At 43.2% G+C, this 121896-nt stretch overlaps 2 protein-coding genes across 3 annotated transcripts; both read right to left on the bottom strand.

Moving 5' to 3' along the window:
• Nucleotides 1-49541: 49541 nt before the first annotated feature.
• On the bottom strand, nt 49542-100628 carry LOC132572555 (monoacylglycerol lipase ABHD6-like). 2 transcript variants are annotated; one of them, XM_060239720.1, is made up of 9 exons: nt 100430-100628; nt 71713-71858; nt 64065-64221; nt 63096-63209; nt 61003-61135; nt 59689-59846; nt 58277-58331; nt 56773-56873; nt 49542-52423 (listed from the first exon to the last, which is right to left on the bottom strand). In XM_060239720.1, exons 2-9 carry the CDS (start codon nt 71829-71831, stop codon nt 52247-52249), a joined length of 1014 nt encoding a protein of 337 aa, XP_060095703.1. In that variant the 5' UTR covers nt 71832-71858; nt 100430-100628; the 3' UTR covers nt 49542-52246. The 2 variants fall into 2 exon arrangements, with proteins under 2 accessions (XP_060095703.1, XP_060095704.1); XM_060239721.1 differs by having other exon boundaries at nt 100504-100609.
• On the bottom strand, nt 84816-85352 carry LOC132572016 (anti-apoptotic protein NR13-like). Its single transcript, XM_060238806.1, has one exon. It carries the CDS (start codon nt 85350-85352, stop codon nt 84816-84818), a length of 537 nt encoding a protein of 178 aa, XP_060094789.1.
• Nucleotides 100629-121896: the final 21268 nt, after the last annotated feature.

Raw genomic sequence — 121896 nt, forward strand, 5'->3', positions numbered from 1 at the left:
ATAACCTTCACTGCATATGCCTGCTATTATGCTTGGTAGCAAACAATGTACAGAGCAAAAAAGAAGGGTTTTTAAGGGTATCAGCAACTCTACCCTTAGACATATTCATAATGTCAATTTACATACAGATTTTGGACAGAGCTAGAAATCTATCTCAACACTGTGACTAGCCCAGTAGACAACCTACAGTTTGTGTTAGAGTATTTTGCATTACTAGACTGTGTGATCTCTGTTGTTTTTATTTGAGAGTAATTAGAAGGATCCTTATCTAAACCACAATGTCCAAACTATGATCATATTTTACTCCTGTTGTGGCATGGATGATGTAAACCGTTACATGAAGAACAAAAAAAGGTCTTGTGGCACTTTGAAATCTAACAAATTTATTATGGAATAAGCTTTCGAAATTGGCGACTTGCTTCAATAAAAGGACTTCAAAGAGAGACTTCAGCATAAAGCTACTGAACCAGAATTCATTAAGAAGCTCAATGAGAGGACAATGGATTCCTATTATACTACTGACATTAAATTAGTTAACACATTTTGGAAGATTGTCATTGTGCTTATCTTATGCACAACTGAACTTTACACAGATACCGCTGTCTATTATTTTTTCTTGACACTGTAGAGCAGTGGGGAATCAAACCTGGTTCTCCCAGATAAGAGTCCACGCACTTAACCACTACACCAAACTGGCTCTCTGTTCAGCTATTGAAGATGCCGGAGATTGAACTCTGCATGCAAAGCAGAGGCTCTTCCACTGAGCGCTGGCCACACCTACATACTGGTTTATGAAAATGGAGTGTGGGATGTGGTTGAAAAAGTGTAGAAACTGAGCCATTTCCATTTTGGAGCAGGAAGAAAAGCAATTCTAAGTTATTACTGTTGCTATTATTACTTTGGCAGAAGCTATAGGGGCACTGCTGTTGCTTTTGATGCTTTTGATGTTGCATTGAGTCCCTTGTACCATCTGCTGTGTCTGCTTTCACACCCCTGTAACACCCGGTGAGTCGTACATCTGCAAATAGACACGATATTATAAAACTGAAGTAAAAGTATCCAGTACACATTTTTCCAAAATCCTGAGAAGCTATCTTGGCACTTTTGATTGCTGAGGGAAGAGGGAATGCAAAATTGTCTGTTAAAATTCAGCAAGCCTTATCTCTTGAGGTGGCCTAGAGAATGTCACATTGGAGAAATAATAAAGAATTCTGATATACAGGAAGTATTATTTGCTTGAGGTTATGCTGACTTTGTGAGGGTCACAGCAAACAACAAGGGGCTTCTGATAAGCAGTTTCAGATAATGAGGGTTTTGCTGTGAGAGCACAGTGTACTTGAAGGACTGTGGAGGCCAGTGAATGGACAAAATATTAAGACACAACACATCTAATTTAGGGAATCAGCTGTGCTAATTCAGCACATAGCAGTCTGGTCTCTGAACTACGTCTGAGCAGGATGCTTCTGCCCTGATCTGGATAGCCCAGGTTAGCCCAATCTCATCAGATCTTGAAAGCTAAGCCCTGGTTAATATTTGGATAGGAGACCACCACGAAATTCCAGGGTTGCTATGCAGAGGTAAACAATGGCAGACCACCTCGGTGGGGGAGATGCTTCTGCCTGCATTGGTCCTCCCCTGTTGGCTCACACAACTGATAGAGACTGGCAAGAGACTAGTATGAGTTGTGCAGACCACATGGTTTGCTTTCCTATGGGAATATTTTCAGGAACACTGTCACTCTGGATAGGGTTGTCAACCTCCAGGTGGGGCAGAAGGAAGGTAAATACCTCCGTGAAGAACCAGCCTCAAAAAAGTACAAACTAGTAAATGATTTATAAATAAAGCACAAAATATCAATGTAAGGTGAACCTAATCACATAGTAAACCTAATCACTAATAATCACTAAATCACTAATCCTAATCACTAAACCTAATCACTAGACTGCTATGTGATTAGGTTCGCCTTACATTGATATTTTGTGCTTTATTTATAAATCGTTTACTAGTTTGTACTTTTTTGAGGTTGGTTCTTCGTGGAGGTATTTATCTTTCTTCTGCTCCTTTGTTCTGTGTTTCTCTGTTTGGTTACCATAACCTCCAGGTGGGGCCTGGAGAGCTCCCAGAATTACAACTGATCGACAGACAACAGGGATCAGTGCCTCTGGAGGAAATGGTAGCTTTGAAGGGCAGACTCTGAGTCATCATATTCCTGCAGAGCTCCATCCCTTCCCCCAAACTCTGCCCTCCCTGGGCTCTATCCCTGATCACCAGGAATTTCCCAATCTGGATCTGGCAACACTATACCACCTACAGGAGAAAAGTATTATTTTACCTCAATTGATGGCATTTCAGATATGCACAGGAATGACCAGAGGTGGCCTGATCCATACTGAAACCCAGAGGACCAGAAAATGAGCTCGGATTCTCAAAACTGACATCTCTGCAAATACTTGCTAATGATTCCTGGAAAATGGAGTCATATGGTGCTCCCAAATGTACAGTAGAGGTGAGCTGCCAATCCCCAGGTGGGGGCAGGGGATCCCCCAGTTTGGATGCCCTCACCCCACTTCAGGGTTATCAAAAAGTGGGGGGCAGTGAGTGTCCACTGGACACTCCATTATTCTCTATGGCAACTGATCTCCATAGGGTATACTGGAGAATCAATCATGTGCATCTGGAGGGCCTGTTTGTTTTAGACAGAGGCATCAAATTTTCAGCATAGCATCTAGTGTCTTTCCTAACCCCCCCCCCCCAAGAGGTCCAATTCTATGAGCCCCTATCTGCCATTATTTCCAATGAAAGGAAAGTATTTAAAAGGAGTGCAGTCCCTTTCAAATGTGATGGCCAGAACTCCCATTGAACTTCAATCATGCTTGTCACAACCTTGGTCCTGGCTCCACCCCCAAAGTCCCCATATATTTCCTGAGTTGGACCTGGAAACCCTAAGCTGAAAAGAAGATGCCTCACAGTGCAAGGTACACAAGAGGAGGAAACAATAGGGCTGCCAACTCCAAGTTGGGAAATTTGGGGGTGGAGTCTGAGGAGGGTGCAGTTTGGGGACAGGAGGGAGGCCAGTGGGTTATACTGTCATAGAATCCAGCCTCCAAAGCAGCCATTTTCTCCAGGGAAACTGATCTATGTCATCTGGAGGTCATTTGTAATTCTAGGAGATCAGTAGGCACACTTGGAGGATGGCAACCATAGAAAGCAAACATTAAACATCTTATAAGAAGATGAACATTTGTATAAGGTTTGTACATGCAAACAAACAAGAAAGGAGCAGGCAAGAAACCAGTGTTTATTTTGCCAGTGTGAGTGTCCTGTTGTATTATCCAAACCATGGAAGCCTGTTGGGACTTTATAGAATGTTAAGAACAAAATGTTAAGAGAGTGGGTCATTCTGCTGCATGTGACATGTCTCCTTAAGGAGTGGATGAATCTGATTCAATTGCACTCTATGCAGAAAGGTAAGAAAATGGTCTCCTCCTCATTCCAACTCAGCAGTGGTTGTGTTGAAAGAGACACAGTCACAGCAAAGAAACAGGAGGCAGTCTTCTCTTGAGATGGGTACATTAGTCTGACAGAAGCCTTTGTTTTGTGGCACACATACTTAAGGATTATTGGCCTATGATTAGGACTCTCAGTACCACAGGCCAATTCCCACAATGGTCTTTTTTGCTTTCCTCCCTTCCTTTCCCCCTGTGCCTGCCCTCTGAGATTCTCTGTCAGCTCAGCAAGAAACAGTTAGCAATTTGCTGGTGGAGACAACAGAGAAGTGAAATCTATCCATTTACAGCAGGATTAAAAAGGAGGTCCACTCACTGATGTGAATCTACAGGGCCACTGTTTATTATTTCATCAGGCTTTTGTTTTGTAGGTTGTTCCTTTTGTTAATTTATCGAGCTTGACTTGCGAACCAGCTGGCATGACATGCATGGAAATGGCCCTGAAGCAAAATGATTTAGTCAAGCAAGAAGCAGGCCCATCTGGGCAGAAAGAAAGCAGAATCCATCTTGACAGCACAAGAAAGTAAAGGCTGTTAGGAGGAGTCGGCTGCAGGCTAGCGCAGGGCCCATAGCTTTAAGAAAGAAATGGATGTCCTTTATTGCTAGAGAAATCCAGATTCCAATAGCAAAAGAGAGAGAGAAGGAAGGAGTTAGAAGGAAAGAAGTCTCTGGGATTCAGGGGTATAGCCAGAAAAATTTGGGCATGGGGGTGTCGGGAAATCCTGTGGGGCACGGGAGCCAGGAAAGGGACGGGGGGAGAGAGAATTGAAATCTGCTAACAGAAGGACTCCCCTGCCCACAGCTCTTGTGATTCTGTGACTCCCATGGCTTCTTGTCTACATGAATCAGGGAGGGGGGAATCTCTGACTGTCTCTTTTTTGCATTTTGCAATTTTACTTTATTTTGCGTTTTTAAAAACCTGTTTATTTCCTTCCTGGGAAAAAGAAAATGAGACTGAAGCTTCCCTGACTGTGCCTGGGGTCATTTTGGAAACCTCATGTGCATCTTACATTTTTAATTTTTTTAAAAAAAAATTAAAAATTCTGTGGGGGCTGGCATTTATCTAGGGGGGGCATAGCCCCCCAAAACCCCACAGCTACAGGTCTACTGGAATTTGTGTTCTAGGTAAGCAAAGAGACAGCAGCAGAATGGAGAAGAGGAGAGATATTCAGCTCTGTTGCCCCCTTTGGAGTATCGGTGTGCATGTGCAAAGGAATGTAGTAGCATAGTCTGTCACTTCCAACAAGAGTAATACAGAGAGACAATATACAGGTGTTCCAGATGTAGTCTTTTAGACTTTACACCTTGTTTACAAACTTGACTCCAAAAATCAGCAGATGCTCAAAACAGGCTGCCATTTCCATAGATGTCCAGATGGAAGAAGGCTGGAATTTGTAGTGCACTGTAGTATTTAGTATTTTTATAGCATTTTTGAGTGTTCAAAGCACTTCACATGCATTACCTTCTAGCCTTTATAATGGCCTTTCAGGGTAGGTCATTATAATTAATGTATTAATGCCAATATTACAGATGAAGGGCAGAGTTGGAGAGAGTGGTTTGTAAAGCTACCTACCAAGATTAGGATCTAGCAGGTGGGCTGCTACTGATATGTATTATAATCATATACAGTAAAAAAGCAGAGTATGAATGTAATGATATAACGTTATTGGCATACATCATGCAAAATCCAATTACGCATGAATAGCAAAGTTGCATGTGAGTTAAGAAATCAATGCATGAGGAGCTCCATTGCATAGTATAGATTATCTTCATTGTCTTTCCACACTCCTCCATGACTAGCCTGTTAAATACAAAACTGCTGAACCCTAAAAAATTTACACAGGTACAAGCTGTGACAGCTGGTTGATGCAAAAGAAGAAAACATGCTCTTTGGTTTCTCTTGCTTGTCCATTGCACATTCATTCCATGCATACATAGTAGAAAAGGCACATTTCTTTTCCACATGTTATATGGCCCACGGCAGGTACCTGTAGCACATCTCTTCATTTCCTAAGATGAAAAAATGCCTTTATGACCTGAGAGCAATAGCAGTCTGTAATGGTTTCCGTTGACCTTCAAAAGTAATTGGTTCAGAGTGCCTGAAATAGTCTTATAAAATGGACAGGTTTTCCTCCTGATTATATATAAGTGGTCAGTCCTCTTATTTTCTTAAGTATCACATTTATTTTATTTATTTTTCTTTACTTCATTTATCATCCAGCTTCCTTGCTGAGACTCAAAGGCAGATTACAGAATACAAAACAGCACAAACAGCATAAGAACCAATGAACAATGCAACAGGTCTAGGATCACAGAATAAGGGAACTATTTATTTATTTATAATATTTTATAAATATTAATTATTTTAGATTTCTATTTTAGATTTGTGAACAACAAACTAAGGCAAGCTATACTATAAACAGTACAGAACGTAGATTACGAAGTGTAAAACAATGCAATAAAAGCGGGTGATACACACAATAATCTTTCTTTGTAAAAAAGATCTATCTTGTCTGAACATGATCCCAGTCTCTGGATTTAAGTATTCACAGATCTGGCCATGTTGAGAATTAGATATACTGAATGCTGAAGATGGGGGTGGGGCAGATAAAATGTAGATTGGTATGTGAGTGGGGAGGAGAAAAGGAAGCAGGAAATGGCAAGGATATGGGGGTTAGCAGGAGAGGCTGACAAGGATAAAGAAAACTGAGTTCAAGGGGGCAGATAAAGGTGGGTTGGCTGTTGAGTGGGAAGAAGAGAAGGGGGCAGGAAAAGTGGAGAGGATGTTTTTTCTCTCTCTTATTTTATGATGAGGAGATCTGATGAATACATTTGCCAACTGTAGGTTTCTCTAGAAATAGTACCAGAAAATGCCTCTGAAAGAACTTTCAGGTGTAATGTTTTTCTTTTGGGTAAATCTTCATTTAAAGCTGCCCATGTATATCCATCCTTATTTCACAAATGTGACATTGGCAAGGACAAAATCATAATAAAAACTTCTAAACTGAATCAACAGAGAGCACAAAACAATTCTGCTTTTAAGAAGGGCTTGGCAAGTATGTTCCCAACATAGTAGTACAAGTTGAACCAATAATTTTATGTTGGTCCCTCTGTCTGCATCGCTCATGTTTATGTTCATTTCATAGGCAGGGTGACCTGTACTTGTTATATTTAACCTCTGTCAATGGCTTCTTTCCACTAACTTTCTGCTAGTCCTTTGAATGCTTGTAGTCAGACGATTGACTCAGTGTTTTCTTTTTGAAACTCCTTCAAATACATAATGCTACAGATCTGCAGTTATGGTAATGTGGGTCTTTTTAATATCCTGGTGAGTAAATGAGGCTGCTTAAAGTATTTTGTTTGCTTGTTCGTTTACTGAGTAAACTTTACTCAGAAAGGCCTAGGTATGTAATCAGGGAAGTGCAAGCCCAAAACACATCACACACTTGATTCAATATGTATAAAGAGGGGACCCAATTTGCCTTATTGTAGTACGTGCACTTAAGGGGCAATAATTTCTATTTTCCATGTCTGCAGGAGGATTGTTGTTTTGCTATATCCATGTAGCAATATTGGAGCAAACACTCTCCCAAAGTAGCTGGTGGCCATTGCCCATAGCCTTAATAATGCCATGAGCCACAGCTTCAGAGTTCAGTCCTTGGCACCTCCAGTTAAAAAAGAATCAAATATAGGGTTGCCAAGTCCAATCCCAGAAATACCTGGGGACTTTGGGGGTGGAGCCAGGAGACTTTGGGGGTGGAGCCAGGAGACACTGGGGTGGAGCTAGGGGGAGGGGGGAAACGGCACCGGGGAGCGTGGCGAGCCGCCCCGTCTCGGAGCGGGCGACGCTGCTGCGCAGCTGCCGCCTCTTCTCCACTCGCCGTGGCTGCTCCTCCAAGATGGGCTCAGGCTGAGCCCATCTCGGAGGAGCAGCTGCGGTGGGGCGGGGGGGGGCGGCAGCGGCGCGCCGGCCTCGCCCGCTCCGCTCCGCCTCTGGGGTGGAATCAGAGGGGGGGTGGAGGTGGGCCGGGGGGGTGGCGAGCCACAAGTCCGGGTCCTAGAAGGGCCCGGATTCGGGGCTCGCCATGCTCCTGGCTTGTCTCCGCCCTCCCCTTCTCTGGTTTTGCCTGCGCTGCTGCTGCCTCTTGGCTGCTCCTCCGAGATGGGCTCAGCCTGGGCCCATCTCGGAGGAGCAGCTGCGGTGGGCGGGGAGGGGGCGGGGTGGCGGCCTCTCCCGCTCTGGGATGGGGTGGCTTGCCATGCTCCCCGGCGCCATTTCCCCCCTCCCCCCCGCTTCCATTTTTGGGGGGAGCGGGGGAAGAGGGTGGAAATCCTGTGGTCCCCCACCAGGGCGGGAGGGTTGGGAAGCCTAATCAAATAGTAGGTGACAGGAAAGACCTCTCCATGAGACCCTAGAGCAGGGATGTCAAACTCATTTGTTATGAGGGCCAGATGACATAAATAAGACCTTGTCAGGCCAGGCCATGTGTGTCATAAAATGTAATGCCAGAATAGCAGCAATATTAACTTTATAAAGGAGATAGAGAAACACAAAGGTTTTGTATCTCTTCTGTGTGATCAAGGGAACTGGACAAAGGAAGCTCTGGCTCTTTCCCTCCATTCCCAGGGGATGAGGAGGGGGTGGAGCCTCAACCAATAGAAGGAAAGGAGACTTGGCTCAGTAGCTCTGCTGTGCAATTGAGAGAGCCTGGCAAAGCAAGCTGTCCTTCTTCCCCAATGGAGGAGCCTCAAGCAATGGAGAAAATAGAGGCTTTGCTCTGTCGCTCCTATGCGACTGAGCAAGCCTGGCAAACAAGCTGTGACACAGAAGGAAGCAAGAGAGAGGGAGATGAAAATAGACTTGCTCGCGGGTCTGATAGGAACTCTTCAGGGGCCTGATTCAGCCCCCGGGCTGCATATTTGACACCCCTGACCTAGAGGGCTGCTGCCAATCAGAGTAGACAATATTAACCTGGGTAGACCAATGGTCTGACTCAGTACAAGGCAACTTCATGTGTTCTTATATAACTGGGTTTAATGATTCATATGTATCAAAGCCAGGGGGCGGGGCATACTTGGCCATTCTTTATCAACCGTAGCCCTGTCTGCAGTGAAATCACACATGCTCACTTCTTTTGCTCTGGGTTGGGAAAATAACATTCCTGATATATACACAGACCCTTTTCAGAATCTCATGAGGCAGGCACTCTTTCTGTGCCTTCCTGACTGTACATCAGGTATTCTTTTGCCTACCATTCTGCTTCCGCTTACAACAGGAGAAGACTGTCGGAGCGGGAGTAGCAGAGTGAGGGAGATGACTTGCCCGACACAGGGCTTCAGGAAAGAAAATCAGGCAGACACGTGCAACTAGTGCCAAAAGGTGTATTAACATATATACACGACAAGTGCTCTCTTGTGCAGTCTATACAATATCACCTCCACGGACAAAGTGCTTCGCCTAACCACCATCTCACAGGGAGAGACCTGTGTGATGCACACACAGATCATATATAGTCCAAGCAGCCAATCCTGGCCGTGCTGACTCAGCAGATTGCATCACTTGGCTTCTGCCGGCTCAAGCCGGTCTGCTGATCAGGTCACTGTGACCTAGCCTGGCAGCTAGATCACCAGCTGTCATACTGTAGCTGTCAGACTGGGTTTATGTAGATTCTTGCTCCAACACACCTCCTAATCTATTTAAACCCAGTGCACCAAAACACTTTACACAGTTTACATACATGTCCACCAGCAACATTACAGTTCATATTTACGTAGCTCGGAACCCTTTCCGGAATTCGTTCAGGAACTCATCATGATTGTAAAACACATCATCGTGTTCCTGTTCAGCCAGCTCTTTCAGACGCTTGGCTTCAGCCTCCTTCTCCCTTGCCTCGCACTCTGCCACCCAGGCTTTCCATTTCTTAGCCTTTTCTTTTAACATTTCCTCAAATCCGGGTGGGTCTGGATTGACAGTCAGAGTGACATAGGGACACTTGTACCTAGCGGGACGTTGGCCTTTGGTGGACCTGGCAGACACCCGTGGCCCTGTGCTTGGACCAGCTTTGTCTTCTTCGGGTTGCTCTGTTCCCACCTCCTGGGCTGGTTGCTCTGCCCCTGTAATTGGGTGTTGAACCTCCTGACTCTCACACTTTACCTCCAGTTCCTGCATTTGAGGCTCTGCCTCCTGACTCTGCTCGTCGGGCTCTGTGCCAGCATTCGGCTCACCTTCTCCAGCCCCACTGGGTGCCACCTCCTGGGCTGGAGTTCTGGGCTGCGCTCCAACATCGTTATCGCTACTTGGCAGCAGGACAAATTGTTTCTGCAAGGAGTGCAACCTTGGCCAGCTGCTATCTTCATTGAACTGGGCACTCTTACTAAGTGTTATCTTGCTTTTGCTATTGCAGAAACGATAACACCTGGCCCTTGGCTTGTAGCCCAGAAAAATTAGGCTCTCTGCCCGGACATCCCCCTCCCCGCTACTCGTGGAGTGGATGCCAACCCGAGCCCGTGACCCAAAGACTTTTAAAGAACTCAAATCTGGGGTCTTGTTCAACAGTAACCTGTAAGGCACATTTTTCACAGTATTACACCAAACCCTATTTTGCAAAAAAACAGCTGCATGTATGGTTTCTGCCCAATAGGTCATTGGCAGTTGTGCATCCTCTAACATGCAATACATCACATTCTGCAATACAGCCCCATGCCCATTTTCTCGGGGCGTTGCCGGGTTCGTCAGACGGTGGGCGATGCCCTTGTTCTCCAGCCAACGTTTCATCTGGTTAGATAAGAATTCCCCCCCTCTGTCGGTTTGTACAGCCAGGAGATTAACCCCTAATTGTCTCTCCACTGCTTTGACCCACTTGGTGAATGTCTTATACACCTCAGACTTATGCACCATGGTGAAAACCCACGCGTACCTCGTGTGGTCGTCGGTGGCCACCAAGCAGTATCTCCTCCCCGACAGACTCTTTGGCAATGGGCCAATAACGTCTAAATGGACTAGTTCCAGGGCTCGTGTGCTTTCCCTTGAGCTTTCTTTAGCAACAGCACACGCCTTGCTTTTGGTCTTCTTGCAGACCTGGCAATCCAAGTAACATTTGCAAGGATTTACTTTCAAACTAGGCACAAGCTCCAGGGTTTTCTTTAACGCCCTAAATCCGCAGTGCCCAAGTCTCCTATGGAGCAAATGTATACAATTATTGTGCACAGGCTCATTCGACACCTGAGCCACCTGGGCACAATCACTCTGGACCACATACAGTTTACCTTCCCTCTTTCCTGTCACAAGCAACTTTCCCCCACCTCCCAGGATTTTGCAGCAGGTTTTCTCAAATCTCACCTGGTATCCCTGGTCAAACAGTGTGCTAACACTCAACAGGTTAGACTGCAGTGAGGGTACATACAACACATTTTGCAACATACATTTCAGTGCAGGAAATTCCACATTGCCTGAGCAAACAGAATTGGCAGTGGTCCCATCAGCCAATCTCACATACTTATGCTCAGGACTGTCAATGTTTTTCAACAACTCCTTCTCGCAGCAGAGATGGCTCGTTGCCCCGGAGTCTAAAATCCAAGCAGACCCTGTGCTCTCTACTGCAGACGTGACCAGCCGGGTTGCTTCCTCACACGGGCTGGCGGTCCTCCGCTCTCGCCGCACACGCCCCCGCCTCTTCTCCCTCTCAGGGCAAGCTCGGAGCAGGTGCTGCGACGACCCGCATCCATAGCAGCGACGGACTGCAAACGTAGTCGGCTCCACTTCCTCCACCTTCGGACGCCTGCCAGCAGCAAAAGCTGGCTCATTCTTGGCTGTCTTCCCGGACACACCGATAACAGCACGCTGCCTGGCCGACACCCCCGGACAGCTCACGGCCGCAATTCTCTCTTGGAAGTCAAGCAGGTGGGCACAGACGTATTCCATGGTCAGGGTCGCTACGTCCACCGTCTCCAGAGAAGTTATCAGGGGAGTGTACTCAGGTGGCAACGACGACAGCAAAATGTACACTCTGTCGTCTGGAGCTACAGTCTTGCCTCTTGCCTCCAGCTCAACGAAACAGTCCGTTAGCCGTTTGATGTGATCTTTCACACACCCTCCAGCCGGCATAACGGTGCGGAACATCCTCCTTGTCAAGGCCATGAGGGAACCAGCAGTGGTGCTAACATGCACCGCACTCAACGCGTCCCAGGCAGCCTTGGGAGTGTCCTTCCCTCGCACATAAACCAGCTGGTCATCTCCTATAGATAGCACTATGTTGGCCAGTGCCTTATCCGATAACACAGTCTCGGCAGGAGATAAGTCAGCAGGGGGGTTACTCACGAACAGCCATTGCCCTTCACGCTTGAGGTAGTGTTGCATTCTCAGGCTCCACACCGCGTAGTTGGCTGAGGTGAGCTTCTCAACGGCTACTCCAAGCTGTTGCTGAGCCATCGTGCCGACTCCTCCTCACAGCTGGCTGCCGACGTCCCTCTGGCTCTCAAACAGAGAACGGTGGTGCTTCTGTGCCCTTCACCGGCGTTCCTCGCCTCCGGCTCTTTCCAAACTCACAGTCAGCTCAACTCTCAACTCTCTCCTCCGCGCAGCGGAACCGCCCTGGGCCCATAACCCTGTCGGAGCGGGAGTAGCAGAGTGAGGGAGATGACTTGCCCGACACAGGGCTTCAGGAAAGAAAATCAGGCAGACACGTGCAACTAGTGCCAAAAGGTGTATTAACATATATACACGACAAGTGCTCTCTTGTGCAGTCTATACAATATCACCTCCACGGACAAAGTGCTTCGCCTAACCACCATCTCACAGGGAGAGACCTGTGTGATGCACACACAGATCATATATAGTCCAAGCAGCCAATCCTGGCCGTGCTGACTCAGCAGATTGCATCACTTGGCTTCTGCCGGCTCAAGCCGGTCTGCTGATCAGGTCACTGTGACCTAGCCTGGCAGCTAGATCACCAGCTGTCATACTGTAGCTGTCAGACTGGGTTTATGTAGATTCTTGCTCCAACAAAGACATCATGTCCCCACCCAGTGCAATCACAGACTTTTCGGATTCACAGGCAGTCAAGCAAGGGTTGTTCTACTGCCAGGCTTGCAGAAGTTGCCTTCAGGGAGCAACCTAGATCTTTAAGACAGAGTTATGTCATTCCAAATCTTAAGTATTAGATACATATGCAATTGTACAGAATCCTCTAACTACTGTTACCTAGGCCAGGCAAAATATACCCTTTTTCATATGGTCTCCTGTACCTTTGGCTGTCTATGTTTGCACAACAGAACCAGAAACTGGAATCTGGTAAACAAGTGGTGTTTGTTTCTTAGAATAAGTGATGTAAATCGCAGCTGTGGTTTTTATTCCACTCTAATCCTTTTGTTTTCATGAACCCTTCTTCCTAAGCAGAGACTTGTTCTGGGATCTGTCTCTTGTCTAAACAGGTGGTACTCAGGCAGGCTGGACTTCCTGTTTATACAAGTGACCCATCCACCCCTCCACCCCACCCCCACAGCACACACTGCTAAATAAACTGTCCAGGTCCACCACTTCAAAGGAGATGGCTACCTCGGGGACCAAAGTTTAAAACAATGGTGATTTCCGCAAGAGATTTTTGATCTGGTTTGGTCTCCCAACTGCAGCTGATTATTTCTGAGCTTCCATACAGCTTCGTTTCTGATCTGTTTTCTTTTCATAGTTTCTCCTTGATATCTCTGTATTTTCTCAGACTACTTTTGCTCCTGTGTTTCCTCCTGGCATGCAGCTGAAAGTGCGTCTTCCCTCAGGAAGATATGCTGTGCTGCAAAAGGAACTGCCCACATTTCATCTCTGCCTTTTGTGTGGCTGTTGATCTCACTGGGATTTTTAAAAGAACACATATGTATGTAATATGACGACCATTTGAAAGCAATTTTAACATTTTTTAGAATTTGTTGTTCTCACAATTAATTACTGATTATTATGTATTTGTTTGGGGCAGTGTGTTTTGACTCTGTGTTTATCGCACACAATGAACAGCCAACCAGAGAGGTCCCTTCAAGTAAGGTGACAAACTGGGGAGTTTTATTCAATTACTCATGGGTGAAACAACCAGGTGAGTGCCTCCGGCAACCCATTTAGCCCCTAGCAGTTCAGATGCAAGATACCAATTACTCAGCCACAGCAAACCTGAAAGGGGGGCGGGGTTGGTGCATCAGTGCTCCCCAGCAAAAATGTGGTGTTACATATAAGGGAGTTCAGCAGCACTTAAAGTAAAGGTAGTCCCCTGTGTAAGCACCAGTCGTTTTCGACTCTGGGGTGACGTTGCTTTCACAATGTTTTCATGGCAGACTTTTTACAGGGTACTTTGCCATTGCCTTCCCCAGTCTTCTACACTTCCCCCCCAGCAAGCTGGGTACTCATATTACCGACCTCGGAAGGATGGAAGACTAAGTCAATCTGGAACCAGCTTCCGCTGGGATCGAACTCAGGTCATAAGCAGGGGGCTCCAACTGCAGTACTGCAGCTTTAGCACTCTGCACCATGGGGCTCAGCAGCACTTACTCCCTAATAAATATGCTTAGGGTAGGGTTTCTGTTTTGCAATGCAGTCTTAAGCAGAGTTATACACTTTTAACTCCATTGACTTCAATAAACTTAGAAGGGTATAATTCTCTTTAGGAAGATACTCATAGTCATCTAATTGCTAGAGAGAAACCAGAAGCTCTTGATGAATTGAGAAACATCTGTGGAGGCACACACTGGTGCCACAGTTCTGTGGATATCACTGTAAGAATAATAATGGACAGTTTATTATTTCATTGAAAATTTCTGTATTTCTGTGTTGTCATGATAGGATAACCATGTTGTTTATTTTTAGGGTTGCCAACCTCCAGAAGGTAGCTAGAGATCTCCTGGGATTACAACTGATCTCCAGGTGACAGAGATCAGTTTACTTGGAGAAAATGGCTGCTTTGGAAGGTGGAGTCTATGACATTATATCCCACTGAAGTCCTTCGCCTCCCCAAGTCTTTCCTTCCTCAGGCTTCACTCCCATAATCTGCAGATGTTTCTCAACCCAGAACTGGCACCCTATTTATTTTTGATATTGCTTCTGCCCTCTAAACTCTTCAAGGAAGAGACTGTGAGTTCTGCCAATGTTTGTGTACCACATGGCATGTGAACATGATGTGAAAGAACTACTCTGACAACCTCTGTGGATTCTAGGGAAAGTATTGATTATCTGTAAAATCCCAACTGCCTTGGAACAGTGATTCTGAAATGGCTTGTCTCTTCTCCCCATGTCTCAGCCATAGCAAACAGTACCCCTGAATGAGGTGTTTCTCTCTGAGTCATAGTTCCAACATGAACCAATCTAAATCTCAAGAGTTAAATATCAGGTAGGGGAGCACAAATCAGACAAGAAGCCCAAAGCTGTTGACCCAGTTGCTTCTGCCAAATGCTGTGAAATAGGAAAACATGCAGGGCCATCAAATCTGTCCAAACAGAAAAGCAAATAAATCACTCTGCAGCCTTTTTATTGCAGCATAAAACATCAGAGCACAAGAACATCACTGTTGTCATAAATTAATGTTTGTAAAAGCACTTCAAGTATATAAGAACATACAGAATTTCCCATGGGTTCATCTAGGCCAGAATTTTGTTTCTACCAATGGCCAACCCAGTGTCCCCAAGAAATACAGAAGCAGAACATGATGGATACTAGCAATATGCTTGTTCACAGAGTCAAGGTGATGGGTAATTAGTACACTGGAGTGTATACAGCTTCCAGGTTGAAGCTAGAGTCTGCAGCTTGCTGTTCATGAATGTACAACTTACACATCAACATGAAATATACTGCTTTTTACTGTTTATGAAATCTACTTCCCCACAACCAAGGCAACCCCTAAGCTTCACATACATAATATACTATTGGTACAGTAATGAAGTCTTGGAGGCTTGCACTCTATTTACTATAAATCAGTCTGTATTCCACAGCAGAAGGAATAGTCACATGTCTTAACAACTGTAGATCTCCTCAACAGACCTTAAGTGTTGGAAGATGGCTCTTTCCAAGCTTCTTTCAAAATCTGGGAAAGATGAACCTCCTTCTCAGCTAAAGCAAAGGGATAGGTGTGTCCTTGTGAACAACTGAACTGTTAGAAGAGGAGTTCTGGCAGTATAGTCTTTGACCCCCTTCCTAGGAAATAATGCATATAATTAAGAGCCTTGTAGTGCCATTAATGATCTCCTCCTGTCAGTGCTGGGGAAGGGGTGCAGGATTAAGATGGGGAACTCAGTGGTAGAACTCATGTTTGTACAGATACAGTGCCAGGCTCCATCTCTGCCATCTCCAGTTGAAAGATCTCACATAGCAGGTGTTGAGGATACACGTTCTTTGCTGAGGACCTTGGAGAGCTACTGCCAGTTAGAGCAGGCAATACTGGTGAAACAATAGTCTGACCAGGAATAAAGTAGTTTTATATGTTCAACACCTTTATATTTCAACATCTATAGGAAAGGTTTTAAAAGGCCAAGATTTAAACCCCCCAAAGACTTTATATATCATCTGCTGTGATTACTTTTTGTATCTCCAAGACCCAATACTAAGGCCATTCACACAGAACAGTTTCTGTCACATGCACACACCCTGGGTTTAAAGGGTTTTGTCTTTTGGCATATATATCATATTTTAGTTATAAGCCCAATTATTGGTGAGAGCAATGGTTATAGTCCAATCCAGAACAGAGTTATATCCTTCAATATCCATTGAAGTCAATGGACTTAGAATGGTGTAACTCTATTTAGGATTGCACTGTTAGTGTGTACTTTTATTGAGCTGACCTCAGACATAGGTGTTGCTGGTGATTAACCACATGAGGCTCAAAACATATAAGGCCAATTGCCAGTATAAAGTGTAGGTTGCTGTAAAGTAGATCTGGTCAGCTAAGCTTCTCAGCAAAATAGTCTTCATATTAAATGTCAGTGTCCTTATAACTGTTGTGTCTGACATCAGAGTTCAGTATCCATCCAAGTTCCCAGTTGTGTGTCCAAATCAAACAAGCAGTAAAGCTCTCAAAGGTAATATTCAGCTACTGAAGTTCATAACCTGCCAAAGTCCAAGCATTAATGATGGCAACAGAGCAAAAGTCAAATAGCTTGTTTCAAGTTGCAAAAAACAGGCTAGGTGGATTTCTGTTTTCTACAGTGCAAAACCCCAAAAATTTTAAAAAATGCAATCAAATCCCAACCATGATCTAAACTCATGTTCAAGGAAATTTCTATGCTACTCAACAGTTATTGCCCATGTTAGAAAGCTGAAATGGCCATGAGAAGGGAAAGTTTACCTTACCTAGCTAATAAGGATTAACGATTGAAATTGACTTGAAAGGCCACAATTATCACAGAGTTACATGTCTGAAATCTCTTTGAAATCAGTGTGCTTAATTCTGTATTGGAATGTGACCAAGGAAATTTTAGTGTTGATTAATAAAGTTTAATTCTGTCACTCTTCCATAGTCTGAGTTAGCTCAAGGAACAAATACAGAAGGCACAGAAGAAACAGATTAATGACTTCATCTCAAGTAAGAGTATTCCCTCCTCTAAATGTATTCCATGGCCATAACAGGAAAATATATCAGTACAGCAAAGTTTCTCTAATGAACATGTCAGTTTCTCCAGCTCTTCTCCCCAGCCATTCCTCACAATTTTCACATTGTTTTCTTAACCCCAGAGGCCGCTATAATGGATGTGATTCTTTTGATCCCTGTGTAATTAACAAGTGCAGTAGACACAAATCAGGTCTGTTTGAAGCATGCCCTGCTGATTTCGCAGCCATGGTCCATTGAGCCTCATTTCATGAATATATTCTATGTGGATACCTACATATTTGTTTCTCTGTTACTGCAATTGTAAAATGGTTCAGGCCAAATTGTCATTGCTGCTAATCCTCATATCCCTCCTTCATCTCTCCCCAGTAAAGTGTAATTGACAAAACACATAATATGCTGACATCACATTAATGTGATTAAACATATGTGCCTCCCTGAAATGTGTATTTTGAACTTGTCAAAAGGAGTAGGGGAAAATGAGAGAATGACAAATCTAGAGTAGGCCACCTCCTGAGGGGTGACCTGGCCTAGATCTAGGTAGATAATCCAATACTGTATGTATGGGGGGAGGTGTCTTTACAACATTACCCATTCAGTGAGAAATTCATCATGTTGGAAGATAGGCTTGAGTCCCAAGGAGGATTTAGTGGATGGAAAGGGAAAGGGTTTTTGTCAATTTCTTCTTCTAGCTGAAGACCTCTGACTCCCCCTCCTGCTGTTCCTGGACATTCCCTTTCCCATTGGAGGAGGGAGGTGAGGATAGAAGTGAAATCACCAGTGGAGCCAAGCCATAGGGTCCACATCTCTTCATTTTGAGGGTACAGATGCAAGGCAGTTTCCAGATAATACAAGAAAGAATGCAAATCTGTGGAAAGCATGAATCTGAAAATGGTACAGTACTCCAAAGATACACTGATGTAGTAGTTCGTTGATTACACTGCAGTACATGACCAATTTTCCTTCTCTGCACAATACTGTGTGGGTGAAACATTCTACATTATCTTGGGGTGAAAGACTTCAACTTTGCTACCAAGCCACAACAGTCAGGCTACAAGAAAGTCAGGCTAGAGGAAAAGTAGAAAGAGCTCTATCTTGATAACTCTGAAGGCAAAGAACAAACAATAAGATCCCCTGAGATCAGCACAGAATCCATGAGAGCAAGACCTTTGGACCATACCCTGTCATAGCTAGTTCAGAGGGCAGCTAAGGACATTGGCTGAGCTCAGCTAGAGACAGCAGCAAATGAAGAAAAACACAGACTACGGCTTTAAGAAATGGAACAAACAAATTCTGGTGTGTTTGAAGTGCAATCCAGCATATTTGAAAGGACAGGGGGACTGACTGGTTTAGAGTCAAGGACAATGACATGCTCTGTACCTTATTACCCACATTTTTCTATTGCCAAGACCACTGTACAATTTATTTATTTAGTTGTTTTTAAAATGTATCTCTTCTTCCTTAACCAATACTGGCACTCAAAGCAGCTCACAGTAATAAAAAATATCACATGCAATAAACATGTTCCTCATAGTTCCAGGATGGCAATTATTCCAGAATTCTCCTACAATAGGTTGAAGGCCTGCTGGAAGAGAATGGTCTTACAGATCTTGCAGAACTGGGCGAGGTCCCACAAGGCCCTAACCTCTTCCAGCAGTTGATTCCACCAGGACGGGGCTGCCACTGAAAAGGCCCGACTCCTGGTGATCACCAATCTTGCCTCCCTCAGCCCAGGAATTACTAGGAGATGTTGGGATCTATTGATGTCAGGTGGATAGATGGAGGGGAGGGCCTTTTCAGTTGTAGCACCTATCTCTTATCATTTTTGTGTTACTTCTAACAGGAAATCATCCATTACACAAATTGTGCTGCATATGCAAATAGGGTAGGAAACCAGGCTCTAATATACCCTATAAGGAATTCTTCTAAGTGGAAAAAGAATTACAGTTCTCAGGGCTTTTTTGAGCAGGAATGCACAGGAACACAGTTCTGGCTGGCTTCATGTCAGGGGGTATGGCCTAATATGCAAATGAGTTCCTGCTAGGCTTTTTCTAGGGGGGGGAAATCCTGACAGTTCTTATAGACAATTTTAAAAGCCTAGGTAAGTGTCATGGAAAAGTGACTGTTTGACCTATGTTGATTCATCTCAACAGCTATTATGAGGCATTATTTTTTAAAAAGCACCCTAGTTTCAGCATCAATTGTTATCAATCTCTTGTATCTTAATACTTCCATGAAATAAAACAGTCATATACCAGGAACATTAAGGATCTAACGATACATTATATTTCCTTTACATCCTTCCCAGGGTCCACTATGAGGACTTTCCCTCAGATACACCTTGCAAATTCTGCATTCAGAACTCAGTTCCCAAGGGTACAGGAGCGCAATTCAGATCAGAACCATGGCAGGTGGGGAGAGAATGGTATAAGCCTTCTCCCCACATAATTTCTCCAATCTGAAAGTGGCTGAGGGGGCTGATATTTGCCCTGTTGTAGACACTTCCCTTTGCCCCTAAATCAGGCCCGTAGCCAGAAAATGTTAGGGGGGGCACAGAATAAAATTTCAGGTAGAGGGGGCCCCACTCTGGTGGCCCCCACTGTTTCCAGCACTGTTGCTCTGGTGGCCCCAATCTCCCCACCACTCTGGCGGCCCCCACCCCCTCCACGGCCCTTCCCTCCAACCCACCAGGTGAAACACCAGCTCCTGGGGCTCTTTCAAGGCAGTCCCCCCATGATCAGCTGATCGGTGGGAAAAGCTGCCCCGAGGCTGGCAGCTCTGCTGCCTCCTCCCCACTTCCCTCCCACTCCCCCCGATCCACCAGCCTCATCGCGGCTTTTCCTGCCAATCAGCTCCAGGAGCCGGTGCTTCATCAGGTGGGTGGGAGGGAGGGGAAAGTGCTGCAGAGGTGGGTGGGGCTGCCAGAGTGGTGGGGAGATCAGGGGGCACTGGAGTAATGGCGGCGGGGAGAGCGGGACTGCCAGGAGGGGCCATACAAGTCAAAAGGAGGGTTGGGTGGGGAGGCCGGAGGCCTCCCTGCCCCTCCCATGGCTACGGGCCTGCCCTAAGTCCCAATAGGCACCCTACCTTCATGTACCAGGGAACTGAGTTCCATGCTCAAAACGCACAAGGTGTGTCTGATTGAAGTCCTTGTGACGTACATGGAGAGAATATTAGGAGGATGTAACATTTAGTTAGGCCCTAAGTCACAAAACAATTCAGCATTACAGTCACAGTGCAGTACCCTTGAGAGGGCAGAATTCCCAGAACATTATAGCATACTCACATGAGATGAAAAAACATTTGCATGCTAAATTGTGGTTGAATTGCTTAATATAGCTGATTCAGTCCTCGGTCAAATCTTGAGTTCAAGGGTAATACTTCTATAGCCCACGAACTGCCATGCATTCAGTTGCCAAGTTTATTTCCCTAAACTGGCAGTTACGCAGAGTCAATCACCATGTTGCTATCTTGGCTTATGACCCTGCCAAACATTCATATACATCACCATATTTTTTTTGTAGCTTGGTAATGGCTTCTGACAGACAAACCTGCACAGACTTGAACTATTTCATCATCACGCTCCGGTAGTCGCAGTTCTTTATGCAATGAACCTTCTTTTGATAAATGAAGAGCTACCACATGAAGAACTACCACAAACAGATGTTTAATTTACCATTGTTTATCGCAAAAAGAATTATACTGGAAAGCAGCTGTGGAATATGTTCTGGTATTTACCAGAAAAGGAATGGCTGTCTGGATCAGCCATAGTCTTATCACATTTCATGAAACTAGTCCTGGAGTTATTATACAGGAATGTCTTTCTATCTGTTCATTCACAGGAATGTCATCTCAGTCTACCTTAGAAGACAGTCAAAGGACCATTTTTCATGACCAGCCCGAGCACTCCTGCTCATAGGGATTGGGAGCTGCCAGTCCAAGCAGAAGGGTGCTTATGAAGGGGGGGGGGGGCGGTTAATTACTACTTGACAAAAGGCCAGAATCCACTTCTATGCCAGCAGAGATCTGCAAACAATCTCCTGGAGCCTGTTTAAAGATGGGAAGGTTACAGTCAATACAACCAGTATCTCCCATGCCAACACTAGAATTGAACAGAACCATTAAGGACAATATAAAAAAACTTCTGTTTTGCAGTACCCTTGAGAGGGCAGAATTCCCAGAAACCAACTCTCAGGTGGCCTACCCCCAGTTCTCCCTCCTCACCTTCCACTGAACAGTTGTCCTCTTAGAGTTGAAAAGTTAAAGAATGCAAAAACTGATCCCAGTCTGCAAGGGTATGTCTTAGGGAAAGCCATATTCAAAAGTCTCTCTGCATTTCCCATATCCACTCAGCAATAAGAGCTACACAAATCTTACAATCAAAGCATTTTGTTCTAGGGAATGAATGGTTGTGAACATGGGTGCAGTCAGTTCCTCCCGATATCTGTAACCTGATAAACACCAACAAGAGACCTAAAGGATTTGACTTGCCACATAAAGTATGGAAGACAGCTAATAGAATACCAATAGACTTTGGCAGATGTGCATGACCTGAGCAAAACTGCAGGACCCAAATGTGATTGTGGTGCAGTCCACCAAACTATTTTCCATCTAGGGTTGCCAGGTCTGACTCAAGAAATATCTGGGGACTTTGGGGGTAGATCCAGGAGACTTGGGGGCTGGAGCCAGGAGTAAGGGTGTGACAAGCAAGATTGAACTCTGAAGGGAGTTCTGGCCATCACATTTAAAGGGACCTCACACTTTTAAATGCCTTCCCTCCATTTGGAAATATTGAAGGATGGGACACCTTTTTGGGGGGCTCATAGAATTGGATCACCTGGTTCAATGTTTTTGAAACTTGGCAGGTGTTTTGAGAAGAGGCATCGGATACTATGCTGAAAATGTAGTGCCTCTACATCAAAAAACAGCCTCCCCCCAGATACCTGTGGATCAATTCTCCACAGCTAAAATAGAGTGCCCAGAAGACATTTCTCTCCCCCACAGACACTTTCTGATAACCCTGAAGTGAAGGGAGGGCTTTCAAACCAGGGTATTCCCTGCCCCCAGCTGGGGATTGGCAACCCTATTTCCATCTGTCACAGGAATGTGAGTGTCATGCTTTCAGGGAGATGTGATAGCGCTCTTTGAACTCTCCCCAGCTGCAACTGAATGAAAATTTAGGTATTAGTATTTAGGGTGATTGCCCAATTGGTCTGCATACCCATTGTATCAACTTGGTTACATATTTTATATTATTATATACTTCCTGTGAGTAACTCTGCCAACAATAAATAAATAAATAATTAAAAATATTCATGATAGCAACCACCCCACATGGGCCTTATGTCCTGGATACCCTGTGTGGGTCAAAGCTTTTGTGGGAGTTCCAAATGTGTGCCAGGGTTGTTGTTATCACAGACTGGACCACTCACTTACACAATCCAGGTGGATGGGATGGTTATGAGACACAATGTAGACCAACTCCTGTCTCACACAGAGAGTCAGAAAGCCCTAAATGCTCCTGCAGCACTACCAGAACAGCCTGAATTCCTGAATGCTAAGGTGCCGGGCAGGGGGGGAATGATGTACCTAATGTGGATTCTCCCACAGCCATCATAGGCAGACCTGGATCAGAATCCCATGATAGGGTTGTGAATTCTCCATGTGATGGTCCTGAATTTACTGACCCTGCAACTGTTCCAGATCTATCTGAGTCAATACTAGCCACAGCAGTGCTGACTTTGCCTCCCAGGTTAAACAGACTCAGGAAAAGACCCATGAGACCAGACCTGTAGATAATAGCCGCCAGGGAAGCCTGGGCAGAATAATCCCATCTCCCATTATCTGCTGAAATTGGGCAAACTACCCCAGCTCTCTAGTTAGCTGTTCACTGTATTTATCCAAATTGTTTGGCTTATTAATAGACTTTGGGAGGAGCGATATGGTAAACTAAGGGTTGATCTCCTCTGAGAAGATACATCAGACTGTAGGGTGTAGAGTTAAAATGTTATTAAACTTGGTCTGGTCTCTGTTCCAAATCCTAACTGTAAACTATCCCCTGTTTACAACACTGGCACAGCATAACAAGAAAAGAAGACACCCAACCAAGCACCCTAGTACAAAGCTGGCTGGTTTGTGGCTCCACCGTCAAGGGGAGGGGCCAAGGCAGGCACCCCAGGCAAAATTCCTCCCTACTAACACATTCTAGTTCCGTTTACAGTTTCAACTGAAATAACACACAACCACACCATTTCCAGAAAAAGTGAAATAAAATTGGCCACAATTTTTATTGGTTACAGCTGTAGTAAGCCTTGGCACAGCATGGAGTAAGGATCCCACTCATCGACTGACCTGCCTGCCAGTCCATGCTGTGCTGATCACCTTGGGATGGCAAGTTAGGAATTTCACTAGGGCAGAAGCCCAGGGGTGGTCTCCCCTGCCACCTGAGCATGAGGATAATCCCCCAGTTTACATGCCCCTGGGCTGAGCAGCTCAGTTGCCCCTCACGCCAAGATCCCTTAAGAGGATCCCCATACTCTGGAAGTGGATCCAGTCCCATGCTGATACCGCCAAGTTGTGACAAGAAAATCAAAAAGACAAACCATATGCAACCCCTGATAAAACACCTAAATAAAGGGTTGGGAGGGTGGGCCAAGCAATCCAATGGTCAAAGAGGGCAGGAAGAGGTGATGTTGCATCCTAAGTAGCTGGTGGCTGCCCCCTGCCCTCTGACCCACCCCAAAGACATCCTATAGGGTCCGCATCAAGTTAGGGCGGGCCCCTGCTTCCTGTGCTTGGTCCGGCCCACCCCCCTCCACCAGCAAAAGGCTGCCTTGCCTCTTACCCCCTCCCCTGTGCCCCCACAAATAGGGATCAGGGTAAATCCAGATCTCTGCTTTTAATAAGGATGCCAGCCCCCAGGTGGGACTTGGGGTTCCCCTGGAATTACAGTTCATCTCCTGACTAGAGATCAGTTTCCCTGAAGAAGCCGCCCTGAGCCACTTGTGGGAAGGGCGGGATATAAATCCCAAATAAATAAATAAATAAATAAATAAAAATAGATTCTTTGGAGGGTTGACTGTATAACATTGTAACCCATGGAGATCTCTGGCCTCCCCAGGCTCCTTCTGCAAATCTCCAGGAGTTTCCCAACCTGGATCTGTCAGCTGTAGCCCCCTATCTTCTGCCAGTTGCCAGGGTGGATCTGGTAATCCTAGCTGGGCAGGCTCTCCCTCCCTCCTTTGGGGAGGTGAAGCCAAGGCAGATTGGATGGCAAGCTCTTTTCCTGGGTTGGTAATCCTACCGTTAGGAAAATTCTAGATCTTCAACTCAAAAGATCACTTGTCCTGTTAACACTACCAACGAGTAGAATCAAAATATTTACAAGCCCAAGGCTTCCCAACATTTTGGGTCCCAAATTTATTTGTCAGGAAGCAAATTCCACTGATTTTGTAAAACTTTCTTCTGAGGAGCTATGCCTCGGACTGCAGCTTAACAGCATCTTACAGCCCAAGTATCTCCTCACTTGCAAAATGCATTTTCCTGATCACCCTCCAGAGGCAGAGCAATCTGCAAAGTGTTTACTCAGGAAATATGTTCTACAGAAAGAACATTTTGCCTCCCTAATTTGATTGTTAAAGGAAATAAAGATCACAATGGACTGTGATGCATATTTTTAATAAAACATGGCTGAACTCCAGACAGGAACAAGCCAGGCTCGGAGCCAAACTAGATATGATAGTGACAAGAACATTTGTTGTTCTCTGATCTGCCTTATTCATGTATAGAAAAAGGAAGGAGTTATTTTTACATTAAAGGGGGCATATGGGTGAAGGACACTAATCCCCTTATACTCCTGCTTTAACTCACTGCTGTATGTTGACAAAGCTTCTATCTCCCCCTGTCCACCAACTCAGCTTCTATTCTGAAAGTGAGCCATGCTGGGAGAAAGAGTTTGGGACAAAAGACTGTAGGGATTTGAGAAAAGGGAGGGGGGAGCTTCAGTTCCCCTAACCCACACAAACCTTATGATGTTAACATTAGAACCTCTAACCTCACTGTGTGCATTAAAGGGGGCAGATGTGAAACAAAGTCGCATGGCTGCCACTGTCATGCCTAGGACGGCCCTCAGGTCCTGGTCATCTATGCCTAGAGGTTTGCAGAGGTCTTACTTGATATTTGTGTGTGTGATTTCCAAGAATTTGATTTGAAGCAAATTGTGTTCTGCCAGGCCTAAAGATCATTTCAGATTTCTCATCTATGTTATTTTGTTCGAAGGCTGGGGGGACCTCATTTCAGTTTCACTTCTTCCTTGTACTCATGATTACGGTTTCCTCACATTTCTCTAAAATTCTTATGTATCTTTCAACATTTTGTCTGTGTGTCAATAAATCAGCATTATACCTGATTATTCTAAGACTAATAACGACACATATTGTATGTATCACTCTCATATATATTGTGTATAACAACTATTACATGCGTACACAGCATAATATAAACAAATCTACACAACCAAACTGGAGAACTGAATCACTGATAAAGTAGAGAAGAATATAAAAAGAAATGAAATGGGGAACTGAAGTGGTATAGGTCAGACAGTTTACCACTGCAGTGAAAATTAGGCCTGTGCTGCTAGCTCATAGGCATCTGGCAGCAGAGGATATTTTAGGACTATTTAAAACATAATTTAGACCCAAATCTAATCTAGACAGGGAAAATGGGAGTGTATCAGGAGATCTAAGTCTGTTTAAACTGGGATCTGTTGCATCAGGAGCTACTAAAAGTCACTCCATCTCTTTGCTTTGGGGAAGAATAGGGCTGCCATTCCTTTGTTGGGGGGAGGTATTCCCTTCCATCACCCAGTGGGGGTAAATTGGCTGGAAATGGCTGGGAGAGCCCCAGCATCACATCTTGTGCACCCAGAAGTGATGTCAGCATGTCACCAGGGGATGCTGGGGATGGTCTGGCACTTGGGCAAAACTCTATGGTTAAACCTTTTGCTGGTATGACCCCCTGCTGGCAATTCTAGGGAAGAAAGAATTGGAGAAGAAGCAAACGGACCCCAGAAACACATCAACAATCACCATGGCACCACACTGGCAGTGACTAGATTCACAAAGCCCAGCAGAGTTTACCAGCCAAATACTGCTGTTTATGATGTATTTGACTTGTTTTTTTTAAACAAGCTGTTTCATATTTTAAAAAAATTAAGCATTAATGTCTTCAGGACACTACAGCCTCATTAAATCCATAAGCAAACAAAGTAGTGGAAAGCTGTAGCCCATAATCTGTTAGCATACAAGTAAAAGATGCTTGTCAAGGACAACAAATTAAGGAGGACTAGAGAGATTACTCCAACTGGCCACTTATGAGATGCTCCAGTCCCAGCCACTCTGGAAATCCAACACACTCCTTCCTGCTCAGGGAGAGGTCTGCAAGATCTCCTTCCCTGCCATCGTCCACCAGCCCCCTCGGCAGTCGCTGTGTCTTCTTCCCTGGACTTGGCTGCTCAGCACCATGATGACCTGCCTCTCTCTCCCCTCCCTTCTTTTTTCTTTCTTCCAAAGAAGTTTTCCCACCTCGCCCCTTTCACTTCCCACTGTCTCTTCTCCTCCAGAACTGCATCAACCCCCTCCCCGCTTCTCCCCTGTCACGCTTTAGAACTGTCCTGTTTGGTTCTGGTTTCCACTCCTGGTTAGACTCCTTTACTTTCTCTGGGGCTTTTCCTTTCCTCTCCTCTGTGCAGGACTTGTGCCTTGCAAAAGCTTGCTGGGGTGGGAGGAGCTGTTCCTTCTCCACTTCCTCCTCCTTCCTCCTGATACCCCAACCAGTAAGGATGGCCCACCCCTCTCTCTCCCTCCCATCTCTTTCTCTCTTTCCTTTGTTTCTCTCCTTTCCTTCCTTTCACCTTAGAGAAAACTACTTCACATTGGTTTGAGATGACGCTTCTGATCCCACCCCCTGGTTTACTTTTGCAAGTACCTTTTCCACATGGTAAGTTCCATTAATTTTAGTGATGTTTACATTTCCACTAAGTAGCTTTCCTCTGAAGTCCTGCCATGTTGGAAAAGTTCTTCTTATCGTGAGGATGGTATGTATAGTTATTTTGATCCCTCCCCACACCCGTTTGCTGCCCTGTTGCATCAACCTCCTATGAAAACCACTGACCACCAGCTATATGTAGCTCATTCCACTGTCCTTCATTCCTCATCTGAAGAAGTGTGCATGCACATGAAAGCTTTCATTCTGAATCAAACTTTGTTGGTCTTAAAGGTGCTACTGGACTCCTACTTTGTTCTATTGCTTCAGACCAACACGGCTGCCCACCTGGATCTTCCTGTGAAAAGCTTTAGGATGATGATGATTCTTTTTCTTTTTCTTTCTCTCATCTCTTTCCCTCCAATCCCACAGTTAGGTGAAGGATGCTTGTGAGGCTGCTGCTTTGGTGCATTCAACTTCCTGCGCAAAGCCCCTTGCATTGGGATGTTATTCATGCTTCTACTCCTGCCCTTGGTGCATCAACTTCCTATGCAGAATCTTTTGCAAATGGGCAGGGATGGGGAAAGGCAAGGAGGGAAAATGTTTACCCAACTACAGTGTGCTTCGATGGGGAGGGGGGGCATTGCCCTGGTATGCTAGCTTCCTGTGCACTGTGCAGAATCCTTTGCACTTGGGGCAAGGTGGGGTGTGTGTATAGGGCGAACGACTGAGGATGCTTGGCCATGTTTCTGCACATTCCTCAAGTGTATCTGCTTCTTGAGCAGCACAGCCCATTCCTTAGGCAAAGGGAAATAAATTTGGAAACAGGGTAAAAACTGGAACGGGCCAGAACAGCCCAGAACGGGCATAAAACAATGTAGACTGTCACAAAAAACACTGTGAAGCATCACAGACACTCAAGAACAATATTCTAGAACAGAAAAGGCGGAACTGACATGTCCTTATTACCCCGTTCAAGGCCAAAATGCCTCTGGAACACCCTGGAACTGGCCAGAACGGGCATAAAACAATGTAGGCTGTCACAAAAAACACTGTGAAGCATCACAGACACTCGAGAACAATATTCTAGAACAGAAAAGGCAGAACTGGCATGTCCTTATTACCCCATTCTGGGCCAAAATGCCTCTGGAACACCCTGGAACTGGCCAGAACGGGCATAAAACAATGTAGGCTGTCACAAAAAACACTGGGATGCATCACAGACACCTGAGAACAATATTCTAGAACAGAAAAAGCGGAACTCACACATCCTTATTACCCCACTCCGAGCCAAAACGCCTCCGTAACACCCCAGAACAGGCCGGAACGGGCATCAAACAACCTGGGCTGCCACAAAAAACACTGGGATGCATCACAGAAACTCAAGAACAATATTGTGGAACAGAAAAAGTGGAACTGATACGTTGTTATTACCCCGTCCCAGCCCAAAATGCCTCCGGAACACCCAGAACAGGCCAAAACGGGCATCAAATAATCTGGGCTAGGCTTCCCAAATCCCTTGCCTGGGCGGGGGACCCCCGATTTGAAGCCTCCTCCCCCCGCTCGCCAAACATCTGGAAAGCGGGGGGGGAGGGGGAATGGTGGCCCTTCCCACCCAGCCCTGATCCCAGCAGCTTCTCCTCATCCCTTCCCTTCCCACCATGGATTGCAGCAGCTTCTCCTTGCCCTTCCCTTCCCACCCAGCCCAGATCGCAGCCGTTCTTCCATTTTCCCAGGCTACTTCCTGCCCCCAGTTGGGGGGGGGAGCCCCGCCCCGCCCACAAAGGACCATGTGCCTTTGCACCTCCAGAGGCTTGACTTGAAAGGCTTCAATTTGGGATGGTGTGTCTGTGTCGCTGTGAAGAATCTGGCAGCAACTCGTGAGTAAAGAGGCCAATCCCCTGCATCAGATTTGCCAGAAATGGGGGTGGGGGATGGGAGAGGGAAACGTCTTCATTATTCCCTATGTGGAGATCGATTCTCATAGGGTATAATGGGGAATTGATCTGGAGGTTTCAGGGGCTCTGGGGGAGCTGTTTTTTGAGGTAGAGGCACCAAATTTTCAATATAGTATCTAGTGCCTCTCCTCAAAGTACCCCCCAAGTTTCAAAACGATTGGACCAGGGGGTCCAATTCTATGAGCCCCTAAAGAAGGTGCCCCTATCCATTATTTCCTATGGAAAGAAGACATTTAAAAAGGTGTGCTGTCCCTTTAAATGTGATGGCCAGAACTCTCTTGGAGTTCAATTATGCTTGTCACACCCTTGTTCCTGGCTCCTCCCCAATGGCTCCTGGCTCCACCCCCAAAGTCCCCAGATATTTCTTGAATTGGACTTGGCAACCCTAATCTGGACTGCCACAAAAAACACTAGGATGCATCACAGACACTCGAGAACAATATTCTAGAACTGATAAAGTGGAATTCACAGGTCTTTATTAGCACATTTAGGGCCAAAATGCCTCCAGAACAGGGTGGAACAGGCATTAGAGAACTAATAGTACTGTGAAAAACAGTGAGATGTGTTAATTGCACTCCAGAATACTATTTTGGAAATCCAAACACAAAAATATTGTGTTCCAGGTCAAAATGCTTCTGGAGCACCCCAGATCAGGCAGAAGGGTCATTCAACAAATAACAGTACAAAAAACACACCAGTGGGATGCATGATAGGCACTTTAGAGGAATATTTTGGAAATCCAAATGCAGAAATGTCATGCACTTATTAATCTGTTCTGGGCCATAATGCCTCCAGAACACAATGGAATGGGCATTCAAGAAATAATAGCATCACTGAAAAAGGTGGGATGGATTACGGGTACTACCAGAACAAAATTTTGGAAAACAAAACACAGAAAGAGTACACTTTTATTAAACCTTCCTGTCTTCAGGTAACAGTGCTTCATTTAACTTTCCAACCATTCAAAGCCAGTCTTTACATTACTGGTTTTGTTCACATTAATTAATCCACAGTGCACTAGGGACATCCCCACATTGCTTTACTATTTTGATCCACTGCGTGGATTAAGATGAATTAAGGTGGTCCTGCAGAAGTGGTATAGTACAGTGGTTGAAAATACCACAGAAGGTTCACTTTTTGTCATGTTCAGTTAAAGAAGAAGAATCTCTGCAAGCCATCCTAGAAAACTTGTTATGTTAGAAAACCTGAGACAACCACCACTAGTCTGAATAGATGCGACTGGCTATTTGGAGTGGTGCATAAACCGAGTGGGAGACCTGCAAAAACCCTTGGAGAGCCCTTCCACTGCCAGCCCCTGACCCTGTGCTTTGTAGCCTGCAGCTACTGTGCTGCGTAGCCTGCAGCTGCACATTAATTTAAGGTCATGATTTAAGCCCCAAACCACACCAGACAGGACAGTTCAGGGACCTTGGAGTTAAAAGTATGCCTGGTGCATTTTTAGCCCTGACCCTGTTGCCTGCCACTCCCACCTAGTCCTCTATTGTTCTCCCCTCCTCTGATCTGACCAACTGTCCTTTCCACAGCACTCTCTTAGGTCATCTCTACTTTTTCATGGGAAGGAGGAAATGAATATACAATATTTCTAGAGGCATTTTAACTTGCAACAGGTTAATAAGTATTTCTGCATTTGGATTTCTAAAATGTTGTTCTGGAGCGCATTCAATTAATCCCATGTTTTTTGGTGGCACGCTTTCTTATTAAATGCCCATTCCAGCCAGTTTGGAGGTGTTCTGAAGTAATTTTGGCCTGGAGCAGGAAAATAACAGAATGACATTTTTGCATTTGTATTTTCAAAACGTTCTTCCATTGATTGTTTAAAGCCTGTTCTGGGCTGTTCCGGCTTTTACCGTGTCCCATAAATTTGCTGCACTGACACGTCAAGTAGTCCCTCAGGAAAAGCCTTGAGGTGTCCCCTCCTTCCTTATTCACAGGGAGATAGGGTGGGGAGCCTGGGTGAAGGGGGGGAGCTGGGCTCCCTTTTAGCTTTTGTCTGTGCTTGCCCCTTATTTTCTTCTTCTGGCAGACTATACCCTTCTCTGTGTTCAACCAGCAGACTCAGAAGAGGCAGAGGCAACTTCACTCATTTCCCCCTTGCCAGTGTTTCCACTTGAAACTTTGATCTGATCTCCTTCTCAAGCTGATGTTTTTTTTAAAAAAAAGATCAGGTTTTAAAAGCATATTTTTGTGCTTCTTACTAAGTAGCCAACTTATGACAGACACGTGCTTTGTCTCCTAAAATTTACTTTAAGCCTTTGCATTTGTCCCCCCCCCCCTCATTTGTCCAGTGGCAACGCTGGAGTTGTTTATTATGTATCTATATCAAAAACATCGATTATATACATATACATAAGGGGGAGAATTTAAGGGGCGCCATTTTTTGCCCCCCCCCCCTCAAAAATATGTAGATTCAGCCCTGGTATGAGCTGACAGGTTGTATATATGGCTTTTTTGGGGGGGAGGTTAAAATCTGTGCCTTTTTAAAAGCTGCTTCAATCAAATTTAGAGAAGCAGAATATAAATGCTTAAATAAATAAATAAATAAATAGCCAGGTAGATTCTGTACACTGTATGTCTCAAAAGCAAAGATCAAAATCAACCAACCCCCCCCCCCCCAACAAAATAAAAACTAGTGAGGGGAATAGGACAAATGAGTGCATTTCACCTCAGATTACCCACATTAGGTCACAACCACGATGAATCTGATGGCCTCACTTTGCATTGTCTCTTAGTTATTTGTTTTCAGTGGTGGGAGAATCCACAAAAAGCAACTTTTTGAGAATAAAGAAGCCATAGTCTGGGATCTTGATTTAACTAGAAGGAAACCAGCTTGCTGTATACTATCCTTATTTGAACTATTATACAACCCCAGGGACACATGAAGACAGCCTAGTGAAAAATGTAAACAGAATTTGTGCCAAAAACACAAGCCAAAAGCTAGTAGACTGAGGCAGAAATGAAGAGGTGGAGCAAGTGGGGAGAATCCAGGATGACAATAGCAAGGAGGACTGATTGCTGAGCAATCACATGGAGGGCTTCTTCTCTAGCCAGAAGGCAATGGTCTCAAGGACAGGAGAGCAAGCCAGTGTTTGATCTGAAGGTTCTGCAGCTGTGAGAAGCTTAGAAACATGGCAATTGTGCAGGGGGCAAAACCCCTTGTGTTTGCATATGGAGGGGTAAATGATCTGATCTGATTGTTTTATTGTTTTAATATTGCTTTTGTTTATGCTGTTAGCCGCCTTGAGTCTGTACAGAATAGGCAGGATATAAATATAACGTAAATAAATAAATGGACATTTGCCACTCTTCCGGTTTGTTTGTTCACCTTATATAAACCTGCTTTGGCCATAGTTCTCTTTTTCAGTGATGCCACCTGCATACTTTGGATTATGCAACCAGAGGGGCAGTTCTTCACATGTCTCCTGATGGTTTAAAGTTATTTTGGTTTGCATTCTTTTCAGGCATGGGTACAACTTTTATTGCCAAAAATAGTTCACTAGATCTGCATATCACCCAGATAACTTTTTATTATCACCTGCCAAAAGTCTGGTAGAACTCCTGTGGAAAGATGATACAAAGGGTTTCCTGTCTTATTTCATCCAAAACACACCTTTAGATTCATTCCCAAAGGGTAGCTCACTTTTCAGCAAGGATGCCAAAAATCATGTCAAACGCACACTGCAACAGATGCAATGCTGGCATGGGACCCTATACATATTTTCTGACAAAGCAAAGAGCTAACCCCTCATACAAAGGCTAAACTTACACTACACACTTGGAAGAATTATTATTCCAGTGACATGTGACTGGCAGCACAATCCTATAGACAGGGGTGTCAAACTCATTTGTTACGAAGGCCAGATCTGACGTAAATGGGACTTTGTGGGGCCAGGCCATGTGTATCATAAAATGTAATGCCAGGCAGTGGAGATATAAACTTTATAAAGGATACAGAGAAACACAATTAAAGGTTATTTTTTTACTTAAAACACAAACATGCTTAAAACTCTTGCAATGTAGTCTGTCTAGGCACAGAGGCCTTAATGGAAAGTTAATTCCACATTTTCTTTGTGGCTTTGCAAGCCCCAGAATTGCTTCTTGCTTCAGCCTGCAAAAACAAGGAAGAAAGAGCTGGGAATTCTGGCAGCCTCAGAGCTTCAAAGGGGGAGGACAGGAGGGACAAGTGGAGAGAAAAGACCCCCACAGGCCAGGGACCTGGGAGAGCTGGTTCTGGCCCGTAGGCTGGACAGTTGACACCCCTTCAAGCGTTACTCAAGTCTAATCCCACTGAAATAAATGGCTTAACTTGACTAACTGTACATAGGACTGCAGAGCAATATCTCTGATACAACAAAAGTCCATCTGCCCAGATTCTTATCCTGTGAGTTTGCCTAAAAATCAAGCCATTTAAAATACAGACCCATGAGGTCTAATCACTGAGAGTTGCTCAACATCATTCTCAAGAAGAAGGGACATGTTACATTTTCTGTAATAACAAATAACCACATTTAGCATGCATTTAATGCTCTCAGTATTTAAAGTAGGGTTGCCAAGTCCAATTTAAGAAATTCTGGGGGCTTTGGGGGTGGAGCCAGGAGACATTAGGGGTGGAGCCAAGATCAAGGCTGTGACAAGCATAATTGAACTCCAAAGGGAGTTCTGGCCATCACATTTAAAGGGACAGCACACCTTTTCAATGCCTTCCTTCCATAGGAAATAATGGAGGATAGGGCACCTTCTTTTGGGACTCATAGAATTGGACCCCCTAGTCCAATCATTTTGAAACTTGGGGGATATTTTAGGGAGAGGCACTAGATGCTGTACTGAAAATTCAGTGCGTCTACCTCAAAAAACAGCCCCCCCCCAGAGCCCCAGATACCCGCAGATCAATTCTCCATGATTTTCTATGGGAATAAATCTCCCTAGGGAATAACAGAGTTCCCAGCAGACATTTCCCTCCCCTCCCCCTGCTTTCTGACGACCCTGAAGTGGGGGAAGGGCCTCCAAACTGGGGGATCCCCTGACCCCTCCTGGGGATTGGCAACCCTAATTTAAAGCACTGTTTATTTAAGCAATATCAGTCTCTTCACATACAGTTGGAGTAGCTTATGCAAATCAATACAACAATAACAATAAAGAGAGAAATAATTACAGTAAAACAGTAGCTAATACAGTCAACATCAATAAAACTGCAGTTAACAACATAAGTCAAGGCAAAAGATTAAAAACACAAAACACAACAGCAGTATATATACACTCATAATATTGACATGTGCTTAACAGCCTGAAAAGCAACTGCCAGTCTGAAGGAGAGGACTTTGCCTCAAGCTACCTGGGGAGGTCATGTCAGAGGGATCTCTGGGATGTTCTTAACCACTTTGCCATGTCATTTTCCAAAGCTCTTTTCTGAAGCTTTATCAGGTTTTAAATTCAGGATTTAACATAAGGCTGCCAACCTCCAGGTGGGGCTGGGAGTTCTCACAGAATTACAGCTCATCTCCAGATGACAGAGATCAGTTTCCTTGGAGAAGATGGCAGCTTTGGAGGGTGGGTTTTATGGCATTGCATTCCTGTTGAGCTCCATCCCCAGTCCTCTCCAGGTTCTGCCCCTAAATCTCCAGGAATTTTCCAACCTAGAATTGGCAACCTTAACATCTGCAGCACTATTCTGCTTCCTTTCATTATCCTACTGTGTCATTCTAGTACATCAAGACTGGCATCTTGATATACCAAGAGGGCAGAGATTTTTAGAAGCCTAGGGAAGGCCTTTTTATTATGTATACGAGAGAATATGATGGAGAGGTCTCATCAGAGGCCTCCAGAAGTTTTGCAGAGGCAAGCCAGTTGTATTGTGAAGTTGTCTTCTTCCAATGATGCTTATACAAGAGACAATTCCAGAGGATTATGACCAGGGCTTCTTTTAAAAAAAGAGAGAGAGAGAGAGAGAGAGAAATCAGGAACACACAGGAACACAGTTCCGGCTGGCTTGGCAACAGGGGTGTGGCCTAATATGCAAATGAGTTCCTGCTGGGCTTTCTCTGCAAAACAATGGTGACATCAGAGGGTGTGGCCTAAGATGCAAATGAGTTCCTGCTAGGCTTTTTCTTTTTTTAAAAAAGCCCTGATTATGACCATTTCAGACGACTGTGATATTTGAGTGCTGACTGGGTACTTCACATTTGTTCCACACCCTGATCTTTCAAAAGTAGGCCTGCCTAAAAATTCAAATAACTTCATCGAAGTCCAGACATCTGCTTTCAGAAACCTAAATATTAGGCTGCATTCTGTAGAAAAGAGCAGAAAAAGCTTGGCAAAGTAGATTCCCCTGCCTGCTTCCGCCAGCTGCCTGCTGCTTGTCCTGAACTCCTTTGCCAAGCTTTCCCACAGGATCCAACCCATAATTCTCCTTCCCTGTAATTCCTATTCCCAGGTTATCATTCCATTTGCATATATTTCCTGAGGCACAGAACATCAGCCATACCCCCAGCAAGCCTGACATCCTTAGTGCCTGGAAGAGAAAAGGAGTGTGTACATGCTGGATCCAAACTCTAGGGAAATGTTCATGGGAGGGAGTTTTTGTCTTGGCTTCGGCAGTCTATTTGTTTTACTGGGTAGCGTGCTGGCAAGGGAGTGACTGCCAAACGACAACGTCTCAAGAGATGCCCTACAGTTATTACAGGTTCTTCACAAAGGGAGCGAAACTCAGCTCCAGAGAGGAACAGGTTTCAACAAGCAGCACCATTTGGTTTCTTGTGGACCCAGACTCTGAGTATCTCAGAATTCCCTTCCAAGGAACTATAAATGCAAATTAACTCTATTACAAGCTGGTCTACTTTTAAAGGATTAATAAAAGTAAGACCTAGTAAAAGTAAGACCTAGTTCACACACACACAGAGGACGACCTGGATGAGATCACGGGAATAGGTTTTCCAACTCCTAGTTTGGAAGTTCCTGGATATTTGGGGGGTAGAGTTTGGGGATGGCAGGGTTTGAGAATTATCTCAATGGGCTATAATGTCATAATATCCACCCTATTAAGCAGCCATTTTCTCCAGAGGAACTGGAACTGGCAGGTAATGCAGGATGGTTACCACCATCAAGCCAAATTTCTGCATGTCTAGATTATTCTGGCGGGCTATCAAGACACACAGAATTCTGGAACAGATTAACCAGGTTCTAGTCCACTAAAGGTAATTTATGGCCTTATGTGGCTCTCACCAGCTATTCTACGTGAAGCATTATGGACCAAATATGTAACCCATTCTCCAACAGTGACTGTACTAGATGCTTGGGACAAAAGCCAGTCGTGCTGATCAAAGGAGTGATTCACTTTGTCTTAGCCTGTTGACTACTAATATTCATCATATGGGCACCTCAAGAACAAGAACAAGATGCAATCTTTTTTTCTGAGCTGCCAGTGCCAGTACAGAATAAACCTTCCTTCATCCATGATCAACGAAGCAGTTGATTGGATAGCATTAAAATCTGGATCAAAGAGGCTGCTGAGACAATGGGATGCAAGAGTCGCAATCTGTCAGCAGAAGGTTGTTGCTAATCTTCCTGGTTTTCATCTCCCCACAGCAGCCATTTCTGACCCTTTGGATGGCCAAAGAAAGTAGTCCTGGGAGTATGGCTTCACATGAGGGAGGCAGCCTGTAGAATACCCCAAAAACTTATTCTATCCCCTTTCTAAAGAACCATTACCAAGGGTCTATTTTTATGAGATGCAATGTAATCATTATGCTTTGTGCTTATATTGACCAGCACATTTTGATGATCATTCTTTCAGTACAGGACTTTCACGTTACAAGATTCTTGCGCTAGAGTATTTCCAGGGAGGAAATATTACATTTCACCCACATAGAAAAAAAATACATACATGACAGAGGTGGCATCTTATTCACTAACAGAGAAGTACTTTACTTGTAGATGTGTGAGTCAGCCTCTAAAAGTGAGAGTTATTTTCTTCTTGGAGAGTAAGATGGCCTACAACTCAGATGGGCTTGTATATTTTGATCCACTTTCTTTTCCAGTCAGTATCCCAGAAGTACGTTCTTCCTCCATAATAAAATTGGTACTATAAAGCATCAACTGGTACCATAACAAACACAGGCAGACTCTAACACTCAGTAGTGTACAAATGTTAAACAAATCATTATACAATCATTTAATGTTTTACATTCCTAGTTTTCACTCCACCTTGCTTAAAATTCAGTAGAGCGTATTAACAAAATTTGTTTGGAGTTATATCCAGACTAAAGTTGCCATCCTCCAGGTGAGGACTGGAGATCTCTTGAAATTAAAACTTATTTATTTATTTATTTGGTCGATTTATATTCTGCCCTTTTCCATATGAGCTCAGGGTGGATCACAGTCGTAATAAAACAAAGTAATAACTCAATAATATACCAATAAAATACAACTACAAAAAATACACATAGGCAGGCAGGCACATATTTCAGATAAAACAGATATTCCGACTCGTTGTAGTTTTATAGCCCATTGTGGGGGAGGGTAATCTCCAGACAACAGAGACTAGGTCCCCTAGAGAAAATAGCTGTTCTGGAGTACAGACTCTATGTTGCTATACCAAATGAGGTCACTCCCATCATCAAAACCTGCCCTCCCAAGTCTTCCCCTCCAAATCTTCAGGAATTTCCCAACCCAGAGCCTGCAATCCTAATCCAGACCTTGTGCCATCTGTTTGCCATGCCAGTTCCAGAGGGCAAGGTTTTTTCTTTGCTTGTGAGAACTCAACATTGTTCTAATCCAGCCTCTACTGACTGCTTGTGAGCTCTCTTTTCCAGCCCCTTAATTTGTTTCTATAGAATGGAAGAAAAAAGAATTAGCAAAACGACTGAGGTGGGTATCCCTAATAGAGCTATCCATAAGGCAGGTCCAGTAAAACATGCACACAGTCTTGATGGCCTGCTAGCTAATGGATGATGTTATTTAGCACGTGTGAAAGTGACACTCTTTCTACTGAAATAGGTACACTGCTCTTGGCACAGCTATCTCAATAGCCACCTGTTTCACATTGTCTAACATTGCCTTGGTAGGAAGCATCATCTGGGAATCCTGTCTCCTAACATATTTACAGACCAGTCCTAAACAAAGCTACATCCTTCTAAATCAAGGGAAATCAAATGGATTAGAGGGGTGTTACTCTGTTTAGGACAGGACACCACCTATCCAGTATCCCGCACCCTTTATGTTGCATCTGGGAATGTCATGTTGGTTTGCAGTCAGTGAAGCAGAGGAAGAATGATGTGATTTTGCAATGAGACCTTGGTCCCCAGAAGACAGGTGGTATTTCAGTGCTGAGTTCCAGCCTGACAGTTTTAGGTACAAGATAATACAACTTCATTCAGACCCAATAGACAACTGATTTCTTTATAACACATTTTATTCATTGGGTCAGCCATGCAAGAGCTGCATTCATTGTCTAGAAATCAGAATCCAATGAGTAGGCTTCTGAGAAAGAAGGAAAAACAAATACAGTGCCAAGTGAAACTGTAAAGAGCAAAACTTCAGCGTCATTGTTAGAGAGCAAAATATTTTCAATCTTGGCAATGCCACCACCTGGTGACAGTATTAGGAATTTACACTTGCATTTGCTAGCTGCACAAAGTGCTCTGTGTTATGTAGCTATCTAAATTCTCATGACCCTCGCCCCATACTCTGTTCAACAAAGTATGTGATATCTTTTACTGTGGTATCTTATACTGAGCAAATTTAATGGATCCATGAAAAATCTGTAAGCAGTTGAGGGGTTTCCCCATTTTTGAAAGAAAAGCCTTTCCTAGGAAATTGACCTCTTCCAAGTTCAATGCTGTTTAGAAGCAGAGTTTTGTTGTTGTTTTAACAACTTCTCTACAGCCTTGTACTGTATTCAGGAACCTCCTGGCTTTTCCTCAGATTTTCCCCTATCTCTCCATGTCACTGCAGGCTTGGTGTGTGTGTGTGTGTGTGTGTGTTTGTAAGCCAGTTTGGTATAGTGGATAAGTGTGCAGACTCTTATCTGGGAGAACTGGGGTTGATTCCCCACTCATCCGCATGTACCTGCTGGAATGACCTTGGGTCAGTCACAAGTTCTCACAAAGCTATTCTGCCCAAGAGCAGTTTCTGTCAGAGCTCTCTCAGCTCTACCTACCTCTCATGGTGCCTGTTGTGGGGAGGGGAAGGGAAAGGAGATTGTAAGCTGCTCTGAGACTCCTTCGGGTAGTTAAGGGCGGAGTATAAATCCAATATCTTCTTCTAAAATCATCAATTGAATATTGTTATAACAATCTGTGCAACGGGTGCTAAACTGTATTTCATGTCCTTTTAGTCCCACTATTTACAAATTCCTTTCAATTTCCATCCCATCCCACCCCCCACCCCTCACATCAAGCTACTGAGAAAAACACCTCACTTGTTGGGACACAAGAAACTAGACTTTTTGCTGCCTTTGTTTCAGAATAATGTTAGAAAGCTTAATGGGCAGAATCAGCCCTTGTAGGGCAGACTGCATATACATGTCTCTTAGTACATTTTAGAATAAATATTGTTCCTTCCTTTGGTTCCCCAGATCTGCTCTGAGGCTGATAGAGTCTCTCAGTCCTGCTCTGATTGTGCTCCTTGGGTCATGCAGAAGGGCTGGGCTGATCCTGGCTGTATGATCTCCTTGAGCGGTGTCAGCAGGGTTCTGGGCCGGGATGCCTATCATCCTTACTAAAATTACCATTAAAATGCAGTAAGGCAGCTGACATCTACTACTGGTTTGCCTTGTTTTTCTCTCTGGAAGTTCTGTCCCCATTTTCCAGATGTTTGGGTCAGCTGTGACGTAGAGAGGAACTTTACCCTTTGCGTGTTCAGAGGCACTGTCCTTTATTGTATGGGTGGCAGAATGTGTGGGTGTTTCTTTGTGAGCTAATGGAAAACCTCTTTACACAGATTCTTGCTAGATCTGGCACTGATGAGCAGCGTTCCCTCTAAGCTGAGTTCGCGTGAGCTAGCTCACAGATTTTTAGCTTCCAGCTCACACATTTTTGTCTTAGCTCAGGAAGGATGACTTCAGAGCACAATAATTTATGCAGTAGCTCACAACATGGAATTTTTGCTCTCAAGACTCTGCTGCTTAGAGGGAACATTGCTGATGAGGTATTCTCTGCTGAGAATGAAGCCTCTCCTCCTCTTCAGATTTTAGTGCCTCCTTCAGCTAAGCTGAAAGAAGCCAGCCGTGCTGGCAAGCAGTGCAAACGTTTTCTTTTCTAATGAAACAACTCTCTTCTGTGCCTTTTTTAAAAGGAGAAATCTACCATCTAAAGGTCAGATTAGATGAGGCAATGGAAGATGTGCAAATGGATCTCCTGGAAAATCTGTGAACATTTTTAATTGCTAAAATAACAGCTGGAGGAGGAATTCAGATTGCGGCCATGGTATGGGATTTAACCCTTGCCTAGCCTCAGTTGGGTCCCAGAGCTGATATTTGTCTTAATGGAGAAAACATACAAGCATTTTCAACATTTGGAGAGGGGGTGCATTTGAGATTCAACATGTAGCAGTAGAAAGAGTTAAAGCCTCCTTCTCTGTACCCTGATATGACTTCCACCTGCCATCAATACACACGGAGGTTTTCCAAGTCAACAAAGACTTCAAATTGGAACATGTTGGTAGATAAAATGACACTTTCAAGAACTATTTAAAATGTTTAAAGGACAATCCAGATAATTGCTTTTAAACTTCACAGCCTCTAGGTGGTGGTATTGCACTGAATATCTTTAGAATTCTTTCAGAGTAGGAATAAGGCCTGTTGTGAAGAAATATACAATGGGCTTTAGAAAGAGTCTCTGGATGAGTGCCCCCCTTGCTGTCTTCCCACTCACCCAAGTGAAGGCATTTACTCCCCCCCACACACACACTTCAAGGGGAGCTGATCTCTGCCATCTGGAGAGCAGTTGTAATTCTGAGTGATCTCCAGCTCTCACCTGGAGATTGGCAACAGTGGTTCCCCAGGAGGAGATGGCTAGTTTGGAGGGTGCAATGTGTGGCATTGTACCTGTCTGAGGTCCACTCCACCTCAAATCCACCCTCTCCAGGCTCCACCCCTCAAATCTTCAGGAATTTGCCAATCTGTAGATGACAACTGCTAATTCTCACTGGCTGTCATAGAAGAGCTGCTGCTGAACAGGAGCAAGCAACCAGGCCTGGTAATGTCATGCCAGTCAGGTGGCATCAAGTCCCCAGAGGCTTAGGGTAGCCAACCTCCAGGTGGATGTGTGCACCAAAAGGAGAAGAACACTAGGAGGTTACAAACCAAGAGAAAAATGTGTTCTTAAGATAATTACAACAATATTTGGAAACTCTTAGAAAAATTCACAAAGTATTCACTATATTCACAGAACGAATTTACTTAGATACTTAATAATCTTCTAATGGAACACATTAAAGCATTAAATATACAAATAAAGTTAACACTGTCACAAAGGACAACCCAACAGGGAATACACCAATGGTAGATTTAAGAGTCAATTATGTGAGAGTCTAAAAAGGATGTACTACTTAAGAGTAGTGATGTTGACATGTAGACCTTTCCATGAAGGAACAAAAATGACGTCAAAAGAAATCATTGTGCTGGGCACTCACCGTATCCCCTGTCCCCAGCACTCTCTGAGTTCAGAGGGTGCTGGGGAGAGGAAGCACCATACTTTCTCGAATCTGAGGGATCAGGGGAGCTCCTCCGATTCCTTAAAGCTGAGAAAAAATTAGTCAGGGGCTCAGGAATGGCACAAGTGGGGAGGGGGCGCCCTCCCCTCCAGCCCTGCTGGGAGCTGGCACCCCAGGCAGTCAACTAATTCGCCTACTCCCATGCTCCAGCACTGAAAGTATCCACATGGTGAAGTCAAGAAGCCGATTAACAAAGCCACTTCAGCCTTCCTAGATATCCAGTGGGTGACCTCAAAGTAGTTATTTTATTGCAAAGGAACTTCAGGAACAGACTAGAAAGGGAAATAGCTGAATCACAAGTTATTACAACACTCAGAACAATGGAATCCCCAGGACTTAGCAGGGATATTAGTTTCTTATTTCACTACATGTGCTAACCTCATTCACCCCTTACATCTGTATTCTCACCAGTCCCCCAGAAGGGCCATATGCCCTCTTTATTTTCTTTTATTTCTTATTTGGAATAACAGATTAGAATAATAGATTGCAATGTAACATAATGAATAGTAAAATGTAATGTAATTTTGAATGGAAGATTGGGATGTATTTCTCTGGTCTGGGGACCAGGGAGATGACTCTACACAGCCAGTCACCCCACTTCAAAGAAGATGCTGTGAGGGCACCTCCATGCCTGAGACAGATGGAGTGTAATGGCAGGGTCTCAGTTAATTACTCTCAGCATTCCACAATTAAGGATACATCTGCCCATCAATCTCCAATTTTGACATATTTATTTCCTTCACTATGTTTCCCGCCAGAATTAAACCCAAACAAATAGTAATCATATAAACTAAACCTTTTGTTCCTGTTTGGTCCTTGAATCCATTAAACATCTTCATTATGCTGTATGCTAAATTACTACTCACCCTCTGCCTATATATATGGATTGGTAATTTCCATTTCATTGTATCTAAAGAAGTGTGCATGCACACAAAAGCTGATACTTCGAAGAAAACTTTGTTAATTCAAAGGTGCAACTGGACTCAAACTCTAGAAGTCTTTTGTAAGGGGCACTGTGCAAGTATTTCATTTGTGAGATAAAAATGCACTTCTGCAATTTTATTAATATTTGAGTTTTCCACAAGGGAATATAATGAAACAAATTCCTCGACTGTTGCCTTCTGTGTTAAAAGGTTTAAGACACCACAGAGTTCCAGGTAGGGTTCCCAAATCCCCCGCTAGGCCTGGAGACCCCCGATTTGGAGCCTCCTCCCCCCGCTGGCCATAAAAGGGAAAGCGGGGGGAGGGGAGGGGGAGAACGGCAGCCCTTCCCACCCAGCCCCGATCGCAGCAGCCAGAGCTCTTCCGTTTTCTCAGGCTGCTTCCCGCCCCCAGTCAGCTGGCTGGTGAAAGGAGGGGAGCCCAGCCACGCCCCCAAAGGACCATGTGCCTTTGCACCTCTGGAGGTGAGTGAGTTCTGCCGGCTTCCTATTCCATGCCATAAAGTGCCCAGCTGGTGTGCCTGTGTTGCTGTGAGAAGCTGGCAGCAACTCGTGAGTACAGAGTCCCCTGCATCAGATTTGCCAGAAACGGGGGGGGGGGAGGGGGGAGAGGGAAACGTCTTCTCATAGGGTATAATGGGGAATTGATCTAGAGGTTTCGGGGGCTCTGGGGGGAGCTGTTTTTTGAGGTAGAGGCACCAAATTTTCAATATAGTATCTAGTGCCTCTCCCCAAAGTATCCCCCAAATTTCAAAACGATTGGACCAGGGGGTCCAATTCTATGAGCCCCAAAAGAAGGTGCCCTTATCCTTCATTATTTCCTATGGAAGGAAGACATTTAAAAAGGTGTGCTGTCCCTTTAAATGTGATGGCCAGAACTCTCTTGGAGTTCAATTATGCTTGTCACACTCTTGTTCCTGGCTCCGCCCCAATGTCTCCTGGCTCCACCCCCAAAGTCCCCAGATATTTCTTGAATTGGACTTGGCAACCCTAGTTCCAGGGGTGCCAGATGTCCTTTTTTTAAAAAAATGAATGGAGTGGCTGTCTGCTTTTTTAGCACGACAGCTGTACATCAGTGCATAGAACCGCTATCAGAGTTAAGACTTATTGCTGGCAGTACTCAAGTGGAATTTAGAATAGCTTCTCTCCTCATCTTTCCTGGGTTTGGTTGAATTCCCTCATAGTGTTTCGCTCCAGGACAGCTTAAAAACAGAACCTGATTCTAGGGATACAGCCAGACACAAGTGCAATTCAGACTTCTACAGGCTCAGTCCATTATTTAATGGCTTTCAAGAATCACAATGTATTGTTAGAGCACTGTTCCTTCCAAGAAGCAAATAGCTATAGGGCACATTGCAACAAAGAATGTTCTATATGCTATTCCCACTTATAGACATTGTCCCAAGAATTATTTTTCCCCTTCCCAGTTTTGCTCACAGAGTTCATAAACATAAATGCACACAATCTCCATTTTATGGTAGCCTGTAGCAATTTTATCTCTCACAAACATATAACATCCCATTCTTAAACATTAAGACACCTATTGAAAATAAGTACAAACCATAATCCATTATAACCAGGCCTCAGATTCAGCGGGAGCTCACAGGAGCACCTGAACCTTTCTGAGAGTTCCACTTCCTCCTTCCCACCTTGTCCATTGAATAGTAGGTGCAGCTGCATAACAATCCCTGGATGAGCGCCACCACCTATTTTTCTACAAAACAACTCCTGATTATAACAGCAGTATATATGCTGTTCTGAAGAGAGCTCCTGGCTTCCTACACAATGCTATTTCCTTTCTTTTAGGATTACCATGCCAGATGGGACTCTGCTATTCCCAGAACAAGCAAGCACCTTTTATTTACCAACTATGATTTTCAGATTCAGAAGCCTTAGTGAAATGAACTGTATGAGGGAGTCTTTCCAGATCAACATTTTAAGCACAAATCATGAGTCTCCTTTCATAGCACTACTTCACTTGAATCATGCTCCCTTTGTTTTGGGAATTTAATGCCATGGTGATTTCACTCCCACATAACATTAGCTAGCTAGCTAGCTCTCTTCCTATAGATGATGCCACAGATGTGTCTCCAATTAACTTCAGGGATTAAAATGATATAAAAATACTTTAAACAATCTAAGCCAGCATGGTGTAGTAGTTAAAGTGTTGGACCTAGGAGACCCAATTTCAACCCCTGATCTGATATGGATACTTTCTGGGTGACCTTATGCCTGTCCTCCCTCTGTCAGCCTAATCCACTTCACAGGAGTGTTATTGTGAGCAGTGATTTTTTAAGCAGGATCTCACAGGAATGCAGTTCCAGCTGGCTTGGTGTCAGGGGTGTGGCCTAATATGCAAATGAGTTCCTGTTGGGCTTTTTCTACAAATGCCGTTGTGACATCAAGGGGGTTTGTCCTAATATGCAAATGAGTTCCTGCTGGGCTTTTTTGACCAATAAAGCCCTGATAAGGAGAAAATGGAGGAGGGGAGAACAACATAAGCTACTTTGGATCCCCACTGGGAAGAAAAACAAGGTAAATCAATATTAATAAGAATTCAACATGTTCTTTAAACAAATATTTTTATGAATTCAGAGAACAATAGACTTAGTGTTCCGTTCTGTGTGAGCCTCTTCAAGTCTGACCTTTTTATTCTTCATTTTATCTATTTACTCTTCATTTTATTTACAAAATTCGTAGCCCACGGTTCTGCCCCACCAAGGCATCTAACAGTTAAAACAAAAAAATCACAAAAACAATGAAAACAAAACAAAAAGCGGTTTGTAAAATACGGTGGGAGAGAATGGTAATTAAAACATAGGTCATGAAGACAGGATCATTGGGGGAATGTCAGAGGAAAGAAAAATGTCTTCACCCATTGGTGAAAGACAGTGACAGAAAAGAACAGACAATTTCTGAGCCACACAGGAAATGTAGAATTGCAAAATAAAGAAGCTTCCTTGGATGAGGAGAAGGTGGTTGAGGAGGGCCCAAATTTACAACTAACACAATGGGTGCTCTGCCAGAAGAGGTGGCTCCTTCAGTTTCAGAGAGAGATCTTCAGGCCAAGGCTAGTGCACCGCTGACTCAGCCCTTGGAGATGGGACTGACAGTGGAAAGGTTGTGGCGGTTAGCTTCACCTCTGTTGTCGCTGGAGCCTTTGGAATGCTTGAAAAGCTGGGTCAGGAGGAATGTGCAGGCCAGGGTATGGAGTCCCCAGCTGGCAGCTTAGCAGAATTCAACGCCAGTTAGTGAGGATGGGTCCACTCCTCACAGGACCAGGGCTAGGAAGATTGGGGACAGCTAGGTACTCTGGTGCACTATGTTTGTTTGCACATATTAGAGAATGATTGATCATGGACTGGGGATCAGCGGTGGGATATAAGCAACATGTCTGTTATCTGCTGATTTACACCATCATTGCTATTCATATTTGCTGTCTGCTGACTGTATTGTTCCTGTTAAATGTTGCATCTGCCCCCTCCTTATGAACTTTGGACTGTACCTCAGCTCTGGATCCTGTAATTACCCTCTTGGAATTTTGTTGCCTTGCCAGACTGATTAAACTGTGCTTGGATTTGAAGCATGGATCTGCTTTTAATTGGACAAGCTCTTCGCCAAAGACTTGTAGTGTATTTCTGCACTACTGTTGATTTAGTGTACCAACAGGAGCAGGACATCCATAGTTTTGTCCTACAAGCAAGAAGTTCAACTCTTGGGTTGCCATCCACCTAATCTCCAAAGGTTGGGGTAGATGAAATAGGGCCCCAGAAGATGACTGTAGCACTCACGCAGGTTCATATGGGAGTAGATGGACTTTTTGGTGTGCTGATCCTAAGATGTATAGGGCAATCAAAGATCAAAACCAGCAGTTTGAATTGGGCCAGGAAATAAACTGGGAACCACTGTAGATGGAACAAGACAGAACTTATATGGTCCCTACAACCCACTCCAGTCAATATACAGGTTGCAGCATTTTGTACTGATTGAAGTTTCTGAACACCTTCCAAGGGCAGTCCCACATAGCATGCATTGCAGTGATAAGACTCTAAATGTGACCAGGGCATGCACCACAGTGGCCAGATCCTTTCTACCCAGAAAAGGTCATAGCTGGCTAACCAGTTGAAGCTGGCAAAAGGCACTCCTGGCCATAGCTGGCACCTGCTTATCCAGCAGTAGGCCTGGGCCCAAGAGCACCCCAGACTACAGACTCATTCATTCAAGGGAAATGCAACCCCATCCAGAAGATACCTTCAATCCTAGCTTTTTTTATGAATCACAGTGGAGCAATGAATAACATTCTGATCATCTGGAGACAGCATTTTATTATTACCCAAAAAAGTATACTTGGACTCCTATAGGAAAGAATGGATGGCCATTTAAACATGCAAAATATCTTAGAAACAGCTGCAAGCCCCATACACAGAGTGATCATTTCAAGAAAAAACATATCATGAAAGCCCCATGCAACCACCCAGGTTATTATGAGGTTTCCAGTAATTTGCATAGTTCTCCATGAGCATATATTTGCTGCTGCAGACACATCTGGGATGGCCACAATGCAGCCAGGCTATATATCAATCAGTCCCAAAAAAGAGATGGCAGCAATGGAGATAGTGGGCTGAGATCTTTCTCCTGGCTGTATCTTAACCTGATTTGCTTACATTTCAGGTTTGTTAGCAGAGAACAAGAACCAGTTTAAAAAGTCGCAAATCTGACCCTACAGTGCATAGCCGGGCACTTGTTCCCACGGGGTGGGGCGGGGGAGTAAACTCTGTATCCAGCTTTTGGACTTGAGTCAGTGTTAATCATTATCGATAGTGTTGGTGGTCAATTATTGGCCAGACCCAAGCAAGGAACCTCCTTATAGCCTTTTATTTGGTGAACCAATGCAAAAAATGTGCCTGTGTGAGCACACACATACACACATCTAAACAAATCTATGCAACTTAATCTCTGAAATGGCACACTGCCTGTATAAAAAAATCTTGAAAATAAAAATGAGGGGAAAAAATAGTAAGTCCTTTATTCATGAAGAAATGTGTGGGGAGCAATAACATTGTTCTGTGACTGAGTGGCAGAGCACAAGCTTTGTATGTGCATTGCAGTGATAGACTCTAGGTATGACCAGGTCATGCACCACAGTGACCAGATCCTTTCTACCCACCAAAAAGTCCAAAAGCTCCTAAATTCAATTGTTGATCTCTCCAGTTAAAAGGGATCTCTTGCAGCAGGTATTGGGAAAGACCATTCTCTGGACGAGATGTTGAAGAGCTGCTGGAAACAATACTGAGCAAGATGGAAAGATGAATTTTTTGCTACACAAAAGGCAATAATCAATGTTCTATCCAACGCCTTGTGCTTTATTAAGGCCCCAAAGCCTTCTTGCTCCTGTCCTGACTGAATGATGATCTTTGCCCTACTACAGGAGAGGGGTTTTGACAGGCAAATCAAGATCAGAAGGAGTGCTATTATTGTTGAGGTGGTCCCACAGTGGACGTGCAAGAGAATGCAGCTAAAACGTTTGTGCGTGCAAAAACTAAGCCTGCAAGTGAAGCTAGGCCTTAGGAAATCAATTAAGGTGTAAGAAACCACCTGAGTGAGGTCATATTTTAATTATTACTCAACAGCTACATACTCAAAAAAATGAATCTCCTCTACCACCGTTAGAGAAATTTAAGCTGAAATCTGCTATTTCGTTAAGCACATGGGTAACAATGTATTTTCATCATAAAAAGCCATTCTTTTCACTGTTAATTCTCATCTCCTCTGACAGGCAGTGGCTCTCCAGAATCTGAGGTGGAGGTTCTTCACACCAGCTACTACCTCATATTTTTCATGGAGGATGCCACAGATTGAACCAGGGACAGATGCTCCATCAAAGCCACAGCTTTGCCCAAGTACGCATCTAATAAATATAGGTCAGCCAGAATTTTTCTCATGCTGCATTGTAGATTAGATCCATTCAGCTTTTTCTGCAGGTGTAAGAGAAAGGTAAGGTGATATTGTCCAGTTCCTATTCCCACTGCAGCTGATGCCCCTCATGGCTTTTTTTTGTCCATGCTAAGTTCTACCATCAGGTTCAAAAGGGTCCTCCAAATTATGCTATTAGCTCAGGATCCTTGCAAGGAATCCTGATTTTGGAATAGCCTCTCTTCAGCAATTCACTAGGTGTTTAGCCGATGGTTAATAGGGTACTCAGATAAATAAACAGCATCACAGCCAAAGGAATTTTAACTTAAAGGGAGAAAAGCTGCCTACATCTTATGGTTCACCTTTTGATAAAGGGCTCCCATGCCAGATTTACACAGAAAATAACATCCCTCCCCCCCTCCCCCGCCAGGGATGGGCTAAAATCAGAAAAATCACCTTCTGTTGCAATAACTAATATTTTATTAGAGAGATGGGATGTGGTTTCTTGTACTACTGACCATCAAGAACTTTATTCCAGTATTTTTTCCTCCTATTTTATCTTTCTTTTAGCATTCCAACTTCATTTACCTCAACGGTCACAGAGAGGAATTATAAAAAGGGAGCTGGAAAATGAGGTTAACTGAACAAGAGAAGGGAGGGGGGAAGAGGGAAAGATGCATACAATACACAGTCAAAGATCAGATAACATACATTTTAAAAGGTGGGCACTTGTGAGGAACTGTAAGAGGAAGAAACAACTTGGAAATTCCTTCAACATTGAAAATCCGCATTCTATAAATCTCTAATTCTCAAGGGCTTGAGCTAACTGGCATTTCTCTTCTCCATCCTCACTTTTTTTCTTATTTTGCCAACTCTCAACTGCCTTTTCAAAACTAGACAGAGTTCTCAGACCATATTTTTTCAAAAAAACCCCAAAAACTAGAATTTTCTTTCAATTACATTTTAATCAAATCCTTTTGCATATGACAGATCACTAAAATCTGAACACCATGAGAAAACATGTAGCTCTTTACTTTCTCTGTCTCTTCCAGTTTTATATGCATTAAGATAACCAGCCTTTTTGTATGTTCCTACACCTGTAGCAGAAACAATGATCAAATAAAGAGCAGTTTCCTGATCTTCTCAAATTAAAGATGGACACATATTTTAATAAATAATAACAATTCTAAACATGGGGACTTTATGTACCACATTAAAAGTCATATGGCAGCCATAAATTCAAAGAAATGTACAGTAAAACCATGCAGATTATAATATAATGAGACTTCAGAATCCAAATGCAAAACCTATAACTAGATGTATAGTGACATAGTGGCGTATTAGCCTATATACTCAGTGGCTCCCAGTAAAAGCAAGAACAAGAACCAAAGAAGGCATTTGCCATCAAGTGCTGCAATAAATTCTTTTGTGGTTGCAATCTTAATCCATTAATTCTCAAGTGGACCCACCAATTTACTAGGACTGTTTTGGAGTATGTGTGTAATGAGGGTTTTTTATCCTAAGTGCACATACTGAAATAAATTTGTATGAAAATTAGCAATGAAGCTTGCTGCACATTTTGTAAGAGGGGAATTAGATTTTCAAAAACCTTCCCCATATGTTAAAAAAAATCATGGTTATGCAACAAGCTTAGTTTTCTGGTTTTAATACAGACTATCATTCAGCTACAACGTGCTGCCAGATACTAGTACAAATAACCGGAAAAAGAAAAGACTACCATTTTTGGTATGCTCTGTCCCTATATACTTTTTTAAAATGCAATCTGTTGAAGCTTATACAGCATCTGATAAATAATTCACACTGTAAGAGTTTGGTAAGCAGACAAGCCTTTAGAACACTCTAATTATATTTTATTGTTACATATTTCATCCATTATTCATCCCCACTCCCAATTATTTAACCATTCACAGAATTCATAGAATTCATTACAATAACTCAGGTATTTACATCAAAACACTCAATGGACCATGTAATTAAGAAAAGAGCTGAGAAAACAGCTCACTCCCACTTGCACCTGAATTTGATCACTTGTGTGTCTACAGTAGTTATTGCTTGGATCCGATCCCACCTAGATGGAAAAAATGGCTCCAGGATTGGCTCCAAAATGGCTCCATGGTTTATTAACTGTACAGAAAGATCGCTTTACTTAGGGAACGATTTGCTAATCACATAAATACAGGTGCAGTTAGTTCACTTGACCTCAGTAGATCTAAACCAGGTTGGTGTGTGTGCACATGAATTCTATAGCAATGAATTGCCCCTTAAAAGCTTGAATTCCTAGACCAGTTATTTCCAGAGTTGTTTGGATATCACAACCACAGGCTTATAAGAACATACTTATAATGAAAGCAAAGCCAGATGATACCATTATTTCAGCATTGCTGACAATTAAGGCAGTACATACATAACAAAGGAGTCATCAAGGGACAGAAAAACTCATCCATAATAAATTAGTGTAAACAGTATAGAGCTGCACAGTCCATGAAACTTTTATTCCATTAACATCTTGTATGTCACCTTCATTCTCTGACAAAATAATAAATTAATGAGCTACAAAAACGGCACTTCTGCAAACATTTTGATCGCCAGAATCTTCTGTAAGAGCTGCTTATCATGCAAAGCCATATATACTGAGGCAGGATACCTCTGAGGCTCTCCATCTATGAAGTTTTCCTCTTTACTGTGTTTCCTATATATTTTAAATGAATGTCATTGACATCTACGTTCCAATTAGCCAGATATTATGCTAGATCACATAACAGAGCTGCATATAAACATAAGGATTGGCCAGTACATTCCATGATATAGAATTTTCTGATTTCAGGTCATATTCTAGTTTATATATTATATAAATAATTATATGACATGTACTCTATGGGTAAAGTCCAGTAGATAAGCAGGAAATACATTTTTTTCCTCAGGTAACTCAGTCTGTAGTCCTCTACACATTTTAGTTGGAAGTAAGGCCCACTGAAATCAGTGGTACTTAGTTATGAGCAAAGCTGCTTAGGATAAGGTAGGCATAATGTCACCCTAAGCAGAGTTACACCCTTCTAAGTTCATAGAAATCAATGGACATATAGGGGTACAAATTCTGTTTGGAATTGCACCATAACATTGCAAGAAGATTGGTTGAAATCAGGAAGCCACCACAAGAACTGCCCATCTTCTTCCACTCATCCAGGCTTTACAATATACCAGGTCATTGCAAAGGATGAAAATTATCAACTGTGTAAGATAAAAAAGTGGATCTGTATATCTTCAGGCTATCTAATTAACACAGAATCCAATCCCAACTTGGATATCTAGTTTTAAAATTTGTGAAAATGTTATAAAAATAAATGGGATAGTCCCAAAAGAAAAATAAATGTATAGTACCACAGATATGATAGGTCTTCTACTACTTCCCAAATATTGTGGAACTTTACTGGACTTTACCATGAGCAACCATATCCTGAACTTTATTCAGTGTCCTTTCAGTCACTGCACTGGCGGAACTACAAATTAATAGATCAAATTTTCAGATTTCTTCAGGGATTTTGGCACGGTCACCAAGTTCTGTACAAGATCCCTGAGAATTTCATCACAACCGAAACATCTAGCTTAAGGGTTCAATTGACAATGAAAGTTCAAGCCAGTTTCTTATTGTTTTCTGCATTCTGGACAGTAGCTAAGAACTCCAAGAGGAGCTTTGCTGTTTTCCTGGGCCGCTCCACGACTACAGTGTGTCCACAGTTTTCCAAAATGTGTACTTGACAGTCAGGAATTGATTTTGCTAAAATATCTGCTCCTGAAACATCCAGCACCTAGAGGCAGGGAGAAGAAAAGGATATTGCTCAAAAGAAAAATATGCCTTGTCACAAGATTAAGAAAAATGAGTCATCATAGACAAACACCCTGCACTGTCCCTTACATCAGTGGCATTCAGCAGGAAATCATCAGGAATCAGCTTGACTTCAAGAAGCATTTAATTGCAGGCTGGAACTGCAATAGATTTTAACACTGAGGTTGGAGATTAAGAGTTCACCATACTGGGAGGGAGGAAACAGTTCAGCCCCACAGGCCACATGGATTCTAATAAACTAACAATCCAATAATAAATAATCCTGCCTATAGAATCTCTTTGAATCCAGAACACACCCTTAGATTTTAAAAGGGGCGATCCAGAAACAGACACCCTGCAAGAGTAAGAGGAAAGTGGGATGACAGCAAGAAGTTTACGTCTTCTCACATTGGATTCACAAAGCAACATTAATCTCACTAGTCCTGAAGACTGATACGGCACAGGAGAAGCTAAATGGCTGCCAGAACATGAACAGCCCAACCAATGCTGAAATGGCTAAAGACGACAGTACATATAATTATGTTAGCTGAGCTATGTTAGAAGAAAAATGAGAATAAAAAGGCAAAGATGAGAAGAATGCAACCCCCCCCCCCCTATTAATTAAGTCATAAGGCCTATGGTAGGGGTGTCAGACATACAGCCCATGGGCCAAAACCGGTCCACCAAGGTCTCTAATCCGGCCTGCGGGTAGACCGCACCCCCTCCACAATCCCCCTACTCCCTCGTTAAAATTTACTGCAGATTACTGTTGGAATCGGCATCGCTATTGGCAACTCCATGTCCAATGACTGTGATCAGCTGCTGCTTCTCCCCCCTAGCCTTCCTGACTGCTAACTACTATGTGCACTGTTTACAAAGACCAAGAGGCATGATTTGTTTACAAGCATGCACTGTTTACAAAGACCCTGGGTTTGGTTTGTTTGCAAAAGTTCCAAGAGCCTCAGCGTGGTCAGCAGCTCTCCATGACTCTTTCCAGTGGCTCTGCTCCATTTCTGGGCTATGCTTTGCAACTGGGAACAAAACACAACTCCTGTGTTTTGTTTACGAACATTAGAAGAGGCACAATTGTCTGATGCTGCAGCCTCACAGGCCAGGTTAAGGGTTTTGCCATTAAAATAGGTAAAGGTAGTCCCCTGTGCAAGCACCAGTCATTTCTGACTCTGGAGTGACATCACATCACAACAGTTTCACAACAGACTTTTTACAAGGTGGTTTGCCATTGCCTTCCCCAGTCATCTACACTTTCAACCCAGCAAGCTGGGTACTCATTTTACTGACCTCGGAAGGATAGAAGGCTGAGTCAACCTTGAGCCAGCTACCTGAACCCAACTTCTGCTGGAATCAGTCGTGAACAGAGCTTAGGACTGCAGCTTTACCACTCTGTGCCATGGAACTCTTTTTTTGCCGTTATAGCGTAGTAAAACTGTGTTTTGGGTGCTTTGGCTGGTAGCCTAGAAATTACAGTCAGTATGAGTTGCTAGCAAAAACACCCAATATTACCCTCTTTGAATAAAGTAATGCTGCTGTTGTTATTGTAGTAAAGCTGATTATATGTTGGAGTATTATGGATGCTTTGCCTGGTAAAAATTTGGAAATGTAAAGTACTAACTGCTAGCAAAAAAACCCCCTCTTTGAATATGGTAATTATGTTGTTATTATATTGTAGTGAAGCTGCATTATATTTTGGAGTGTTATGGGTGCTTTGGCTAGGGTTGTGAACCTCCAGATGGTAGCTGGAGATTTTCTGAAGATCAAGCTTCAGAGATCAGTTCCCTGTACTGAAAGATAAATTTTCTGAAGTTGGCATTAGCAAATTTTACCAGTTTCTAGGGGCTAATTACCCCCAAGTTAAATCTTTTGCTTCTAAAATTCTGTCTATGTTTTGGGACAACTATGTCTGTGAGCAGCGTTTTTCTGTAATGGACATCAATAAATCAAAAGTAAATTTGCAGTTTGCAGATGAACGCATCTGAACAGCATACTCAAGATTGCTACAGCACAGACATTGTCGCAAGATTTTGATGCAATCATTCAGAGCAAGAGGCACAATACAATGAATAAACAATACAATGCAAGATGTTTGCTAATTATTGTTAGGTTTTAAGTCCGTTTATGTTTTAAATAAAAAATGTCTTTAATTGTGTTTGTCTGTGTCCTTTCTAAAGTGTATATTTCTGGTACCTGGGATTACATGACATGACCTGGTCCCACAAAGTCCCATTTATGTTAGATCCGGCCCCAACATGGAAATGCTGTCTGCACAGGAAATTTCTCATGTTTCAAGCTGCCTTAAAGAGCCATCAGACAAAATATCTCATTGTGCAGAACCTATTAAGAACAACCACAGCAATATTTGAGACCAACCAGGAGACTGGCTTCAGACTGAAAACAGGTGTGATACCAGAAAAGGGAAGCCAATGGAGGCCCTTTGCAGCACCTGGATCACCTAGTGCATACCACTTCCCCTAGAGGACAGTTTCACAGGGTGGCCACCTTAGTCTGCAGTAGAACAGCTAGATTTAAGTCCAGTAACACCTTAGAAAATGACAAGATTTTCAGGTTAGAAGCTCTCTGGCAAACTGTCTGATGAAGAGAGCTCTGATTCTCAAAAGCCTATACCCGAAAAATCTTGCTGATATCTAAGGGGCTACTGGACTCAAATCTAACTTCCCTAGAGCTACCCCATCCCTCATCCACTTCCGCTTTGTTTTCAATCCAGTTTTGTCCTCATATTTTTCCTACTCCCTCACATATAATCAGCCCTCCTACTCTCATGGCTGATTGCTTCACATTACCTTGGTTTCCTTCTTGCTGCAGCATTTTTCTGCCTCTGCCCTGCCCAGCACTGCCAACAACTCCTGGAACCAAGTCAGTCCTTTTGGTTGTCATGACAACATCTTTCTCCCTAACTAAAGCTTTGGTGCTAATGCTACCATGGAACTCTGGGTGAATTAGTATTCACCCCCAACCCTCTTATTCCCAATCTCCCATGCAACATCCATTTGCCTTGTTACAGCAATTCTGCACATATATGCTCCTCCACCCAAAGGACAGCCAGACTATCTTCTGTGGGTTGAACAGTTCTGTACAGATCAGTTGTCTCCATTCAAATGGACAGGGCAGCCCTCAAGTACATTCAAGAGCTTGATGTGTGCACTGGAATCCACTTGGGGTCTCTGAAACAGGACAAATCATTCTCCTGGCATTTGTAGCCAAGCAGGCCAGTTCAGTCTATGCTTCAGAGACCCTTCCCCCACCACCTCCCTCTACTTCCACTGCCACCACTAAGAGCCTCTCTTTAAACTGCATCTTTAAATTGAGGGCTGGGGTGAATACTAATAACTATATGCAGTTCTCAGCTTTATTCAAGCTTAATGCAAAGTCCCAGCCTACAGACAAATCATTTTCTGCACAATTCTCTGGGATGTGGTGGATAATAGAGGTGAGAGGTTAACAAGAAACAATTTACTCTGAAGGAAAACTCAAAGAATTTGAAACATATTACAGTTGAAGACTGTTTCACCAAAACAAGCCAGGGGGTTGGTTCAGAAGTTAACACACAAATTTCTACGACCCACACCTCTCAGCCATCTAAGTTAACTATATCTTGATATTCTTAACATTTTTGTCCAATACCAGGACTTTTAATCACCATAATAAATACTGACAGCAGTGTGGGGGGGGGGCTTGTAAGTCCTGAAGGAGGAATTGGTAGAAATGGGTGGTACCTTATATATGAGTACTGGCATTTATCTTAACATTGCCCCCCCCCAAAAAAAGCACTGTCCAAGACTCACATACAAAGATTTCTCCACCCTATTTTCTTCACCAAACCTGTACTCTAATTGTCATTTCTCCAACTGAATTTCTTAACAGCCATAATAAATAAACACAATCATGGTGTAGCCGAGAGGCTCCTCATAGCTAATTCCAGTCTCCTTCCCTTCCCTCCCCTCCCCCCTACGATGAAATGTCAGAACACAATGGGTTCTACCAGATACAGTATTTTTATAGTTGGCTGGCAGTATATATCTAATCCTCTTGTGTCTCCAAAAACCCTATCCAAACTTCTTTTGTGTTATGCACTGCACAAACCCCCTTTTTGAGTCCAGTAGCCCCTAGATTATAAAGTAATATGTACCTGGACAAAGGGGCTGGGCTCTGGGCCCACAAATGCAGCAATACATTTTTCCATCTTTAAGGCACTGTCATTTTCATTCTAGCTCTCCTCATTTGTTATTCTTCTGTACTCACTTATCTTTCATTCGCACTACAGAGGAACAAGCATGAAAAGCAAATTGCCTGATGTACCTGATCTTGCTTTCCCCAGATGATCTGTGTTGGGGCTTTGATCTTGTTCATGTTTTCATAAAGAGAGTTTCTTGACTTTTCATCTGCAATCTCTAAAAATACTTTTCAGAAGAGAGAAAGAAGAGGAAAAAAATTAGTCTAGCACAAGTGGGATTTGATTGTGACCCAAATCTTTTATACTGAATTCATTTTTGTCAATGAAAGGACATAACAAGATACAGAAAAAATGTCCAGAGTACAAGAAACAGAAAGCCAGTCAGCATGGCCAGAGAATGTCTCTGTGTTAGGATCCCTTCAGATGTGGCGCTTGACCACGAGGCTGCCACCAAACCCATCAGCCCTGTGTTATCTTCTCTTCCCCATGTACAGCTTAGGTAGATTTATTTATGCTGTAACATAATCATAATGCTTAACACAGATAGAGGGAGTGGTTCATCCTCTTCTTCCTTTGTCAGGTAGGCAGAGGGAAGGCAGCAGTGGGTGCTGCTGCTGGCCACAGATCATTCACCTGCCCAGGTGAGCTGCAATAGCTAATAGGAGACAAAGAAACAGCTGAAATCACTCAAAGGGGTGGTTGGATGAGTGAATGGTGATTAATGCACATAGAGGCAGCAGCTACTTGTTTGGCTGGGGGTGTGAGCAAGAAGTAATGGGACTCAGGACCAGCAGCCAGTTGCTCTATCTGCCCACAGTGGTGCTGGGGAGGGGAGAGGAGGGGACCAGTCTAGTAGGACAGCATCATCCTGAAGGCCCCAACACCTGGAGATGGCTTTCTAGTAGCTATGCATAACCTTCAAGCAATGTGTTTCAGAGCATTAGATCCCAACAGGAAAACAGATGATGATCATGGCTTCAATCCCTTGCTTTGTGATCTGCCCAGAGGTATATGGCAAGTCAGGGTGAGTTTTGGACAACAGAAATTGAATTGTGCATTTATTTTAAAAATGAAGACAGAAGGAAATTTGTTTTTAATGATAGAAGTGAATGGGAAAAAATTAAAACAAATCTCATTCATTTTGTTTTCCCATTGTTGCACATTAGACATGCAAAGCAATGTAGTGGAGGTGTTTTGCATTGGATACACTGGCTGAAACAGAATGGAAGGGAAGGGGGGAACGAGATGCAGTGCCTGAAGGCCTTTCCTGTCTGTGAACTACCCTGCTTACTCTATGGGAAAAGAGGACACATCCTTCAAGCAGAAGAAGACAGTCTGGGTCTCTCACTGATGTCAATGGAAAGAAGATAGGATGCTTTTTAAATTGCCTGTAAAATGAGCATCTGTTTTCCTGTCTGATGCAAAAACAATTGAACCAAAAATTAAGGAAAGATCAAACAAACAGCATCTTTGAAATAAAAAGAGATGAAAATACAGAAACAAAAACAGGACAGGCCATATTCTTTTCTGTACACACAGAAATGTTGAAACATAAATTTCAGTCCCAAGAAAGAGTCATCCTAAAGTGTTCCCATTCATGGCCCAGGAAAGAAGATGTAGTGCACTCACATTTACGGTAAAATTCATTATGTGGTATGCGCACATCAACGAGTCCCTGCAAGATCTAAAAATACATAACTGTGTATTAGAAGAACAGAATATGTATGCCATATACATCTTCTGGCATTTTCCTTCACGGGAGACAGCATAGGAAACTGCTGCCTAGGTACACCAGGAAATCTATTTTGACAATCAAACACTTCTGTGCTCCATTTTCTCATATGTAATTAAAGGGTAAACTGCAGCAAAAGCTACTGCAGGACACCACAGAAATGCATCTCTCATGCTGCTTGCAGAACAAGATTTCTCAAAGAATTATTCAAATTAAGGCAGCTCTCCATCTCTGAAAAGAAAGAGACTATATGCTTGAAGGGTAAGAGGGAGAGTATCTTCCCATCGAAGAAAATGGGAATCCTTTGCCAGAAAGATTGCTTGAAAGACACTGATTATATATTCACTCATTTTGAAAATAATTCCAGCCATTTTATTTAGCCTTTGAACAAATGTCAGATTTGCACACAGAGTGAACAGTCTGAGCATTCCCAATGGAGCAAATAGCATTTCAGTTGCATTCATTTCTCCCTTTCTCTTTTTAAAAATACCTCATGCATATGGCACAGTGTGATCTCTGCTCTCTGTATGAACACCCACACAGCTGCTAAAGAGCTTTCAGGAAAGAGCTTGGGGAAAAATTAACACCAAAAAGAAGGATAGCGAGAAAGAATTTTAAGACAGACTCACAATAAATCCTGTGGAGCACTGGCCCCTCACACAGTTACTTAAGGTGGCCTGACCTCCACAAGGAGCATTTTGAGAACATTTCAGGTTGCCATGGAAGGAGGGAGGAAAGATAGTCCTGTTCTGGTGATGGAAATCCTTTCTGTCAGCAGAAATTACTCTTGGATTCAACCCATAATCATTTAAGCACTTTAGTGAGGTTTTGGTTGTTGTTGTTTTTTAAATCTAGACTTCCGTGGATTTTGAAATATCGTGTTGGAAAGGTTCAGAAACTACGAGATCTAGAAATGCATCACAGTTTCAAGTCTTACAATTTGTATACTTGCTTCATAACTGTTTCATTTTTTTTTTAAGGATAGAGGGTTCAGCAGTTTGAAGGTAGTCAAGTCATCCAAGCACTTTGAAATGCTCGTTCACAATTCCTATCACATTGGGTAGCTTGAGAATTGTTCCTCATGCCAAGGGAGAAGTCACAGAGGCACTGCATTAAAATGACATGGCTCACACGCTACCACAGAACAAGTGCACAATCTGCCACATACACATAAGTGGTATTTGTATTAGGTTAATAAACATTCACTAAAATAGCAGCAGGCCTCTGGCACAGAAGACACTTTCTGCAGTACCCTTGGTGCTAAACAGGATTGCCAAAGACAGACTGCCCTGCGATTTATGCTTCTTACCTGCTGGGGGACTTTGAAGCGAACATAAGAGCAGAGCTTTAACATGTCTGCCATTTCCTCAGGGGTGGATGGAATTAATGGAATCCTGTCCATGCTCTCAGACTCTTCCAGCTCCTGTAGCTGCTTAACAAATTTGCTAGCTTTGGAAGCCTGTAATCCTGAGAAACGGGACAAGCACACCTGCATGTTACAGTCCAAGAGGAACACAGAAGCTAGCTGGCTAGTCTTAACAAGAGCAGCAAGGCCATAATGAACTATTTCTTGATGCATTCAGAAAAAAGCAGCATCAGAAGCTGATGCAGCATTTGACATCCAGAATGGAATCACACGTTACATTAAATCTACCAGGACTGCAGTCTATGCCATTGTTTGGAGTATGTATTATTTGTTTATTGTACATATCAAGCTGCTCTTTAATGCACTGTGTTCTGATTTCATAATTCCATTCTCCATATTGTTTGGCAGATCATGTCTGATACTATTTTTTTTTTTGCATCACTTCTAAATGATCATGTCTGATACTTTTTTTGCACTGTTTCTTATTTTCATTATCCTAGTCCCATTGTTCTTCCTTCAGACATATTATCATGCCATTTAATTGCATTGTCCCATGTGACCCACCTTGAGCCTTAGTGAGAAAGGAGGACTATGAACAAAGAAACAGCATGTTCAATTGCCCCCCTTTCCTCCAATGTTTGCCCCCCTTTCCTCCAATGTTTGCAACAACCTATCAGTGTCCTCCTGATGTGTCAATAAGTTGTATTTTTCCACCCCACATAATGGCTGTCTTTAGTGGAGGACTGGAACACATGCTCAAGAGAATGGCGGGAGGGGGGGGGCTAGGTGGTTTTTCATCAGTACAAGGCAGATGGCTTCATGGGGGGGGGGGAACAGGTAAAACTGCCCCCACTTGGCCAATTCCAGAAGTAGCGTCCATGTTGCCTTCAGCCTCACTCTTTCAAGGTTCACTACCAGCTGCTGGAGAAAGCAGGAAAAAGCTGTTCTCACCAGTCTCTTTTGCTAGCACTGCCTTAATAGTAGGATCTTGGAAAGCTGTCCTAACAATTATGGCAAGGGATGAGGAAATTTAAATATGTGATTACAAGATTCAGCAATTAGCCACACATTAAATATATAATCTGCAGTTCTTCCTTAGGCACCTGTCTGAACCAAGGCCAAAGGGGACTGGAAACAGTTCAAGAGCTATCTGAATCCTGTTTACTTCCATAGTCTACACAAATATGGCACATAACTCCAGCATGCAGTTCATTGGGACCTGGCTCTATATTCCACTACTTCCTTGTGCTCACTCACCTGCAGGGCACACAAGGCTTAAACTGCAGATGTCTGCTGGGTACTGAGCAGCATAAACGCCTGCAACATTTCCACCCATTGAAGTGCCTACCAGATGGAAGGGTTTTCTGTTCAGATTGATACATTCAACAAACTGGAGGGGGGGGAACCAAAAGGGCAACAATGCATTAGTACATTACAGGAAGCAATTTTATAGAACTGGGACCAATCAGAGTGATGCATTTAAAAATAAATACGAAAAGCAAATAATGTCTCTTGAGAGTCAGTGCCACAACATATGCATAGGAACAAAGCTAGAGTAAGTTAGTTTACTGTCAGAGCCCTGAGTGGATCCCTTTGTTATTCTCAAGAAATAAGTACTGTTACATGTGAAAGATTTTTGACCCAACTGTGCCAGGGAGAACAAGAAAGCCCCACAAACAGTACAGATTTTACAAGTTTCACACACCAACAAAATACCTTTTTCTTGATCTAGAAAAGATTAGGGTCATGTACTTTCTGTTGGGCAATGCCAATGTAGAATAGGCTTCAACCCATATAAGCTATATTGGCATCTTTAGGGTGATTTCATAAATATACAGATGAGTTCTTGATAAACAAAACCTATTGTTCTATCCTTAGCACCTTACAAGCCAAAATACTGGGGTAAGAGTTGGCTATTCATTTAGATAACTTCTTTGAGTATTTGGTTTTTACAACTACAGATGATCTTGAAACTCAGGATGTTTGTGGGGCACCCCTCCTTGACTTTGACTTCTTAGACCTTGTGATGGAATGCAGGAGAGTTTCCATCTTTGATTTTAAATCTGATAAATAAGATCACACAGCTAAGATCCCTTGATTTGGGAGTCTGGAGGTACACTTCACATGTGCCCTCCCCATTATTACAAGTAACAGTTCCTTTATGTTTCATGTAGAGAACTTTACTGAAATCCATGGAGGGAGGCGGACTGAATGAAGCTGTGTATCATATGGAACAAGAGGAAGGCAAGAATACTTTAGTGTTACTGGCTGAAAATGTGTAATATAATGTGCAAGCTCTTGACCTGAGTGAATGAAGTGTGTTTATGGGGGGCAGGTAGTCTATGCACAGTCCTGATTCACCACAACTCAGATCTGTAATCTTCAATGCTGTTCAGTTATCTCACCCACTGAGAAAACAAACACATTCTATAAACAGACATAGGAAGCATAACAAAAAGGAACTAGTGCGCTAGGAGATAGGGGAACTGTCTCAGGGATTCCAGGACACTAGCGCCGAACAGTTTTTTGTACATATAATCTGCTTATTTATGGAAATGCCCAGAGAGAAGCAACAGCAGTCTGTCAAGCAAGTCACACAGTAGAAACAGAGCCATTGGCAGAACAGAGGGCTATATCTGTACATCTCACAGTAAAAAAAAATGCCTTTAGTGCTACTCTTGCAATTCAATATATTAGAAAGGCAAGAGAAAGGAAGACTCAGATTGCATCCCCATGGAAAACAAGAACTCCTAGTCACCAAAGCATGAGCAACCCATTCATTCAAACAACCAGCTACAACTTTGTTTTTGTGGGGGTTTTGTTTTTACTCAAAGATGTACTAGGATCTTCAGAAGGCAGAACTTGAAGAATAAAAAAGATTAAGGATTTGGTGGGCAAGGGGAGAGAGATTGCAAGGGAGTCTTTGAGACTGTGATTGGCTGGCCATGGCTGCTGGTGAACACTGTAAATGAGAAGCTAACAAAGTCATCCTAAACAGAATTACACCTTTCTAAGCTCATTGACTTCAGTGGGCACAGAAGGTTGTAAATTTGCTTTGGGTGGCATTGTAAGAGATGTCAGTTCAAGCACAGGTTTGTAATTCTCCTCTGCTCTTCATTATAACATCCTTTCACACACTTTTCAATCCACTTTGCAACTGGGGTTCGCTTTGTGAAATGGCAAAATCCACTTGCAAATGATCACTAAAATGCATTAAAAGTGGATTATTCAGCATGTGTGAAAGTGCTTATAATTTAATTAAAACAAAACAAGAACCCTCGAGTGATTTATGCATACAAGAAGGTAGAACAAGAAGAATAAGTAAATGGGGTGATTACTTGAAATGTTACCTGGTGTATTCTTTTCACTTGCCCATAAATTGAGTAGTCATCTAGGGATGATCGGGTGGTGCCCTCATGGCCAGGCATATCAACACAAATCAAGTGCAAGTGCTTCGGAAGGAACTGTAGAAAACAAGTCCCAAGTAATTAGGCTGAAGGAGATACTTTACTAATGCAAAAGCAAATCGTAACAGGTTTCCAGCCATTGTTATTTTTGAACTTTGTACTGGCAACAGCTGGGTGGTTTTAATGCTGATCCAGCACAACCTGTTCCTTTCAAGGCAAAGCATACAGGAGAGCTGTTGTGTGTGAGAGAGAAGGAATAGAGGAAGGAACAAGTATCCTCAGCTTGTTTTTAGACATAAAGCAAATTCTTTGTGAACAGGTAAGCAAGCAAACACAATCCCCTTCCCAGTCTCTCATAATAATTCATTTCAAGTCTTAGAAAAGAGCAGCCCCACTGACCACAGGTGTTTTCACAAGCAGATGCAGAAGTGTGGTAGCCCAATGTTTCCAGAGCTGTCCAGGACAACTCTGTGCTATTCAGTCTGCACAGCTGTCTTTCTACATTCCATGTTAAAGTACTACAGAAGTAGGAACTATCTTATCATATGACTTTTCTTGCACTCCCACCTTGGTACTACACCACCCACTGGGCCATCTGGACTTGTCCCCAATCCCGATTTCATGGTTGACAGCACAGTTCTACTGCTCTGTAGATGGCTTCCAGGATTCACTGGTAATATATGAATGTCTGCATCACATGAATGCTTCCTGGACTAACATCAGAAGAACCAAAATCACATACACTGATCTACCTATAAATATCCATATATTACCTATGCCACAAGGATGCCAGCCACAATGGCAAGTGCACAGGAATGATTACATATGAATCAGCCCTCAAGCACAACTGCATAGGGTTCCCCCTCCCCAAGGCGGCATTTTTCTTTTGCTGCCAGAGAAACAGAAACATACCTTGACTATAGAGAGCCACATATCTTTGTGTGCCGAGAATCCATGTAACATGAGTATGGAGGGCCTGTGTCCAGGTCTCCCTCGGTAGGAATAGCAAAACTGGTAGTCGTCACAGTTGGCATATCTAACTTGCATGCCCAGTGCCCGGCGCCAATACCTGATGAAGCAAAATGACTGCAGTGTAGTGAATATAGTACAAGCTCAGAAATAGTTCTAATCCTGGTTTGTTTTGATGCCAGATCAATACAACTGCCTTCCATTTCAGTAGTCTACTTGTGCCCCATCTTCTCAACCCCACCCCCCTCCTTGCAGAGCAAACCACACTGAAAAGAGCAGAAATGCTGGGATCTGTATAATCAACCTGCTGGTTATTGTGAACCAACAAAGAAAGGTGGAAGAGACAGAGAGAGAAATTAAAATGAAAAGTTGTTTTCTGGGTAATTGTAATCTACACACCACAGTAGCACTAATGTCTGCTGTCCTCAACAATTAGCTTACCAAATTATGTACATACTGACTAAGGACCATATTCTTACTAACTGTGTTTTGAATGGGAAATTAAGGCCATGATTTATCTACAGATCTACATAATTAAACTACTCCTTGGTCTGATATATTTTGGCTGAATAGTTCTGTTATCTCTATGGTATAATAACTCTACCAATATTATTAATTTGATTTTTTTTAAAGACTCAAATTCTCAATTATGGCCTGCTGTGTTCAATTAATACTGCGAGAAGCAGATTTTTAACAATACTCTTTCTATAGTTATTTATGATAACATTAAAAACAAAATATTATTAGCTTGGGAAAGCACTGGTGTTATTATTCAGTATTTCTATAAATATGCAAAGAGTTACAAAATCCTTAAATCCCACTGGTAGATGGATCAGCATTGTTCCAGCTTCCCTGGTGAGAAGTCTGAAGGTTGTAGCCCAAAGCTACTAAGAAAAAAAATAAAAAGACTACCTTAAGGGAAATTTCAGCTCAATTTTCACAAAGCCCAATCAAACATTACCCACAAGACTGCAGTGGTCTCTGAAACATGAAATTGTTTTAAAGGCTTTTCATGGAACCCCTGCTGAAAGATGTCAAAATTAAAAGAATGTAGCATTCTGATGCATGATTGACATGTGACCTCAATTAACCCACGAGTGTGTGTGCGTGCGCACGCACACACACACACACACACACACACACACATATATATATATATATATATATATATATATATATATATATATATATATATATATATATATATATATATATATATATATATGTAAAGGTAGTCCCCTGTGCAAGCACCAGTCGTTTCTGACATGGGGTGACGTCACATCACAACGTCTTTAGGGGGTGGTTTGCCATTGCCTTTCCCAATCATCTACACTTTACTCCCAGCAAGCTGGGTACTCATTTTACTGACCTCAGAAGGATGGAAGGCTGAGTCAACCTTGAGCTGGCTACCTGAACCCAGCTTCTGCCAGGATCGAACAAAGTGGAATTTTGCCCCAAATTTGCTTTTTGGTGAAGGTGTTTCATACTGGTAATTTCAACAATGCATACAGATGGACCAACAATACAAAGAACAATGTAAACTGTCCAAAGTTGAAATGATCCTTCTCAAAGTGTTAACATTACAGATGGAAGCTGCAGCTAAACCACTTCACAGAGATTGGGGGGGGGGGGGTGGATTCTGCTTTCAAAGGCCAAGACAGACTACCACTTGCTGTCCCCCATGCCTTCACATCACAATTCTCCAAATCTGCACAGTGCATCCTAAAATCAATATACTGGGGGTGCAGGAGACAGAATTATCATAATTGCACAAGCCTCAAAAAGTTCCAAGATGCTTATAAACAAAAAATGCATGAACATTTAAAAGCCTGTTTGCAAATCAACAACAGATACTATTTCAATGAGCCAGAGCAGGTGTCCCCAATGTGATGCCCATGGGTGCCATGGTGCCCCCCAACACCTTTCTTGCCACCTACCAAGTGTTTTTAGAAGGTGGGTGGAGGCAGATGTGGCTCTTGGGCCTCCTCCATGTGTTTGCCTCCTGCAGCAGCCATTTGGGGGTTACACCCAGCATCCTGTGTCAGAATTCCAAAAGTGCCTACAAACTCAAAAAGGCTGAGGACCCCTGAGCTAGACTGACACACTTTGAATTGTCAGGAGGGGCAGAGAGTACCAGCAAAAAGATATGGAGCAGTTATTAAGCCTGCCTGTTCTGTTTGATTTCACTTGAAGGTAAAAGAGAATCTCATCCCGAGAAATCTGTCAGAAGGATAATTATCATTTTATTAGCCAGGACACTTGCTGTGCCTCCTTCCGTCTCAGAGACATTGGGAGTGGACTTCACTCTCTTTCATGGAAAATGACAGCACAAAAAGCTGTTCAAATTAAAACCCCTCTCACCCATTGCAAAAGTGAAAGGATTCATGTGTCCCAGCCTAAATATCAGTGCTGTAATCCATCCTGTTAGCCTAGTTTTAATGCCAGGAGGACGCTCTAGTTATTTTACCTGGCTTCCATAAGATCCTTAAATGGGCTGAGAGGATGACCTTGGAACTTACCTCTCATATTTCCATAAAATAAAATGAACAGGAAACACTAACTTGGGCCACTTCTGCTGAAGAAAAAAGGTGGAATCAAGAACATGTCCTCATGCAAGGTACATGCTGGGTGGATGAGTGCAAAGGAAAGTCAAGGCTTCAGAGATACATCCAGATCTTCCAGACAGTTTATTTCTGGAGATGAGTGTTGATACCCAGAACTACAGGGTACTTGGTTACTACTACCTGTAACATACATTTATGTCACATGTTTGCAGACATTCTGTCCTTTTCTACCCACTCTCTACAAAAGGAGGAAAACAATATAAAGCCTGGAATCTTTATCTTATTATCTCTCTTAATCCAGAGAGAGGTTCAAGTCATAAAGATAAGGCACAGTTATCAACAGAGTATTTTTTCCTCATTTGATATGGCATTCATATTGTCAGGAGCTGCAGTTCCAGAAAGCTGTAGCTATATTCGTTAGGCTCAGCTTGCAGGCCTAAAGCCGCTTCGGAGCCACTCAGCCTTTCCAAAGAAAGACTGACAAAGCTACAGTAAACTGCGAGAGTACAAAGGGTAACTGTCATGAGAACGCAACCCCATTAATACTCCTTCCAGTAAAATACAGCCACCAGGGACTCCTTATGCTGACCAGATTCCCCTAAACTGATATAAGAGAGATGCCAGATCACCACATAGGAAATGCCGCTATTACTATTAATATTATGGTGTCAGAGATGGGAGAAGCAATTCCTATAATCTTGTCCAGTGTCTTTTTTATTTTCTCTAGTTCATAATGGAAACATGATTCCTCCAACAGTCTCTCTCTCTCTCTCTCTCTCTCTCTCTCTCTTTACTTCTCTCCATGAATCCTTTGTTTCAGGTCTCCTCTTGTCAGATCTACAGGAGCCTATATTCCAGTCCTATTGTGACAATTACTGCTGCTTATATATTTAAAATAGCTTTTCTGTCTAATGAACCTGTCTGGCAAGCAATTTGCCCCGTCTGAGAAACAAGCCAATGGCATCTTTACTCACAGAATGCTGATCTCCCTAGTCAGACAAAGTAACCAGGGTAATACAGCATTGCCTAGCAACTAGTAACAAAGACAAGGCTCAATAATAAGATAGCACAATATTTCCTTGGCAGCATTTATATTAATGGAACAGCAACAGCACTACCTTTTACAGGAGAGACCCACTGAGGTTTTAATTCTTTCCTTTATTATTGAGCTGATATGACCAAAGGTCTTAAGCAGGCCTTTTTTATGAGCAGGAATGCACAGGAATGCAGTTCCAGCTGGCTTAGTGTCAGGGGGTGCGGCGTAATATGCAAAAAAAGTTCCTGCCAGGCTTTTTCTACAAAAAAAGTCTTGTGTGAAACAATGGTGACGTCAAGGGTGTGTGGCCTAATATGCAAATAAGTTCCTGATGGGCCCCTGGTCTTAAGCATAAAACCAATACAGCACAGCACAGCAAAACAGATAAAGTCAGCATAACATAACAGGATACAACAGAACAGACAAAAAGGTAAAATATCAAAACGATAAAATACATCTATCTCATAAAAAGTCTAAAATGTATTTAAAATATTAAATTTATAACATTTATAAAGTATAAAATATAACAGTGGATCTATACAATTACTTGCCTATGATTAGGGACTGTAAGAAGTTTCAAATATGAGGGGAGGGTCAGAAAGGGAGAAATCCTTAGTACAGAAATGAAGCATACATGCTTTGCCCAAGCTAGTGTAGTATTATGATCAAGGTCTATCACCATTGTCCTGATCGTCCTCAATGCTTCCTGATAATCCATATTAGGGATGAGCAAATGGTGGTTCATTTCATTTCATGTTTTTTGTTTCCTGAACTATTTGTGGTTCATTGGAAAGGTGTAGAATGGCCTACCAGTTGGCTAGAGATACCAAACTTGTGGCAAACTCTTCAGCAGACTCTCCTCTAACTGCTCTCCAAGTTTGGTGCAAATTGGATTTCAGGAGGCTAAGTTACAACCCCCCCAAAGCAGATGCCCCCAGAAGTATGTCAAGCTGGGGAAAGAAAGCCTGTAGGGGATTGAAATGGACTAGAAGCTACAAGGTTTTGAGAAAAATGGAGCTGCAGTTTCTACTCAGTTTCACTGGAAACTGACCAGAAGGCAGGGGGCTGGGGAAAGCAGAGCTGCAATGTCTAGTCAGTTTCACTGGAAACTGAATAGAAGCCACAGGGAGCAGGGGAAAGTGGTGCTGTGGCCTCTAGTCAGTTTCTGGAAAGTGACTAGAAGCTGTAGGGGGCTAGAGAAAGTGGAGCGGTGGTGTCTAATCAGTTTCACTGAAAACTGACCAGAAGCAAAGGATGCTGGGGAATCAAGCCAGTCTGTTTTTGTGTTTGGGAGTGGTGGGATCAGATGAACCAGTTCAGAATGAACAAATCAGCCATTTTTAGCACAAATCATGATTCATGATTAGGTTTATGCCCATCCCTAATTCATATTCCTGAGCATACTGAGGGAAAGGTCAAGAAGTTCAAGACTACTAACAACACACCTCTGTAAGCACCTCTGAAATTATCTTCCTTCAAAAAAATGCAAAAGTCCCCCCAGAGCACTGAGCAGTGAAAAAAGAACTTTCAATCTTAGATTAAAAGCAGCAATCCAAGCCCTGGACTCCAGTGAGCACTGGGGAAACTCTAAATGCAGTTCCTGCAACACAACTAGGTGCTCCTTCCATCTGGTGAAGGTACTGAAGAAGTGTATAATGCAGAGACGCAGAAACTTTCTTTTATCCAAATGCCTGGAGGATATAGTTTGTCTTGTTGCTCCATTAAACTAAGTAGAGAAGGAAAGCAGTGACATAGTTCTGGCCAGGGATGAAAAGAGTTTACCCATTTGAAGAGGAATCCTTGACTCCCCTAAGCAAACAAATAAAGTTAGAGGACTTTTTTGCTCTTAAGTATTCAAAACATTTGTCTGCTTCAGGATCATCCAACCTGATTTCCTGAGATCAATTCAGTATTAGGAATGGGTACGAACCAGAAAATTCCAGTTTGCAATGTGAAATCCAAGCCATTTCAGCAAACCCTTTCACTCCTGGGGTAACAAAAGGGATTGCTGAAATGGCTTGCATCTATTTTAGCCTAACAGCTGTTAGGGCTGAAATGAACACAAACCATTTCAGCAATCTCTTTCAATTCCCCTGCTTCCCACCACAAGCCACACAAACTTCCACCCAAAACCATGGAGAGTCATGGGAGGGTTCTGGAGACAAGCTTGCATAAACCATGCCCCAGGTGATTTTAACACTGAATTTAGGTTTGTGGGCAGGTTAGTGACCATCTGTATTCTGGATTGCATCGGCCCTCTCAAGCTTCTCCAGAAGGCAGCCCTGGCCAAGGACAGCTGAATATCTCTCAGGCCGTGGATCACCAGTAGATTTTTAGGGCCTGAGTGTAATGCTCTCTTGGGGACATATTGAGAGAGGCGGGTCCTGAGGGTCCGTAACCTGAGGGTCCCTGACTGCAAAGGGCCATAAAGGTAAAAAACAGCACTTTGAATTTGATCCACTATTCCAACGGATGCCAGCGCAGCTCACACAGCATGGGATAGATATGTGCTGTCCAAGGAGTCTCTGTCAGGACCCATGTGACTGTGTTCAGGACCAGCTGGAGCTTCCGGGTCAGCCCCAAGGGAAGGCCCACTTAGAGTGAGTTACAATAGACTATCCTGGAGGTGACCGTTGTGTGGATTACCATGACTAGGTCAGAGCAGGTAGGGTACCAGTTGCCGGCACAGTTTGCTTCCTCAGATCCATTATTTCAGGGTGGGTGTGGGTGATTATTATGGAGGTGATCATTCTCCTTCGCAATGTGTTATTTTACTCTCATCATGTTTGTTTTCATCTGGACCCTCATTTGAGTTATTGCAAGAAGAAAAAAACTCAGACCACTTAGAGGGTCACCAGAGTTAACCCCTACAACAATTAATATTATGTATTCCAGGAATTGTAGACTCCTGCTTATGGAATTTTTGAGACAGAGGGATGCTTCAGGAATGTTAGAAGTACTATATAGTATTCTGGATCTTTTCAAGCTAGTTTGTACAAAATTAACAGTAACTGGTCTGCGCAAAGAAATACCTGGTCTGATTATATGTGTAGAGAATCTACTGGAAGAATTAGTTAGATTTTAATCTAGCATTATATCACCCATTGTATATACAGTGGTTAAATCACCTAAAGCAATAAGTATAGTAGAGAGCAATGAAGGTCTGAATGCCTCCCATAGTCTACAGCATACAGTAAATAAATAATGTGCAGTGGGGCTGAATGCTCCTTCCCTCCCAACAAAGGGAGAAGGGAAATTGCATGAGTAATCCATGTATCACTGTGCCATAATTCACATCACAAATTATACTGCAGGTATGGTGGGGATGTGCAAGTGCTTACTCATCCTCATCATGAGAGAAGCTGGGATCAGAGGGCGGAGGGAGAGATCCTGGCACTTGCTGTAAGCATCAGAGCTGGAACCAGGCAGACAGGCACGGAGGAAGCACGCTGCCCCCTCCACAGCCGGCGCTCGCGAAGCGCTGGGTTTGCGGAGGGGGCGGGTGCTTCCTCCGTGCCTGTCTACCTGGCTCCAGCTCTGATGCTTAAAGCAAGCGCTGGGATCGGAGGGCAGAGGGAGCGATCCTGGCGCTTGCTGTAAGCGTCAGAGCTGGAGCCAGGCAGACAGGCACGGAGGAAGCACGCTGCCCTCTCCGCAGCCAGCGCTCGTGAAGCGCTGGGTTTGCGGTGGGGGCAGCGTGGAGCGATCCCAGCACTTGCTGGAAGAAGCTGGAGCCAGGCAGGCGCAGGGGAAGCACCGGGATCAGAGGCGGAGGCAACGGATCCCCCCCCCGAGGAAGATACCTTCGCTCCATAAGACGCACACACTTTCCCCCTCGCTTTTTGGGGGGGGGGGAGTGCGTCTTATGGTCCGAAAAATAAGGTATATCAGTCATTCAACCTGAGAATATATTTTAAGTAACATGCTGTTCTGCAGAAACAACTGAAATCAAACTTGGAATCTATCAATCCAATGAGACAAAAACACCTACCAGTAATATATTTTAATCAGTGCTGAAGGCCACAGGAGGAAGGATGCTACGAATGCCAGAATAGGGATGGCCAGAGTGCCTCCGGCTATTACGAACATGTTTAGCACATCAAGGTCCATCTTGTCTTCCTTACAGCTCTGCCTTACCTGCATGAATTAAACAACAGCTAAATGTGAACATTAAAATAATGAACAAATAAAAAGGCAAGGGTATTCTTGTTTGCAACACATTATGATCAGACCCACAAACAATGCTCCTCAACCCCCCATCTGCTCATTGAATTCTTTCCCAGGCCACTAATTTGGTTTTCCTTCAACTGAAGTAAATTTTACTCCTATGTAAGTGTGCACAGGACTACACTGCCAGACTTGCTTAGCTTCAGCAAAGATTATCTATATCATGTGTCTGCCCCCAGAAGCTGACTTGATAGAAAGCTAAAAGAGGGAGGGAGTTCCATAATCTCAGTACTCTACTACATACTGCCACTCACAGAGTCTCTGAAGCAGTGGGACAGGGACATGGAACAGGGCCTCTCCAGACAAATATCTCTATGTATGTAGACAGGCACATAGACAGCCTTTCTGGTATCTTGATCCCAAACTATTTAGTGCTTTAAAGGTCAACACCAGCTCTTTCAACTGGGGCTAGAAATAAACTGTAAATGAAATTGTTAAAAAAAAATATGCACAATATGCTCAAACCAGCCAACTCTTGTTGGCAATGTATTTTGGACTGCTGTATTTTGGACCACCTGAAACATCTGAGGATTTTCCTCATGTTAACAATAATCTAATCTGGAACATAGTGCAGTAAGTGTTGGGTGCTATTTTTCCAGGAAAGGTCAAAGTTGGTGTATAAGCTGGAAAAAAGGTACTCCTCGTCACAGTCCCTACCTCATCATCCAGAAGCAGTGCTTAGTTTAGTTTAGTATGATGCCAAAATTGTGCACCAAGAGCTTTGGATGGCCCAGGCTAGCCTGATCTTGTCAAATCTCAGCTGCTAAACAGGGTCAGCCCTAGTTAGTATTTGGATGGGGACCAATAAGGAAGTCCAGGGTCCCTAAGTAGAGGCAGGCAGTGGCAAACCACCTCTGAACATCCCATGCCTTGAAAACCCTACAACAACCATAAATTAGCTTCAGCTTCAAAGCATGTTCCACTACCTCCACTGCCATAGTTTTGGAGGTAGTGAAATCCCACCAAACACAGGCCTCGTGTCATTTCCTGGACAGTCTGTTTCAACAACCAATTGTCTTGTCTGTCTATAACTATTTAGTCAGAATTAAGTTTCCTATCCTTTCCAGTACTGCCTCTAAAAAATGATTTAGCACGAGGCAAGGGGAGCATCAAACAAATTTGCAAGGGAGATTCAAGATTTGTGGGAAGTATTAAACATCACTTCTCCTAACTCCCTGATTCTCCTCTACAAAGACCTACACATACTCATGTTATGCTGACAAGTGTGTGTTTGGGGAAATAACTTTGCCAAGATAACATATAGCTCTATACAAATCATTTGCTGGTACCCAGAACTTTTTTTGAGCAGGAACGCACAGGAATGCAGTTCCGGCTAGCATGGCACCAGAGGTGTGGCCTAATATCCAAATGAGTTCCTGCTGGGCTTTTCCCACAAAAAAGCCCTGTGTGAAACAATGGTGATGTCAGGGGCTGTGGCCTAATGTGCAAATGAGTTCCTGCTGGGCTTTTTCTACAAAAAAGCCCTGCTGGTACCACCACCGTATCCTTTTTCTACCTGGATGGGTAAGCATGATAGTTTCAAGCCATATCTGGCCATATCAAATGTACTTTCCTCCCACCCCTTGTATTAGAATATTCAGTGATCTCTGAAGATGCTTATTTACTTTAAAACTACTAGCCTGTTTCCTGGAGGCTAACAGATGGTCAATAAAAATGGATCCTCTGTGCCCTTACCATTGCTAAAAGGCTTCTATTGTGACGCTGGAGAAGTAAATACCCACTTGCCATAATCCAGTAGATTGAAGGCTTTACAATTTTATCAGCATTTGAACATATGACATGTAGGACAACAACTTCATATGGACTTATTTTTAGATATTAGGGGACAGTTTATAGATGCTTATGTGTAGACTTGGCACCATTATTTTCTATTTCTTTTCTGTCTGGGGTTGCATTTAAAAAAGAAAATAAATAATGTTTATTCCCCTGAAAAGCCAACATTCAGAATTATTTTTTAAGATCTTAAAGACAGACCTCATTTTGCTGAGATTACCCCCCTTTTCCTGAGCGTAGCCACCATAAACTGATTATCTGATGATTATCTGAAGCTTGATTATCTGATGCTTTTATTTTAATGGATTCTTTTTTTGCTTGTATCAGGCAGTCATATATAAAAGCTGGTAAACCACATATGCTACCACAGGTATGGCAAGCCATTCTTAGTCTTCGCTTTGATTGCACACTGCAATCAAGAATTCTAAGTGTGCAAAGGATAAGGCATAATGCTCAAAGCAGCTCTAATAGAATGGGAAAGTGAGATGAATAAACTGGCATTACAACAAGAACAGGATGAAGCATGGGTAGTAGTTACATAAGAACATAAGAGAAGCCATGTTGGATCAGGCCAATCGCCCATCCAGTCCAACACTCTGTATCACACAGTGGCCAATACACACACACTCACTGTGGCTAATAGCAACTGATGGACCTCTCCTCCATATTTTTATCCAATCCCCTCTTGAAGCTGGTTATGCTTGTAGCTGCCGCCACCTCCTGTGGCAGTGAATTCCACATGTTAATCACCGTTTGGGTGAAGAAGTACTTCCTTTTATCCGTTTTAACCTGACTGCTCAGCAATTTAATCATACCTTCCATCATGCTCAATATCTAGGACATTTTAGCAATAGCTGTGAACAAGTTTTCTCTGGACATCTGATGCCAGACTTGCAGATTTGCTGCCTGCTGTAGGAGTCAGCTTACTCCCACTATGCTCTGCTTTTTCATAACACATATTTTGTGATATCCTAAGTCTACAGTACTCTCTTTTATTAAAAAGAAATTAATTACCCCAGGAATTTCTCAGTGCTCAGAAGTAGAAAGTGATATAATTAATTCACACAAAATATATTTTGAAGCTGCTATGTAGATATAGCTGAAGGAAACAGTCAAATGAGAGCCATCAATAGCCCCCACTGTCCCTCTGAAAGAGATTCCCTCTGGATCCTTCTCAAACCACAAAGAACCAACCAAGGCATAATGAAAAACAAGTCATGAATCACCAATCGTTACCATAAATAGGATTATAATTAGCCACCTACATATACACCACACATTTCACCCATTCCACACCTCACATTCCTTCCTTCAATGGTATAGCTTTATTGGCCATAGCCCTAAGCCTACCCACACTAATATATTCTAACGTCTCTTTTCTCTTCTAAGTACACCCTAATTATAAACATTTTTTTATTTTAATTTTATGTTAGATTGCCAAAGGATAAGAGGGCAGCACATTTATGTACCACCCATCCTTCAAGAAGCACAAGGTCCTCCCGATTTTATGAGCCTCATGAGGCAGGTTTGGTTGAACAACAATGACTGCTCCAAGATTTCACTTCTTGTTATGTATAAAAAGGTAACGGTAGTCCCATGTACAAGCACCAGTCGTTTTCGGCTCTGGGGTGACATTGCTTTCACAACGTTTTCACGGCAGACTTTTTACAGGGTGGTTTGCCATTGCTTTCCCCAGTCATCTACACTTTCCCCACAGCAAGCTGGGTACTCATTTTACCGATCTCGGAAGGATGGAAGGCTGAGTCAACCTAGAGCCATATGGTTTGTAGCATATGATTCCTGCTGGGGACTAGAAAACAATGGACAGTAGGATCCAAATACCTGCTGCCCTACACCAATCAGACCCCTGCCTGTTTGAATGAACCAATGGCATGCTTGCACAGGAACCTAGAATTGTAAGAACTTAAGAGAAGCCATGTTGGATCAGGTCAATGGCATCCAGTCCAACACTCTGTGTCACACAGTGACCAAAAAAACAAAACAAACCTCAAGTGCCATCAAGAGGTCCACCAGTGGGGCGAAAAGCACTTCCATTATGTCCCCACCCCCCCTGCAAGCACCAGAATACAGAGCATCACTGCACCAGACAGTTCCAACGATAAGCTGTGGCTAATAGCCACTTATGGACCTCTGTTCCATATGCTTATCCATTCCCCTCTTGAAGCTGTCTATACTTGTGGCCGCCACCACCTCCTGTGGCAGTGAATTCCACATGTTAATTACCCTTTGGGTGAAGAAGTACTTCCTTTTATCCATTCTAAACCGACTGCTCAGCAATTTCATTAAATGCCCTTGAGTTCTTGTATTGTGAGAAAGGGAGAAAAGTACTTCTTTCTCTACCTTCTCCATCCCATGCATAATCTTGTAAACCTCTATCATGTCACCCCGCAGTCGACGTTTCTCCAAGCTAAAGAGCCCCAAGCATTTAACCTTTCTTAATACGGAAAGTATTCCAACCCTTTAATCATTCTAGTTGCCCTTTTCTTTACTTTTTCCAATGCTATAATATCTTTTTTGAGGCTTGGTGACCAGAATGTACACAGTATTCCAAATGAGACCGCACCATCCATTTATACAAGGGCATTATGATATTGGCTGATTTGTTTTCAATTCCCTTCCTAATAATTCCCAGAATGGTGTTGGCCTTTTTTATTGCAATCGCACACTGTCTTGACATTTTCAGTGAGTTATCTACCACGACCCCAAGATCTCTCTCTTGGTCAGTCTCTGCCAGTTCACACCCCATCAACTTGTATTTATAGCTAGAATTTTTGGCCCCAATGTGCATTACTTTGCACTTGGCCACACTGAACCTCATCTGCCACGTTGGCGCCCACTCACCCAGCCTCAACAGATCCCTTTGGAGTGCCTCACAATCCTCTCTGGTTCTCACCACGCTGAACAATTTAGTGTCATCTACAAACTTGGCCACTTCACAGCTTACTCCCAACTCCAAATCATTAACGAACAAGTTAAAGAGCATGGGACCCAGTACTGAGCCCTGTGGCACCCCACTGCTTACCATCTTCCACTGTAAAAATTGCCCATTTATACTCAACCTCTGTTTCCTATTAATTAGCCAGTTTTTGATCCACAAGAGGACTTGTCCTTTTACTCCATGACTCCTGAGCTTACTAAGGAGCCTTTGATGAGGAACTTTATCAAAAGCTTTCTGGAAGTCAAGGTAAACAACATCTATTGGGTCCCCTTTGTCCACATGTTTGTTCACCCCCTCAAAGAAATGTAACAGATTAGTGAGACAAGATCTTCCCTTACAGAACCCATGCTGAGTCTTCCTCAATAACTTATGTTCATCCATGTGCCTACTCATTCTCTCTTTGATAATGGTTTCTACAACTTTTCCGGTATTGAAGTCAGACTGACTGGCCTGTAACTGTATATAGGTTTGGCCTGTGGGCCCATTCTCCAGTCTTGTTAGTGCAGCCATCTACCATGCTGCCACTAATAAAGAGTTGTTATCACTGTTGCCTCGTCTCCTCGATGCTTTAAACCCACTATATTATAGTGGCGACGAAGGTGGGATTCTGGTAGGTGTCAAAGCAACCGGCACCACACCGTGCCTTGCAGCCTCTGCTCCCAGCGTCGCACATCGCACCACCATCGCTGAAGAAAGCCGCCACACCAGGACCAGAGATGAGTGAGGATTGAGAATCCAGCTCCTCCAGCACCACTGTGTCCAAAACGGCTCCTTCGAGGCTCAACCCCAACCAGGCCGCTGCGCCCAGGCCATATGGGCACCTTCCGGAGTTCAATCCTGCTCAACAGGAGCGGTGGGAGAGATGGGAGAAGAGGCTAAACTTCTATCTCCTATATCATGACATCACAAATGAGCAAAAGAAGAAACAACTTTTGCTCAGCCTCTGTGGAGAGGACACGCTAGCGTTAGCAGAAAACCTGATGTCACCCATGTAGCTGACCGACAACACTGTAACCTACAAGGTGATCACGGAGAGGCTTACAGAGCACTTCTCACCCCGGCCAACACTGACATCCAGGTGCCTGGAATTCCACAAGAGGGTACAGAAGACCAACGAGTCCTTTGCCACATTCCTAGCCAAGCTGCGCTGCCTCGCCCAGGAATGCGCTTTTGCAAGCCTCAACAAAGCTCTGCTGGGCCATTTCGTAACTGGCCTCTGTGATGAGAAGCTACAAGCCAAGCTGGCAAGACACAAGACCCTCGTGCTGGCAGATGCCTTGGATGAGGCGGCCATCTACAAGAAGTCACACAAAGAGTGGCACACCACAGCAACACACTAGGTCATCAGTGGGTCCAACATGGAAGACTCTGATGAGGAAGACAGATGCACCAGGCCCTGAAGCGCCAACAGCCATGCGCAACTGAGCCTACCTCGACTGGAGGATGCGCCAGCTGCAGGGAAGCCCATGAGCGCCATTCCTGCAAGTTCCAGAACGCCGTCTGCCACATGTGTGGAAACACTGGACACCTAGCACATGTTTATCAGTAGAAGTCACTGCATCAAGGGGGCAACCCATGACAGAAAGATGGCCACCGCCATGACTGTGCTAATAGCAGGCAGGCCCTGCCAGATGGAGGTAGATTCCAGGGCAGACCAGATGGTAATATCAGCCCGGACATTCAGGGAATTGTGCCTGGGGAGGGAATCCCAGTTGAGCCCATTCACTTTCGTAGTCCAGGACTTCCAGAAGAGGGAGGTTGCCATACTGGGGGTGGGAAAGGTCCACATCAAATATGGCCAGTTTTTGGGCAGGCTTCCTCTAATAGTAGCTGAGGGGGACCTGTGCAGTTTACTGGGGCGGTCCTGGTTGAAGACCCTGGGAATCTGGGTAACAGGAATCCACCACGCCCCTTCCCAGACTAATTTTCAGAGGGTGTGTGAGGAATTCCCCACAGTTTTCAACGGCACCTTGGGAAGTACAAAGGAGAACCAGTGACCCTACAACTAAACCCCAATGTGCAGCCAATTCAGCTGAAGGCCTGACGCATGGCCCTGGCGCTAAAACCCAAGATTGAGGAGTTAGACTGCCTCGTAGCTCAAGGGGTGAAAATGCCAAATGGGAAACCCCAATAGTCACCCCAGTTAAGCCCAATGACAGTATGCGCATTTGTGCAGATTGCAAATGCACAATTAACAAGGCACTGCAAGGCCACACTTATCCGGTGCCTGTGGTCGGTCATGTGCTGGCCTCTCTGGCAGGGGCTAAGATTTTCAGGAAGCTAGACTTGGCTCAGGCATATCAACAGCTCCCGGTGGATGCTGCCATCGCTGAGGCACAGAACATTGTAACACAGGGGGGGACTTTTCGGATCAAATGACGGCAGTTTGGTGTAAGCGTGGCTCCGGAGATCTTCCAGAACTTAATGGACTCCCTCCTTAAAGGGATTCCTGGGGTCCAGCCATTCTTCGATGATGTGCTGATCTCCGCAGCCACAGAGGAGGAATTTGCTTCCCGCCTCCGGGCAATGTTACAGCGTTTTGACAGAACGGGATTGAAGGTCAAAAAGAAGAAATGTGAATTGGGGGTTTCCACCATTGACTTCCTGGGGTTCATGGTGGATGTACAGGGAATTCACCCGGCATGGGACAAAATTAGGGCGATATGTGATGTGCCAGCCCCCAGGAACAAGACGAAACTACAGTCATTTTTGGGACTCCTCAACTTTTACCACACCTTTCTTCCCCACAAGGCGGCAGTAGCAAAGCCTCTACATCATCTCCTGGACAAAAGGGCTCCATGGGTTTGGGGTCGCCGGCCAGCTGTTGCCTTTCAAGCAGTGAAGGACATTGTAACTTCTAATAGCTTGCTGGCCCACTTTGATGAGTGGCTGCCTGTCATCTTGGCCTGCGACGCATCACCATAAGGTGTGGGGGCAGTCTTGACACACGTGCTTCCGGATGGCCGTGAGGTCCCGGTGGCCTATTATTCCCGGACCTTGCAAAAGCCAGAGCACAATTATGTGCAGATCGATAAAGAGGGCCTGGCTATAGTAGCAGGGGTAAAAAAATTCCATGACTATTTGTATGGGCGGCCCTTCACTATCTACACGGACCACAAACCCCTTCTCGGACTGTTTGCCTCCGACCGCCAGACACCGCAAATGCTCTCCCCGTGGGTCTTACAGTGGTCCATCTTCCTTGCGGGGTACCAGTATGACCTACAACACCAACCCGGGAAGGCAATAGGCCACGCGAACACATTCAGCCGGCTGCCACTGTCTTCCATGGACCCAGATCCTGCCCCAGTGTACCAGATCATGTCATTGGAATCTCTTCCAGACCACCTGGTGCATGCTACGAACATTGCCCACTGCTCCAGGAAAAACAAGACCCTCTCGCAGGTTCTGGACTGTGTACAGAGAGGATGACCTACAGGCCAGGTGGGGTCAGAATTTTCTGCATTTGTATCCTGCCAAGATGAATTATCTTTATACAAGGAGTGTCTGTTGTGGGGAAACAGGGTGGTGGTACCCCCGGTACTAAGGCAGTGGGTCCTCAATGCACTGCACGAGACACATTCTGGTATAGTGCGCATGAAGACGCTGGCCCTCAGTTATGTCTGGTGGTTGGGGATTGTTGATGCCATTGAGTCCTGAGTAGCTTGTTGCCAGCCATGTCAAAAGACCCATCCAGCTCCGTCAAGAGCCCCAGCCCAACAGTGGGAACACACATGCAACCCTTGGGCCCGCCTGCACCTAGATTTTGCGGGGCCCTTCCAGGGGCAGATATTCTTGATCATAGACTCCCACTCCAAGTGGTTAGAGGTAATCCCAGTAACCTCCACTTCCACCAGGGATGCATTAGGGGCACACCAAAGGGTTTTTGCCACACACGGCTTGCCTGACACCCTTGTCCGGGACAATGGAACGGCATTCACTTTGGCTGAGTTTCAAGACTTTTGCAGCCACAATTTAATAAAGCATATATTCCATCCTGCCACAAACGGCCAAGTGGAACAAATGGTAAGGAATCACTCCACCACATCATCCAGGGCGACTGGGAAGCCCGCCTAGCTGAATGCCTGCTAGTCCAACCTTAGACCCCTAGTATGGTTACCAGCTGAAGCCCAGCAGAACTGCTCATGGGTAGGAGGTTTAACACACTACTAGACCGCGTGCACCCAGACCGGGCCCGAAACCTAAAGGAGGTACCTGAGATGGTCCGGGCACCCAGAGGGTTCAACACAGGAGACCTGGTGTTTGCTAAAAACTTTGAGGGGGGGGGCAGCATGGATACCGGCCCAAGTCTCCAGGGTACTGGGAGCGGTAATGTATGAGGTCACCTCAGAGGGGGGATTCACAATGAGGCAACATGTGGACCAGCTGTGGTCACATAACACCTCGGAGGGCGGGGGGCAAGCCCAGATGACCGGCCAGCCAACATCCCAGAGTCAGAGACAGAAGTAGCTGAAGCCTCTGCTGCCGCGGTTCAACCAACACCTGAGCCTCAGGGGGAACTGGAACATCCGGCAGAAACCGAGACTCAGGGAGAACCCAAAACGCAGGGTGAGGCACCAATGCCACCGCCCCCCCCCTCCAAGCTCGCAGGACCCAAGGCTGCAACCACTCCATCGGTGGCCCCAGCACTCAGACGGTTGACACGCTAGCACCGCAAGCTGGCATACCTACAGGATTATGTGCAATAGGACTTGCGAACTTAGGGGGGAGGGATGTTATGTATATGGTTTGTAGTATATGATTCCTGCCAGGCTCATTGGAGCCAGGAGAGCAGAGCTTGGGGACTGGAGAACAATGGACAGTAGGATCCAAATACCTACTGCCCTACACCAATCACAGACCCCTGCCTGTTTGAATGAACCAAAGGCATGCTTGTGCAGGAACCTAAAGTTGTATATAGGTTTGGCCCATTTCTCCAGTCTTGTTAGTGCAGCCATCTACCATGCTGCCGCTAATAAAGAGCTGTTATCACTGTTGCCTCATTTTCTCGATGCTTTAAACCCACTATATTATACTTCTCCTTCATACTACCTCAGTAATGGGAATAGTGAATTTATTACCATGCACCAGCAGTGCCTTGTCTGGCTCTCCAGAGCACCAGGAGTTTTGTTCCCCAGTTCTTTCCTCTCAGTAGCCCTGCTTGCATGAGGAATAACTTAACTGATTATTTCCTCATGTCTTAAAAGGATTCCTCCCCCCCCCCCTTTCTTTCCCTTCTGACAGAAGTTCTCTCCTACAACACTGAACAGCAAAACATAGTTCTGCAACCCTGGCTAACCAGTACATGCTAGAGTATCAGTAGATTTTCTCTTAGTGTATCTCAGGAAGACACATTACATAATCTACACTGCAAATTCATTCTAGGGATGCTCAACAAACTGACGATAAATGGATGCAATCAGAACTGCTAGCCACTGGGCAATTCTAGATTTAAGCTTTCCCAATTACGTGAATTGTGTGTCACTTCTCTGAGTGCCTGATGAAAAAAAATTCATCTAGGGACTTGAAAAACCTTCAAACCTGAAGTAGGTGTTTAGGAAAAGAACTATGAATTATGAAAAGACTATTGCATAGGGAGAATATTTCTGCAAATGTTTTATATTTAATTTGCTAACTATGACTTTCCAGTTTTATAATCCAGCAGCAGGCTACTTGTAAACTACTGATGGTCACGTTAGCCGAGCTTTATTACAGATATATCTGCTATAGTGTGGAAAGCCTAAGTACAACAATGTTTAGAATGGTGGACTAGTACCAGAGAACCAGGTTCAAATCTCTTCTTTCCATGAAAGTTACTGGGAAACCTTGAAACATTAATTCAGCCTGAGTTACTATGGCAGCTATAGGTTGAAAGAGAGAGAGGTTGGGGGGGGGGGGGCTATGAGACAACTGCCTTTGGAACTGAAGAATGTCCAGTCTTCATCTCTGGCCACTCCTATAGATTCTTTAAAGCCCAACTGCTTTCAATCAAATGGAAAGGGGAACACAAGCTTTCATTAAAAGAGTGGTTGCATGTAAACTATGTGTTTCCTAAAGGTCTCTTATTTAGAAACCAGCTAGACCAGGGTTGTAATTATTAGTAAGGTATAAATCACTTTTTCCTAGCTATCCAAGTAGACAGACAAGAAGCGGAGATGAAAAACAAAGGTTTAACAGAAAATAATGTATTTAATAAGGTAAATGGTATGTACAGATGGCTTCAGTATATAAAGTTAGCTCTCGACTTCATTCCCCCCCCCCCCCCAAGGTTACAGACTCTCCCCTGATGACAGTAACTACTGTGTAGCTAAGCCTGAAGTAAACTAAATAAACCCTGAAGGAAGATTTGATTCTACTTTCTCCAGACAGGTTATCTCAGCAGGTTCAAGATTCCTTTTTTTACCACACATAGCTCCTTTACACATAAGTTTGGGATGACAGACCCTTAACAGGATGCTTGTCCCATTAAAACCAGTTTTCTTCCCTAAGCCAACCCCAAAAAGCTTACTAAAAGCTTCTGCCATATGTATATATGGACAGGCATGTCTGATACTCTGATTCCATCCTGTTTAACAAAGTGTGCATGCACACAAAAGCTCACATCCTGAATAAAACTTTGTTGGTCTTAAAGGTGCTATTGAATTCTAACTTTGTTCTATTGCTTCAGACCAATATGGCTGCCCACATGGGCTCTGATTGGTTGACAATCACTGGAATTTGCATAAAGTCAATATCACAAGGATTGGGACACAGCCCTGAAGGAGAGATGGGACTTTTATTTTATTTTATAATTTCTATTAATTTTAACTACAAAAAGAAAAAGCATAAGCACAAGTACAAGTACAGACACATCAAGAGGAAGGGGGAAATACAGAGTGGGAGATCAGAAACAAAGAAAGCTGCAAATATATCACATTTTTACCTCAAAACAAAATACCTAATCCTTTCTACCTGCAAGTATTGAGTTTCCCCTTATATTCTACCATCTTCACTTTCCATTGTACACTTTTTACTAAACTATTACTTAAAATACAAGTCTGAACTATTCTTCAGCAAACATAGATATTAAAAAAAAGTCACCAAGGTCTCAACATTATTGTAAGGTACAATTGTCATAAACTGTGGAGCTGAGATAAAAGTTAAAATTAAAAGTGAGAATTTCACAAAGATGATTATTGACAGCCGCTGATGGACCTCTACTCCGTATTTTTATCCAATCCCCTCTTGAAGCTGGCTATGCTTGTAGCCTCCACCACCTCCTGCGGCAGTGAATTCCACATGTTAATCACCCTTTAGATGAAGAAGTACTTCCTTTTATTTGTTTTAACCTGACTGATCAGCAATTTCACTGAATGCCCACGAGTTCTTGTATTGTGAGAAAGGGAGAAAAGTACCTCTTTCTCTGTTTTCTCCATCCCATGCATTATCTTGTAAACTTCTATCGTGTCACCCCACAGTCGACGATATCTCATCCCTTGAAATTTTTAAAAATGTTGATATATCATCCCTTGAAATGAAAAATGACCAATGTGTCTGGTCACAACTATACAGCTATACAGTTTTGAACTGTATCATTATTTATCAAAATTATTGCTTAAAACAACGTGTATTTTAAAAAAGAATGATAAGAATAAAGAAAGAAAAACAAAGAACAGAGAGAGAGAGAGAGATGGGTCATTATATAAAAAGTTTACACTTTAAAAAGCAGATTCTCAGCATTATTGTAAGGTATATAGAACCATTTTTTGGATCTGGTATGAAACATGTGGCGTGCTCAACGGAAATAAGATTGGAATCCCCTCCATAAAAATCCAAACACACATCATTACACGGGTTGCATCGCACGGTCATCTAACGTATTTAGCATAACGTCTCAGTTCTCTAGAATGGAACTAACAAAACATACAAACCTAGGATCTGAACAATCTTTGTTCCCATTTGTTTGTTTGTTTGTTTTGACGTTGCCAAGGTAGGTTGTGCTTCATTTTAAACATTCAGGCCTAGACACTAGTTTAAACAACATTTTTAAAATTGTAAAAATATAGAACAGACTCATCACAGGTACTTGTTCATAGTTTCATCGAGCTGGTTCATAGTTTCAAGTTCACGATGTACTTTTATTGCACAGCCAAGAGGAAAGCTAATCCTGCTAGGAAAAATCCGGCAGTCGCTATGATAGTGTTGCTTTTGGTATCATACCAGTTGATTGAATCAGAACCATGTTTGTTGAAGTAGCGGTAGAACCCGTCCCAGCCACCATGCGCCTCCAGCCACTCATGCTTCTCCACAGACAGATAGATGACCAAGGCCTCTGTCAGGCTGCCGATCTCCTCATGGGCCCCCCGCTCAGCCAACGCTGTTGCCAAGGTGCCAGTGAACACAAACAGTGCCACTACTTGGCCCCAGTTAAGCCCGCCATCAGATTCCATCTGCACCACCACACGGCTCAAGTGGGCGGCTGCCCTACTGGGCTCCGGCAAGATTGCTGTGCAGCTAATCAAGTGAAAGAATGTCTTCTCACGGCTCTCCAGCTCGTCAGCCACTCTCCACAGGGTCTTGGTCGTGTGGCTGTGAGACAGCGCCGAACCACTCAGGTAGTGCCGCAAGTAGTCATCCACCAGCCGCCTTGTCTCAGCTGTCAGATCGCTCAGCATAGTGACTCTTGGATGACTGCCGATGAATATGTCGGCCCAGTCCAACCGTGCCCCGTACCGCCGGTTCTATACGGATATGGTTTTACAGCCTACTTTCCCCCCAATCAGTAGGTTTCTTACAAATGAGAAGCTGACAAATTAAGCATCCGTAATAGATACGGTCATAGAAATGTAGAAGAAGTACTGTCCGAAAGGACATGGGGTAAAAGAACAATGGGATTACCTACATGTATAGACATGGAACATACCCCCCCCTTTCCCTAGCATGATCCAGCAGCGGGCTATAACGCTGTTGCTTGTGCATTGGTTTGTAATATGTTTATTGTACCCCAACCTGATTCTGGCCTTCCCATTCCCACCTTTTCCCATAATGCTCACCCTCGGCGCCTTTGATTTGTAGCCAACTTTATACAATATTACACCCCGTTTTCCTATATAAAATCAAATAGATTCCTGCTGTTGCTCGCCCCGTCTGCCCCAACTAATTTTAATCCACCCAAGCAAATGCTGAAGAAACCTATCCACCCACAATTGCAATCCACAACTTTTACACCATCACTCCTATCCTGTTCAATAGGTCATACTTACAGGGGAGTGTTTCACTGTAAAGTGAAAATAAAGAAAAAAAGCTTATATGAAATAACCGGCTGTGTCCATTTATTCGATGTATTTTTATACCTTGTTTCTTTGTTGCTCAAAATGTTTTACAAAAAAGCCATTAGCCAAAACTTGGCATGATTAAACATTATTAAAACCAAACCAGGAGAAGGACTTTCTGTGTTGGTGATAACAGATGAGAGAAGAGACGGCCCCCACCTTCAGCGGGGCATAAGAATGGGACCACTACAGAAAAAAGACTTGCTCCGGCTTTTAAAGAAGTGTTCAGGATTATATGGGGAAGAGCGTGCACAGTGTTGTTTTTTTAAAGTAAGGAACCCATGAAAACATGATGTCAGTATTAGGACTTGTGTTTAAATAGCTCTCGTCCTATCTTAAGTTTTCTTGGCGCTGAGGCATTATTTTCAGTGTTATTGGTAAAACCATACGTTTATCAGTGTATCAGCGTCAATCTCCCTCTTACTGATCAAAAGCGAACTCCCTAAATGCAACGTGATCTTTTTAATATCAAACGTTTAGTATCAAAAATTCAGTATCAAAAATTTGCACAAACTCAACGGCTTCTAAATACATTTTTATTTGTATACATGCGAATGTATAAAATGTACATTTATTACAGAAAGTTTTTTAAATTTATTTACAAAAGGGGGGAAAGAAAGGTATTCACAGATGTGCCATTCTGAAATGTATTATGCAGAAATTTTTCAACAAGTGTCACATAGGGTTGGTGGCATTTCTGAAACAATGTTCTCAATTGTTCACAGGGAGTTGGGGATGTTCGCACGCCTTCCACCAGGTTGGCCAATGCTAGGACATGATTCTTGTTAATACCGCAACAATCTAGAAAACACGCGATAACTGTGATCACATACAACATTGGGCCCATATTCAGATTGCAACAAACATATCTTAAATTCTCATCATAAAAAGCAGCGGGCCACATCAAACATACATGAGAATTCTGTCCAGGTCTAACTAAATACATCCGTCACACATAAAATAAGAGAGATTGTTGGAGATAATTGAGAACTGAATAAGCGGCGGCAGTTATCAGTTTGTACATTGCAGAACGTGACTTTTGCTTGTCCACGGGTGGAATGTCTTCATTGGACACTCCCACATATTTTTGCAGAACGGTATGAATTGATGTCTGAACCCCGGACAAGTCCACAAGACAAATTTTCTAAAAAAAATTACAAACACACAAAATGAGAAAAGGAGCCTAAACAGAAACAACACAACCTTTATGCATCTTTCCCATGTTGTTCTACCCACCTTAAATGTATCTTGTTGTGACGGATTCACGGCGTCACAACTCTCACCTGGAAACATCTACTCCGCTTCAGTGTACAGATTTCTGCCCCATCTTTCATTTTCTCGGGTGAAGCAAAAAGGCGCTTTGCAAGAAGTGGCTCTGCATTCTCCTTGTCAGAATTGGTGCTACGTTTTTGAATCCTCGCTGTAGCTTTCCTCCTCACAGGTGCTCCGGGAGCCACTGGATTAAAAAAAGACGTGTGTGTATTCGCCATGGTGCTACGGAGCCATCAGAATGGTGCCCTGCTTTCCCGTATTTAAAGAGAATCCTGCGCCCACCCCCCACCCGCACCCGTTGGTGCGTTTGAACAACGGCAACTCTATTGGTGACGGGTTGCAGAGCTGAATTCACAGAGGGGGGGCCTATCTCGGGTTTGCGGTATCGCTAGCAACGAGCATATTACAGAGTAACAAGGTTGTCTAATGTTATACATTGTGATCGCGTATTATATTTTATTCGGTTATATACCGTGGCCCTCTAAGACACGTGTAATCAAAACACCGAATTGCACAGATGCTTTAGAAACTACCACAAAGGACCCAATTTGCGTGCCTTTGTATTAAAACTGAAAAGCATCTTCTAGATCGTCTTCCGTGTCGTCACAGTATGTGTTATAACGTATAACAATGCTATTATGTTCTAGAATATAGGTACAGCCGTAAACAAAGGAAATATAATCTCGCAGTCGCCTTAAAAATCTATTTATTTCAACACTATTTGGTTATGATCCGTTGTATTTTTGAAGCCGCAAAGTTTGTTCCCGGTGTTATATGCACCGCTCATAATCTCTCCCGTTTCTCACAAATTGTTAGGATCGTTCTTTTGTTTCAGATGGTGGATGTTTGTGCTCTGTGATGAGTTAAAAAAAATATTTACAAATCTGTGTTGGAGAGGCCTGGACAGGACACAGGAGGCAGGATCCATGCACACATGTTCAGAAGGAAAGAGGACAGCCTCGCAGAACTTAACATCTGTGCAACTTACACACACACACATGGGCAAAAATGGCTGTGTATGTATATCCTGTGAAAAGCGATGACCCTTTATCGCGCATCGTTGTTGAGTACAGCATCGTTCATATGGAAATTTATTAATAAAGATCCGGTCAGAACTATCTCTTTTTTCAGAAAGGCCTGGGGGTAAAGTGTTCCCACACGAATTCTCTTCTCGCCTGGGGGATACTAAGTCTGCTTAGGAAGGCCCAGCTTCACCCTAAGAATGGCAAAACCTGTTCCTGCATAAGGCGCGGTTGTACTTTTGCCGCAATGCAACGGTGTGCAGGGCTGGGGGTGTCTAGCCCCCCCTGGAATTAAAGCCTTGTAAACTGTTTATACGTTGTTCTACTTCTTCCTGTGTTCTGATAAGTGTGTCCTACCGGGCTTGTACTTCTTGAACTTACCACTAGAACAGCTAAAAGCCTCTTTGAAAACGTTAAAAAAATGTTGAAGGAAAAAAATGTCAATCCCCGATCAGCGCATTTGCCCCCATAACTGTGATGCCCCAGAAAAAGATGCATCTGAATGCCAAACCTACAGTCTCCTGAGAAACTAATTATGCATCTGATGTCTCTGATAAATGCTGCAAAAAGTGGCAAAATCTAATCTTTCGACCAAACCGAGTTTGCTTAACTATTTGAAGCTACAGAGGAAGTGTTCCAGGCTGGGGAAACAGTCATCCCGTCAATAATCATCTTTGTGAAATTCTCACTTTTAATCTTAACTTTTATCTCAGCTCTACAGTTTATGACAATTGTACCTTACAATAATGCTGAGAATCTGCTTGTTAAAGTGTAAACTTTTTATATAATGACCTCTCTCTCTGTTCTCTGTTTTTCTTTCTTTATTCTTATCATTCTTTTTTAAAATACACATTGTTGTTTTAAGCAATAATTTTGATAAATAATGATACAGTTCAAAACTGTATAGCTGTATAGTTGTGACCAGACACATTGGTCATTTTTCATTTCAAGGGATGAGATATCAACATTAATACAAAATTAAAAAATTGATGCAATAATGCCATTTATAATATGCAGATAGTCACAATAATTTGCAATGTTATAAGCAAATATTACTAAGGTAGTGTTGTGAATGCCTAACTGCTTAATAAGTACTATACATTGTGTAAAAAAAATAAAATTTCTTTATTGGGTGATTTATATTGTGGCAGGTAGTCTCAGACCACAGAACTAAAAAATTTTAAAAATGGACATTGCTTTGAAGTGTGAGGGAAACTAATTCCTTTAAAACATATAACAAACAGACACAGCCCAATACAAACCGAGGGCAGCCAACTGCGCTTATAAAAACTTTCCCTCCTCTATTTTCTCCTCATAACAACCCTGTAAGGTTAGGCTGAAAGGGAGAGTGATTAGCCCCAGGTTACGCCCTGAGTCCGTTTGCGAAGAGGGTGGGATATAAAGCCAGAGTAAGTTAATAAATAAAAAACAAAATTACCACCTAGCAGGGTTTCTTAGCAGAGTGGGGGTTTCAAATTTGGGTCTCCTAGATCCCAGTCTAACACTTTAACAGCTATGACACGCTGACTCTAGAAATTCTGCCAGTGGATTTCTCTGAGCTGGATATATTTGGAGATCCTTAATAAGAATTATAAGGCTTTCCTGTTTAGGGCAATGTACAGAAATCTTTTTGTAATTTGCCAAGATTCTTTTGTTTGCATTGTTAGCTTTGGGCTTCTGATTATATCTGTTTGGGTGGGGGGCTCAGAAAATATGTGGCAACTTGACTCTGAAAATATATCACGTAAGAACCTAATTTCCTCACTTCTCTCTCTGTTTATCTTGACCGGTCTAAGCACTTGACCTTTTAGGATAGTTTGAGGGGTCAAATACTTTTGTCTCACAATTAGCAATATATAAGATCGATCAGATTAAAAGGCTGAGCTATATATATTTTTCTACAGTTCTCACCATAAAATCAGTGCCCTTTTAGGACAGTTGATCTTTTACGACAGTTTGTGGGGTTAAATACTTTTATCTCACAATTAGCAATATATAAGATCGATCAACTTAGAAGGTGGGAAACGATACTTTGGAATTTCCTTTCCCCAGACATGGTTATGTGAGAACTCATTTGCAAGGTTGTGCATTTTGTTTTGACAGCCAGAGCTAGCTTCTCCAGCCTAGAGACTGGCAAGCTCCCTGTGCTTGCAGAGAACAGAGCCAGTATTCCAGATGAGTCCGCACCATCGATTTTTTTTTCAGTAAGTTATCTACCACGACCCCTAGATCTCGATCTCTCTCTTGGTCAGTCTCTACCGGTTCACACCCCCATCAACTTGTATTTGTAGCAGGGATTCTTGGCCCCGATGTGCATTATTTTGCACTTGGTCACATTGAACCTCATCTGCCACATTGTCGCCCCACTCACCCAGCCTCAACAGACCCCTTTGGAGTGCCTCACAATTCTCTCTGGTTCTCACCACCCTGAACAATTTAGTGTCATCTGCAAACCTGGCCACTTTGCTGCTTACTCCCGACTCCGGATCATTAATGAACAAGTTAAAGAGCATGAGTTGTATTGACACGCAACCTGATGTTAAGGGGACATGTTACACGTATAAGGTTAGCTGTGCTCAGTTTTAAGGCCATCATTTTATCCGTTGGGTATGTCTCCTCTCCAAACTATGGTCGCTTAGAATTGTTGCATCTCCACAATTCTCTAAATAACGTCTGTGTTGCAAAACATGCTTTTCCTCAAACAATATGAAGCCTGCTACACCAGTGGCTGCCCCCCTCCTTCCCCCCCCCTTAGGAAACAGCCGGCATTCCTTGGGGGGGGGGCAGATCCCTAGCCACCCCCTCAGGGACTGTTGCGTCACTGCCCCATAAGGAAACATACGATGTTCGTTTTTTTGTATGGGCGGGGTGTGCATGTGTGGGCGGGGCAGCTGTCACTTTGATGATGATAGGGGGTCCCTAGCTACTACTCCCGTCTCAATAACGCTTTCATTGGCATGGTGTTTCCAAACCGATCTTGCAATCATGAAGGTTACAACCCCTTTTTCTTAATGAGGATGGACACCAGGGATGCACAAATGTGCCCTTTGTCATTCATGGGTGTTATTATGATCCCTTTCCACCCATTTTCACTGAGGTAGTTACCAGTTCAGTTGTTGCTTTATACACTATCAATGCAACCATGTGGCAGAAAAAATGCATACACTTAAATTGAAAATTGAGCACAGTTGAACAGAAAATAGCACACATGAAAGACTGGTCACAGGTTCATTTTGCATAAAGGAGAAACAGCATCAAATGAGGATTTTCAAGTTGAAACAGCCAGGAAGAGAAACAGAGAACATTCCTTGGTGATACTTTTTCCTGACACTAGCTCTGGGCCCATTAACTGTCTGGAAGATAGGAATTTAAGAGATGTAAAATCTCCCACTGCTGCAATTCCATACTGAAGCTACATATTATGTTTCATGTCATTGGATTATCTTTTAGGTCACTGGTGTTGCACTTCTGCAGTCAGGATCGTATCTATTCTCTGGAGAACTAAGCAGAGTCATAGAGTAGGCCTCCCTTGTTTCTTGGGTAGCCAACAGTCCTGCAGGAAAATGTCTTGTCCCTTTAATATAGGCCTAATGTGCAGAAATGAGCAGCTGAAACTTTTTATGACATAGCGCTAAATAGCATCACTTAGTGAATAATGCCCATTAAGTCTGTTAAAGGGACAGTCCTTCAGGCAAAGTAAGAGTCCAGTAGCACCTTAAAGACCAATGAAGTTTTATTCAGAATGTAAGCTTTCGTATGCATACATACTTCTTCAGACAATGGAATAAGGTACAGTGAGCAAAGCTACATATAGCTGGTGGGGAGGCAGTTGACAACTCTACTTCCACTAGAGCAGTGGCCCCCAACCTTTTTGGCACCAGGGACTGGCCCCAAGGCTGGCAGGGTGGGGGAACTGAATTTGGCCTCTCCCCCACCCCACCCCCTAGGCCCCAGGAAGGGGCAGTGAAGCACTGCCTTCCCAGGCTCTTTAAAGGCCAACCCCCCCCCACGAATCAGCTGATTGTGGGGAGGAGGCAAGGGCGGCACCGCTTTTTCAGTGGGTTGCTCACCGCTGTGACGCCAGCACTGATCATGAGCACACCAGAGGGGCACAGGAGCCCAGCTTTTGGTGCATTTTTCCTGCCGATCAGCTGATCAGTGGGGGGGTGTCAGCCTTTAAAGAGCCCAGGAAGGTGGCACTTCACTGCCTCTTCCCAGACCTTAAAATTGTGAATTAGGGAGGGGGGAGGAGGCACCGCAGTGGGCGCGGTGGTGGGGCAGCAAGGCCCTGCGTGGTCCAGTTGCTAACAAGCTGCGGACCGGTACCAGTCCACGGCCTGGGGGCTGGGGACCCCTGCACTAGTGGGATCAGAAACCTAGCCCCACTGGGGACACCTGGGTTTTGGCCACTGTGTGACCCAGAGTGTTGGACTGGGTGGTTTATTGGCCCGATCCAATATGGCTTCTCTTATGTCCTTATGTAATGTCTGCCCTTGCAGGAGCTATTCAGGAATTACTATCTCTAAGAGCCTAAGCAAACTCTACAAAACTTCACAAGTCCAAATCAGGCCCTAATGTGTGCTTACTCATGAGCTACCACTAGGAAATAGCAGCTATGGTATACTTCTAATTCCTCATGGTAAACCTGTACAGTTTGTAACATCTAGTTAAGACTCTTAGAACCCAAAAAAAGACTTTGTGGGAACAAGAATTCTAAAACTCCAGATTAGTCTGGGGTTTTATTTTAATTTTAATAACAATTATTTTAATGCTCAAAGGATGCGGTTGTGAGCTCATTATTCAAGAAAAAAATACAAATCTTCACTTAGATTACTGATTTCTGCATAACAGCTGAGAATAGCATCTTACTGTTTTTAATACACTACAATCCTACTCCACTCCCATTCATTATACAAATACACTCTATGCAGGACTTTTTTTATAGAAAAAGCCCAGCAGGAACTTATTTGCATATTAGGCCACACCCACTGACATCACCATCACATCACAGGGCTTCTTTGCAGGAACTTTTTTGCATATTTGACACCAAGCCCACCAGAACTGTGTTCCTGCTCAGAAAAAGCCCTGACTGTATGTGTCCCATTCAACCCACAGTATCCTTGCTCATGTAAACTTTCTAATTATCCAAGAATTTGGTATCATCCCTGAAACTTAACAGGTACCTGTTGTTCCTTATCTTGGCATATGAGGCAATCTATGGAGAAAGACTCTCCTCCCAAGAACTCATTCCAATAATTTTGACTGCCCTTTGTTTACAGACAGGAGCCCTACTGCAGAATGACAGCTGTTTAAAAAATGGACACAGAGTCATAAAAATATTTTGAATATATTTATTTCTTATACAGCGTTTTTTGTTTTTTCTGCAGAATGACAGCTGGCAGAAAGGTGAGGGGTTGAAGATAATACCTGTCAAACTCCCAGCATTCAGCAGTCAAGTTCTTAGTTATGTAGTCAAGTTCTTAGTTATGCTAATAGCTTACTACCTCAACCTCTGCTTGAAGATAGATTCAGGTTGGTAGCTGTGTTGGTTTGTAATGTCAGAACAAAGTTTCTGTACCCAGTATAAAACTGTTGGTCTTAAAGGTGCCAACTGGACTCAAGCTTTGTTCCATCCCCTGCTAGTAAGTCACACACTTAGAGCCATAAAGCAAAGAAGACTAAAGTGATAGAAAGAAAACTCTTCCTTTGGGACAGGAAGACCACAGGGAAGTATAATGAGAGGTAATAAAAACAAGAAAGGAGAAGAGCATCTTCCATTTTAGGCAGCTCTTAGGATGTGCACAAGCCATGATGGACTAAGCTTTCACCAAAGAATTCCACCTAGTCCACAAGGCAGGGGACAATGGAGAAGCATCCCAACCTGGAAATCATAATAATGACCTTGAATTACTGCAACTTCAAGTATAGCTTGCCTGTCCTAAAATTCAGCATCATTTAGGAAGTATCCAGAGCAGGAGCAAAAGTGTCGGAGTCCAGCCCCAACAATATAATGGTGTGAAGAATAAAAGTAGACAGGAGACAGATTTAAAGATTGCAAAGCATGCTCGAGTACAGCTGCACAGGGAATGAATGATCCCTCAGCCTCTCCAGCACCTCCTTTTATTTCCTCATACACGTCATACCCCTTAACCAATAAGGCATCAAGTACAATCTGCTCAACAACAAGGAGCACATGCATTCTGTACTTCTAGTTACATAGTATCCAATTATACCAACTGCCAAACCTTACACATAACTTCCCACACAAAAGACTGTGTGTTTTCACCTTTTCTTTGTTCCCTTAGGCTGCTTAAACAAGAGGAGTTAGAACATGCATATATTCTTCATTTTAAAAACTTCCTTGTATTTTAAATATTCTACATCTTATTTCTGAAAAAAACACCTGTTTGGTGTTGCTGTCTTAAGTGTGATAACAACAGTACAAAAACTTGCCATTCCTGGAGCATGAGAGCTCTCAACTGTGAAGCTGCAAGAGAATGCAGAAACAGAGTGGGAGGCACAGCAATTAGGCAGAGCCTCTAAATGGCAAGGCGGGTACGCAGTGCTAGACATATGACTCCATATGGCAGGAGATACTCTAGAGCAGGAGTGGCCAAACTTGCGTAATGTAAGAGCCACACAATAAAAATCAGATGTTTGAGAGCCACAAGCCATTAATGTCAGATGTTTGGGACGTGGAAGGAAGGCAGGAAAGAAGGCAAATAGATGGAGGGAGGGAGGGGTGAAAAGAAAGCAACTTGAACTTTAAATACATTCTCCAAGCCACCAGCTGGCTTGGCGATATGATTTAAAGAGAGAAATGCCTTTTCCAGCTGGCCATTGGGGGCTTTGAGAGCCATGCAATATGTGTGAAAAAGCCAAATGTGGCTCCCAAGCCCCAGTTTGGCCACCCCTGCTCTAGAGAGTCATTGGTGATAGTTCGAGGTTATCCAGTTTGTAAAGGGTTAGGCATGCTGCCAAGCAGAGAACTGGGGCAGGAACATAATTCTTCTGACCTCCTTGGGGCCAAATCAGAAAGAACAGGGAAGAGCTCGCAAGTATTTGGGCTCTAGAAGGAATTCCATAAACATCTAGGAAAGCTTATCTCCTGTACCATCTACTACAGCCTGATCTACTATGATCTAATGAGCAGGCATCTTGGTCCTGGATTGGGGAACCTTCCAAAGGTATAACAGGTTTGCTATTAGTCTGTTTTCATTGCTAAGATGACTGCAAAGGCTGGGAGTAGCTATGTTAAGTCCAGCGGCACTTTAAATACTAACAATATTTATTTCAATATGAGCTTTCATTAATCACAGATATCAGAAGAAGTGAGTTGTGACTCACTAAAGCTTCCACTGAAATAAACATTGTTGGTCTTTAAGGTGCCACCAGACTTTTATTTTTCTCATTTCCAAGGCAAATAATGAAGTGTCCTTTCATCCATGAAGTAGTTCCTTCAGGCAGCAGATGGGGAGTTTAATTTTCCCTCATAGGGTTGCCAACTGTGCAGAAGTGGGGGAGGGGAGGCAGAATGCAGTTCAGCCTGCTGGAAGCTGAAGTGTAGAAATCAGCAAGTGAATCTTTGAGGTAAGTATTATGACTTATTTGTAAAAAAGCTGGAAATAACACTGAAGTTAAAGAGGCAGCTAAAGAAACTGGGCCAAAGGTTAGAGTAATCCTGACTAACAAGGCTCCATTTCTCTGTACCAGTATTAAAAAACCAAAAAGAACTGAATTTCTGTATGTTGGAATCACAGAAAGTTGTAAAAAGGAGACAATACTTTCCTAAACTGAGACTTCCAGGACCTCACACACACATTCATCTAAGATGGGTACTAATGGGCCTAGAAGAATGCCCTTTCCTTTTAACAGACTTGATGTGTGGAGAAGGGCAGCTGAAATTCTGCAGGGCAGGGAACAAAATAGCATCATCTTACAAATAACCCTCAATTACACCTCCATTAATGAGAAAGGTCATTTTTCCAGGCAATTGAGAATCCCACTGTATGCTCTTGGTGCCGCCTTTAACATCAAAGCACTGATAAAGCACCTCTATTAACTTAATATTCTAATTACCCAATTTCTCTAATTTCTCCCTGAGACCTTTCTAACAAGAGTGGACAACGTGCAAGCCCAGCCTGCTTCAATCCCCTGAGGTAAGTATGGGAGTGGAGGTGCTGACCCCAGACAACTTGCTAAATGGGTTTCACTACCCTATTCTGGTGATGCTATATCAATTGCGCAAACACCTGTGACAGCTTTGTTCACTCATGCTTGCTGCTAAGTCATCCCCTAGATGTATTCCTATTAATATGTACAATCAACATAAAGACATTCTATCTTGTGAGACCATTTTCCCACCTAGCCTGATTTTCCCACTCTGACTTGGCAGCAGACTGCCAAGATCCCAAGAAGAGATTTTCATAATCCTGCAACTAAAGATGCAAGAGACTAGATCAAGACGAGTCTCCTGCACATTCTCTGTCACCTAAATTTTGGGCCTCTGCAATTATCCAAGTGATTTCAAGAGTAACTGTATCACAGACATGGAGCCAGATCTTACACATAACTAATATAAGCACTGCTGAGTTCAGTGGGGCTTATACCAAGATAAATGCACATATGAGCACAACTTTAGTTAGTGCATGCTTAGATGTTCAGAAAACCCTCCAAATTAAAGGGAGGCTTTGCCAAGAAAAAACAGCAAAGTACAGAGCTTTTATGAAGTACCCCTACAAAAGAGGCCAGGGTCAAAACACGTACAAACAGGATTTCTGCCCCACCCCCACCCTTTGCTTCAAAAATAAATTACGTACATATTTGTTTGCTTGCAACCAGATTAGCATGTCTTATTTTGGCTAAAACAAACTGTCTTGCAATGGTTCCAATGCAGCATAGTGACAGAACAACATATGCCTAAAGTATCTTCTCTCACATATTAACTTTTTCAGCTATATCAGAATTTGTCTTTAGTCCTCTGACAATCTGGTGCAGCCCAGTGAAGTCTAAAACCCTGAAGCTGCAAAATCATCTTGTCCTCCAGGGTTTTAACATTACAAGTCTAGAACAGAACATCTTCTAGGAAATTGTGATAAATGTACTTTAATTGAAATAGCCTTCCTGTTCCAGTGACAGGTGCAAAAAGTGGTCCCATTGATACAAAAGGCCTAGATTGTTTTCACTCTTTTATGCTGAACCATATCCACTCTTACTCAGGGATGCCCTATGTAGAAAGTCATCATCTGTCAGTTGAACCAGGAATCCCCGTCATCATGTTCTACTGGCTAGTAACTCTAGAGGTTACTGTGGCTGGGAGGTGGCAGTAGGTGGCATAGCTGGCTTGCTAAAGTCACTTGAAACCATCCACCTTTTGGTGGTATTCCTCCCCTCTGCTTATGGTGTGCCAGTGGGATGCTGCATATATTGTTCTAAGGAGTGAACAGTTACCCTACCTTTTGAAGCACAGGAAGCTGGACTGTTGCAGATCCGCAGAGCTGTTCCACCAGGCATTCAAGGGGGTGGACATTTTGTTATTCTGTGGCCTCCCTGCTGCAAGGGCCCTGATGATATAACTTTGCTGATCCATTTATCTTAAACCAGCTGGGGGATGTATGGAAGGAGTGGAGGCAACTGATATTACCAACTGCAGAACTGGATTCTGGTTTTAGATTGTTATATTGTTTTTAGATTGTATATTGTTATTTGATTTTAATTTTGCATTATTGATTGTTGTTACCCACCCAAAGCCGATTTGGCAATGGTGAGGCTATAAATTGAAAATAATAAATAAATAAAACCTTTTTAAAATCTTAAACTGAATATGCTATAAAAGCATCATATTACAATGTTGTTAAACCTGATCTACATGTTTAAAAGTTTCTACATTGTGTTAATTGCCACCTCATTAGTAAAGTTGTTAAATATCCCTGCTTGACACAGAGGAGCCCAGCCTTTAATTTCCCAACAGGAAGATAATTATTCTGGAAAGGGCCCATGATTCAACATCAGTTTTGCATGCAGAGGTCCCAAGTTGACTTCTTGATATCTGCAGTTAAAGGCAACAGTGATGCAGAAGACCTCTACCTGAGACTCTGGAGAGCTGCTGCCAGGCGGAGTAGAAAGTGCAGACCTTGCCAGACCAACCATCTAACTCAGTGCAAAGCATTGCATGAGTTACACAGGCCCTAGGTTTTTTCCCCTCCCAGCCTCTATCTGTGATTATCTAAATGTGTGGCTTTATGCATTGCTTTTAAGTAATTACTATTAGCTTACCTGGAACCCTTCACATTTAGAGGCTGGGTACAAATCTTTTGACAGGCTAATCAAACCATGCTGACTCAAAAGCAAGTACCATTAAAGCAAGTGTGCTTCAGACTGTGGTGCCATCAAGTAACAGGTGTTCTATGGTGACGCCAGAGGGTTTTCAAGACAAGAGACATTCAGAGGTGGCTTGCCACTGCCTTCCTCTGCCTGGCAACCCTGGTATTTGCTTGGCAGTCTCCCATCCAAGTACTTGCCAGGGCCAACCCTGTTTAGCTTCCAAGATCTGACAAGATCAGGCTAGCCTGAGCCATCCAGGTCAGAGTCTCAACCTAAAAGTAATCTGCTTTCAATCCTCATACACAAGACTGTACATCATAATCCTTTCTTATGTTCAATGGTGTATGTCAATTGCTCAGTTTTTTTAACCCACTATATCAGCCAAGTTTCACACAGGACACATGTAATACAGGAAAGGTAGCCACACATCCCTAAATAGTGGGATCCATGAGCTTCTGACCTCAGGTTGGCACACCCATCCGCTCTTCACACTATGTGCATTCAGTGTTGAAAACATTTGTGTAGTCATGGGCAAACATGATTCTTCTATGAAGTGTGGAGTTTCTGTATGCTTAAAAATGACGCAAGATATGGGAAGAACAAATATACCCTATTTGCCCAGTTTCTTCCATCTTAAGCAAATATAGAGAAATCTGAAACATCTCGGTTGGTGATGGAAAAATATCCCCATTCCAAATGCCATTGGCTCAGAGCTCCACATAGAAACTCTAATTGCTGAAGACATAGCTTGGAAAGCAAAAATACAACATGTATGGACTTGTATCTTTATTTGCCAATATCACAGGCGTCTCAGGTGTCATGGCTTTACTGACCGTCACATCAGTTATCCATAAAATACAACAGAATGGTATGTTTTCTCCCAAGGCACAGGAAAAGGGGCTCTGAAATTATGTTTGTCTGCCATATGAAAATTATGGCACAACCAGAATGTGCTCTTATCCAAATGCTGTTTTCAGCACACCCCGCACAGTGTCATGAGTAAAAAAAAAAAATCAGAATTCATCCATGAGATCAGACGCTCTTATCCCAACTCAGTGGGCCAGAGATCCTTATCATCTGCCCTCCCAAGCCCTAAAAGTAGCTTAGATTTACCACGCTTCCCATCAGCATGCCCAGCTGCTTGGTCAAGAAAGGAGAGGAGCCAGTGTGCTGGGGGGGAGGGAAGTGTAGCCCGCGTCAGTGGATTTAGAAACGCAGACCCCCACCCCACCCCTGTCACAGCACGTGGAAACACGCCTTGAGAAATAAATACTCGCTCTGCGGCGGCGCCAATCAGTACTCGACGCCGCAAAACGCCACCGTTACCATCGCCCCGAAACGCAGCCCAATCCGGGGCCGTCGGGCAACTCGCCGAGCCACCGGCCTGCCTATTTCGCGCTGCGGAGAAAGCGCCCCCAGTCTGCAGGGCTTGGAACTGGCGCTCAGGCACAGCCTTCCATTGCTGCTCTCCAAGCGAGGAAGGCGCGCGTTAATCGCATACAGGATCGGAGACCCGGCAAGGGCTTGTCCTCCATCCCAAGGGGCGCATCACCCCCTCCATCACCACCACACACACACACAGACCCGGTGTGCCCGCACCCATCCTTGGGGGCCTGCCTCCGCGCTCCCTTCCTGCCAGCCTTTCCTTCTTCCGTTGCAGTACAGCGCCTGCATCCTTCCCGCTTGCCTCCCTCGACCCTATCCTCTCCCGAGCAGGCCCTTCGTCTTCCCAGCTGCTCTGCAGTATGCCGGCCCCAGGCCGACCTTGCCCCGCCCGGCCTCCTCCGGCACCCTCGCCCCTACCTCTGCTGGCTGCACCGGTTCTTCTGCGCTGGGGCTCCAGGCCCCGGAATAGCCGCACCTCCGCTTCGCTCTACCTCGCTTGGACCTTAAAGGCGAAGATCGCGAGGCCGCCTTCGCCCTCCGATAGAAAAGGGATGTAAGAGGAAGCTCGTTTTCCGCCTCCTCCCACAAGGCCGACTGGTGCCAATGAGACGGTTTTGCATTAGGCTTCATCATCACCCCCCTGCATTTCACCAAGAGTGGGAGAGAGCGCCTCTCCCTCGACCGCTGGCCGCAAGGTGGTATTGTATGGGAAAGCTAAGCTTAGCACAATGATTCAAAAGGGGAAACTGCGCTGCTGGTTTGTTAAGAGCATCATTCGAAATCAGTACTGGCACTGTGGCTGGAGGAAAAAACTGTCTTAGGTTAAAATTAGATGTCGTTTCCAAGCCGGTAACCCTGGTGCAATTAAGAGGAAAGGATAAGAAAGTCTTAATAAAATCCATGGGCCCCAACTCCTTCTGTCTCTGAAATTTAGCTTCTCCAGCTTGTCCTCACAAAACACAACCTGCAGGTGGGGTCTGGAGATGATCTCCAGAAAACAGAGATAAGTTCCCCTAGAGAAAATGGCTGCTTTGGAGAGTGGACTTGATGGCATTATATCCTGCAGAGACACCTGCCTGTGCCCTCCCCAAACCCCATCCAGCAGGACAAAAGCTGAATGTAACTATTTTAAGTAAATAAACAAATTTAAGACATGTATATGGTCCAGAAACATCACCCAGCTTCTTAACAAAATCCTTCAGCCATGCACTCTGACAGACATACCGAAGAAACATTCATTCCAGAGCTTCCCAGGATACTCTGCAAGACTAAGATGACAGAGAATCTTATCTCTTTACCACTACGGACAGTTTCAGAATGTACACTGCAAATCACTGCATGTTTGTAATATTTTGCTTGTATCAAGTTCTAAGGCATGCAATTGCTTACTGAAATTGAATAAACAGTAAACATTTCCAGCAGTGGTTTCTACAACATGCAGACCTTCTAAATCTGTTGAAGTTAATAGGCTTAGAGTACCTGTCTCTGTCCTTTGGGCCGAAGGTGATAACATCATGAACACATTTAACATCATGATAACATCATGAACACATTTATTACTGCCAGAAAGAACAAACTGGTTGCCAAGTCCTTTTTTTCCTGGTAACACTTTCATTACAAGTAAACGTACTGCAATAAGTAGAGCTGAACTATGGACCCTCTGTCATAAGCAATGGCAACCTTGGCTGAAAGCATATCTTTTGACTCCAGGTAACATCAGCCAGTAGTTTTGCGCAGAGTGTGAATTGCAAGATACAACCTTGCTGTAGCCCACAGGTCGATGACCACAGAGTGGAACAGCAGTCTCTCAGTGCCACAGCCAAGATTATTTCCATCAGTTCCAAAAAGGAGACTTTTCAGCAGAAAGCAGATGGTGCATCACCAGAAACCCTTTGCCAAGAGACTAACAGCAGATAGTCGAAACAGTAGGATTGCTGGAAAGGATCCTTGGAGAGGCAGACAGTAACAATTTCATAGCTTAACCCACCACAAATGTTTGTTCTGAGTAAAAAAAAAAATTGTGGGAGGAACCATGGGCTGGATCCAGCAATCCGCCAGTAGAAAGCACTGATTGCAATTGATTGTCACTTTCTATTCTTAGACCTAGGCCACCTGATACCTGGGATTGTGGGACCTGCATGGAGTCATAGCTGCACAGGTCCCTGGGGTGCAGTGAGGAGGAAGATAGGAGTGCAATCACCCTGCCTGCCTCTTCTATCAGCAGTGATGGGCTATCAGGACCACAGAGGAACTATTACTAGCACAATAGAAAACCTCTCTCCATGCAAAAATTCAAAAGCAACTCTACCAGTATATGTCAACACTCTATATTAGGGGTGGCCAACGGTAGCTCTCCAGATGGTTTTTGCCTACAAAAAACATCTGGAGATTGGCCATGCTGGCTGGGGCTGATGGGAGTTGTAGGCAAAAAACATCTGGAGAGCTACCGTTGGCCACTCCTACTCTTTATTCAGTATCAAGTTCAAAATTCAATCTAAATAGTATGTCCATGAAAATAATGAGAAACCATACAAAAAATCACCATCCATGACAAGCCACTCTTATTCCTACTGACTCTTTTTTGGTGAACAACATCCACAGGAAGTTATAGTCTTAGCTTAAATCCGACACTCATAAAAACCGGTCCTTAAATAATTTCAAGACTTAAAGCTCTTCTTCCAGTGACCATCTGTTGCCAGTGTACTGTACAGTAGGTAAGTAGCGTCAAGATACACCTTCCAATATTCTGTATGTCTCAATTCATTTTGCCTTTCTCATTCATTCATAATGCATTATGCTAAAATATCTCTGCTAATTTAATTCATATCTGATTTGTATGAACATACTATTTAGATTGAATTTTGAATTTGATACTGACATACACTGGTATAGTTTATTTTGAATTTTTCTATCAGCAAGGCAACTTTGCCCTCTTTCATCTCCCCACTCCATCCTTTCATCCCATGTTGACCTAGGTTAGATTGCTGGACCCAACCCATATAAGCCACCCTGAGCTCTTCGTTCGAAACTTTGGTGTCCCTTGTGAGGGCATGATATACATTTTGTAAAATAAAATGAATTAAAGCAGGATAAAATTCTAATACAATGAATGTATGAACTGTCTTCACTGAAAATATTATACTTGGGTAGATATTGGACTATATCAAAGGACTTTAATCCATGGTGGTTGGCACCAGAACTGTTACTGTATAATTAGGTTGAGAATGCCTCTCTGCTTCTTCCTGAGTCTACCATACAAATCATCCATATGTACAAATAGAAGGTAATTTGATGAACGTGTAAGTGTGGGTTTGCCTTTAGCCTTGAAGTTATAAAAATGTGGGAGACAGGTGAAAAATCACAGCCTCAAATCACAGAAGTGTTCATTTGATCATATGAAAGTTGGTGCTAGTAGTGTCCATTCTGTACACCAACATATCTAGAAGCTGACCCCAATCCACGGGCAACTTCTCGTGAGCAAATTCATTGAACAGTGGAAGCAATCTTCTTGTACAACTCCATTCATTGCAGCAGGTCGGGGGGGGGGGGTGCCTCCCTGCCTGCCTGCCTGCCTGCCATCAGCCAGCTCTTTCCTGATACAGTATGACTAATTGTCTTGCCAGGATACACCATCAGCAGCAGCTCAGGCATTGAGTCATGCCTCTAGAAAAAGGAATGAAGTTATATGTTACACAGTTATAGAGAAGCAGTTGCAACTACAAGATTAGCAGCAACTGTTGAGGCAGATAACAAGGTGAAAAGTCAGCAGCTGTAGAGTACTCAGTCAGTGCAACAGCCCTGAAACCGGTGCTGGGAGGAAGATTCCTATACAGGAGACATGGCTCCCTGGGTGACAACTGAGACTACTGGCAAGTGAAGCAAGTCCTTCCTTGACAAGCCATCTGTACCCTCTATGAGGAGCCAGCAGGCATTTAGAGATGTTGGGAAATGGGGTCAATACAACATAAGAAGAGCCCTGCTGGATTAAACCAGTGCTCTGTTTAGTTTAGCATCCTGTTTCACAGAGTGGCCAACCAGCTGCCCTGGAGGGGCAACAAACAAGGCATAGAGGTCAGGGCCTTCCCATGACACTGCCTCCCGGCACTGGTATTCAGAGGTCTGCTGTCAATATTGCCATCTCTGAGTTGGGAAATACCTGGAGATTTTGAGTGTGGAGCCAGAAGGAGGAGGAGGTTGGATTTATACTCTGCCCTTCACTCAGAGTCTTAGAGCAATTTACAATCCCCTTCCCTTCCTCTCCCCACAACAAACACTGTGAGGTAGATGGGGCTGAGAGAGGTCTTTCAAGAACTGCCCTCGAGAGAGCAGCTCTTTCAAGAACTGTGAGGAAGAGTGGGGGGAATTAAACCCGATTCCCCCAGATTAGAGTCCGCGCACTTAACTACTACACCAAACTGGCTCTCAGGCAAAGTTCAACTGGTTTTAAGAAAGTTGTCTATAAAATAAGTCATAATGATTACAGATGATAAGGAGTTAGAAAAATGGTTTAAAGGTCAAAGATTTTTTTTATTGGCAGAGGTTAGTTTGGAACTACAAAGCACAACTATAATGAATAGCTTCATCTAAATGAAACCAACATTCTTTATCTGTGCAAATGGATATCTCCTCAGCCTGTGAAAGACATAAGAATATATACCAAGGAGAAATGGGATATGAAGGATTATTTGCCATAGCTGATATGACAGGGTAATTGACATTTTAGGTGAGAAATGTTTTATGACAAATTTCAAGGCATCCGATAATAAAAGCCCTACTGTGGTGGCAAACAGTATTCCCTCTAAGCTGAGTTAGCATAAACTAGCTCACAGTTTTTTAGCCTCTAGTTCACACATTTTTGTCTTAGCTCAGGAAGGATGACCCCAGAGCACAATAATTTATGCAGTAGCTCACAACTTTAATGCCAGTGGCTCACAAAGTAGAATTTTTGCTCACAAGACTCTGCAGCTTAGAGGGAACATTGGTGGCAAATCTGAGGATTTTCATTGGTTGGATGTGGGATATACAGGATTGGCTCACACTCTGTCTCTGGTGTGCCATTGACTGATCCTGCTCTCTCCCACCTACCACTGGCCCCATCAGGCAAGAACCTCACCAGATGGCTACTGATCTCTGAGGAAGACAGTTCTCTGCTGACAGGTGTGGGGAGAATCCCGACAGAGGATCCCCACACCCACAAAAGAGTCGGTCCTTTCTTGTTCTGTGTGCCCGCATACCTCAACAACATTTTTTTAAAACCCCAACAACAGGGTCTCCTGGGGGCTTACTGATCACTACAGTCTGTTCCCCCCACCCAAACAATGCTGCTGCAAAGCAAACAGTAAACTGTAAGTGACGTGTTCATAAGACAAACAGTATTAGTTATTTCTCTTCAACTGACACAAAAGAAATGTTCATTTACAGCAGGGAGGCGCTAGTTCAACAGCAGCAGATAAACAGACTGACACTACACAATGTATCAAGCCCCCTTTCCATCTGCAAATATTCTTCACTCTTTCGATTCAAATTAGGCTATAGTGGGCTCATATGACAGAATGGACTATTCTGTCCTATGGGTCCATAGGACACAATGGACTCCATTCTATCCTATTAGCCCATAGGACAGAGTGGACTCCATTCTGTCCTATGGGCCCATTGAACAGATTGCAGTCCATTATCTCCTATGAGCACATTGGACAAAATGGACTCCATTGTATCCTATGGACCCATAGGATGGAATGGACTCCATTAATGGACTCATAGGATACAATGCAGTCCATTCTGTCCTTTGAGCCCATAAGCTACAATGGAGTCCACTCTGTCCTATGGCTCTATGAGATGGAATGGGCTCCCTTTCACTTCCCCACTGCCTGCAAGCAGGAGAGAGTGAAAGGGAGGCTTGGAATGGCCCCCTGCCTCTTACAGCCACCAGTGGAGCAGGTCCACCTGTCAGCTGATTGCTTTAAGAGGTGGGGATCCCTTGGAAGTATCCCTTTTACTCCTCCCCACCTGCAAGTGGGATGGTGGTGAAAGGGAGGCTTCTAATGGCTGCCTGCCTTCTTTCCTGTCTGTCTGTCTTCCTGTCATTTTGGTCTCCCTGTCTTCCTTCCTTTCATTTTGCTTTCTTTCAGACCTTTCTCCCCAACTTTTCCATAACTCTCCCTTCCTTGCTTCTACTCATTCTTTCTCTGTCTCTTTGTTCTTTTTCTTTCATTCTATCTTCCTTCTTTTCATTTTTCTATCTCTCACTCCTTTCTCCCCCTCTTTTTTATCTCTCCCTTCTGTTCTTTCTCTCATTTTTGCTCTGTATCTCTGTATGTCTTTTTATTTCATTCTACCTTCCTTCCTTCATTTTTCTTTCTCCCACTCCTTTCTCCCCATCTTTTTCCTGCCATTCTTTCTTTCATTCATTCTCTCTCTCTCTCTTCTTTCATTCTGTTTGTCTATTTTCCTTCCTTCATGCCATCTACAGATTCATCACCCTCCCCCCCCCCCCCCCCAATATTTTCTAGGCTCCATTGTATTTCTTCCTATAACGGGCTTTACTGCTAGTAATGGTATAAAGAAGGTATTACAGGAGGAATATTTTTGCAAAGAGGTTTGGTTCCAGCAACAGCAAAATAATTCTTTACAACAACAACAGATATGTTGCTCTGTCTAAATCCAGATTGAATGTACTGTGAATCACAGTTACCTTTATGGAGAAAGGAAAGTGACATCCATTTTAGCGTGGAAGACTGTGGGCAAGAGAACTATACTAACAGATGATGGGTGGGGAACTGGCTCAGGTTACAGTACTTGGATGCTTCCAGACAAGAGTCCCAAAATGCACTCATCTGAGCAGCAACAAGCAATACAGGAGCAGGTGGGAGTGAGTGGGAGCAGCATCCACACATCTCTGCCATACCTGCCTTGCTGCTTCTACCACCTCCGTCTTCTCTGCCCCCACCACCCATCATGTCTGAGGGAACAGTTCAGACATAACTGAGATTTTGTCAAGACTCCCCAGGGCCCTGAAATCCCCTTGACTGAGCCATGCTGTAGTGATACAACCTGGCTTGGCAGTGAAACACAGGGGGAAAGCTGTTTTGAAAAAAGAGCTTAGTTGCACCCCCCCCCCCCATTCCCATGGTGGCTGCAGGTAGAGCATCCAGGTGGACATTTCATTATGAGTCCACAGATTCCTGTTTAAACTGCCCCCCCCCCCCAAGTTAAGGAACACAGCATCATGTGTATGGTGCTTTAGTCCAGGAGTTACCTACTTCTCATGGGGAGGAGCAAGCCTCATGTGGAAGCAGCTTGTGACTTTGCCTTGGGAATAGGTTCCATGGACCTGAATGCCTCCTCATGTTCCCCCATCATCTCTACGCCACCCGAACAACTGCAGATCAAACAAATTATTTCAAAACATACTAGTATGTTTTGAGACATAAGCCTTGATGCTGTCACTGAGTGTCATAAACAACCAAACACTGTGATATGCTGGCTAACATATTATGAACTTTTATCAAAAATCTTATAAAATCTTATAAAGCTATTTATCACTTAAGAAGGAAGTACAATGTTACAAAAGAGTGTATTTACACTGGATGGATTCTTTTGTAACATTGTACTTCCTTCTTAAATTCATAATATGTTAACCACAATATGTTAGCCAGCATATCACAGTGTTTGGTTGTTTGTTATTTCTCTATTTTGACCTGTGATCACATATTGTTGTTTTTTGGCCACTGAGCGTCAGACATGCATTTAATTTATTTACTTATTTAATTCATTTATACACCACCTTTCTCCCCAGTGGGGACCAAAAGCAGCTTATTCTTCTTGCCTGCTCTTTATCCTCACAACAACCCTGTGAGGTAGGGTAGTCTGAAAGAGGTCATCCAGCAAGATTCCACAGCATGATTCAAACCTGGATCTTCCAAATAATAGTATGACACTCTTAAGCACTATACCACACTGGCTTTCAAACATAAACTATATTTAACCATATTAACTATATTATATTTGTTCCAGACTCTTGCAAGGAGAAGTGTGCAGAGGATGAAATGATTATTCTCATCTGCCTAGGATCTAGCAATTCCAAGATTCTGATGTAATTGCTGATAATCACTTCCTGTATTTGCCTCTCCCTGTGAGAAGAAGACATGCATCCACAGGTCTTTGCTTTCCTGGGCTTCAGGAGTGCAAGGGTTGGAGAAGCAGAAAGTAGCAGTAACAAGAAACCAATCTCTGTGATTACTTCTCTTGCTTCCCAGCTATGGGCCGACCAGATGGAAAGAAGATGCCTATCCTGTTAACAGATATAATGCTTCCTTTGCAGATGTGCAGATGTGCAAAAAGCACTTATGCATTTTCCCACTGATCCACCCATTCATTTCCAGCATCAGGATTTTCATCTGTAGCCTAAACCACATGTACCAAAAGCATTGCCTCTCTCTCACTAATAATCTGTACAGCTTTCTAGCTATACTAGAATGACTACTCCATAAATGACACCATAAGGGGGACACTGTAGAGGAAATGCAGCATTTGGGAAGGTGCTTGTGGTGCTCAGAGGATGGGGCTGTGTGTGTGTGAGAGAGAGAGACAGACAGACAGACAGACACAGAAATGAGATACAATTTTGAAATCAGCCAGCATGGTGTAGTGATTAAGAGACCCAGGTTCAAATTCCACCATATGAAATAAAAATGGCCATAATCACTCATTTCTGGATTTCTTTCTAGGAGTGTGAAAAAGATGGCTTGGCTTATTCAGTGAAGGAAGGAACAAGAGATCAGAGGCCTAGGAACCAGTAGCTTGCCTTCCTTAATGCTTCCTAAGATCCAGGTCAAGGCAAGGGTGTCCCACTACCAGTGTTCCCTCTGAGTTAACGTGAGCTAGCTCACAGATTTTAAGCCTCCAACTCACACATTTTTGTCTTAGCTCAGGAAAAATGGCTCCAGAGCACAATAATTTATGCAGTAACTCCCAACTTTAATGCCATTAGCCCACAAGGTAGAATTTTTGCTCACAAGACTCTGTAGCTTAGAGTGAACATTGCCCACTACCATGCTTTCTCTGTCTATGTCTGTGGTTGCACTTCATACCAAGGCCTTTTTTAAAAAAACCAAACAATTATTTTATGTTATTATACAGTTGTATAGCAATTGTCACAGAAATAGTCAAACAGATGAAGTTGCCAACACTAACAAAATTGTGTAAAATTAAACTTTAACTTGAAGACATATCAAATCCAAATAACAGAGTAGCTCCATAAGATAAATGTCAATGTCAGAACCTTAGTATTGTAATTATTTTTAAAGGAAAAATGTAAGCTTCGAACTTTTCTTGATGTATTTACCACAGAATGTTTGCAGAATACACCTGTGTAGAACTGTATGTAGCAATTTTACCCATAATAAAGTAGTCCCACAAGCGTGTTCTCCTGGCTTGAATTGTGGGCATAGAGTTATTTTTCCAATGTAGAGCAAAAGTTAGTCTATCTACAGCTAGTAGTAAAAAAAGTGTTTCTCTTTTGGGTTTATTTGATGAGGTTCTACACTCTCACCTCTGCTGTTTGCTCTAGCTATGGAGCCTTTAGCAGAAACAATCCAAAAAGACTCTCAGGTTGCAAGAGTGAAAGTGGATGATGATGCAGAACACAAACTTACTTTATACAAACTTTCTTTTTGAAGATGGGGAAAGGGGGGGGGGGAGAGAAGGCACAGGTTGTAAAAAATAGCTCAGATGGTGAGGTGACATGGTGGAAATCAGCACTCGCAGATCGTGCAAACGTCATGCAAAAAACAAAATTGGTAGCTTACCATGTAGATTCCCATGTCAGCTGCTGCTCAAAGAAGATTCTCAAGGTATGCAAAAAAGAACTGCTTACATCATTATACTATGAAATTCAAGGTGGCTAACAGCCAATCATCTGGGTATTCTGAAGATGCTGTTTTAGTTTCCAGTGTTGCTGTCCAACCTCAACTAAAAACCTATAACCTGTACGTTACTTATGCATGTGTTTTGTTCATCTGAAAATGGTCACTGTTCTGGAGTGATGTGTGACTTCAAGAAATGCAGTCTTTCCCTGTCTTCAGAACTTTTAAAATGTACAATTGAAGGGTTCTCCCCCCACCCCCACCCCGAGTCCAATGTATGCATAGCTTCACCTCCCTGAGACAGCAATACTCTGTCTGACAGAAACTTATCTATAGTTTAAACAGAAAATATAACACACAGGGGGCAAACTGTTTAGTGAAACCAATTAATTGGGATTTTTTTTTGGGGGGGGGTGTATCAAAAGACAAGAAACAATTTCCTGAAATGGAAAATGTTGCATTACATCAAGCTCCTTATTCTTTTAACTGCCCAATAATTCTGATGCAAAGCTTCACTAAAGGAACTCACAGGAGAATGTTTATGTAATATTTAATGACAGATCATTGCCCCTTACACCCTATGAACTTTGACCTATTTTTACAAGCAACCTGTTAGCAATCTCTAACATGGAGATAGCACCTCAATATGTTAACATGATGTTTCATAATCCTAAGAGTAATAACCTTTTGACAGAGCCAAACTGTACAGCAGTTCTTCAGAGACTGCCTTTTGTACTGAAAAAGAAAGGGAGACAAACTGAACAGGTATTTGTTCTTAAGGAATATGCATCCTCCTTAATCAAACTATAGTCAGATTAGTCCAGGGTTTTAATCACTTTTGAATGCATTTTTCCCCTATAAGAGGATAGTCCTCAGGAATCAGGGTTGCTGCTTCAGGTGCTCCTAAATAAGGAACACCTTGTAAGATTCACATGTTGCATTACCTATGTCAGAAGGTTACCAGAATTTTATTAGACTATATCATATTTGTGATATATTAAATTAAAGCTATCTTATGCATTTAGGATGTATATTTCCTATCCCCATTGTTGGGGGATTTCTACTGTACCCTCAAGCAACACAAACCCAAACCCAAAACCTGCAGTTACCAAAACAACCTGCAGTTATCAGAAGGCTAATACATACTCACTAATAAGTTTTAAGACCTCGTAGATAAACTTTATTAGACTCCAAACATTAGGAAAGCAAAACAGTTTATTAGACTCCAGGTTTCTCCTTTAGACAGAAGGCTTAAACTTATAGACAGAAAGGCAAAGCAATTAGATAACCCAAACACCCTGTAGTTTTCAGATACAGATGAATGAATAAGCTTTTATCACTCTTAAGTTATACTCCATACCGAAGGCTTAAAATATATGGATAGAAAAGCAAAACAGTTAGATAAACTTAGAATTAAGAAAACAATTAAGAATTGAGAAAACAATAGAATTAAGAAAACAATTACACAGTTAGAATTCAGTCAAGCATAAAGTATAGTTCTACAATAAAGCAGAGAGCATACTGAAAAATCTAAGATACAACAGCAGCAGGGAATTTACCCTATTGGTCTACATTTTCCCATTTAAAATCTAAGTCCCAGATTTCTAGTAGATACTATGCTCTATATTCTAAGTTTGAGGCCTCAAACAGAAATTAACAAGGATTGTTAATTTATTGGCTGGACCGACAAAGAGGTCCCTGCCTCTCATACAGTCAGCCCCCTTTGCTCAAAAGTGCAGGGCTCATAAAAGCTTCAACCCATCGTTTTATCAGATCTATTGGGTCACAGCTGCATCTTAATGTAAACAATTTCACAGTCAAATATAAACAATCAGAGTCCAGATTGTCCTCAGTTTACTTTCACCTTCAATCCACTTTGTAGCAGGCTTCCTCCTTCTTGCTTTCTGCCATACCAATTAAGGACCAAACCAAAGATGGCAGTTCCTGTCCTCAGAAGACTGTCAACTTTACCCTAGTTGGTCTACTCTGCTGACCTAGATTCTCTTGGTCTGTTAGCAATATGAATGCATGATAGTGCTGAATAGCTTAGAACTGAAGAGCTCTTACTGCCCATTTCATAAGAGCATGGCTACTTTCAGAAAGAGTTCTTGTAGCCAATTTCATAAAGAGTATAATTAAGATCATAAAGAGGGCCAACTTAAAATAAATTCTGCCACACCCATTCCCATTAAAAATACTAAACAGGTGGCAAACTTGTCAGGAAACATAATCAGGGCTGATTCACAGAAAGATTGCTGAGATAAAAGTAGTAAAGTGACAGAGATAAAGTACCCAGAGAATTTTACCCACCTCCCCAACAAAGCAAGCTAACAACTCCCTGTCCTGCTAATTCTCCATTCAGCAATCCCATTCCTTCTCAGAAATATGGAAAAAGCTTAAGTGGAGCTTAACATTTATCATTAAATCCAACAACTTTACAACTACAGATATAACTGAACCATAATGGCTATGAACACAGCAATATTTGCAGAGACCAGATCTTCAGTTCCCTTCAGAAAGGGCACTCTGAACAAAGGCAAGTTCTAACAAATGGTGCCCCAGCAACCCAAAGCAGACAGCAAGTCCAAAACGTTCACTTAGAGAAGTGCAGGGCTGCTTCTTCCCCTGTGTGTTCTTCAGCTGTTCCGGCTTCTGCCCTTGATGCTTTATTTTTTGAGGCTTGGGCCTGCAAAGAAATTAGCAGCAACTTCAGTCAAGCTCTAGGGCTTCTCTCTCCTGCTGCTCATCAGATTGACTCCAAGGAAAGAGTCTGAAGCAATATCTTAACCACAACTCAACTAACAGCTTGACAATCTTGTCCTTTATAATATCACCTAAAAGCAAAATTCTAATATGAAAGTATTTCCTGGTTAGGCCCATCAGACACCTAGAAAAAAAATCAGCAGTTCCCTCAGTCAAGCTTTAGGCCAGGGGTGGCCAAACTGCAGCTTGGGAGCCACATGTGTAGCAGGTTGGACTAGATGACCCTAGAGGTCCCTTCCAACTCTATGATGCTATGATTCTATGTGGTTCTTTCACACATATTGGGTGGCTCTCAAAGCCACCACTACCCCATTGGCCAGCTTGGAGAAGGCCTTTGTCTCTCTAAATAATTTCTCCAAGTCCAGTGGCTTGGAGAAAGCATTTAAAGTTGCTTTCTTTCCACTTCTTCCTCCCTTCCCCATCTATTTGCCCAGGGCTTTTTTTTTTTTTTTTAGCAGGAACACACAGGAACGCAGTTCCCGTTGGCTTGGTGTCAGGGTGTGTGGCCTAATATGCAAATGAGTTCTTGATGGGCTTTTCCTACAAAAAAGCCTGTGTGAAACAATGGTGATGTCAGGGGCGTGGCCTAATATGCAAATGAGTTCCTGCTGAGCTTTCTTTACAAAGAAAGCCCTGTATTTGCCTGCCTTCCTTCAACATCAGACATTTATTCTATGTGGCTTTTATGTTAAGCAAGTTTGGCTACCCCTGCTCTAGGCCTTCTTTCTCCTGCTGCAGCCCAGACTGACTGACTGGGTGATGCTCCTGCAGTAAGTAATGTGAGAGCAACTTTACTAACTGCTAGGATTGCCAGATCTGGGTTGGGAAATACCTGGAGGTTTGAGGGGGTTGGAGCCTGGGGAGAGTGGGGTTTGGGGAGAGGCGGGACCTCAGCAGGCTATAATGCCATAAAGGTCACCCATCAAAGCAGCAGGGGATTTGTAGGTACCACCTGGAGGTTGACAACCCTACTAACAGCCCATGCTCCGAGTCCTTGCTCTATGTGCCCTAAATTCTAAACTTTAAAAATAGAAATAGATTTAAGAGAAAATCCGAGGAGCTACACCAGCATATTCCAAGATGCTCTAATTTGACTGTTCCATAGAGTTGAACAAGGCAGGAGTCAAGTTGCATCTTTAAGACCAACAAAGTTTTATTCAGAAAGTAAGCTTTCATGTGCTAAAAGCACACTTCTTCAGACATCTGAAGCTTACGTTCTGAATAAAACTTTGTTGGTCTTAAAGGTGCAACTTGACTCCTGCTTTGTTTAGCTGCTTCAGACCAACACAACTGCCCGCTTGGATCTGTTCCATAGAGTATTGCATTCCTGAGATCTGGAAAGCCATTTATTAACACTGCCACCTGGTGGGCACAATTCTTAATCTGAATTCGTTTCCAGAAGTGCTATTGCATTCTATAAAAGGAGCTGAAATATTTGAGTGCCTGAAATACTTGGATTGGCCTGCCCACAATTCTCATTAGTTCCAGAGAGTAAACAGGAGTAAGGTAATGATTCCAAGTCAGCACCAAACCATGCCATCGCTATTTCACACTCCCACCCCCCCCTTCCCAGGTCTTATTTTGGGCACAAGTTTTAAATTAATTGTAATGAGCTTTACAGCTTTCTTAAAATACCAGGAAGTCTCTATGTGATAATTAAGCGGTAGTTTAAAAGGGAAAAGGTGTAATAAGAGGCATGAAAGGGCACCCATATTTGAAAAAATGTCTTCTCATGACTTCAGTTTCCCTCATCCTATGATTAATGGGCTTAGGTTTTGTTGTGGGTGAGAGTCAGATGGTGTGAGCAAGAACCCCCTATTCATTGTTTTATTTTATTTTTTTAAATGTATATATTTTTATTATTATTATTCATTATCCATTTCTCTACATGCTTTCTAGTATCCATTTACATTTTTCCCCCAACCCACTCCCATTAGTCTATACATCCTCTTCTTCTTCCAGCCAGGGACAAAGGACTTGTAGCTTCCACTGAATGTCCACTCTCCTTTCTTCCTTCGCCCATTTCAGGTAGGTCCACCACTTTTCTTTGATTCTTGATCTTCTTTCCTTCCATGATTCTTCTTGCGACATTATAGCAGCTATATCTGACTGGATAAAATCGAAGAGATAGTTATGCCAAGTTCTTTCCTTCCATTTACTTTTATCCTTCCATCCTGCCGCTATTACCCGCTGATATCATTGCTTTTAGTAAATCTTGATTATTCTTCCCTATTATCTCATTCCCTAATATCTGCATTAATTCAAAGTTAATTCTCAACTCTACCTGAAAGAATTTCTTTATCCTTCCCACTACCATTTTCCATAATTTATTGGCCTCAAGGCACTCCCACCACATGTGGGTGTACCATCCCTTCTCTTTCTTACAGTGCCAACACTTAGGGCTCAACCCAGGAAACATATTGGCCAAAGTAGCCGGAGTTCTATACCATTTGGTGAAAAATTTCAGTTCCATTTCTCTGACCTTATGAATCTTAACTTTTTTGAAACCTTCCATTATCTTCTCCCCTGTTCGTTTCGTTATTTGGCCTTCTAAACTCCATGTCCGTTGAAGGTAGCTTAATGCTCCTTCATTGTCTGAATTCATACTCCTGTATAAGATGCTTACTAATCCTTTTTTTGCTTTTCTCATTAATTTGTAAAACCTTTCCATAGGTTCTTCTTCATTTAAATTACTCTTCCCCACTTCCTTCTTAACTTTGGTATACAATCCTGTAGCCTTAAGCCAATATTGTACTCCTACGGCTTCTTGTAACTCCTGTAATGGTTTTAACTTGTCTAATATTAACAAGTCTTCTACTCTTCTAAATCCTTTAATCTTAAGTAGTTCGCTCCACCTATGCTCCTTATCTCCCTCCATCAATGTTTCTAATGGCGTCCATCTAGATACCCGATTCAGCCATTTCGGCTGCCATTTCTTCCAAACATTTAACCCATTTTTCCTTGGTCCCGCGTTTAAATTAAGTTCCTTCACCCCCATGTTCGTAAAGATGCCATGTTTTCCTACCCCATTATTAGCTTCATTCTCAAACCTTATCCATTTCTGATCCCCTTCCTTCTCTATCTCTAATAATGCCTTAAGCTGAAATGCTTCATAGTAATTAATTATATCTGGAACTCCCCATCCAAGTTCCGATTGATGGTTGTATGCTAATTTTGTTGGGATTCTAAGTTTCCTACTTCCAAATATCCATTCCCTTATTTTAGTGTTCCAGTTAATCATTTTTTGCTTATCTAACTCCAATGGTATCGTTTGAAAAAGGTACAACAACCTTGGCATCCAAAACATCGATACACTCTTTATTTTAGTGGTCAGACTCATCGTCCTTTTCCCCCACTGCTGCATATCCCTCTCTATCTTCTCCCAGATTTTTTTATAATTTCCTTCCACTATCCTGTTGATATTTTTATAGATTTCTATCCCTAAATATTTAAATTTCTTAACTCCCATCCCCATATTAGTTATCCTATTAATTTCTTTCCTTTCATCCAATCCAACATTAAAGTACCTTATTTCTGACTGTTCCATATTTATTCTTAGACCTGATGCGGCTTCAAAATCCTATAATATAATTTTCGTTTCCCTAATGGCTTCTTTCGGGTTAGATATTGTCATAATTAAATCATCTGCAAACAAGTTGATTTTTATTTCCTCCTTTCCCATTCTACAACCTTCTATTCTGCCTGAATTCCTAATTCTTTCTGCTAATTGCTCTATCGCCATTATAAATAAGGATGGGGAAAGTGGACACCCCTGCCTTACCCCTCTGAGAACTGATCCGTATGCCCATTATTTACTCTTACCACTGCTGACCCCTCCCTATAGACCTCCTGAATGGCTTTTAAGAATAGTGGCCCAATCCCATACTTCTTCATTATGGACCATAAGAATTCATGGGACAACGTATCAAATGCCTTATATACATCTAATTTAAGCAAAGCAAGTTGCACAGAATGTCTATGGTACAATATGTTTAATATATTCCTTAGAGGATGTGCAATACTCCTATTCTTCACAAATCCATATTGAGCCTCTTTTATTATATCAGGTAATATGTTCCTTAGTCTATTTGCTAAAACTTTAGGAAATATTTTGTAGTCCTGGTTAAGTAGGCTTATTGGTCTATATGAAACCACTTCCCGAGGATCTTTCTGAGGTTTTAATATTAAAGTTATTTCAGCCATTCTCCAAGAGTCAGGAGCTTTCCCTCCCCTCAATATAGCATTGAACACTTGTTGTAATTCCGGGATCAGTAACTCCTTCATCTCCTTATAAAAATCTTCAGTAAAGCCATCTGGCCCCGGGGATTTACCCACTTTTAAATTGTTCACAACTTCCTCTATTTCTTGAACTGTTATTTCCTTCTCCAAACTCTCTTTATCTATGTCTTTCAACCCTTCTCCACTTTTTTCAATATGTTCCGTTATATCCCTCCTGGCATATAAGTCTTTATAGAATTCTTGAAACGCTTGTCTAATTTCTCTCGGGTTCTGCGTGACCCTTCCTTGACTTCTTATACCTTCCACCTTTTGCTTTTTTTCCCCTATTCTTGAAATAATTAGCCAGTCTCCTAACGGAATTTATTGAATCTCTTTGAAGCTCATTTCTTACCATGGTTTGTTTCTTCGATAATGACCTCGAATCTATAAAGTCCAATTGTTTCCTAATCTCTTCGATCTTTTTTTCCCTATCAGGGCAGAATCTAATACCTTGACTACTCTGCAGTGCACCTAATTCCTGGAGTTTCTGTGTCTTATTAGCATACCATTCTTTTTTAATTTCTTTCTCCTTCATCATGCAATGTCATTTTAACACTGCCTTTGCTGCTTCCCACAGGATATCCGTGGCCACTGTACCCTTATTTTCTCTAAAATATTGTTTCACTTGATTTTCCATATATTGTCTATTTTCTTTTTTTAATAGAACCATACTGTTAAATCTCCAGGTCCTTCCAATCTGCTCATTTTTTATCCCCAATTCTATATTCAGTGTAGCATGATCTGAAATCCATATTGGATGGGTTGTTACTTTCCTCAACTCCCAATTATTTGATTTTTTAAGAAATGTATAATCAATACAGGAAGCTGTCTTGTGTCTACTTGATAAATGTGTCGGCTTTGGAACCAAGCCTAAGGCTTCATGCGCTTCTACCAAATTCCTTCTCCACCGAACTTCCTTCTCTTTAGTCATATCTATGTTAAAGTCTCCTGCTATAATAACTTCTCCCTCTGAGAATCTCTGAACTTTTTGCATAACTTTATTCAAAAATCTCCTCTGTCCTGTATTTGGGGCATATTGTCAGAACTGGAAGAACTCCAATCGAGGCCCAGGACTTTGTTACAAAAGTATAGGCGTTTATTGAGAACTACAGTACTGAAGGCACAGAATAACACTGATAACGAAGTTAGCATTGGTTACATTTTTATGTGCTTGTGGCAACAACAATAAAACAATCTTTCACACGGCCAGAGACAACTGTCTGTTTCCCAGGGTCTGTTATCAGTAAGGGAGGATGGAGTCTTGCTGAGATGTCCTGGCCGGCCGGCTTCAAAGGGCACCTGCAGATGTTGGCCAGAGGCTATCTGCCACCCTTCAGTGATCACACTTTGTTTGAAATGCATAGCGGTCTGGTTAGTGGCCTGGCTGAGAGCACATTGAGTTAGTATCTGGTTACAATATGGAGTCAGTTAAGCTAACAGCATATAGGAAAGTTACAAGTTCTGACACATATATATTTATCAAAGTTATCACTCTGTTTTGAAACCTACCTTTAATAAACAGATATCTCCCTTCCCTATCACTAATGAGATCTAATATCCTAATATCAATCCTTGTATGTAGTAAAATTGCTACTCCTTTTGTCTTAGTTCTACCTCTAGCTTCAGCCAATACTTTCCACCCTGGGTGTTTAATCAATGGTCCCTTGCCTTATGTGTTTCCTGTAAATACATTATATCTATATTTTGCTGTTTTGCCATTCTTGTTAATCTATATCTTTTCAGGTCTGAACTTAGTCCATTGAAATTCAGTGAAAGCATTTTCAAAGTTTTAGCCATATTCCTTCCCTTTTACACCCTTCCCTGACTGGATAACAAGTTCTATTACTCTTCTCCCCTTTCTCCCTTTCCCCCTCCCACACCCTTTCCTCCCAATCTTCCCCCTCATCCCCCCTCCCCTCTTCTGGTATAGGGCTCGCATTTGGGTTGATCTCTCCACCCTCCCTATACCTTTGGGTGGGCATACCTCCCCCCCCTCCTGGATCTTTTATTGTTTCCTTCATTTAAGACCGTAACATCCCTTCCCTCTTATTTATGGGGTACTTCCCTTTTTTTAGAAGTTCCTCCTTCTCCTTTAAATGCCTTATAGTCTCGTCCTCTGTCATTTCTCCTGATGTGTAGAAGGCCCCTCCTCTGGTTCATCGACATTAAACTCTTCCTCTGGTTGGGTTCCTGTTTCCCCTGGGTCCAGACCCATCTTCTCCAAGAGTTTCTTTGCCTCAGCTGGGTTCCTTGCTGTGAGTCTTTTTCCTTCTTTATAAATTACAATAGTGGCTGGGTAAGCCCATGTAAACAATATCTTGTTCTGAAAGAGTTTGTCTGCAAATGGTTTCATTTGTCTTTTTTCTTCCAGTGTCTCACTACAAAAGTCTTGTCTCACAAAAACCCTTTTCCCTTTAAATTCCAGCGCCTTCTTTTTCTTCAAAGCCAAAAACACTTGCTGCTGCACTTTTTCTCTTGTGAATTTAATAATCACTGGTCTAGGTTCACCTCCAGATCTCCGGCTCCTCAGCCTATGAACTCTTTCAACATGGTCAGCACTAATTGATACCCCTATTTGTTGTTCTGAAAGCCATTTTATCATCCCATCTTCCAAGTGTCATGAGTCAATGTCTTCTGAAATACCATGGACAATAAGGTTTGCCCTTCTTGTTCTGTCAGAGAGGCTCTTAATCTGTTCCTTTAAATGAGTGATATCCTTCTTATTTGCCAAAGCTGTGTTATCTGCCTTATTGGTCAGCTGCCTAATATCTTGCAGTTCCTTGTTTATCTGAGTGACTTCATTTTTTATTACAGCAACAGTTTCTTCTATCTTGCTCTGAGACTGTATCATTAATGCCTGAAACTGTGCTATTTGTTCCGAAAGCTGTTTCACTGTAGTGGCAGCCATTTCTAAGCTGCTAATTACCTCCTCCGTTCCTTATCTGTTTTGCCAAAAAACTCCCTTCTTTAAATTGCTGGCTCTCTTATGAGCACGCCTTTTGCTCCTTTGACTTGTCTAGCCTCACTGCCAAGTATTATGACTCCCGTATTTCAATATTCACTTATCTTTCGGTCTTAATCTCTTTTCTTATCCGGAGAGGGACGAGCCGAGGCTTCTTCCTCTAGAGCATGCGCATTCCACCCCCCCTCCCTATTCATTGTTTTATATACAGACATCGTGATCTTTGGTTTGATTACCAGGGTGCCTGGAGTTTCAACTCACACGCATCTGCGCTAAGACTTGGGTTTTGGTTTGCCATTTCCTAACAGACTTATGTGAATACTATAGGCCCCATCTTTACAGCAGCACCCTCTCCCTGAATGGGTGCTAGCCAGAAGAAAAACAATCTCCCAGCCTCCCCGCGTGCAGGGTTGGCTCTCCCACTAGGCAAACTAAGCAGTTGCCTAGGGTGTCGGGAGGTTGGGAGCGGAAAATTCGGTTTCCCACCCCCTCCCGGTGCCCCAGGCAAGCACCTAGTTTGCCTGCCTCCTCACCTGCAATCGCTGCTCACAGCTGCTCCTCCCTTCCTTTGCCTCCGCACCGCACCTCCTCCCTCCCTTCCCCACGTGTCAATTGCAATGCTGGAACCTGCTCTAATGTTGTGTTCCGGTGATCTAAAGCCCCCCCCCCCCCGGCTGGCGATGACTCACTTGGCGAGTAAAACTGCACCACGGGGCCACGCTTTCACTCTGTCCAGCAAACCGGCATCCTGAAAGGGCGGCCTTGCTGTCGCTGACTCCTGGATGGGAGAGAAGTCAGCAACAGTGAAGCTGCCCTTTCAGGACGCCAGTCCGGACAGAGTGCAAGCGAGGCCCCGCAGCACGGTTTTACCTGCCAAGCAAATCATTGCCGGCGGGGGGGGGGGCTTTAGATTGCCGGAACGTCGTGTTAGAGTTGGTTCCAGCATTGCAATTGACACATGGGACAGGGAGGGAGGGACACGGCAGGGAGGGGGCATGGAGCCATAGGGAGGGAGCTGCAGGGGGCGCTTTTTGTGGGGGGCGCCAGGCAGCAAGTCTGCCTAGGGCGCGGGCCGGCCTTGCCCGTGCATGCACAATCCCGGCTGTTGCAGTGAAAGAAGTCGCGCCGCCATGAGCTGTCTAGTCAAGCGGTTTTCAGCTCTTTTCGATGGAAGCCATTTCCAAGGCTAACACCACCAATGACCATCTTCATGCACTTCCAGACGCCATGAGGGAGAAGCGGGAGCCCCACGTATCCAGCTGTTGCTTCAGACATTTGCATAAGGTCATTATGCTTATCTTAGACGTGTAGCCTGCCAGCCTGCCTAAGCCAGGGGTGTCGAACTCATTTGTTATGAGGGCCATATTTGACATAAATGAGACCTTGTTGGGCCAAGCCATGTGTATCATAAAATGTAATGCCAGGTAGCGAACATATAAACTTTATAAAGGGCACAGACACACAATTAAAGAATTTTTTTTGCTTAAAATAAAACTTGCTTAAATTATTAGCTCGCTTGCAATATTTTGTTTTACAGTCTCTGATAAATGTCACCTCTTGCTATGAATTTTTGCATCAAAAACTGCAGACAATGTGCTGTACCAGTCTTGAATATGTGCTGTTCAGGTGTGCACATCTGTAAGTTGCAAACCTACTTTTGATTCATTGACATTCATTACAGACATCTCTTGGTCAATGCTTTGAGCCTAAGACCCAGAGGAACATGAAGCAGCTGGGCATTGTGATCTTTTGTACAGAAGTTGCCTCAAGTACTAGTCAAGAACATGTGAAGGCACCATGGCACAGACTGATGGCTATGTGCTTGTCTACAAAACTATTATTTTCCCCAGAAAAATTACTACAACTTCCCCCCAAAAAACAACTACAAGAACAGAGAGACAGCCATGTACAGTGGTCAGTGTCAGCCTACTATCTGGGAAGTCTAAATTCAAGACCCCCAATCAAAGGAAAATGTGAAAGAAAAAAATAAGGAAAATTTGCTGGGTAAACCTGGGGAG

The sequence above is a fragment of the Heteronotia binoei genome, chromosome 5 (genome assembly GCF_032191835.1).
Source record: "Heteronotia binoei isolate CCM8104 ecotype False Entrance Well chromosome 5, APGP_CSIRO_Hbin_v1, whole genome shotgun sequence".
NCBI classification, from domain to species: domain Eukaryota; kingdom Metazoa; phylum Chordata; class Lepidosauria; order Squamata; family Gekkonidae; genus Heteronotia; species Heteronotia binoei.

Excerpts from the sequence above, each read along its gene's own strand:
- LOC132572555 (XM_060239720.1), bottom strand. The coding sequence starts at position 71,831 with ATGGACCTTGATGTGCTAAACATGTTCGTAATAGCCGGAGGCACTCTG. Across the intron at positions 58,332-59,688 it reads GCTTCAAAGTCCCCCAGCAG|ATCTTGCAGGGACTCGTTGA; the intron begins GTAAGAAGCATA and ends ATGTATTTTTAG. Across the intron at positions 56,874-58,276 it reads TAATGAATTTTACCGTAAAT|TATTTTTAGAGATTGCAGAT; the intron begins GTGAGTGCACTA and ends TCTTCTGAAAAG.
- LOC132572016 (XM_060238806.1), bottom strand. The coding sequence starts at position 85,352 with ATGCTGAGCGATCTGACAGCTGAGACAAGGCGGCTGGTGGATGACTAC.